General features: G+C 36.8%; 14 protein-coding genes, 1 long non-coding RNA gene and 1 pseudogene across 17 annotated transcripts; 7 read left to right on the forward strand and 9 right to left on the reverse strand.

Moving 5' to 3' along the window:
* Positions 1–1,604: 1,604 nt before the first annotated feature.
* On the forward strand, positions 1,605–6,329 carry LOC137734996 (extra-large guanine nucleotide-binding protein 1-like). Its single transcript, XM_068474349.1, has 8 exons — positions 1,605–2,882; positions 2,982–3,119; positions 3,214–3,318; positions 3,409–3,594; positions 4,234–4,414; positions 4,798–5,027; positions 5,152–5,315; positions 5,623–6,329. Exons 1-8 carry the CDS (start codon positions 1,773–1,775, stop codon positions 6,215–6,217), a joined length of 2,709 nt encoding a protein of 902 aa, XP_068330450.1. The 5' UTR covers positions 1,605–1,772; the 3' UTR covers positions 6,218–6,329.
* Positions 6,330–14,866: 8,537 nt separating this feature from the next.
* On the reverse strand, positions 14,867–17,144 carry LOC137728622 (B3 domain-containing protein At5g18090-like). Its single transcript, XM_068467355.1, has 4 exons — positions 16,980–17,144; positions 15,630–16,208; positions 15,213–15,483; positions 14,867–15,125 (listed from the first exon to the last, which is right to left on the reverse strand). Exons 1-4 carry the CDS (start codon positions 17,142–17,144, stop codon positions 15,088–15,090), a joined length of 1,053 nt encoding a protein of 350 aa, XP_068323456.1. The 3' UTR covers positions 14,867–15,087.
* Positions 17,145–20,996: 3,852 nt separating this feature from the next.
* On the reverse strand, positions 20,997–23,050 carry LOC137717131 (B3 domain-containing transcription factor VRN1-like). The gene is made up of 4 exons (XM_068456439.1): positions 22,686–23,050; positions 22,013–22,472; positions 21,639–21,766; positions 20,997–21,485 (listed from the first exon to the last, which is right to left on the reverse strand). Exons 1-4 carry the CDS (start codon positions 22,788–22,790, stop codon positions 21,213–21,215), a joined length of 966 nt encoding a protein of 321 aa, XP_068312540.1. The 5' UTR covers positions 22,791–23,050; the 3' UTR covers positions 20,997–21,212.
* Positions 23,051–24,339: 1,289 nt separating this feature from the next.
* LOC137716204 (B3 domain-containing transcription factor VRN1-like) lies at positions 24,340–25,468 on the reverse strand. Its single transcript, XM_068455655.1, has 3 exons — positions 25,382–25,468; positions 24,778–25,168; positions 24,340–24,548 (listed from the first exon to the last, which is right to left on the reverse strand). Exons 1-3 carry the CDS (start codon positions 25,466–25,468, stop codon positions 24,340–24,342), a joined length of 687 nt encoding a protein of 228 aa, XP_068311756.1.
* A 4,878-nt stretch (positions 25,469–30,346) lies between these two features.
* LOC137732056 (B3 domain-containing transcription factor VRN1-like) lies at positions 30,347–36,955 on the reverse strand (annotated as a pseudogene).
* Positions 36,956–39,544: 2,589 nt separating this feature from the next.
* On the reverse strand, positions 39,545–41,066 carry LOC137716292 (probable indole-3-pyruvate monooxygenase YUCCA11). The gene is made up of 4 exons (XM_068455763.1): positions 40,455–41,066; positions 40,075–40,308; positions 39,836–39,958; positions 39,545–39,733 (listed from the first exon to the last, which is right to left on the reverse strand). The coding sequence occupies exons 1-4, from the start codon at positions 41,064–41,066 to the stop codon at positions 39,545–39,547; spliced, it is 1,158 nt and encodes a 385-aa protein (XP_068311864.1).
* A 4,902-nt stretch (positions 41,067–45,968) lies between these two features.
* Positions 45,969–48,282, reverse strand: LOC137716387 (B3 domain-containing transcription factor VRN1-like). The gene is made up of 5 exons (XM_068455869.1): positions 48,064–48,282; positions 47,469–47,591; positions 46,785–47,247; positions 46,514–46,668; positions 45,969–46,391 (listed from the first exon to the last, which is right to left on the reverse strand). Exons 1-5 carry the CDS (start codon positions 48,280–48,282, stop codon positions 45,969–45,971), a joined length of 1,383 nt encoding a protein of 460 aa, XP_068311970.1.
* Positions 48,283–49,834: 1,552 nt separating this feature from the next.
* On the reverse strand, positions 49,835–51,358 carry LOC137716481 (probable indole-3-pyruvate monooxygenase YUCCA11). The gene is made up of 4 exons (XM_068455970.1): positions 50,747–51,358; positions 50,365–50,598; positions 50,126–50,248; positions 49,835–50,023 (listed from the first exon to the last, which is right to left on the reverse strand). Exons 1-4 carry the CDS (start codon positions 51,356–51,358, stop codon positions 49,835–49,837), a joined length of 1,158 nt encoding a protein of 385 aa, XP_068312071.1.
* Positions 51,359–59,059: 7,701 nt separating this feature from the next.
* On the forward strand, positions 59,060–63,653 carry LOC137748521 (uncharacterized). Of its 2 annotated transcripts, none has more exons than XM_068488696.1 (11): positions 59,060–59,500; positions 59,573–59,751; positions 59,857–60,079; positions 60,172–60,313; positions 60,409–60,609; positions 60,893–61,024; positions 61,133–61,261; positions 61,697–62,115; positions 62,319–62,535; positions 62,901–63,091; positions 63,155–63,653. In XM_068488696.1, the coding sequence occupies exons 1-11, from the start codon at positions 59,148–59,150 to the stop codon at positions 63,258–63,260; spliced, it is 2,292 nt and encodes a 763-aa protein (XP_068344797.1). In that variant the 5' UTR covers positions 59,060–59,147; the 3' UTR covers positions 63,261–63,653. The 2 variants fall into 2 exon arrangements, with proteins under 2 accessions (XP_068344797.1, XP_068344790.1); XM_068488689.1 differs by having other exon boundaries at positions 63,172–63,653.
* A 767-nt stretch (positions 63,654–64,420) lies between these two features.
* Positions 64,421–68,085, reverse strand: LOC137740613 (uncharacterized). Its single transcript, XM_068480454.1, has one exon. The coding sequence runs from the start codon at positions 67,608–67,610 to the stop codon at positions 64,740–64,742; it is 2,871 nt and encodes a 956-aa protein (XP_068336555.1). The 5' UTR covers positions 67,611–68,085; the 3' UTR covers positions 64,421–64,739.
* Positions 68,086–76,582: 8,497 nt separating this feature from the next.
* LOC137719802 (uncharacterized) lies at positions 76,583–79,851 on the reverse strand. Its single transcript, XM_068458822.1, has 5 exons — positions 79,517–79,851; positions 78,964–79,200; positions 78,552–78,635; positions 77,686–77,815; positions 76,583–77,604 (listed from the first exon to the last, which is right to left on the reverse strand). Exons 1-5 carry the CDS (start codon positions 79,807–79,809, stop codon positions 76,864–76,866), a joined length of 1,485 nt encoding a protein of 494 aa, XP_068314923.1. The 5' UTR covers positions 79,810–79,851; the 3' UTR covers positions 76,583–76,863.
* Positions 79,852–82,509: 2,658 nt separating this feature from the next.
* On the forward strand, positions 82,510–85,324 carry LOC137719202 (GDSL esterase/lipase At2g23540). The gene is made up of 5 exons (XM_068458406.1): positions 82,510–82,820; positions 83,094–83,224; positions 83,355–83,603; positions 83,837–84,092; positions 85,001–85,324. Exons 1-5 carry the CDS (start codon positions 82,547–82,549, stop codon positions 85,231–85,233), a joined length of 1,143 nt encoding a protein of 380 aa, XP_068314507.1. The 5' UTR covers positions 82,510–82,546; the 3' UTR covers positions 85,234–85,324.
* Positions 85,325–94,574: 9,250 nt separating this feature from the next.
* On the forward strand, positions 94,575–95,896 carry LOC137732370 (dof zinc finger protein DOF3.4). Its single transcript, XM_068471684.1, has one exon. The coding sequence runs from the start codon at positions 95,009–95,011 to the stop codon at positions 95,750–95,752; it is 744 nt and encodes a 247-aa protein (XP_068327785.1). The 5' UTR covers positions 94,575–95,008; the 3' UTR covers positions 95,753–95,896.
* Positions 95,897–103,101: 7,205 nt separating this feature from the next.
* Positions 103,102–107,132, forward strand: LOC137732341 (nuclear pore complex protein NUP58-like). The gene is made up of 6 exons (XM_068471655.1): positions 103,102–103,591; positions 103,927–104,041; positions 104,317–104,787; positions 104,920–105,430; positions 106,210–106,250; positions 106,507–107,132. The coding sequence occupies exons 1-6, from the start codon at positions 103,269–103,271 to the stop codon at positions 106,546–106,548; spliced, it is 1,503 nt and encodes a 500-aa protein (XP_068327756.1). The 5' UTR covers positions 103,102–103,268; the 3' UTR covers positions 106,549–107,132.
* A 9,053-nt stretch (positions 107,133–116,185) lies between these two features.
* Positions 116,186–118,933, forward strand: LOC137732379 (uncharacterized). Of its 2 annotated transcripts, XR_011068331.1 has the most exons (4): positions 116,186–116,456; positions 116,754–116,970; positions 117,086–117,176; positions 118,616–118,933. It is a non-coding gene; the product is annotated as an uncharacterized lncRNA (long non-coding RNA). The 2 variants fall into 2 exon arrangements; XR_011068333.1 differs by lacking the exon at positions 116,754–116,970.
* Positions 118,934–122,354: 3,421 nt separating this feature from the next.
* LOC137732360 (salicylic acid-binding protein 2-like) lies at positions 122,355–124,526 on the forward strand. Its single transcript, XM_068471674.1, has 3 exons — positions 122,355–122,753; positions 123,376–123,510; positions 124,088–124,526. Exons 1-3 carry the CDS (start codon positions 122,379–122,381, stop codon positions 124,361–124,363), a joined length of 786 nt encoding a protein of 261 aa, XP_068327775.1. The 5' UTR covers positions 122,355–122,378; the 3' UTR covers positions 124,364–124,526.
* Positions 124,527–131,225: the final 6,699 nt, after the last annotated feature.

A 131,225-nucleotide genomic window follows, 5' to 3' on the forward strand; every position in this document is an offset into this window, starting at 1 on the left:
TCATTGTATATAATTATGTCACTTGTGCCACCTAGTATTACGGTCTAGTGGTATTCCTCTTCTATTCCTCTTCGCTTGTAAGTGAGAGGTCTTTGATTCGATTCTCACCAAATGCGAATTTCAACCACATTATTGCTAGCCAATTGTGAGGCTAAGCCCACCCCTCTCCCTTAGTGTAGATAATACTGTTTGTTCAAAAACAAAATTATATCACTTGTACATTAAAATTTACCAAACGCTTTTACTCTGTTTTTCAAACGCACAATACTTTTATAGTATAGTTAATCAAACACTCATCTGCTTTACTTTACAGTTGATTATTCTTAAAGCACAACAGAACTATTTTTTTTTCTTTTCAAAAGCGAAGCAATCCCAAACTGGCCCTAAATGGTGTAACATCCACATTATTGCTAGCTTGTTGTAAAACTTAGCTCATTCCCCCATCATTATTGTAAATAATATCATTTGTTAAAAAAAATTGATGTAACATTTATCTGCTAGATTTTAAAAATTATGAAATATTAATATAAGAACTAATCCATTAAATATAATGATAATTTGTGTAATTTTATATGAGAAATACTAAGGGAACTATTCTTAAAATTAGGACTCATCATGGACACTACTCTATCCCTAACATTGTTCTAAAAATTCTCGTCTAAGCGGCTGGCCACTACCCTGATAGTCTTTATGCATTTGAAAATTAAGAAAGTACGCATAGACCTGCTTAGGCGTCCACCTAGCCCGCCTAGGTTGCGACTCTCACTTATACTAAAAATCGATAACTTTCATTTTGGGTTTTAATTTTTCAATAAAATGTAAGACTTAATAAATACTTAGATGAATACGCATTATTTTCTTGTTCCTTATGTTTTTAATATGTTCTAATACTTTATAAGTAATATGTCGTTTTATTTTGTAATTTAGATATCCCAATAAAATTGTGTGTGTGTTTTTTCTAAGTATAACTAGATTTATTTCTACAATATATAATAAATTTACTTAAATTTGTCTAACCGTTAGACTCGGACTCATTGCATAACTATCACCTAATATCTTTTATAACCTTGATCCATAATCGTAAAAATGGTTGCACCCAGAAAAAAAAGAATTATGATTCTCTTCCCTCCTCTTTCCATCCTCTTCCATTCCCTCCTCTCACATTATCTCATTTTGTTTTTTTCTTGCTATAAAAAATTAATATAAAATGTTAACGTCACTTAAACGTGACCTAAACGTGACCGTTCAAATAGACGAAGAAGGAAGAGAAAGAGGAAAAAGAGAGAAGATAATCTAACTCCGAAAAAAAGCCAGCCCATTATTGTGAGTACGAGATTTCATTCCAGGCGAGTTCATTAATTTCAACTGGAACTCCCAGAAATCCAAAATCCAGTTCCACGCCCCCAAATCTGACTGGCTGCAACTCCGCCAAAGCAGTAAAAACTAAAAAGTCCATAATACCCTCCGTGGTCCTCTCCGATACCAACACCACGTCACAAAAAGACAAAAGCACCCCAAAACTGGACCCCACAACGCCTCCCCGCCAACCCAAAAAAGCACCAAAAAGAAGAAAAGGGTCACAAAAAAGATTCCAATCCGAAAAACCCAGCTCGCTGTAATTTTTTTCACTTCTCCGCCCAGTCACTTTCCCTCACTTTTCCATCACATTTTCCTTCTCCCCAAACGCTACCCACATCCCCTCCAATTTCCACTCTTTCCACTCCCCCTCCATTTTTCTCCGATCCATTTCCGAGCTCGATTCTGCTGTCAAAATGCCTTCCGGCGCCGACGACGGCACCCAGTACTCGTTTGCGATAGAGTACAAGGGTCCTGCGGTCAGTTACGATCTTCCTCGGGCGGTTCCGATCAACGTCGACAGAATTCCAGTGGCGGCGGTGGTCGGAGGGGTTGCGCTGCCCGAGAAGCTCACCTTGCCGGTGGTCCAGCCGGTGCTTGCGCCCGCAACGTTCTCTAAAGAGCTCAAGACGTCGAACTCGACGGTGTCTCCGACTTCCGTTTTTGATCGGGGCAGCGAGGATTACACGAAGGAGTTGGAAGGTTCTGAATCGACTGTTTCACCGACGTCGATGATTGGATTTGGGGAGACTGGTGTGGAGAGTGTTGCTGGGTGTGCGTTGTCCCGTGAATTGAGCAGCTCCGGCCCGTCGGAGTTTTCAAACGGGTTGAATAACAGGTCGGGTGAGTTTTCCGATGTGACTGGTGACGGGAAGGAGAGTGTGGACTTCAACAGTGATTCGAACCGGCCAGAACCTGAGCTGGACTGGGTCTCCACGGAGTCGGTTTTGAGCTTGGACTATCCGTCGTCTCGTGTTTCATCCAGTAAGGCTTTGGATTATGATGCACGGCGGCCGCCGGTGGTGACTTTTCGGGACATTGAGTCGGATGATGGGGCTGATGAAGACGAGGCTGAGGTTGTGCAGGCGAAGCGGGAGCCTCAGAGCAAAGGGAAGAAGAAGGCGTGCTACCGATGTTTGAAGGGGACGAGGTTTACTGAGAAGGAGGTTTGCATTGTTTGTGATGCTAAGTATTGTAGTAGTTGTGTGCTTAGAGCAATGGGATCAATGCCCGAAGGTCGAAAATGTGTGACTTGTATTGGGTTTCCAATTGATGAATCGAAAAGAGGGAGCTTGGGGAAGTGCTCTAGAATGCTCAAGCGGCTGTTGAATGATTTGGAGGTTCGACAGGTGATGAAATCCGAAAAGTTTTGTGAGGCAAATCAGCTACCCCCGGATTATATTTGTGTTAATGGACAGCCTCTTTGTCATGAGGAGCTGGTTCTATTACAAACCTGCCCTAATCCGCCGAAGAAATTAAAACCAGGAAACTATTGGTATGATAAAGTTTCTGGTCTTTGGGGAAAGGTGAATATGGTTTACTTAGATTTATTTTGTTGTTTCTTGTTGTTTCCTCAGTGTGCTAACACGCTTGTGAAATTTCGCGGTGTTGTCGAATTTTAATAGGAAGGGCAGAAGCCTTCCAAGATCATTAGTCCCCACCTCAGTGTTGGGGGTCCCATCAAGGCAAATGCTAGCAATGGGAACACACAGGTTTACATAAATGGCCGGGAAATTACCAAAGTCGAGCTTCGGATGTTGCAGGTTGGATGGAATTGCTAGGCATATGAAATTGTTGATGCAGGTTGCAGCTGGTTAATATGCAGGGTTCATTAACACCTTTTGTTGAACATTGCAGTTGGCTGGGGTTCAATGTGCTGGTAACCCACATTTTTGGGTGAACGAGGATGGGTCATACCAAGAGGAGGGCCAGAAAAATACTAAAGGATACATATGGGGCAAGGTATGGATTCCGAGAATACTTGCATTCTTATGTTTCGTTTGCTTGTTTAAGTTTTCATGTATATTAAACTACTATTAATCACTTTTGCAGGCTGGAACAAAGCTTGTCTGTGCTGCCTTGTCACTACCAGTCCCTTCTAAATCTTCAACTCCTTGTGGAAAATCCTTCAACTATGTGGGTAGTAGAGTTGTCCCTGATTACATTGAGCGGAGAATTCTTCAGAAGATTCTTTTAGTTGGATGTAATGGTTCCGGAACAAGTACTATATTTAAACAGGTGATTGATTTTATCTGAAATTATTTTTCCTTCGTATCATTTCTATTCTGTTTATGCAAAGATGACTGATCTATAGTAAATTCCGAAGCTGAATGAACAATTGATGTTTCAAGTTTTGAGTTTCAAGAGATAGATCATATCTCCGCATCAACCTATGTGTATCACATGTATGTAGGAACTAGAGGTCTGGTTCCTAATCATAATGATTTGTGGATGCTGTAATAGCAAAAACCTTCTTGGTGTATAATTAATTACATTTCTTGCTTGCTTCTTAAAGATCTAGTTTTTGTATTGACCTCAAATGAGAAAACAAGTTCTAGTTCAAGCTTTCTGCCTTATAAGTTATATGCAGTTGATATTGTTTAAGTGTACTTGCTAAAAATTGTATTGTTAATCTAAATGGGATTTTGAATTGATTTATTGCATGCATAATTGATTTATTGCATGCATTAAGCACACTTACTAGAAAAGAATAGTCAATGAGTCTTTGAATTAAGATGGCTTGACTGGGATGGACTTCTTAGCCAACAAGTTTGTACCGAGTTTTCAGTTCTAAGTTGTATCTGGTATTTCAGAACATAATTCTTATTCTCTGCCAAATATAAACCGTAACCATTCACATATGAATGTTTGTTCCAGGCCAAGATTCTATATAAAGCTGTCCCTTTCTTGGAGGATGAGCGTGAAAACATCAAATGTAAAATACAGAGTAATGTGTATGGTTATCTTGGTATACTTCTTGAGGGCCGTGAGCGTTTTGAAGAGGAATGTTTGGATGGGATGAGGAAGAAATGTTCTTCCAGTCAAACAGATGCCAATGGTATGAGTCTATATAATTGTATAACTTTTTCCATATCTTCTTTGACTCGATACATGTGTGCTTGTGCATAACCTCTGTTTATGTTGTTCAGAATGGGAAATTGAATTATATACAGGAATGGCAATAGATATCAATTTGTACAAGATATTTATATCAAACACGTTACAAAAGTTATGTAGGACTTGGTATTTGACAGAAGATTATTAATTAATGTAACTTCTTACGCTTCAGCTCTCCTTTTGCATTGATTGATTAGCTATGCATATTATAATTACACTAGTCAGGTTGGTTAGTCTGCATCCCACTTGGAGAGGGTTTCATTGAGAATAACCATGTTGAAATTGATATATTGCTTAGAGAAATTGTGTGCTGGTTAACAACAGGGAACAATGACAAAACTCTGTACTCCGTTGGTCCGAGGCTGAAAGCGTTCTCTGATTGGCTTCTCAAGACTATGGTGTCAGGCAATCTGGAAGCCATTTTTCCAGCTGCTACTCGTGAATATGCACCATTAGTTGAGGAATTGTGGAATGATTCAGCCATTCAGGCCACATACACGCGGAGAAGGGAATTGGAAATGCTACCTAGTGTTGCTACTTATTTCCTAGAGAGGGTACGTTCTGTGTCCTCTGTTTAACTCTTGTAAATTGTTTGCATGGTACTCAATACTGGTCGATAGTAATCATAGTACTATCTTTTGCTTAATCTAATGGGCCCGGTCTTCATTCACTTTTCAGGCTGTTGACATATTAAGAATAGACTACGAGCCCACAGATCTAGACATCCTATATGCTGAAGGTGTCACTTCATCTAATGGGCTTGCTTGTGTGGACTTCTCATTTCCCAACTCAGAATCTGAAGATACCATCAATACTAGTGATCAGCATGACTCTTTGCTTAGGTACGTTCTCCTTTATATTGCACAGTCAAGTGGATTTGAGCTGCTTATTAATATTAATCATAATCGCTAAAGCTCACGTGCGGATAAGTGTGGTAAAAATTATGCAAGCAAATAGATTAGATGCTTGGAAAACTGAAGTTATTAAAGCTAACAGTGTAACATAGATATATGCTGTTTGTTTCCCTGGTACTGTCGAACTTGAGTTGACGGCTAATTCTCAGTTTTACGGGTCACTGAGACATACTCCTTTCTTGCTTTCAGGGGTTTGACTGGTGATTAACCTTTCTTTTATTTCGTTGCTTTATAGGTACGAACTTATTAGAGTAAATGCAAGAGGACTTGGAGAAAACTGTAAATGGTTAGAGATGTTTGAAGATGTTGGAATGGTCATATTCTGCATGTCCTTGAGCGACTACGATCAGTTCTCTGCTGATGGGAATGGGTATTTCAATAACAAGATGTTGCTGGCCAGGACTTTCTTTGAAAGCATCGTTGCTCATCCAACCTTTGAACAGATGGACTTCCTCTTGATTCTAAACAAGTTTGATTTATTTGAGGATAAGGTAGAACGGGTACCGTTAAATCAGTGTGAGTGGTTTGAAGATTTTCGTCCAGTGATGAGTCGTCATCGTTCGAGTAGCAACACGAACAGCAACAACATTAACAGCAGTCCCTCATTGGGTCATTTAGGAGCTCACTACATTGCAGCAAAGTTCAAGAGGCTCTATTCTTCTCTAACCGGGAAGAAATTGTACGTTTCCGTGGTGAAAGGATTGCAGCCGGATAGTGTCGATGCAGCTCTTAAATATTCGAGGGAGATTTTAAAATGGGACGAAGAGAGGGCCAATTTTGGCTTTGATTATTCGGTCTATAGCACCGAAGCAAGCTCCTTTTCAAATTGATGTCAAAACCAAAATGGCTTGTAAATCCAGTTATACATTTGTGTGACATTGATCAATTCCACTGTAAATATAATGGTTTGTATATGAGCAATAGAAAGATCGTTGCCTTTCACCTGCCTTGCAGCTTCAAGATTTTCAAGTGAGAAGAAAAAGAACTGATAAATAACCAATACAGATGCGAGTTTGTTTTACTTTTCGAAGTAAAACAATCCGTTACAAAATAGTTACAATTGAGTTTCCGTGTAATCCCCAAGATTCTCCATACACGAAGGAGAAACCACCGAAGGCCAAGATAGGGAAAAAACAAGGATCCATGATATACGGAATCTTCGGTCATCTACACAACCGTACCGAACTTGTTCTTGCGTGCTCAATAATGTATTTTTAGCACCCCAACCCAACGACACAATTTGTTGGGTCAACAAGTTCATATTGCCTTGTGCACGGCCAATTTACTCCTAGTTTGGTTTAGCTTAACTTTTAAAAAAATGAATATGAAAAAAAGTTAGGATATTTTACGTGTTTGATAAACACTTAAAATCAATTTTTTTTTTCAAAATTATGAGAGAAAAAAAAGCTAAAACCCGGAAAAGGCCGCTTCAAAAAATCAGCTTATTGCAACAAAACACGAGTGAACAGTAACAAGTTAATGAAGTTTTCAATTTTCCAATCCTACCCTCCCCTTTCTCACCCTGTCTTCCCCATTTTTCCCAGAACCCACTTTCGGCTTCCTTCTGAGATTTCTCTCTCACTCTCACTTTCCTTTTCTGTTTCAGAAAAATCCTTCAGGTGTGAAGCCATCTCTTCAAAAAACAAAAAAAAAAAAAAAAATCCGTTATATTTTAAGCAAGTCTTTCCTTTTTCCTTGTTCTATGAATTGTTTTCTACTATTATACAGATCCTAAAACTTGACGGACAGATTGGAGCTTTCAGCTTGCTACCCCAGATCTGAAAGAAGCCGTCCTTTCTCCCAGAGATCTCTCTCGTTCTCCAGGTCACGTTCTCCGGCTCGGCGTCCTTCCTATGGTAAGCTTCTCTTGTCTAAAATTTCGTTGTTTATTTGTTTGGATTTTTAAATTTGGGGATGGGAGAGTGAGTGAAAGAGGGGTGGGAAGAGCAAAGGTTTGTGGAAAAAATTAATTGGGGAACAAAGTAGGGTTTGTGGAAGAAACAAGAAAAATTGAGAGAGAAGTAAGAAAAATTGATGGATTCTATCTTGTTCATTATCTCAATTGCTCTGAATTGGGTGTGATGTATATCTTGTGCAACCCACATGTCCTCCTGCAAATGCAAATTTTATGGAGCTTCTTGTCATGAGTGGTGCTTGTCGGCTGATTGTGGGTCGGAGGATCCATGAGTATATGTTGAAGGTGGGATTAACGGGGAATTCGCAGGTTACGAATGCACAACTGAGCTTGAAGCATGGTGGTGTTGCTAGTGCCATAGCAAGTAAAGCATTGGTGCTTGAGATTTGTGATCCTATCATGTGAACGCTGCTTCTGATTTATCTTAGGGTTTAGGTATATATTCTGTAGTGAAAAGGCGTGACCTTGAACCTCCCCTTGCATCCAAGAGTTTGACCTTTTTAGGTTATTACAAATATTGCTCCAACTCTGTTATAACCTTTTTTGTGTTGTCACAAAACAATTTGATTATTTCAGCAACAAAATTGGGATTGCTTGAATCTTACAACTCTTGTAGTTGAGTAAACTGGTAGTCCAACGTACCCTGTACAAAAAAAATATTAAAAACCCAGTACATATCACGTATAGCTTTATAGCAAGGGTTTGTACATGGTTAATAACAGTCACTCATACACCAAGGTCCTGTATTCGAATATCCCTCTTCATGACGTCCCCGTATCGAAAAAAGAGAAACAAATGGCTTAATAACAGTGTGCGTAATTACCCTAACCAAAAGAATGAGAATAAAGAGTTAATTACCTCATGAAACATGGATTGGACTAAAATATTTCAATTGAAGTAGTTTGTCATACAAATTAATATTTAAGATAAAGTTTATAAATAATTTTCTTTTAAAAAAAAAAGTATATTTAGTAATTCACTAAGAAAATTAAATTAATGGCACATATAATATTATATATTTTTTGGTTATTTTACATAGTTACAATTGTTTTACATAAAAGTTTACCAAATACTATAATATTACTTTTTATTATTATTATTATTATTATTATTATTTTTATCCAAAAGCACATTTGCAAAAAAATTTATCATTACTGCTTTATTTCACAATTGCTTAATGCATCTCTAGCATCAACCACCGTCTCCCAATTATACTTATTTATAAGAAGGGCTTTACGGATATAGCATGCCTACACAGCAAATGATCATACAAATGACAAAACATGAGGACCCAGAAGATATTTAATGGTGCAAGCAACACACCAAGTTAATAATGATTCATAATCCAAGAAAATTCATTTTACCTGCAACAAACCCATGATAACGTCAGCAGTTCCAGCTCCTTCCTCTGTACTTACTTGTGCAGGTGCGGGAACATAACCTAACTCGATCCAATTATTTAGTAGAATTTCGAGTCTATCCTGATTCCTCAACACAAGCAGCGCGCAAAAATGAGACAGTGATAGTACACTATCTTTCAGGACATTTCACTTCCTTAGTCCTCTGAAAAAGCAGATGCTAGACTAGCAGTGTAGATACACCTACTCAACCGTCCAAGTCCATCCTTCAAGACCCAATTAAGGGCAGCAGCTGCTGGAAGCGAACGAGAGAACCCAATCCCAATAGCCCGAAACATTGCCTAAACATCAGTTCATCCCCACGTATAACTAACCATATCAAATGGTTTTTTTTTTTTTTTTTTTTTTTTTTTTTTTTTTTTTTTCAAATAGTTAATGATCAACATAAAAGCTCCGAGTAATTTTTTCAATTTTTTTGTGAAATTATTTATTTATTTATTTTTGCTGTTTTTTTAAGTATAGTTGTTGACGAATTATTATTAGGTACAATACATTACGTATATATTATCTGTGGGTACGTTTGAATTTACAAAAATCATTAATTGGTACGTTTATTTACAATTTTGGTACATTTGATTTGATATATATTGTTAATATTGGTACATTATTTTTATTTTGGTATGTTTTATTTTGTACACATTGTGTATTGGCGTTTATATTATTCTCAATCCTATTTTCTCTTAACATACTAAAAGAAAAACTCATTTCGGTATGTTTGATTTTGAGGAATTTAAAAATATTTTAAACTATTTTGAAAAGAAAATATCTTAAATAGTAGATTGGAGCTAACTTTTCCAAAGCTTAACTAATTAATTAACTCGGGCCTGGTAAGCTGAAGCTATCGTAGCTTTTTGAAGAGCTCAACTAAAAAAGGTAAATTTGAGGCAGATCCACACCTTATTGGGCTCCGGAATGGTAGGGTTTAGGGTAATGTTTTTTGCTTTAGTAGTTTTAGTAATCCTTTTAATACTTTTTGTTTAAATTTAAAGCTATAGTACTCTGTTTGATTTCTTCTTCGCCTAGGGAAGAAGGATCAATGAAATTACAGACACAGTGTTCCAATTAATCCAACCAGCTCTCTTAAGTTTTGCTTTTTTCATTGTTTATACAAATAGATGGTTATGAATTTTAGGGTGTAAATCTCTTTCAGAACAAATTCTTTTCCAAAATCGAAATTTTTATTTGACTAGTAATTCATGTCTTCAATTTTCATTCTCTCTCAATTTTAATTTTGATCACACATTTGCATTCAATTATTTTTTTGTCACAAGTGAACATTCATCGATGTTTCAGATTCAATATCGATTACTTGAGTTTTTATGTCACAAGTGACTTGACTAGTTATAGTTCCACTCGCTGAGCCTAAGTGATGGCCATCTACATTCTGCTTTCCTTGAATTGCATTACAATGTACCTTTTCGAGGGGATAGTTATGTTTATAAAATGCCGTAGTACCATTATAAACTCCTTATTGCAGCAATTTCTTCCATATATGTCAACATAGACTTTTGAATTTCCAGCACATTGAAAAACTACAAATTCACAAAGTTATAAACCATTGTATACAAATTCCTTCCAACCCTTTCGGAAAAAGAACCCACCAACACTCCAAGTTCCAGCCAGGGTCCGAAGAAGGGACTGCAGAGGTTCCTTTCCATCAAAATGCATGCAAAACCCTGGCGGGATTTTCTGTAACGTAAGAAAAAACTACACAAAGATCTACCGTAAATATTGATTCATGTACAGATTTAAATAATTCAATACCTTAACCACGCAGACCTGGGTTTAACCACCATCCTTTGCACTCTAAGTTTGAATCCCTTTCTCTTGTGGTTTAAATGAATTTAGTGTAATTATCCTATCGTTGTCAAAAAAGGAAAAAAAAAAAAAGCCTTAAGCACTCTACAGATTTTTGGGATTAAGAACCAATTAGATTACAATAAACAGAAAACATGAAATTCAGGGAGACTAGATTGGACAAGTTAAATAGAATTTGTTAGTGTTTGATATTTTGGTATTTTGATTTATGGAAGAATTTGAAAAAGAGTGGAGGAATGTCCTTTATTAGATTTCGTGGAAGAATGTAAGTGAATGACACAGAATTTCAGAAGTTGTTCATTCCATTCCAATGAGCAGATGAGCTCAGTAACGACACAAAAGAAAAGAGGGTTCTCTCTCTTACACACACCAATCTCAGCCTTAAAATTCATCATCCTATAAAACTAAGATAGGTGGCAGAGCTATGACTCTTGGACCACAAATACAAAATGTGAACCTCATTCATCTGAACTCAGATTCTCTCTGGATCTAATGATCTTAAGCCTAAGGATCAAATGATCCAGACCGTTGAAATTTGATCAAACGGCCACAATTATTATAACTTTTAGGAGGCCACCTGTTTGTAACCGTTGGATCAAATTTCAACAGTCCGGATTATTTGATCCTAAGGCTCAGGATCATTAGATCTAGAGAGCATGTGAGTTCCATTCATCTACATGTCTTACAAGATTACGTGACAAAATAACAACAACAAAAACATACATACCATTCAAATTTCTTGAACACTAAAAAATTAGCAGAATCATTTACACTTGAACAGAATTACTCAGGTAATAATAAAACCATTGTCATATATATATATATAACAAAGGTCGACTGTTTGGGGAAGGTCGAACCGAGCGGTCTTGGCCCATGTGAAGGATCGGATAATGGCAAAAATTCAAGGATGAAAGCAATCTTTCCTCTCCTAAGCGGGCATGGAGGTCTTAATTAAAATAGTAGCATAGGCTATCCTAGCGTACCTAATAAATGTGTTTTGTTTTCCTAAAACTCATGATTTTCCGTGACATTGACGCAACCCTTGCTAGATTCTAGTAGGGCCAAAAGGAGGGTGAACACCTAATCCATTTGGTGAGTTGGGAGACGCTGGGTATTTCTAAAACGGAGAGCGAAATGAGTTTTCGATACTTCAGCGAATTCAACTTAGCACTGTTGGCAAAGTAGTGTTGGAGGCTTATTCATGAGCCCACCTTTCATTGGGCCCAAGTGATAAAGGCACGCTATTTCCCAAAGACTTCTTTCTTCAATGCCAAGCGTGGTGGTACTACCTCATGGGCCTAGTCCATTCTCTCGGCTCGAAGGGATTTGATCACCAAAGGGGCCCATTAGCAAATCATGAACGGGGAGAACACACATTTGTGGGTGGACCGTTGGATTCCTTCCTTGGAACGGGGGCACCCTATCCTTTTGAATGGGGGTATTGCTAATCGAAGTCAGACTGTTTCCTCAATAATCAACCACCCTTCTTACAGCTAGAGCATGGCGGATCGGTTAGTTTGGACGAATGATCGAAGGGGGAAATATTTGGTCAAAGCGGGTTATCACTGGCTGCATTCGGGGTTGCGTAAAGGAAAAACCAAACGACCTTCTTAGTCATCAGTGATTGATTCCTTGATTTGGAGCCATATCTGGAAAATGGATGCCCCCTTAAGATTGAACACTTTATGTGGCGGGTGTTACGCCAAGCGCTAGCCACGAAGGTGGACCTTTTCAAACAAAGGTGTTCTTCGTCTCCGTTATGCACTATTTGTGGTAACCAGGAGGAATCTATTAAGCATGTTCTCCTTTTTTGCCGCTAGGTTATCGGGTTGACAAAGGTACCATTACTACTTTCTATGAATGGATTGATAGGTTTATGAAGGTGGATAATGGATCCTCCCAAGATAGGTCTTGTGCTTTAACTCTTTTTGCCTTCACTTGTTGGCACATATAGAAGGCTCAGTGCAATGTGATCTTCAACAACACAAAGTCATCAGCCGTCTAGTCTCTCCATGTCATATCATATGCCACAAACTCCTATTTTGAGGCCATTGCTTGAAGGGCTGATGTGGTTGACCCAGTCCAACAGGTGGGCAAAACTGATCCTAGGTAGTCTCCACCGGCCCCTCACGTGGTGAAGATTAATATGGATGCAAGCTGGATGGTTGGTCACACAGCAACTTACATTGGTATTATGGCCCGTGATTGTATGGGGAGGTGCTTGGCTGTGCGGAGGCGAGAGATTCGAGATCCGAATGCTATTACAACCGAGGCACTAGGAGTTTTGGAGGCTGGGACACTGGCTTTGCAGCGTGGTATATCCAAACATAGTGGTGGAATCTGATTCTCTGGAGGTGATTTCGTGTCTGAATGGGAATTTTGAAAACTGCAATTGGGAAGCTTTGCCTTCTTTCTGTCGCCTCCATGATCTTGGAAAGGCTTTCCATGCTTGCGTCTGGTCTTGGGTTCCGCGATCATCCAATGAAGCAGCAGATTATATTGCTACACATAAAGGTGCGGAGATAAGCAACTCTGTTTGGGTTGAAAGACCCACATCTTCGTTGGTTGGTTTTCTGAACAAGGATGGACTACCGTGTCCCCCTTGCTAGGTTGCTTGAGTAGGAATCAGTAAGGGGATGACCTTGGCCTGAGCGCTGGGTCTCTATCTTCTTTCCTTACTTTCAAAAGATTATGTTTCTTTTGTTAGCCTATTATGGCCTTTTATTTGTCTCTTTTTGGCTTCAGTCCTGGTAATAAATTATCCAGTTTCTCCAAAAAAAAAAAAAAAAAAACGAGGTAAATTTCAAGTTTCCTTTCTAGTAAGAACATGGGCCTTTCTTTACATAAAGTCATCTACAAGAACCTTGAAAAAGGAGGGTTTTCTTCTTCTTGTTCCCATCACGATTTTCTCTTGATACTATTTTTATCTTTCCTTTTTTCTTCTCTTGTGAATTCTTTTTAGAAGAAACGTACTCTCACAAGGATAGGTGTAGCTGTGTCCCATAGAGTAACTTTCTTCTGTCAATTTCCTCCAAAAAAACACTAACACCCATTTTTCAATTATCTTTTTCGACTACATGAAGTACATGAGATATTTTATCCTAGTCTACACTAAAGGGAATGAGGACGTAGTGACTCTAAAGAAGAAGACTCTAACCAACATAACAATTGATTGCTTTCACTTTTTTTTTATCATTTATCTTTTTTAAAAGTAAACTGTTGTTTTCTTCCGCCAACGATGCTAAAGAAACCACATTTTATAGACCAAATGAATCATCACTCTAATAGGTTGAATCCGCCAATACGAATAGGCCTCACTTTCAGCAGAGAGATTCACATATAGTCTACACAATGTGGTCTCCATGGTACTTTCCTCCCCTTAATGAAAATTATTTATATACAAATAGGTCCCACATTTATTTAGAAAAGAAAATTTTAACGAAAAACTCCTGATACTGTTCATTTTAACGAAAAACCATATTTTTACATTAAAAAGTCAATCATGGTATCGTTAAAACTCAAAGTTTTCAAGCTATTTTTATTAGTTTTCCTTTTAAAAAATGGTTCACATGTAGTCTATAAAATATTAAAATATGGTCTTCATGGTATTTTCCTTTCCCTAAATGAAAATTGACCATGAGTTGTTTTCATACAAATAGACCCCACTTTTATTACAAGAATAATACATGTAGTTTACAAAATGTGATCGGTATGTTCCTTTCTCTCCAAATGAAAATTAAGGACCTAAACCTTTTAAAAATAATTTTATAAATGTGAATGAACAAAATTGATTGCTAGATGAGAAACTGTTAGAATAGGAGTCTGATTTTTCGAAAGTGGCCATTTACCATAGTGATGGAAAAGTATTGAGTCCTTGCATGACAATATGGGTTCGAACACTATCGATTACCAATCTAACATCTAATTTAACAAAACCTATCGTTTGATTAAAAAAAAAAAAAAAAAACGGAGTCTGATTTTTCTCTAATCCTACCCAATCCAACTTAATTATTTTTGCTCAATAAGATTAGTTTGGATGCAAAATCTTGAAACCCCAATTTAGTTGGACTGATGTCTAATGGTTATCAAAAACCCAAAAACAAAACAAACTTACATTAAATTAGAGCTTATTTGCACGAACAAAAAACAGAAAAATTGCACCTTCGAATGGAGAAATAATTCAATAATGCCCACCCATATTTGTCCATTTTTTAGTACCTAGTATTGATTTTTCATCTTTAGGACATGATTTAGTTGATGAGATGTTTGAAGAGCAAACAACTTGGCGGACACAATCTATCTAACATGAAGAGTGGCAGTATGTCCCCTTCTGTTCAATGAAACACGTAAGGATATCGAAATTAAGTGGTTGATATGGTACATTACTGTTCTTTTAGACGAGCCAGTGGACAGGTGGTAAAATAACAACAAAAGACAAAATATACATATAGTAAACTGGCCTTGTAATACTTATGCTTGGCCTTCGTTTGCAGGAGGCATTTCTTCAGAAGAAGCTTCATATATTATACTTCTATCTTGATTTCGTACCTCAAATTGATCCTCCGCTGCAGTTTGTCTTCCACAAAACTAAAAGAAGAAACAATAAGACATGTCTGTGTTATGCAGAGGGCAGACATAATGGAGCAGAAATTCACTGCATAACAGATTGCTTACCTGGTGACAAGGTAGGACTCACAGCTCCTATCTTGCGGTGAAGAACAACTTCAAACAAAAACTCAATCTTGTTAATCAACACAAAGACACATATATCACCAATTTCTAAACCATTGTCTTTCACAAATAGACTCCAACCGCTAAGGAATCTGCAGTGTCCAGCTACATCAAATCCAACTTTAACAGGCCAAATTCTCCCATCAGAAACCCGAAGGGTAGCATCAGAAGGCCTCTCAGTGAGATGTGCCTTGACAAACATACCTGGCAAAGCCTGAAAAAAGAAAAGCAGGAAAGAGTTGAAAGACAAACAAATTTACACAGAATATGTATGATTTTACGTTTCTCTGTACATGTACAAAATTACAAATAGTGAGTTTATTTTGATGGCCTAGTAGGGTTACTCCATAGAAAGCTTACCAGATAACCATAATGGGTATATGAGAACCGCAGTGGAACCTTGAAAAAAGGGTTTCGATATTCAAAACCATTGCCTTTCTGAAGAGCAACAGCATTCTCAGTTCTTGTAGCCCTTCGATGCATCGATAATTCATATTCTCTATCATTAGTTACTTCATCTTTGATTTGAATATTGGCATGAGTCGCACGACTAGTCCCAGTTCCATGAGCCAAGCCCTTTCGGCCTTGGTTATCTACATTCTGCTTTCCATGATTTCTTGGTGTCTTTCTGTGAACTGCATTGCCATGTGCCTCCTCATGAGGTCTGTCCCTCTTCCTAATAACCGCCACAAACTCCTTTTTGCATCCATTTCTTCCATATATGTCAACATAGAATCCCAATTTTTCATAATATCGAAAAACTAGGAACTCACAAAGCTGGAAACCATTGTCCTGCACAAATTCCTTCCAACCCTTTTGGAAAAAGAACCTGTCATTACGTTTTTCCAGACTAACAGGCCAAGTTCCACCTGGGGTCTGAAGATGGGTCTCTTGAGGTACCTTTCCATCAAAATGCACGAGAAAAGCCAGCGGGATTTGCTGTAACGAAAGTGATCAGGATGCACGTAGAAATTAATCCTATGATCCAACTGGCAACATATAATTTACATCAAGATCAGCATACATAGCAAACGTATTTTCAGCCAATGAAAATTAAAAACAAAAGGCAAATAGTTAGAGCATCCCCAATGAGGGGCTCTATATGGGGCCGCAAAGGTGAATCAAAGGGACATAACTAAACAAGGGCATGCAGGAGGCAGGGTGTGCGGAAATAATTTCCTAAAATCTACGCAGGGATCTATGGTAGATATGGGATGCCATGTACATATTTTATCACAAATAAGGAGAAATTTATGCCCCGATCCTTTGCGGTTGCTTGGTATCCTTCTTGAATCCAATTTTTTATTTATTTTGAAACTAATGAGTATTAAGTAATTTAGCTACATTCGTCATGTTTGAAAACAAAAAATAGGATCCAAGAAGGATTCCAAACAGACCTTAATTATTTTACAGATTCAATCGAAGTTATGATTTTTTTTCCACTGAGCAGGATGAAATTAGAAGAGGATTAAGACCAAATTGCTAATAATTAGACTCCATAACATGAAACTTGAGTGCTGTAAATACTGTTTACTCAAAGCTATTAGGTTCGAATCGTGGGAACTCCAAAGATTATCCACTGTGATATAACAAAGCAATTTTTTTTTCTGTTGACTTCCGGTAAATAATTAAAGGAATTTTCTTTTCTGTTTTTATTTTATGCAAAGTGTAAAGAGAGAGTAGATAATAGGAGGGCGCTGCTGGACTTACCAACTGGGTGGAGAAGTCATCTACAAGAACCTTGAAAAAGGTGGGTGCTCTTACTGCATTTGATCTTGCCATCATCATTTTCTTCTTCCTCTTCAGCGTTTCTCTTCTGAACGGAGAAATGGTCAAAGACTCAGAACTGACCTTGGTTTGGTGTGTGTTGAGCATTTCAAGGAATCTGTGTTTATGTATACTTTCCGCATAATGCTACAGTGACAAAATTTTAAATCAAATTTATAAGTAAAATGATGTGTTATAAATAAAAAATAAGTACATAAATTGACACTTCAATTATAATTTAATCATCAACATCAACATTATTCGATTTGTAAAATTAATTTAAAATTTTGATATTCCTAACATTAATCATAACTTTATGAATACTTTGTTAACTTTTTCTTTTGCGAGAGGTGGACACTTGTTTACCTAGCATTATCTCTTGCGATATGATGCACGTCTTACGGCGCAAGGTTTTTCTTAAAACATCATGTGATTGATAGCAGCATTATGAAATGTGGTTAGTGTTTTCTCTATAGGGATATAGATACGGAGATGTACATGTAAGTTCCCGAAGAATTACATGGACTGGTTCAAATAGTTCCAAACCACGGAACACCCTCTTAACTCGTTTGAGGCGTTCACTTACAATCCGACGGATGTGGTATACCCGTCTAAGTGATTATCTAATCAGTCAGGGATGAATTATGCCCTTGCATGTTAAAACTATGAAGTCTTATTTCGAATTGCTAGAGTTATAGTTTATGTCGTTGACACGAATCTCACTAAGACTTCAGAAGAGCTTGAGAAAACTGCCTCGCACCTAAAGATGGAATTTGAGATGAAGGATCTTGGGAAAACTCGTTTATGCCTTGACTTGCAGTTCAAGCGTTGTTCTAACGGTATTTTGGTCTACCAATTGAACTACACCCTGAATGTGTTACTTTTGAGTATACCTTTGATCGTTCATACGTTATATGCAAATGAGATCCTTGATGAGGTTATGGAATCCGAAATTCCATATCTAAAGTTCAACTTTGCACTTCGTTGTACTTAGCTCATTGTGTTTAGACAGGACATCTCCTTATGCATTCTTCCGTTAATCTAAGACTCGCATTCGCTCATTGTGCTAACGACTTCATTAATAAAGGCACGATGAGGTGGAATAGAATACACCACAATTACACATCTCTACTATTGCCGCACCTTTCTCTCTCTCTATAGCCTCCATAATCATTCAGTAAATTATGCCTACAATAAATTGAAAATTAGAATGTATTTAGAGATTTTTTTGAATTTTGAATTTCTGACAAGAAAGTTTTTTAAGAGTTTCGAACTTTTGTAACGTATTCTGATTTTTTAAGTTATTTACTAAAAATATGTATTTTGTAACCAACTTGACCTTTGTATTTTATTATTAATTTTTTATAAGTTTTGTGGATTATTTTTATACTTGTTGGAGTAAAAAATTACATGCAAAAATCCAAAAATTACACGCTTTGTACAATCTTATCACTTGGGCAGCTATGAACACAATTTTTTTTTTCTTCTCATTATGCTTTCTTTTATAAGTGCATAAGTTTTTCAAAAATTTAGCATAAGCGGGAACCTGCTTAACAGCATCTAACAAAGGAATATTTATCTTTACTTATTTAAAAAGCTCAAGAATATCAAAGTTATAAATGGCTTTCTTTACAAGCTGTAAAACTTTTAGAAAAAGTACATATACATGATATTCCTTGTCACTTTTACATTCTTTGAGCTCATCAAGTTTATCATTACTTGTAGTTTTTTCAACCCATTTAAGTAAAGGTGTTGTGCAATTATTTCTCAACCTTCTTTATTCTCCAATTATTGTTCGCCAACGCGAATCCTCTACCATTTACCTCTGCTACTCAGTTCATCGAGTCTTTCCTCCAAGGATCTCCTCTAGGGGTGCATTTTGGTGGTTTGTAGCTTTTAAAGTGCAATATGCATTATTTGGTAAGATTAGAAAGCGCTCAAAGCACAGGTGGCTTGCCTACCCCCACTTTTCATTCATCCTCTTAGTTCTTTAGTCCTTCTTCGAAGTGGAGGCGGCTTGCGCTATCTATCTTGACAGGAATGGACTTCTCCGTAATGTAATAGAAGAGTAATGGTTCAGTTCCCTAGGCTTTGTCCCTTCTTAACTAGACGAAGAAGATATTAATTCAATTCAAGCGAGTAAGGGCTTGGCTTGACCTTGTGTTCTACCTAAATCGGGTCAGAGACAAAGACTGGAAAGTTCATCATTCAATGGTGGGGTGCTCATATAAAAGAAGGCGTCACTCAACAAGTGGCAGAATTTGATAGGGTATCGCTTTGATGTTGGAGAAATCCATAGATCTGGATAGAGTCTCGCCCATAGATAAAGGAAGAGTACACGCACTAGCACACTACGGCTACACATTTTATTGAATCAGATAGCCTTTCAGGCAGCCAACCAAACCTGGCACCTCAAATTGTTGATCAATGGAGATTGCTGTTTTACTTTTTCAGGTCCAAATTTTTTTTTTTTTTTTTTTTTTGTGTCAAAGAGTAAAATTCATTACTAACAAAAGCAAGCACATCAGAGGCCAATATACAGGTAATGTACAAATAAAAATGGGCTACAAACACATAGAAGACAAAGTCACAAGCCCAAGGTTGGAGCCCAACACACCCAAACAAACACCACACACACAAAAAAAAAAAAAAAAAAAAAAAAAAAATCCTAAAATGCTAGTCTTCCTGAAGCTCCACCATAGGAGAACCACCCAACAATTGTCACAATCAACCTCCCATTATGAGCACTTAAGATCAGACCATCAAGAACCCCATAAATGGTGAAGAAAGAAGCACAACGTTCTCAAAGTACCAGCAAGAACTGCCGCTAGGAGAACAAGGAAATAGGCAGGGAGAACCCACGAGCAACAACGCTGACAAAGGCGAATTACGAGAAAGACCAACAACGGTCAACAAGGGTGGTCGTGCAAACACCTGAGTTAAAGCTCTACACATCCTCCCAAAGATTCGCGATAAATTGCAATAAACAGAGGCGGTAACCGACTAGAATTGATGACATAAGGATGGGTCAAAAGGTGGGGTATCCAAGACATACGCCGAGGTATTGACAGTGATTCTTAAATATCACAGAACAGAATGTGATACGATTAGATAGAATCCAATAGAAACAAAGACACAGGGAACAAGTTATCTACTCTTAAATATCGCTCCATGCCTCATTTTATAGGGAACCTCAAAACAATTCTATTTCATTATGGATGACGGGACCAAATGATGCAGATGATGGAAGGTGAGATCAAAGGCAAAAAGTGAAAAGATAGACGGAGATCGTGAAAATTACAAGGAAGGGGAGGAAAAATTGCAGGCAACAAAAAGAGCAATAAAAAGCTGAAACCAAACAAACCACACATGAAAAACATGGGACTGGTATCAACCCTAACCAAAGCTATATGGCAGGCACTGACGCAAATCGAAAATTACGAAGGATCACTCACACAACGGTGAGAAAGACTCTCACAGGGGAGAGAAAGGTAAAGTCTTTGAATTAGTCCTCTAGGTCTTCTTTTATTGTAATTTTCTTTTGTAGAGTTAGGCTTTGTTTGGCTATCTTGGAATCTCTCTTTTTTCCACTGTCTTTGCCAATCTCAAACAGGACCAGCTAGGTTGTTGTGGAGGTTGCACAAATCCAATCCAATCCAATCCAACGGGCCACCATAGACTAGCTCTTGGAGTCTCTCTTTGAGTTGTCTCTATCTTGTACTAGCTTTTTATTTGAATGTAATTTACTTTGAGTGACCATATAGTGCTATTTCAAAACGGCATTTTAATGAATAATATAGAGTTCTTTTCTTTTAATATGTTTTCGTTTTATGATAAGAAAAAGGAGGCAGCTTCCAATTATAATAATAGTCACACAACTTCACATGCCACTAAATAATCCTTACTCTCACAATAGAGTATTCCTATTAAGATGAACTGTTCAAAATGACAACTGAAATATAAAACACAACATATAAGATTCTAGATTGATCTTTCGAACGGGATCAGGAGTCATAACAATGGAGGGCACAACATATAAACGCAACTTAGGGGTATTTATGCTTGCACATCGTTAAATTTACAGACACTTCTTCCTGTGCTCTTAATACTCAATTCAACTTGGTAGCAGTCACTCATGGTGCAATATTCAGATTCAGATTCAGTCGTCTCTTTCAGTTATTCAAGTTGCAAGTCGCAGCATTCTATCCGCTGCCGGGAAATGACAACATCAAACAAAGGTTTGGTGGTGTTAATCACAGTAAAGACACACTCATCGCCAATTGCCAAACTGTTCTCTCGGACAAATTTCTTCCATCCTCCCAGCAATCTGCATCTTCCGGTGTCGTATTGTTCGAATTTGACACGCCAAGTTCTTCCACCCAAAACCCGAAGGATGACATAACCAAAAGTCCGGTTAAGGTGTTTCTTGATAAACTGGGATGGCAAACTCTGAAAAATTAAAAAAGAAAGGGGAAAAGCAGTAAAGTCAATAATAAAATTTAGGAACCAATGCGTATGATGGCCTTGGGATGACAATTGCATCTGCTAAATTCGTTATCCGCGGTATCCCCAAACGGGGTGACGGCTCTATAGAAAGCTTACCAAGTAGCATCGATATAAATATGTGCGTGTCATAGCAACCTTGAGAGGAGGGTGTCGATCAGATTTGAAACCACTAGCTCTCTCAAGAGCTGTGGCATTTGCACTTGCAGCTGGAACATTGGCTTTGCCTGTTGAATTAATACAATAAGGATATTAATTACAATTTAGAGACTTAGAACATAATGGCAGAAAGCACAAGGAGGTGAAAATGGAGAACAAAATTATGCTCTCTAGTTTCACTTCCGATCTGGACAAATGTGGATCTCTGCTTTTCGTTGTCTTCTCAAACGTCATTTCGTACTGCTGAGAGTTTCTAATTAGTCTGATTGATGTGGAACCACATTGAACAAGTTCGATGTTGGTTTTCGCCTTACCACGTGAACTTGGTCTGTTTTTCTTGCGAGGTCGAGGACAAGACAGTAGAGATTTCTCCCTTGTTTTTCTTGTGCAGGGTGTATGATTCTCCCCGATTTCAACAGAACCAACATCCGAATAATCACCAGACTCATGATAGGAAGTATCATGGGAATCATCACTGGATTTTTCATCTTCATCAGCTTTTTCCGCCGTATTTTGTAGTGGATAGTCTATCTCTGTGCAGCTTCTCTCTAATATCCGAACCCTGAATTTTGAATTCCCTTCATACCCAAAAACCAGCAAGTGACCGTAATCCAGAGAGTAAAAACTAGAGAAGTCCTGCCAACCATTCTCAAACCAGACCTCACCATCCCATTTTCGAAGTTCTATTTTCCATTCTAAGCCACTTGGAACCTTGAAAAATACTGGATTTGACATATTGTCTCCGTATTTCGTCACAAATTTCGGTGGAATTTTCTGCACAACAGCGAAAGTTTCAGTTTTTGGTCTTTAAGTATAAAACACTCATCTTTTTCGGGCAAGAAATTAATCAACTCATCAGTACTATCGAAGCCTAACAACAGTAGAGATTAATCACCTCAATATGATCTAGGCCTAACTACAACAGAAAACATGAGAGAGAGAGAGAGAGAGAGAGAGAGAGAGAGAGAGAGAGAGAGAGAGGTTTACAATTTTCTTGTCTCTGGAAGTGTCATTGAGAATGATCTTGAAGAAATGAGGAACGGCAGGGGGAAATGTCGGGCGGTCATCGATTTCTCGGGGTAGAAAAGCCATAGGTGCTCCAAGGCTTATGAACAAAGTGCAGGATGTACTAGATGGAATCTGATGGCGAAGTACCAAGGAAAAGGTATACAAGAGGAGGTCTGCAATTATGTGATTGGTAGTTGAAAGTAAATGATTTATTCAAAGCGGCCAGCAGCTCAACGTCATTTTCTTGATGGAATCAGTATACTTGGTTTTTCTTTTACAAATTATGGAAGGAGTGTATGCAGTCTGGTTTCCTTAATCTGCAATGCGTACTAAAGTCACATTGTGCAGAAATGGAAATCTCAGAAGAAAGAAAAGATAAAAATGAAAGACCGCAGTGCTGGACAGGTACAAGTTTATTTCCATCAAGCATGTTGCGCATGCACGCTCGTAACATTATTTTTCTTCTATATATGGTGGAATATTTCCACTAGCATTAGAATTTTTCTTTCATTCGTATAGACCTCATTAACAAAAAAGATGTTACAACTTCCAAAGTTAAATCTTTTGAACGAGCATTTTTTAAATTAAACAACGATGTATCATGGAAAAAGCCTAATAAGTTAGGACATATGTGAACTAAACATGGTATATTTAAGTAAAAAGTACATTGTCCAAATTCGTAACCTTGACCTTAAAAAGTATCCATATACAAAATAAATAATACCCAAAGAAAACAACAATTCAAACCCTTGCAGCTCAACACATATTGTCGCCACGCAAGCGACTCTGCACATCGACCAACGATCACGCAAAACACCGGAATTGCATTTGACACTGCCAAAGCACCAAAGTCACACTACAATATTAATAGTAAACACGTGATGTTATTTAAATATACAAAACTGACATATTTGCTGATAGACACTCTAATACATGCAAGAGTGTCCAAATAGTTTTATGCTAGTTGCGAATACTAAACAGCAGCAATGCATATTTCATTTTGTTAGTTTGATATAGCTAATAATTACATGAAAGGTAAATTTTTATGAACAAAAGGAGAATTCAAAAACCAATAAAAAGAAAAACACCATTACATCACGCAATTAAAGAAAGGAGTCTGAAAATGTCCTTGGCTAAGCGAAACAACCAAAAAATAGAAAGCCATAAAAACCAGTGGTACAAGGACATTTCACCAAATTATCAAATTTAGATATAGTGAAACTTGTGACTTGTGAGGGTGTCTTCAAAAGGAACTCAATTTAGAATTTTGTCCCAGGCTCCTAAAAACTCAAGACCAGCTCTAGCTTTTGGACTCCAACTTGTTCTCTTTTTCCTGTGGGACTGCGGTGCTATTGGAGATCTCCCCTCCGATTTTGGGCAGGGTAGAAAATCACCTTCTTCTATCTCAAGCACTGTTTTTTCCCCATCATCATGGGCTCGGAAAAGGACGACATCAAACAAAGGTTTAGTGTTGTTGGTATTCAACACAAAAGCGCGCACATCATCCAGTACCAAATTATTGTCACGCACAAATTCCAACCAACCTCTACAGAAAGTGAAATTGGATTTTCCTTTATCGTAATTCATATCAACATGCCAAGTTCTCCCATCCGAAACTCGAAGGGTAACCTTACTAGAATTGTCGAAGATAAGTTGGCTTCATGGCAACATGGAAAGAAGAAGGGTTTTGAGATTTGAAGACCTCAGCTCTATCAAGGGCTGTAGCTTTTCCATTCTTAGTCAATGGATTCATCCTCCCAACATACCCAGGTCTTTGTTTCTCGAATCTTCGAGTGTTAGATTTGCCTTCTCCACGTTTATTAGCGGGAAAATTATCTTTCCCTGTTAAAGATTGCAATATATAGAACATTACAAGTAAACCCTTAATGGCAGAAAACAAAATAACATGTATTAAAAATAGAAACACATGTTTGGCAATTTTTCATTTCTTTTCAACTTTTTCAATGACTTCTCGAATGTCATTTGACGAAAGTTGAATGATCAAACTATGATATGGAACCACAACCACATTATGTTTAATAGTGTAAGTTGATGTTGAGTTAGGCTTTACCACTTGAACTTGTTCTGTTTTTCTTGTGAGGCCTAGTACAAGGCAATGTAGATTTCCCCCTATGGGTTGAATAATCGTCTAAATCATCATCAGAATCATCATCTTGATCAGCTGAGTCCATCTGGGGCATTGCTTGTGGATAGTCAATCTCTGTGCAACTTCTGTCAAATATGAACACGTTGAACTTGGAATTCCCTTCATATTGAAATACTAGCCAGTGACCGCAGCGTAGAGAGTAAAACTCAGAGAAGTCTGGCCTACCATTGTCAAACCAAGCCTTACCATCCCATCTTCTGAGTTCTACTGGCCATTCTGAACCATTTGGAAGCTTAAGAAGTACTGGGTTTGAAAGCTTATCTCCATATTTCTTCACAAATTTCTTTGGAATACTCTGTGCACAACAGAGATCGTGTTAACTAACTGGTGATAAATTTAAAAGGATGAATTATCGGCTATATTTGTAGCTAAAAAATGAATCATCTCAAACAATATTGTGGTTAACAATATTATTTAATAGCATAGTGACGGCAAGAAACATCTTTCACAAGCATATCGACGGAGACCCGTTTCTGAGAGTGAGAGAGAGAGAGAGAGAGGTGCTTACTAGTTTTCTGTTGCTAGAAATGTCCTCTAGGATGGCTTTAAAAAAATGGGGAGGCCAGTTATCAGTTTTCCCGTGTACAGAAGCCATAGCGACACTTCAATTGTCTTTTTCAAAGCTTTGCCACCAGGTTCTTGGAAGAAAGCTGCATACTGGTTGCGTTAATATATATGGTCGTGAATAAATGGAGGGATTAAAAAAAAAAAGGTTTAATAACTCAATTTTTTTCCATTCTAAATTTTACTTTAAGGTAATACTGCAAAACTATATGTTTAAACCACATTTTATAAATCATATGATGTGATTGTTAATAATTAAATTATGAGGCTTTTAGAGATAATGGCTTGTGACAAATGATTTTTAGAATATAACCGAGAAGGTTTTCAATGTCTAAAAAGGATCCTTCATTTTAATACACCATGGCATGTCACTAATAATAAACCACATGTTTTACTACTCTACTATTTACAAGAATGTCATCCTTATTGTCTACAATGTAACCTCCACCATAAAAATTTGAAAAATGTAACAGTTTCATCATTATGACTCATAAAAGTAACATCCATCTTCATTGTCTAAAAAATGTCATCCTTATTGTCCATAACTACCTACTTTTTGTTTTTTTGTTTTTTTTTTTTTTTAATTTATATTTGTTCAAATTTTATATTGTGTGGAGAATGCACTAATTTATGTCCGATAGCTTCTGTACGGTCAATTAAGTACGTTATATAGTTCAGGTCCGATAGATTTGATACAATCAATTTGGTACGATTTGTATTTTTTATGTTTTAGTTCACCAGGTCCGATAAATTAGGTCTGATAGATTAGGTCCGATAAATTAGGTACGTTATATAGTTTAGGTCTGATCAATTCGGTACGGTCTATTAGGTTATGATTCACATTCCATTTTTTTTAAATAAAAAATTGTTCTTTACATTTATCTCTGGATTTTGTAACATCCCAGATCGTCCAAGGGAGTGGATCATGTAAGCTTTATATGTATATTCCCATCTCTACGTAGCATGAGGCCTTATGGGAGCTCACTGGCTTCGGGTTCCATCGGAACTCCGAAGTTAAGCGAGTTCGCACGAGAGCAATCCCATGATGGGTGACCCATTGGGAAGTTCTCGTTTGAGTTCCCAGAAACAAAACCGTGAGGGCGTGGTCGGAGCCCAAAGCAGACAATATCGTGCTGCAGAGGAGTCGAGCCCGGAATGTGGTGGGGGCCCGGACCAGGATGTGACAATTTAGTTCTAATTTATTTAATCCGAAACTATAAAAATAAAAAAGAATGCATTGAGAATATAGGTACACTATATTGTTCTACATACAAAATTGTTCATTATTTGGGTACTGTCAATTAGGTCCTACCATTCAGTATGGTCGGTGAAGTACCATATAGTGTAGGTTCGATCAATTCGGTACGGTGAATTAGGTTGTGATTTCACATTCTATTTTCTCTATTTGTATTTTTTTTTTTCATTTATCTTTGGATTCACCTTCAATTTGGCATCTAAAAGCCCCCTTTTTTTTTTCTTTTTTTTCTGAATACAACAAGAATTTGGTTTCTAAGTTTTCTGCCTTTTTTGTTTGATCATGGTTTTTGAGTTTTATGGGTTCTTTGATTGGAATAACACATGACGGTTTATGGTAATATTATTGTTATAACGAACATGTTATTTATTGATCTAGTTAATCAAGCATTCTTGAAAAATTAATTATATATTTGTTTCTCTAATTGGTTTTAAGAGAGTTATAAGGGTAATAGGGAAACTAAAAATGCACTATTTTTTTTTTTAAATGATTAAATGTGACATGGAGGACTATTTTTAATTTTTTTTATCTTGCATACGGTATTATTGAAAAAGGCCAAATTGGATTCATGATCCCCGTGGTTATAAGGTATTCAGAAAATTACCCATGTGGTAAAAAAATTAGGATTTAAATCCTTATGGTGAAGGTTATTAGCAAATTTAACCCAAATATGAGATTTCTGTTAAACCTCAGTTAAATGTAGCGATAAAAGTATCCAACCACTCTTTTCTTTTTAGCCTTCTTCTCTCGTCCCTCATTCTGTCTGTGTTATTGTACCTCCTCTCGGTTCATTCTGCTCTCACACATTTATTCTCTGTTAGCCATTTTCTTTCTGTCTCTGTAATCTTAAAAATGTAGGAATAGCATTATTCGAATGCTTACGAAAAAAAATTACACCTTTAATGAAAGCAAGACTGCAACACATTATCCCAAAAGAAACCCATTTAGGAATGTACCAATAATTTCCAGTTAAGTATTCAAACGAAGAATTGCAGACTTCAAGCATTAAAATCCAACCCTAACAAAGCAATAACAGAAGAGATTAAAAGCCAATTAAGCAAACACTCGCCTGCAAATCCAATGATTTCAACAATTTACACTTCTCAGCAAAATTAGACCGATACTGGAGGCATTGGAGCACCAGATTAAGCTCAGCTTTTCGAGCCTGGGTAATCTGTCGCTGATAGCAGTCATACCGGCGTCCCATAAGCTGTTCAAATCAAGCACGTTGTCGTCGGAGCCATTGGCAGAATGCAGCCTCACCGACGAAAGGTTAAGGCGCTTGTCAATGTGAACGGTGCGAACGTTGCGGAATTGGCGGCGAGGCGGCCGACGATGAGGTCCGGGCTGCCGATGGTGCTGATGCAGAGGGCGGTGCTATCGCTTGCAGACGAGGGAGCAGGCATCACTGCTGGGCTTGGAGTCAAGTAACCCATTTGATGCAAACTTGTCAGACATAAAAAAAGAGCTTCCATAAAAAAAAAAAGTGTGGTTGACATTAAAGGCGGAAGAGTGTGGTTGACATTAAAAACAAGAGGGCGGTGCTGCCGTGGAGGTATAATTGCACAGACACGGAGAGAAGAAGAGAAGGCTAGCAGAAATAAAGAGCGTGGTTGGACATTTTTATCCTTGTACTTAACTGAGCTTAACAGAAGTTTGTTTTTTGGGTTAATTTTGCTAATAATTTTCACCATAAGGGTTTAAATCTTAATTTTTTTACAACATGGGCAATCTTCCGAATACCCTATTGCCACGGGAACTATTATTCCGATTTGGCCTGTTGAAAAAACAATCTTGTATAGAGATTAAAACAAAAATTTCTATTAAATTATTAAGTGTTGATTATCGTGCTTATTTATTATTGGTAACGCAACATCACATAATTACAAATATGATCTAAAAAATTGATCTACTTAGCATTATTCTTCACTTTATATACACACTATTCATTGTATTGAAAAACCATTCATCCCTTTGTAGAACTCGATGTGCACTTCAAAAATGTCAACTTCAATTATGATAATGCGATGTTTATTGAAAAAAAGGGTTGGAAAGTGTAGCATTATTAGAATATCAAAAGTCCAATTAAAGTATTGTATTTATTTAGAAATATGTTATCCACACACATTTTTTTACTTCTCACACATCTTCTTAATTTGCTGATGTCAGATCGAATGAATTAAAGAAGATCAAATAACATAAATTAACACGGGGTGTGTGAGAAGTCCACACCCCATATATCTAATGGGTAATGCTAGAGAGATTAAATTTGTAGACAAAATTTGCAAACTAAATAATGTGCTATTAATAAAAATGAGCATGTTTATCAACACTAAAGCCATAATCCAATCATCATAGTCACAACTCAATTTGTACGCCAAGGAAGGCCTCTGCTCTGTTTCATAAGCATGCATAAGAAATTTTTGCATGTAATAAGTTATTGAGGAATACTTGGGCTTAGAAGGTGGTTCACGTGAAAAGGATCAGAATTCGAACACATTATTTATAGCTCCATTCGTTACATCAGTTTAATAATAAATAAATAAATAAACCACAAAGAAACGACTGATTCATCATGCAGTGCACTTAGAAGAATGATTGTTCAATTGGTTAGTTGACTGAGATAAACAAACAAAACCAAATTTACCAGATTATTCCTAAAAGAGACAATTGGGGAAATGAAGGAGGGAGGACGGTTCTCAGGGTTGGGTCTATTGGGTTTTCTTGTTTTTATTTTTGGTTATGTTAAATTTATTTTCTTAAATTTTTTGAAAAAACATTTATTTTTAAAGTTAACATTGGTTAGTTAGCGGAACACAAGGCGAGCTACTCGGAGGGGAGCAGACAGCGGGATTGATAGTGGTAAGCAAAAACTGTTCCTAAACATATGATATTTTTTGTTCAAAAGGAAACCATTTCAGAAATTTGTCCCAGGCTACAAGTTTTGAACAGAATCAGCAGCTGCATCAACATTTTCTTCCATCTCAGCTGGCACTGTTTTCTCCCCGTCAATATTGGTACGCTTTGCAGCTTGTCCAGAGCGGAAAAAGACAACATCAAATAAAGGTTTAGCGCTGTTGTTGATCGACACAAAGACACACACATCACCACTTTCCAAACTATTGTCACGCACAACTTCCATCCAACCACGCCCGAATTTGGCCTTCTTTCCTTCTGAAAAATAATTCAAATCAACGGGCCAAGTTCCCACATTTGAAACTCGAAGGATGACTTCACAGGACTTTTTGATATGATGTACCTTGTGAAAATCAGACGGCAAAAACTGAAAAGAACACACAACGAAGAAAACAATGCAGAAAGGAGAAGCTAAGAAAATCTTTGAAAGAAACATTGATGATTCTTCTACTGATATAAGTAAACGAAATCTTAATGGCTCAACATGGACGTTCGTGGAATGCTTACCAAGAAATAAGAGCTGATGTAACTAGGACTCATGGCAACAACAAAAGAAGTAGGGTTTTGAGATTTGAAAGCAGTAGCTCTCTGAAGGGCTATACTGCCTCCACTTTCAGTTGGAACATCATATTTCCCTGTAAAAAAAGTAAAATATTACAAACAAGAAGAGAATAAAAGAACATAATATGGTTATGTAGAAACATATATGTTCTTTCGTTTTCACTTCTATCTTAGATTTTAGACTGCTTTACCGCTTGTAGTTGTTCTGCTTTTCTTCTGAGGCTGAGGATATGGTAATGAAGATTTCTTACTTGTTTTTCTTTGGTGGGATGGAAATTTGTCAAATATTACAACAGAATTATCACAAGAATCATCACTGGATCCATTACTAGAATTGTTATCAGAATCCTCACTAAACTCATCACTAGAGTCATCAGTAGAATCATCATCCAAGATTTGAACAGAATCACCATCTGCTTGATCAGATTCTTCCATCTTAGGCACTGTTTTTCCCTCATCAATGCTACAACTGGCAGCTTCTTTAGAGCGGAAAATGAAAACATCAAATAAGGGTTTTACGTTGCTAGTTGACACAAAAACACACACATCACCAAGTTCCAAATTATTGTCACAAACAATGTCCATCCAACCACGCCTGAATGTGGCCTTTCCTTCTTCATATCTCAAATCAACAGTCCAAGTTCTCCCATCCGAAACTTGAAGAATGACCTCACAGGATTTCTTAATAGGACGTAGCTTGCAAAACTCAGATGGCAACCACTGGAAGGAACACAAAAATAACAAAGGATAGCATGAATGAGAAAGTAAAAAAGGGAATGAAGATTGAGAATATTAATGATATTATTTACTGACACATGAATACAAAATTTTATAAAGTTTACCAAGAGCCCAGAGTTGGTATAACTGAGCCTCATGACAACAATGAAAGAAGGGTTTTGTGATTTGAAAGCAATAGCTCTCCGAAGAGCTACAACCTCTCCACTTGGAGTGCTAGACGACGTGACTCCATATTTTTCAGCTGGAAAATCACATTTTCCTGTAAAACAATTTGCAGTAGGATATTACAGATTAGCTGAAAACACAATACGTAATACAAATAGAAACAAACATGTCATTTTCGTTTCACTTCCGGTGAGATTTTATAATGATTACCACTCGAACTTGTTATCCTTTTCTTGTGAGGCTGAGGACTTGGCAATGTAGATTTCTCCCTTGTTTTTCTTGGGCAAGGTAAAAATTTATCTAAGATCATAGCAGAATTATCACCAGAACCATCACCGGACTTGTAACTCAAATCATCACCATAATCGTCATTAGAATCATTTGCAGAATTGTCACGAGATTCATCATGAGAAGTTAGTTCCATCTTTGGCATTGTTAATGGATATTCAATCTCCGTGCAACTTTTATCAAATATACACACATTGAATTTGGAATGCCCCTCATATCAAAAAACCAGCCAGTGACCGCAATCTAGAGAGTAAAATTTGGAAAACTCTGGCCAACCATTGTCAAACCAAACATCACCATCCCATCTTCTAAGTTCTACTATCCATTCTGAACCACTTGGAAGCTTAAGACATACTAAAGACACACATTATTCTCAGTCAACCCAACAGCCAACAGTGCTAGAGTCCAAGTCATCAATTGCTTAGTCTTTAAGTTTTCTATTGTAACTAATTCATAGATTAAGCTTAATTAGTTACATTAGTTGTTAACTAATGTTATTAGCTGCTGTGTATAAATGCATCCAATGTAACCCAGTTTCATTTAATGAGAATATATTTCTAATATGGTATCATCCCTTTTTCGCTTCACCGCTTTTCCTTCGATCCTCTTCTTCTTCGTCGCTCCCTGCGATCTCTGATTTCTTCGATCTTTGATCCTCTCTCTTCATTTTCTTGCGGATCTTGATCGATATCTTCTTCTTTTCTCCTCTCTGATTTGATTCCGATGCCTTCGTCGAGTTCATCTCCAATGAATCCTGATGTTCTTGCCCCAAATTCGTCCCCGATGAACCCTAATTTTCCTACGGTTCCGCCTTCTCCCTCCATTTCTTCGATTTCGATTCAGAATATCAGTTGTATGGTTCCTACCAAGCTTAAACGGGACAATTATCTTGTTTGGAATGCGTTGTTTGCTCCAATTTTTCGTCGCTACAAGCTTACCGGGATTGTTGATGGCTCTGAGATTTGTCCTTCTCCCTTCTTGCTTGATGCTTCTGGCAAGATCACTGGTACTCCAAATCCAGATTTCGATCTGTGGTATGAAAAGGATCAAAATATCCTTATTTGGCTCAATTCTACTCTTTCGGAAGATCTCATTCCGTTCACCGTTGGTGTTACTTCTTCTCGCGAGCTATGGTTGAATCTTGAACAACGCTTTGGCGGCGTTTCTGCTGCTCACATTCACCAGCTTCGCTCTCGCCTGCATACTGTTCAAAAAGGGGATCTTGCGATTTCTGAATACATTCAGCTCATCAAATCCATCTCTGATGCACTCATGGCTGCCAGTGCTCCGATCTCTGAAAGTGATTTGATTGCAGTCACTCTTAATGGCCTTTCTAATGACTATGAGTCATTTGTTGACTCAATTATGCTTCGCATCTCTTCTACCTCCTTGGATGAACTACATGGCCTACTGATTAACAAAGAATTGTTCATGCAGCGCAAGAAGAAACATGTTGCTTTATCTGTTTCTAAACCCTTTCAAGCCTATGCGGCTCAGTCTCCCCAATCTCAACCGCCTCTTCTTCCCACACCACAGGGATATACTGTACCGAGGCAATTCAATCGTGGTAAAGGCTCTTATTGAGGCAATAATTCTCGTGGCACCAATACCTATCGAGGCTACACCTATCGGGGCAACAACTATCGAGGCAACAACTATCGTAGTAATTCTGGCAGTTATCCTCGTCCCTCTAGTCATTCCCATGGTCATCGTGATCCATGCCAAATCTGTCATTCCCCTGATCATGATGCTCTGGACTGCTTTGAACGCATGAATCATGCCTTTGTCGGTAAAATTCCTCCTACAAAATTGGCTGCTATGTGTGCTCACACTAATCTCCCCTCTTTTGCTCCTACTTGGCTCATGGACTCCGGTGCCACATCTCATATAACAAATGACATCTCTGCTCTTCATTCTCCAGCTCCTTATAATGGTCAGGACAAGGTTTATATTGGTGATGGTCAAGGTATGCCCATCCACCATACTGGTAGTTCTTTTCTCACTACTCCTGCTGCCACTTTTTGTCTGAATAATGTTTTACATGTTCCTGCCATGAAACATAATCTCCTTTCTGCGTATCAATTCTTACGAGACAATCACTGCAAATTAACTCTTGATTCTGATGGTTTTACAATCAAGGATCGTATGTCGGGGAGGAAGCTTTTCCGAGGGCCCGTTAAAGATGGGTTTTATCCATTTCAAGGACTTCCTCCAGCTTATAATTCTTCATTTGCTCTTGTCAGTAGCAAGGCTTCTTTACCAATGTGGCACAATCGACTCGGCCACCCCTCCTCTGCTATCTTTCGAAAGGCTTTAACTAGTAGTTCTATAGTTTACAGTGGTAAAAAGTTTACTTCTTTCTTCTGTTCCGATTGTGCAATTGGTAAGAATCACAAATTGCCTTTCACTGCAAGTCTCAGTTCTGTCTCTGTGCCTCTGGAACTTGTTCATTGCGATGTTTGGGGACCTGCCCCTACTTTGTCTGTCACTGGTTACAAGTACTATGTGTTGTTTGTTGATGAATTCACCAAGTACAGTTGGTTGTTTCCTTTAAAGCTCAAGTATGAGGTGTATTCAGTATTTGTCAATTTCAAGGCTTATGTAGAAAACTTGGTTGGTAATAAAATCCAAGTTCTTCGATCAGATTCTGGGGGTGAGTTTACAAGCTCCTGTTTTAATTCTTTTCTTCTGCAACATGGCATTTTGCATCAATATTCTTGTCCTCATACACCGGAACAGAACGGTTGTGTTGAACGAAAACATCGGCACCTTGTTGAGATTGCTCGAACTCTTCTTACTGCATCAAAGGTCCCTCATCAGTTTTGGGTTGAGGCATTTTCTACTGCCCTGTATTTGATCAACAGGCTTCCCATCTCTAACCTTGATAAATCTCCATGGGAATTACTTTTCCATAAGTCTTCGGATTATTCCAAGCTCAAGGTTTTTGGCTGTAGTTGTTATCCATGGCTTAAACCATATTCTACTTCTAAGCTTGATGGGAAGAGCATTCACTGTGTTTTTCTCGGTTACAGTTTGCACCACAAAGGCTATCGTTGCCTAGATCCTCTTACATCCAAGGTTTACATCTCTCGCCATGTCCTTTTTAATGAATCTCATTTTCCTTTTCATACACCACTCAAGTTCACTCCGGTGCACCACAATCCCCTTTCCCTATCTCCCACCTTCACTATTCCTTTCACTTTTACCTGTCATTCCTCACCTTCTATCCTTCCTTCCACTTCCTCATCTATTCCCACTGTCTCCAATTCTCCCATTGTCTCTACTTCTCCTATCCCGCCTATATCCCCTTCTCCAACAGTGCAGGATTCTTCACCAGTGCCACCTTCTCCACTCCCACATCCACCTCCCCTCTCTACCAACACTCATTCCATGATTACTCGATCCAAAGCCGGGATTTTTAAACCCAAAGCCTTGGCTGCTACTAAACATCCTATTGATTCCTTAGATTTTGTTCCTACCACTTTTCTTCAAGCCTCTCAGCATGATCACTAGATGCAAGCCATGGCTGAGGAGTTTCAAGCCCTGCAGTCAACTGGCACTTGGTCTCTTGTCCCTTCTACACCACAACAAAATCTTGTCGGTTGTAAATGGGTGTTTCGAATCAAAAAGAAACCTGATGGTAGTGTGGACAGGTACAAAGCCCGTTTAGTCGCAAAGGGATTCCATCAACAGGAAGGCGTTGACTTCCAAGAGACTTTTAGCCCGGTTGCCAAACCTATCACCATTCGCATTCTCTTGACATTAGCAGTGCAATTTGATTGGTTTTTAAACCATTTGGATATAAGCAATGCCTTCTTACATGGGACGCTCAAGGAGGAGGTGTTTATGCAACAACCCCCTGGATTCATTGATCCTTCCCAGCCATCTCATGTCTGCAAGCTTTCTAAGTCCTTGTATGGTCTCAAGCAAGCCCCACGAACATGGTATGATAAATTGTTTCAAACTTTACTTTCTCTTGGGTTCCAGAACTCTCAATCTGATTGCTCCCTGTTTGTGAGTTTCAAGCCCTCTCTTGTGATTGTCCTAGTATATGTTGATGATATACTAGTTACTGGACCTAGTGCTCATGCCTGCAATGCTTTCATTCACAAGCTCAGTCAGCTCTTTCCTGTCAAAGATTTAGGCCCGTTACACTACTTCTTGGGGTTAGAAGTTCATCGCACCTCCGCTGGCATTTTTCTCAGTCAACATAAATATGTCATGGATCTTCTTCTCAAGACTCACATGGATGGCAGCAAACCCTGCACTACTCCTCTTGGTACTCAGAAGTTAAACCACAGTGGTACACTTCTCTCTAATCCCCATGAATATAGGTCTATTGTTGGGGCATTACAGTATTTGACATGGATTCGCCCTGATCTTTCTTTTGCTGTTAATCAACTCTGTCAATTTCTCCATTGTCCGAGAGACACACATTTTCAATCTGTTAAACGTGTCTTACGTTTTCTTAAAGGCACTGTGAATGATGACATCTGGTTCAAAAAAGGTTCTCTCACTCTTACTGCCTTCTCGGATGCTGATTGGGCTGGCTGTGTATTTGATCGACGCTCTACCAGTGGTTACTGTGTGTATCTTGGTTGCAACCTTATCAGTTGGTGTGCCAAGAAACAGCCCACAGTTGCTCGCTCCTCCATTGAAGCTGAATATCGTTATTTGGCTCACACTTCTGCCGAGATCACCTGGATTTGCAAAATTTTCAAGGACATGGGCTTTCCCCTGCCCCGGGTTCCTCTTCCTTGGTGTGATGATGTCTCTGCCATTTTTCTTGCTTCAAATCCAGTTTTTCATGCTCGAACAAAACATGTCGAAATAGACTACCATTATATTCGAGAACTGGTTTTAGCTTCTCTACTGAAAGTTCAGTTTGTTCCTAGTCTCCATCAAATTGCAGATATTCACACTAAGTCCCTGTCCAAGGGTCGATTTCAGTTTCTTCGTTCCAAGCTTTCACTTGGTTCCCCTCCGTTCAGCTTGAGGGGGTGTAAAGACACACATTATTCTCAGTCAACCCAACTGCCAACAGTGCTAGAGTCCAAGTCATCAATTGCTTAGTCTTTAAGTTTTCTATTGTAACTAATTCATAGATTAAGCTTAATTAGTTACATTAGTTGTTAACTAATGTTATTAGCTGCTGTGTATAAATACATCCAATGTAACCCAGTTTCATTTAATGAGAATATATTTCTAATACATATTGGATTTGATATTCCTTCACCATATTTCATCACAAATTTCTTTGGAATTCTCTGCATAGCAGAAAACATCCCAAGTAACTGATCAAAAAATTGTGAAAAAAAAGTCTTCGTTTTTGTTGCTAATAAACAAACATAATCGTAATCATAAAATAACTGCAGCGGACATTTGTCACACGCATAAGAAACGGATAATACTTTCTCACTTGGTGTAGCCACACATATGTATGGATGACGAGAGAGAGAGAGAGAGAGAGAGAGAGAGAGAGACTCTTACAAATTTTCTGTCTTTGGAAGTGTCCTCTAGAATGATTTTGAAAAAATAGGGAGTCGTCGGAGAAAATATTGGCCGGTTAATATTTTCCGGGGGAGCGGAAGCCATAGGCGTTGAATCAAAGGTCTTTCAAAACAGCACTACCAGTTTGCAGAAGGAAAGCTCTATTCACTAGGTTTTATCGATTTGAGGGTGGGGTGTTGGAGTACATAATTTTACCCCAAAAAAGTCCAATTAATTCGGTTAGCTAAACCAGTCAAATTACTTGCCTTTAATTAGGTTGAATGTATACTATGAACTAGGCCTGTAAACGTGTTAGGTTTATTGGATTTGGGTTGGGTCCAATCCAATCCGTTAATTTGATGGATCATTCAAACTAAACCCGTTAAGTTAACGGATTATCCAAACCCAACCCGTTAAGCTAACGAATTATCTGTTTCAACTGTTAACAATATTTTTTTTTTACCAGCTTAACAAACAAACAAAAAAAAAAAAATGCAATTAAGCTCAAACAAAAACAAAACTTTGATTCAGGAGCAAAATCAACATACAACAATTAATTTGGATAAGCTTGGACGAATGCAAAAAATGCAATTAAGTCGACGCTGGACAAAACAACCTTTGGCAATTCCTCTTCTCCCTCTGCAAATTTCACCCCTGCTGGCGGAGTGGGTGTTCGGGATTTCGAAGAATTGCAGACTTTGTGGGATGTCAAAAGCTAAGTTGAGAATTGCGGCGTAGCAAAGGTGAGCGCGAGGGATTGAATCTGAGAGGTGTCTCTTTTCGCGTCCAGCTGATTGCAGCCGTTCGATCCGCACAGGGCCACCCATTTGGGCTTAGGACTATTGAATTTACACAAAAGTCTTCACCAACGGGTGTTAATGGATGGTTAACGGGTTTCACGGGTTCACCCAAAATGATCCGTTATTTAACGGGTTATTAACGAGTTGACCCGTTAACCATCCGACCCGTTTATCACTCATCCGAATACTAATTTTAACGGATCGTGTCGGGTTAACGGATCGGGTTGAAAATGTCAGGTCTACTATGAACGCAACATCCCAAAAAGAGAAGAAATAGTCTTTAAGGATTGTCTGGCACCTCATATTTTTTTGGAAAATTTTATTTGAACCCATATAACCTCTCTTTACACCCAACTTAAACTTCAAATGTGAATTGTCTTTTCTACCTTATTGCATAATTACCATCAAGTATAAGATGAAATTAATAATCAAATTAAAATGTATCAATAAACCCACCTAATAATCAAACTCTACCATCACACAATCTTTATCCAACGTTCATTCTAACTAAAACCTTAAGACGCTTTCATAGAGAAAAGCAAACTCTTTTTTACTGATAGATGATGATTTTGAAGTTTTAAATCCTCTAGCTAAAGTATGAATCGATTTATACAAAAAAAAAAAAAAAAGTCATTTGATTTGATTTGATTTTTTTTTTATATTTTTTTTTAGTGTTTTTAAGAATTTAAAATTTAGGAACAAAATCAACGCCTTTTCCATGATGCTTGCATATAAGAGATTGTTTTTTTCTCCTCAGTAAATGCCTCAATGTTTGCAGCAGAACGCTCTGCATGAAGTTGGTGTCTGCAGCAGAGACTTCATTCATGTGCTATGAAGCATGCAAGAGGATACCGGTTGAAGAAACAAAGAAAGAGTGGAATAGTTAGACCTGGTTTGGTACTGAGGTGATTCTGAAAAAAGCTGGTATAAAAAAAGGCTGGGAGTTGTTTTTGTGTTTGGTAAACATTCAGCTTTAGCTTTTTTTCACAGTTTTGGGTGAAAAAAAAGCCAAAAACAAGAAACTGCAAAATCCAGCTTTGAAAAATCGGCTTTTTTTCACATCTGTTTTACATAAAATTTTACCAAACACTATAATACTTTTTTTTTTTTTTGAAAAGCACTTTTACAAAAAAGTTTACCAAACACGCTGTTGCTTTATTTCACAGCCGTTTATTCTCAGAGCACAGCAGAATCAGTTTTTTTTCAAAGCACAACAATACCAAACCAACCCTTAATCTCATGAGAAAAAAATTCTATTAGATAATGAACCTAGGAACAAATTTGAATCTTTTGGTAGCGGATATAATTGTATTCTACAACATGTCGCTAGAGAGACAAATCTTGAATGAGTTGTAGAACATTGATTTTGTGTTTTTATATTCCAAATTGGTGTAAAGACAAATTTATATATTGAATTGAGTTTGCGAGGGTAATTTAGTTAGAAAATTTGGGTTAAAAGAGATATTGATAGTTTAATTAAAAACTAGCATATGGGCACTTACAAAGTGTGAGAAATTTTTTTTTTTTTTGAAGGACAATACTTACATTCTCCTATTTAGTCAATACTTACCACAAGCAGCTACATCCCAACGTACTGCTATGCTAATTAGCTCTATTTGTATGCGAATAAAGAGGAAAATTTCTAATTCTAAAAAAGAAAGATGGATCATATGCAATGCAGGTAAATTCGTATTACATAAATACTTAGTGCAGGTACAACTTCCAAAAACAAATGCAAAGAATCAATTAACTCGCTGAAAAATCAATTCAAAGAATGTAAAGAATTAATGTTACAAATCCTTCAACTTTAATATCATGTCAGCAGGTTAGTATGACATTCATGAATGTAATACGAATGCCACGTTACTGTATCACGCTTGATAATCCATCACAGTCAATCCATTTTCTTGTAGTGTAAGTTCAAACACGAACTAATGTCATTTGCTATACAATGTGCATCATGTGCAATGCCAAGCAATCCACGGCTTGAGAACCCAGCGCTGTAAAGACCATTTTCTGATTTCCAGTGATCTGGGAACCTCTTTTGTGGCATTCCATTGTCGTTAAAGTAGCAGTTGTCATCCTTCACAAGAAAACAATGAACAACGTTATTTGGACTGTATATATCATAAAGAGTAGCAATTCTTCGGTACATGCTAAGAAAACATTAGACATAAACGCATACCTTAAGCCAATTTAGAACGCTGCTTTTGTAGCCTGTAGCAAATATGACAGCATCGTACCAATTATAGATGCCATTTTCAAATTTGATTAGATTTCCTTCTATGCTTGTTATGGAAGGCAAGACCTGATGAAATTTTTTATCGATAGTTAATTATTTTAATTGTCAACAACATAAGTAAATGTTATAAATCTGCAAGATAAAGAATGAAGATATAAATTATGCATTAAAAATTATTTTACCGTTATTTCTCTGGTTTTAATCTTCTTAATGCAACCAACGTCGATAGTGGGGGATCGACCCTTAGTAGCCTTGAGATAAAAAGGTCCCTGTCTTGGCTTTTGAATTCCGTACTTGGATAAATTTCCGTACTTCAATTTGCCTAATCCTACGACAACCATGTCGACTATCATAACTGGGAGGAGTTTTAACAAAACCATTCCAAAGAACACAATTTCCTTGCTAAGAACATGTACCTGCGATGTTTACAAAAGTTTAAATATTAATGTACTTGAAATAAGATGATCGATACAAATTTGAGTGCACATTCAAGGAGCTTAAAAAAGAAAGGAACAACTTTAGTTGTCCTTGTGTGGGAGAAAAAGGCAGGCAGAAGTTTTACCGGGCTACGGACAACAATGGAAGTATTGGCTCCCGAACTCGACAAATCATAAGCAATTTCCATGCCTGAATTACCAGAACCAACGACCAAAACATTTTTCCCACCATATTTCTTGCCGTTTTCATACTTGCTTGAATGAATGGCCTGCCCATTGAACCCATCCAAGCCACGCACTTGAGGAATATAACCTACGCTATTTTCACCACTTGCCACCACAAGAAACTTCCCAAGATACATTTCTTGTGCACCCGAAAGCGTGTTCTCGACCTTGACACACCATTTCTCTAAATCCACATCGTAGAAAGCAGACTTCACGCTTCGGTTGCACTTAGGGTTTATGTTGAATTGGGATACATAAGTATCCAAGTATTGAACAAACAAATTCTTGGGGACGTATGTAGGTGTATCTGAAGGGAAAGGCATATAGGGAAGTTCGCAAAATTGCTTTGCTAAGTGTAGCTTTAAACGATCATACGACTTTTTCTTCCAAAGAGAAGCATAGCAATCTTCTCTTTCGAGTACCGCATTTGTAATGTTAAGGTGATTAAGACACGCTGAGGTTGCTAAGCCGGCCGGACCAGCACCGACGATGACCACCTGCACTTCCTCCATTTCTATGTTGAATTTTGGTTAGGTGGTTTTGTCAAGTGACTGAAAGATTCTTGTTTTTGTTTTTCGGAATTTGATTCTGTGTACAACATATTACACGCTCAGGAATTTAAACCCAATAGTACAACACAAAGCCAACGTAGAATTACTAATTACAGGCAGGACTACTTACTCATTTCTAACAAATTTGTTGAATCAGTTGCAGCAGTACTGCGTATGAATAATTCCTGCGAACTTCTCCTGTCAAACAGTTTCGCTTTGCAAATGCAGCCCAGCCAACAGATATGTAGTTGAAACGAGTTACGCCAAACAACATCAAATTCACATGCCAGGTTTCATATTAGCCTATAAATGATAGGACAGCTAATTTAACAAAAATAATAGAGAAAAGAGACAAATATAGTCAAACAATAAAATCGATGAGTTTTTGTAAATTGATGATTTTTGTTGATGATTCGGAGTTATAAATTTTAGTTTATGGCATTAATACATGGTTTTAAAATTTAGTACAAGAGATGATCTTATTTTTCATTTTCGCACTAAGGCCCCAAAAGTTTCAGCTTTAGTTAGGTTGGCCGTATACCTACCACTACATATTTATGAATACTTTTACTTACCACCACATATTTCTGAATACTTTTGCTTACCACCATCAAAATCTAAACTCATTCAATGATACTAAGTAGACTGTAAGCAAATATGTACTCATGAATTGTTTGTGAAGAATTTGTTGGCAATATCAGTACGGCTCAAATATGAATTCGAAGGGCCTTTTTTTTTTTCTTTCTTTTTTTCTTTTTTTTTTTTATAAAAAATCCAAATGCCTTTGAGTTACATGGATGTCATTATTTTGCACTTATATGTAGTAAAACCAATAAAGTTTAATGATATTATATGTAGTAAAACCAGTAAAGTTTAATGATATTTCCTTAGCTAGAATTTTTGTCTGACAGAATTAAACTTATGCACCAGATTCCTAGTGTGGGACATCGATTCTATAACGTACGTTGACACTGTTGAAAATGCATGTAATATGTCGATATGTTGTGCAGGCAGTAATTGATAATTTTATGCACGATATATTACCCATGACATATCAACAGTTTATCATATTACCCATGTAATATGTCGATACAGTTTAATTACTGGACTAACTTTTAAAACTATTATGTGATGGATTTCTAGTAAAAACTTATGAGAGAAAAGGTAAAGAACAAAAGGAATTTTCAGAGAGTGTTTTTCAGAGAGTTAGAGTGAACAAATCATAGCTGCTAATTTTATTGATTGATTCATTTGTTTACATTCATTCTTATCTAGCTACAACCTCAAGTACATTGTCCTTCCATTTACAGTTGTGCTATATGTTCACATAAGCCATACACCTCACCTCTAATCTGAGACATACATGCGTCCAGTGTGAGATTGTTTTACACAACATACAATTTGTGAACTTTGCAGAACTAACAGTCTTGTCTTTAGGCTCTAGAACCCGAAGGCCAAGACGTGTTCCTTCCTCGACCGCAATCACAAGATCAAGAAGTCAGCAGCGCGCCCAACGCCACATCAACACATTTTATTCCCCCACATAACTCAGCCGACAAGTTGGCACGCCCCGCACATAACCAAAGGATGTAGTTAGTTTATTAATTACTCGGCATGCACACCACGTAGGATTGGTAGTTTTTAAGGTCAACAGCCTAACATTTTATAAAACTTAAAATAGCACATTAAAATTACAAGAAACAACTTTTAGTCAATAAATGTTTTAGGGTGAATTACAAAAAAAACTACCTCAACTATTGGGCCAATCACAGTTTCATACCTCATGTTTAAAACATTTCAGTGTCATACCTCAACTTATAAATTTGTTGTAATGTCAGACCTCCGTTAACTTTTCTATCAAATTGACCGTTAAATGCTGACGTGGCTTGAGGCGGAGCCCAATTCCTATAAAAAAATTAATTAAATATTAAAAACTAAAAAATAAAATCATTTAATAATTTTTTTAAATGAGGGACCCACTCCTACAAACCCATCCCCCCTTCTTCTCTATCCACCCATGTCCCTCACCCCTAACCTTCCTTCACACTTGTGTCCTCCAACTCTTTTCTTCTTCCTCATCCCCCTTTCTCTCCCCCTCCCTCTCCTCTTCATCCTCCTCCTCCTCTACCATATTCCCCTATAATCCCTACTTTGCACCCTCACTATCCTCAAGGGCGACATTGCCCAAGTCAAAATCCCAGAAATTTTACACTGTGATTTTGAGGTACTCGGAGGAAAAAGACGAAGATCATGAGAGAGAGTATGAGCTCGAGTTGTAAGAGCTCTTGACAGGGCTCTTGATGCGGGTCGATGTACGTGGAGTTGTTAGGGGTCGAGCTACGATTTCAGAGATAACGATACAGTGAGGGCGCAAAAAGAGGATTGGCGTCGGTTGGCGTTGTTGCAATAGTGGTGGCAGAGGCGGCGACGGAGACGATCTGCAAAAAGGACAGCGACGACGAGAGGGGTGGGCTTCGTCTGAGCCTTAGTTCTCATAGCCCATAGGAGAAGACGAAAAGAGTTGAAGGATGAAGTAATTAGTCTAGGATTTAATGGGCATTTAAGGGTTTTTGGAGAGTTGCAGAAGTAGGAAGACTTGACTAGAATTTGGTAGAGGTGGCTGGGTGGAGAAGACGATCGAGTAGGGAGGATGAAGACGAAGGAGAGTCATGGTGGGGTTCTAGTTTTGGTGGTGAAGGATGGTTGGGGGTAGGGGACACGGGTGCATAGGGAAGAAGAGGGATGAGATTGTAGGTGCGGGTCCTCCATTTAAAAAAAAATTATTAAATGATTTCATCTTTTTTGTTTTTAATAACCTCTCCAATGCGGTCAAAGATAGATGGAGAGGTTGTTTTCATAATCTTTTCAATGAAGGACATGAAAGGAATATTTCTCTGGGGGAGTTGAGTAACTCAGAAAAGTGTAGAAACTACTTATTTTACCGCCGAATTAGGAAGGAATAAGTGGTTGTTTAGCTTTGAAAAAATGAAGCATAGAAAAGCAGTGGACCCAAATGATATACCAATCGAAGTGTGGAAAGTCTTAGGAGTGACAAGTATAACATGGCTCACAGACCTTTCCGATAGGATTTTGAAAGCGAAGAAGATGCCAAATGAGTGGCAAAAGAGCACTTTGGTGCCTATCTACAAGAATAAGGGCGACGCACAAAAGTGCATGAATTATAAGGGTATTAAGCTAATGAGTCATACAATGAAACTCTGGGAGAGAGTCATTGAGTATAGATTGAGGTAAGAGACACGGGTCTCGGACAACCAATTTGGGTTCATGCCAGGGCGCTCAACCATGGAGGCAATCTATCTCTTACGAAGATTAATAGAAAGATATAGAGATATGAAAAATGATTTACACATGGTCTTTATAGATTTGGAAAAAATATATGATAAGGTCCCAAGAGATATTCTTTGGAGGATTTTAGAGAAGAAATGAGTACGAGTAGTATATATCCAAGTTATAAAGGATATGTATGATGGAGCAAAGGCTATCGTAAGAACTCATGAAGGACAAACCGAAACCTTCCTCATAACTGTAGGGTTACACCAAGGCTTATCTTTAAGTCCTTACCTTTTTGCATTGGTAATGGATAAGCTAACGGGACATATTCAAGATGATATTCCTTGGTGTATGCTTTTCGCAGACGATATAGTGTTAATAGATGAAACTCAGGAAAGGATAAATGTGAAGCTTAACTTTTGGAGAGAAGTGTTGGAATCTAAAGGTCTTCGCCTAAGTTAATCAAAGACAGAATATACGAAGTGCAAGTTTAGTGCAAATGGAGGCCCAAATGAGTTAGGGGTGAGGATCAGAGATTAGGAAGTACCAAAGAGTGACCAATTTCGCTACCTAGGATCTATCTTGCAAAAGAACAGAGATTTAGATAGAGACTTCAACCATAAAATACAAGATGGATGTATAAGTGGAAGAGTGCATCTGGTTTGTCGTGTGACCGTCGTATGCCACTGAAGCTCAAGGGAAAATTTTATAGGACGACAATAAGGTCGACGATACTGTATGGCACTGAATGTTGAGCGGTGAAGCATCAACACGTACATAAAATGGGTGTAGCGGAGATGAGGATGCTTCGTTGGATGTGTGGGCACACGAGAAAGGATAAGATTAGAAATGAAGATATACGAGGTAAAGTAGGAGTAGCCGAAATTCGAGGAAAGATGAGAGAAAATTGGTTACGGTGGTTTGGACATGTGCAACAAAGGCCTACTGACGCTCCTGTTAGAAGATGCGACTACGGGACAGAGATCCATGGCCAAAGGGGTAGAGAAATACCTAGGAAGACTTTGGAAAAGACTCTAAGAAAAGACTTAGAGTACTTGGATCTAACGGAGGATATGATACAGAATAGCCAACCCCACTTAGTGGTAAAAGGCTTTGTTGTTGTTGTTGTTATAATATTTAATTAATTTTTTTAATAGGAAGTGGGTCTCGCCTCAAGCCACGTCAATATTTAACAGTCAATTTGACGGAAAAGTTAACGGAGGTCTGACATTGCAACAAATTTATAAGTTGAGGTATGACATTGAAATGTTTTAAACATGAAGTATGAAACTGTGATTGGCCCAATAGTTGAAGTAGTTTTTTGTAATTTACCCAATATTTTATTACCTTAAAAAAAGCCAACTAAAAATATAGAAAAAATGTCAAAATATTTGATTGAACAATATAAAAAGAAAAAGAAAAATATTAGTTAGTGGATGTTCTTACCAAAAAGAAAACGAAAAACTTAAGGCATTTAAATGGAGAGGTGGATTGTCTGCCGTCCCATTTTTATATTCTCCTCATGCCCTCATGTGATGCGTGGTTACGGTTAAGTCACGTCAACATTTTATATTAATTTTTTATAGAAATAATAAACTCATCACTAGAATTGTTATCAGAATCCTCACTAAACTCATCACTAGAGTCATCAGTAGAATCATCATCCAAGATTTGAACAGAATCACCATCTGCTTGATCCGATTCTTCCATCTTAGGCACCGTTTTTCCCTCATCAATGCTACAACTGGCAGCTTCTTTAGAGCGGAAAATGAAAACATCAAATAAGGGTTTTACGTTGCTAGTTGACACAAAAACACACACATCACCAAGTTCCAAATTATTGTCACAAACAATGTCCATCCAACCACGCCTGAATGTGGCCTTTCCTTCTTCATATCTCAAATCAACAGTCCAAGTTCTCCCATCCGAAACTTGAAGAATGACCTCACAGGATTTCTTAATAGGACGTAGCTTGCAAAACTCAGATGGCAACCACTGGAAGGAACACAAAAATAACAAAGGATAGCATGAATGAGAAAGTAAAAAAGGGAATGAAGATTGAGAATATTAATGATATTATTTACTGACACATGAATACAAAATTTTATTAAGTTTACCAAGAGCCCAGAGTTGGTATAACTGAGCCTCATGACAACAATGAAAGAAGGGTTTTGTGATTTGAAAGCAATAGCTCTCCGAAGAGCTACAACCTCTCCACTTGGAGTGCTAGACGACGTGACTCCATATTTTTCAGCTGGAAAATCACATTTTCCTGTAAAACAATTTGCAGTAGGATATTACAAATTAGCTGAAAACACAATACGTAATACAAATAGAAACAAACATGTCATTTTAGTTTCACTTCCGGTGAGATTTTATAATGCTTACCACTCGAACTTGTTATCCTTTTCTTGTGAGGCTGAGGACTTGGCAATGTAGATTTCTCCCTTGTTTTTCTTGGGCAAGGTAAAAATTTATCACCAGAACCATCACCGGACTTGTAACTCAAATCTTCACCATAATCATCACTAGAATCATTTGCAGAATTGTCACGAGATTCATCATGAGAAGTTAGTTCCATCTTTGGCATTGTTAATGGATATTCAATCTCCGTGCAACTTTTATCAAATATACACACATTGAATTTGTAATTCCCCTCATATCGAAAAACCAGCCAGTGACCGCAATCTAGAGAGTAAAATTTGGAAAACTCTGGCCAACCATTGTCAAACCAAACCTCACCATCCCATCTTCTAAGTTCTACTATCCATTCTGAACCACTTGGAAGCTTAAGACATACTGGATTTGATATTCCTTCACCATATTTCATCACAAATTTCCTTGGAATTCTCTGCATAGCAGAAAACATCCCAAGTAACTGATCAAAAAATTGTGAAAAAAAAGTCTTCGTTTTTGTTGCTAATAAACAAACATAATCGTAATCATAAAATAACTGCAGCGGACATTTGTCACACGCATAAGAAACGGATAATACTTTCTCACTTGGTGTAGCCACACATATATATGTATGGATGAAGAGAGAGAGAGAGAGAGAGAGAGAGAGACTCTTACAAATTTTCTGTCTTTGGAAGTGTCCTCTAGAATGATTTTGAAAAAATGGGGAGTCGTCGGAGAAAATATTGGCCGGTTAATATTTTCCGGGGGAACGGAAGCAATAGACGTTGAATCAAAGTTCTTTCAAAACAGCACTACCAGTTTGTAGAAGGAAAGCTCTATTCACCAAAAAAGTTAAACGAAGCCATAGACGTTGAATCATAGACGTTGAATCATAGACGTTGAATCAAAGTCAAATTACTTGCCTTTAATTAGGTTGAATGCATACTATGAACTAGGCCGGTAAAAGAGTTAGGTTTATTGGGTTTGAGTTGGGTCCAACTCGATCCGTTAATTTGACGGATCATAACCAGTTAAGCTAACGGATTATCCAAATCCAACCTGTTAAATTAACAGAACTTAACGGGTCATCCGTTTCAACTGTTAACAATTTTTTATTTTTTTTTACCAGGTTAACAAACAAACAAAAAAAGAAAAAGCAATTAAGCTCAAACAAAAACAAAACTTTGATTCAGGAGCAAAATCAACATACAACAATTAATTTGGATAAGCTTGGACGAATGCAAAAAATGCAATTAAGTCGACGCTGGACAAAACAACCTTTGGCAATTCCTCTTCTCCCTCTGCAAATTTCACCCCTGCTGGCGGAGTGGGTGTTCGGGATTTCGAAGAATTGCAGACTTTGTGGGATGTCAAAAGCTAAGTTGAGAATTGCGGCGTAGCAAAGGTGAGCGCGAGGGATTGAATCTGAGAGGTGTCTCTTTTCGCGTCCAGCTGATTGCAGCCGTTCGATCCGCACAGGGCCACCCATTTGGGCTTAGGACTATTGAATTTACACAAAAGTCTTCACTAACGGGTGTTAACGGATGGTTAACGGGTTTCACGGGTTCACCCAAAATGATCCGTTATTTAACGGGTGATTAACGAGTTGACCCGTTAACCACCCGACCCGATTATCACTCATCCAAATACTAATTTTAACGGGTCGTGTCGGGTTAATGGATCGGGTTGAAAATGTCAGGTCTACTATGAACGCAACATCCCAAAAAGAGAAGAAATAGTCTTTAAGGATTGTTTGGCACCTCATATTTTTTTGGAAAATTTTATTTGAACCCATATAACCTCTCTTTACACCCAACTTAAACTTCAAATGTGAATTGTCTTTTCTACCTTATTGCATAATTACCATCAAGTATAAGATGAAATTAATAATCAAATTAAAATGTATCAATAAACCCAACTAATAATCAAACTCTACCATCACACAATCTTTATCCAACGTTCATTCTAGCTAAAACCTTAAGACGCTTTCATAGAGAAAAGCAAACTCTTTTTTACTGATAGATGATGCTTTTGAATTTTTAAATCCTCTAACTAAAGTATGAATCGATTTATACAAAAAAAAAAAAAAAAAAAAAAAAAAAAAAATCATTTGATTTGATTTGATTTTTTTTTTTTTTTTTTTTTTTAAGAATTTAAAATTTAGGAACAAAATCAACGCCTTTTCCATGATGCTTGCATATAAGAGATTGTTTTTTTCTCCTCAGTAAATGCCTCAATGTTTGCAGCAGAACGCTCTGCATGAAGTTGGTGTCTGCAGCAGAGACTTCATTCATGTGCTATGAAGCATGCAAGAGGATACCAGTTGAAGAAACAAAGAAAGAGTGGAATAGTTAATCTCATGAGAAAAAAATTCTATTAGATAATGAACCTAGGAACAAATTTGAATCTTTTGGTAGCAGATATAATTGTATCCTACAACATTTTATAAAAGAAATTATATGACAGTTAAGCAAATGTCGCTAGAGAGGCAAATCTTGAATGAGTTGTAAAACATTGATTTTGTGTTTTTATATTCCAAATGGGTGCAAAGATAAATTTATATATTGAATTGAGTTTGTGAGGGTAATTTAGTTCGTAAATTTGGGTTAAAAAGGATATTGATAGTTTAATTAAAAACTAGCATATGGGCACACATAAAGCGTGTGAGAATTTTTTTTTTTTTTTTTTTTTTTGTGTTTTTGAAGGACAATACTTGCATTCTCCTATTTAGTCAATACTTACTACTATGCTAATTAGCTCTATTTGTATGCGAATAAAGAGGAAAATTTTTAATTCTAAAAAAGAAAGATGGATCATATGCAATGCAGGTAAATTCGTATTACATAAATACTTAGTGCAGGTACAACTTCCAAAAACGAATGCAAAGAATCAATTAACTCGCTGAAAATTCAATTCAAAGAATGTAAAGAATTAATGTTACAAATCCTTCAACTTTAATATCATGTCAGCAGGTTAGTATGACATTCATGAATGTAATACGAATGCCATGTTACTGTATCACGCTTGATAATCCATCACAGTCAATCCATTTTCTTGTAGTGTAAGTTCAAACACGAACTAATGTCATTTGCTATACAATGTGCATCATGTGCAATGCCAAGCAATCCACGGCTTGAGAACCCAGCGCTGTAAAGACCATTTTCTGATTTCCAGTGATCTGGGAACCTCTTTTGTGGCATTCCATTGTCGTTAAAGTAGCAGTTGTCATCCTTCACAAGAAAACAATGAACAACGTTATTTGGACTGTATATATCATAAAGAGTAGCAATTCTTCGGTACATGCTAAGAAAACATTAGACATAAACGCATACCTTAAGCCAATTTAGAACGCTGCTTTTGTAGCCTGTAGCAAATATGATAGCATCGTACCAATTATAGGTGCCATTTTCAAATTTGATTAGATTTCCTTCTATGCTTGTTATGGAAGGCAAGACCTGATGAAATTTTTTATCGATAGTTAATTATTTTAATTGTCAACAACATAAGTAAATGTTATAAATCCGCAAGATAAAGAATGAAGATATAAATTATGCATTAAAAATTATTTTACAGTTATTGCTCTGGTTTTAATCTTCTTAATGCAACCAACGTCGATAGTGGGGGATCGACCCTTAGTAGCCTTGAGATAAAAAGGTCCCTGTTTTGGCTTTTGAATTCCGTACTTGGATAAATTTCCGTACTTCAATTTGCCTAATCCTATGACAACCATGTCGACTATTGTAACTGGGAGGAGTTTTAACAAAACCATTCCAAAGAACACAATTTCCTTGTTGAGAACATGTACCTGCGATGTTTACAAAAGTTTAAATATTAAAGTACTTGAAATAAGATGATCGATACAAATTTGAGTGCACATTCAAGGAGCTTAAAAAAAAAAAAGGAACAACTTTAGTTGTCCTTGTGTGGGAGAAAAAGGCAGGCAGAAGTTTTACCGGGCTACGGACAACAATGGAAGTATTAGCTCCCGAACTCGACAAATCATAAGCAATTTCCATGCCTGAATTACCAGAACCAACGACCAAAACATTTTTCCCACCATATTTCTTGCCGTTTTCATACTTGCTTGAATGAATGGCCTGCCCATTGAACCCATCCAAGCCACGCACTTGAGGAATATAACCTACGCTATTTTCACCACTTGCCACCACAAGAAACTTCCCAAGATACATTTCTTGTGCACCCGAAAGCGTGTTCTCGACCTTGACACACCATTTCTCTAAATCCACATCGTAGAAAGCAGACTTCACGCTTCGGTTGCACTTAGGGTTTATGTTGAATTGGGATACATAAGTATCCAAGTATTGAACAAACAAATTCTTGGGGACGTATGTAGGTGTATCTGAAGGGAAAGGCATATAGGGAAGTTCGCAAAATTGCTTTGCTAAGTGTAGCTTCAAACGATCATACGACTTTTTCTTCCAAAGAGAAGCATAGCAATCTTCTCTTTCGAGTACCGCATTTGTAATGTTAAGGTGATTAAGACACGCTGAGGTTGCTAAGCCGGCCGGACCAGCACCGACGACGACCACCTGCACTTCCTCCATTTCTATGTTGAATTTTGGTTAGGTGGTTTTGTCAAGTGACTGAAAGATTCTTGTTTTTGTTTGTCGGAATTTGATTCTGTGTACAACATATTACACGCTCAGGAATTTAAACCCAATAGTACAACACAAAGCCAACTTAGAATAACTAATTACAGGCAGGACTAATTAACGGTTGTTACTCATTTGTAACAAATTTGTTGAATCAGTTGCAGCAGTACTGCGTATGAATAATTCAAAAATTCAGCCCAGCCAGCAGATATGTAGTTGAAACGAGTTACGCCAAACAACATCAAATTCACATGCCAGGTTTCATATTAGCCTATAAATGATAGGACAGCTAATTTAACACAAAATAATAGAGAAAAGAGACAAATATAGTCAAACAATAAAATCGATGAGTTTTTGTAAATTGATGATTTTTGTTGATGATTCGGAGTTATAAATTTTAGTTTATGGCATTAATACATGGTTTTAAAAATTAGTACAAGAGATGATCTTATTTTTCATTTTCGCACTATGGCCCCAAAAGTTTCAGCTTTAGTTAGGTTGGTCGTATACCTACCACCACATATTTCTGAATACTTTTGCTTACCACCATCAAAATCTAAACTCATTCAATGATACTAAGTAGACTGGTAAGCAAATATGCACTCATGAATTGTTTGTGAAGAATTTGTTGGCAATATCAGTACGGCTCAAATATGAATTCGAAGGGCCTTTTTTTTTTTTCTTTTTTTTTTCTTTTTTAATAAAGAATCCAAATGCCTTTGATTTACATGGATGTCATTATTTTGCACTTATATGTAGTAAAACCAGTAAAGTTTAATGATATTATATGTAGTAAAACCAGTAAAGTTTAATGATATTTCCTTAGCTAGAATTTTTGTCTGACAGAATTAAACTTATGCACCAGATTCCTAGTGTGGGACATCGATTCTTTAACGTACATTGACATTGTTGAAAATGCATGTAATATGTCGATACGTTGTGCAGGCAGTAATTGATAATTTTATGCACGATCTATTACCCATGACATATCAACAGTTTATCATATTACCCATGTAATATGTCGATACAGTTTAATTACTGGACTAACTTTTAAAACTATTATGTGATGGATTTCTAGTAAAAACTTATGAGAGAAAGGTAAAGAACAAAAGGAATTTTCAGAGAATGTTTTTCAGAGAGTTTGAGTGAACAAATCATAGCTGCTACTCTAGGTAATTTTATTGATTGATTCATTCCTTTACATTCATTCTTATCTAGCTACAACCTCAAGTACATTGTCCGTCCATTCACAACTGTGCTATATGTTCACGTAAGCCATACACCTTACCTCTAATCTGAGACATACATGCGTTCAGTGTGAGATGATTTTACACAACAGACAATTTGTGAACTTTGCAGAACTAGCAGCCTTGTCTTCAGGCTCTAGAACCCGAAGGCCGAGACGTGTTCCTTTCTCAATCGCAATCGCAAGATCAAGAAGTCAGCAGCGCGCCCAACGCCACATCAACACATTTTACTCCCCCACCGAACTCGACCGACGAGTTGGCACGGCCCGCACATAACCAAAGGACGTAGTTAGTTTATTAATTACTCGGCATGCGCACCACGTAGGATTGGTAGTTTTTAAGGTCAGCAACTTGACATTTTATAAAACTTAAAATAGCACATTAAAATTACAAGAAACAACTTTTAGTCAATAAATGTTTTAGGGTGAATTACAAAAAAAAACTGCCTCAACTATTGAGCCAATCACAGTTTCATACCTCATGTTTAAAACATTTCAGTGTCATACCTCAACTTATAAATTTGTTGTAATGTCAGACCTACGTTAACTTTTCTATCAAATTGACCGTTAAATGCTGACGTGGCTTGAGGCGGAGCCCAATTCCTACTAAAAAATTAATTAAATATTAAAAAGTATAAAGTAAAATCATTTAATAATTTTTTTAAATGAGGGACCCACTCCTACAAACCCATCCCCTCTTCTTCTCTATCCACCCGTGTTCCTCACCCCTAACCTTCCTTCACACTTATGTCCTCCAACTCTTTTCTTCTTCCTCATCCCCCTTTCTCTCCCCCTCCCCATCCTCTTCATCCTCCTCCTCCTCCCCTACCATATTCCCCTATAATCCCTACTGTTGCACCCTCACTATCCTCAAGGGCGAGATTGACCAAGTCAAAATCCCAGAAATTTTACACAATGATTTTGAGGTACTCAGAGGAAGAAGACGGAGATCATAAGAGAGAGTACGAGCTCGAGTTGTCAGAGCTCTTGACAGGGCTCTTGATACGGGTTGATGTACGTGGAGTTGTCGGGGGTCGATCTACGGTTTCAGAGAGCAAAAAAGGGATTGGCGTCGGTTGGCGTTATTGCAATAGTGGTGGCAGAGGCGGTGACAGAGATGATCTGCAAGACTGTCGTAAGAACTCGTGAAAGACAAACCGAAAGCTTCCTCATAACTGTAGGGTTACACTAAGGCTCATCGTTAAGTCTTTACCTTTTTGCATTGGTAATGGATAAGCTAACGGGACATATTCAAGATGATATTCCTTGGTGTATGCTTTTCGCAGACGATATAGTATTGATAGATGAAACTTAGGAAAGGGTAAATGCGAAGCTTAACCTTTGGAGAGAAGTGTTGGAATCTAAAGGTCTTCGCCTAAGTCAATCAAAGACAGAATATACGAAGTGCAAGTTCAGTGCAAATGGAGGCCCAAATGAGTTAGGGGTGAGGATCGGAGATTAGGAAGTACCAAAGAGTGACCAATTTCACTACCTAGGATCTATCTTGCAAAAGAACAGAGATTTAGTTAGAGACCTCAACCATAAAATACAAGCTGGAGGAATGAAGTGGAAGAGTGCATCTGGTGTGTTGTGTGACCGTCGTATGCCACTGAAGCTCAAGGGAAAATTTTATAGGACGACAATAAGGCCAGCGATGATGTATGGCACTGAATGTTGAGCGATGAAGCATCAATACGTACATAAAATGAGTGTAGTGGAGATGAGGATGCGTCATTGGATGTGTGGGCACACGAGAAAGGATAAGATTAGGAATGAAGATATACGAGGTAAAGTAGGAGTAGCCGAAATTCAAGGAAAGATGAGAGAAAATCGGTTACGGTGGTTTGGACATGTGCAACGAAGGCCTACTGACGCTCCGGTTAAAAGATGCGACTACGGGACAGAGGTTCGTGGCCAAAAGGGTAGAGAAATACCTAGGAAGACTTTGGAAAAGACTCTAAGAAAAGACTTAAAGTACTTGGATCTAATGGATGATATGATACAGAATAGCCAACCCCACTTAGTAATAAAAGGCTTTGTTGTTGTTGTAATATTTAATTAATTTTTTTAATAGGAAGTGGGCCTCGCCTCAAGCCACGTCAACATTTAACAGTCAATTTGACGGAAAAGTTAACGGAGGTCTGACATTGCAACAAATTTATAAGTTAAGGTATGACATTGAAATGTTTTAAACATGAAGTATGAAACTGTGATTGGCCCAATAGTTGAAGTAGTTTTTTGTAATTTACCCAATGTTTTATTACCTTAAAAAAAGCCAACTAAAAATATAGAAAAAATGTAAAAATATTTGATTGAACAATATAAAAAGAAAAATAAAAAGATTAGTTAGTGGATGTTCTTACCAAAAAGAAAACGAAAAATTTAAGGCATTTAAATGGAGAGGTGGATTGTCTGCGGTCCCATTTTCATATTCTCTTCATACACTCATGTGATGCGTGGTTACGGTTAAGTCATGTCAACATTTTATATTAATTTTTTATAGAAATAATAAAACAAAAAGTAATAGGAATATAAAATGTTAACGTGGCTTAACCGTGACCACACAAACAGAAGGGCATGAGAAGAGTATGGAAATGGGAGGGCAAACAATCCACCTCCTTTAAATGGCTGTGAAGTTTATTTGTCTACTACCAGACTTTCAAATGATTTATGGCACGTTTACGTACCCGTAATCGGAATCAATTTACGGAATTGGATTCCGATTACGGCATACACCTTTGTTTACGTAATCTTGGGGAATCAAAAGACATGTGGGGTCCACACGCATTAAGGAATCCAACTCCTAATTTTGGAGGAATTGGACTCCCTACAAAAGGGTGGTATTTCAATTCCTTATGACTTGAGGATTCTGGAATGGATTTTATTTACCAATTATGCCCTCACTTGTTTCTAATTATCCCAACATTGCCCTTCATTTGGCACTCATTATGCCATCTTTTAATAAATAAATAAAACCTATTTACATATTTTTATATAGATGAATTTTATTATATAAATTTAATTCAATTAATTAGTATGAAAATAATTTATTTATGTTAGGGAAATTTAGTAATCAACCTAGTTTTCATTCCGATTGAAGTGAATTAATAAACAATTTATATGGATTCAACATCATTCATGTCATCTTTTAATAAATAAATAAAACCTATTTATATATTTTTATATAGATGAATTTTATTATATAAATTTAATTAAGAATTTAATTAAATTAATTGGTGTGAAGATAATTTATTTATGTAAGGGCAATATAGTAATCAACCGAGTTTTCATTCCGATTGAAATGAATTAGTAAACAACTTATATGGACTCAACATCATTCCTAGTCTGATTCTAGACAATTTTAGTAAACAACTTCGATAGGAATCCGATTATGATTTCACCTCATTTCAATTCATCCTTAATCCAATTCCTCCTCGAGAAGGAGATGGGAGATAGAGAGAGTTGAATACCGAAAAAAAAAAAAAAAAAAGAGTTGATTGATTTTGAAATCAAATTGGAATAGGTTAATTAGTTTATTTGACTCGTGAAACTATCATTTACTCTCACTTCATCTTTTGAAACTGGTTTCGTCTATTTTGTCCCATGAAACTGTCATTTTTGTCGTATTTAGTTTCAATTCATCCTATTTTCCATTCCATCAAATATGTTAAATTAAAGAATGACATTTTATTTTTTTTATACAACTCTTTGCCTTCAACTTGCATACTAAGGTAACCCCAATCTCTTAATTGATTTCTCTCTGCAAGAGCTATTCCCTCCGACCCTTCTACTTCTCCATCCGATTGCCATTTTGAGAGTTGGCGGCTTGGAATTTTTCTTTTTACTTTCTGCCTTCTTTTCATACCATAGTCCCCATCTTGCAGCCCCTTTCCCTCAACCCCACCCCTTCCATTTCTCCATCACCAACCTACACATCTATCAATTTGAACCATTTTCTTCCGCACAATCTTCCTTCTTCCTTACCCAAAAATTAGATCTTAAAGTTTTGGACCTAATTTGGAATTTCGATTGTTGTACTTTAAGATTTGATTTTGGCTTAGGGTGTGCTTGCCATTTTTGGGTTGATTTTGTTGTGCCTTGGTATTTGCAGATCCACTTTGGTTTTGGTTGCTCCATGGCAGCTATTCCGATGGGTAATGGCCGGAGACAGGCGGCGTTGGGCTGGTTCTACTTAATGGGGACTAAGGTTTTTTCGGATGTTTTTACTTTTGGGTTTACTACTTTTGATGTCTTGTTGTTTTCATTTGATGTTGGTGCCCCTCTTCCTTCTCACATTTGTGGATTTCACCTCTACAGTGGTGGGTCGGATCGTTCAAGAGTCATGTTTGACTTATCCTTTGATCGCTTGAAGATGACGCCTATTGCTAGTTCCGGTTGGATGCTACAATACCATCTTCTACAGATCACTTGTTGAGGCTTCGGTCTCCTCTTTGGTTCACCAGCTTCTGGCGGCGGCGGTTGCAGGAAGATTGAAGAAGTTGCTAGGCCTTCTTGTCTTTTTCTTTTTTTCTGGGCTCCAATTTCTTTTGTTTTATTTTTGGCCTCATTTTTTGTAAACTTACTCGTTGGTAATGAAATGAACCTTGAACAAAAAAAAAAAAAAAAAAAAAAAGTAATCCCAATTTCATCGAAAACTCTAATTCAAACCCCCTGTCTCTCTTGCGGATTAGTGTAGAGTTGTAGCTGCAGCCGTTGGTAAAAGCAAATAATTGTTTGGGTTTCAAAAGCAAATAATTGTTTGGGTTTCAAAAGCAAATAATGGTTTGGGTTTCAAATGCAAATAATTGTTTGGGTTTCAAAAGCAAATAATGGTTTGGGTTTCAAATGCAAATAATAGGTTGTATTTTAAAATCTAATTCAAGCCACTCATTGAATCCAACTGCTCTACAACAGCTCTGCATCAATCTTCAAGAGAGATAGACAGGAGTTTGAATTATAGTCATCGAAAATGGAAATTGAGATTGTTTTACCAAACAAATTGGATGCAAAAAATTGTGTTAAAAATAAAAGGTCCATACTATTGTTTAATTTAATGTTTATTTGACAAGATGAATGAAAATGGGATGAACTGAGGCTAAATAAAACAAAAAAGCAGTTTCATAAGATAAAGTGAGACAAACAATTTCATGGCATAAAGTGAGACTAAAGGACAGTTTTATGGTGCAAATCAAGACTACTAAAATTTCGCACCCTGTGTTAAATACTAACTAATGATTATTAAAATAAGTAAGTAAAAAACTTACATGGACTTAAATAAATGTTAAATAATATGACGAGTACAAAAGTAGAAGGACCTCAATCAAAGTTCTATAACTCATAAAACCATCTCCAAACGATATGTCAAATCATAAGTGGAATACCACGTAATTAAATTTGAAGATAGAAAGAAGTTTCAACCGATATATCCATCTTACGTGGATTAATTATTTAATTATTTTATTGTGGTGGGTCTCAATAATGTACCAATTATAAATTTTGAAAATGGGTCTTACAAGTATTATTTATAATATAAAAAAAAAACAAATGAATTTGTGTTTCTATTCACTTGTAAGTGACAGATATTAGGCTCGATTCTCGCCAAAAATGAATTTGAATCACCCTATTGCTAGTTCAATGTGAGACTTAACTTAAAATTTTCACCTCTTTAGTGTAAATAATATCGTTTATTAAAAAAAAAACAAATGAATTGAAGGATGAGAAAATTTGACATTGGCACATTAGCCATCACATCAACATTTGACATTTATTAGCCAAACAATGTTGAAGGCTAAGAATGATAAGTTACCCTTTTGTATTCGATTGTGATTTTAAAGATTTTAATGAATTTATAAATCCATGATATTTTTTTATATAGAGGAAATTGTAGTAATGGTCCATCAACTATAATCTAATTGAAGTAATGGTCATTCAACTAAAAATCTATGCCCATTGGTTTCTTAACTCATCAAAACGTGCATATGTGGTGTTTTTTCATCAACTTAGGTTAAACTTCCATCAAAATGAGCACGTGTTATGCACGTGAGACTGAATAAAGGGACAAATATGAAAAATTAAATAAGAAAAATTGTAGCAATGGTCCCTCAACTTTAACTCAATTGAAGAAATGATCCATCAATTTTAACTCAATTGGAACAATGATCCCTCAACTTAAACTCAATTAAAGTAATGGTCCCTCAACTTTAACATAATTACCAATTCATGGCTTATGTGTAGAAAACAGGAATCCAATTTATATAGAAAACAGAGAGTTTAAAAACATAATTGGATAAGAAGACGCTAACCGCGGGACACCAGAGCAATCCATCAATCTACCGGCCAAACTCGCGTTTAATTCTCCCACATTTTCGCCCAAAGGTTATAAAATCGGAACGCACATTTGACCCATGGTCAAACACTCAAACTACAAGACCCATTTTTGTAATTTGGCTTCACATAAAACCCCGAGCGTAAACCCACCAACAACATACCACCGACATGCGCCACCTCCTAAAACCCCTCCGCCACCATTTCCGCCGTCTGCGGTGGGCCCACCACAAGGCCCAGAAGCCTGCACCGACCCCCTCAGCGCAACCGAGACCGCCACGGCCGCCGCAGAAGCCCGAGAGCTTCACCTTCCACGACCACACGTGGGAGGACCCGTACAACTGGATGTCGAAGCTCAACGACAAGGTGGCGATGCGGCACCTGGATATGTACATGGAGCAAGAGGAGAAGTACACGGAGGCCGTCATGTCCGGCACCGACCGCCTCCAGAGCAAGCTCCAGTCCGAGATGGCCTCTCGCATCGCCTCCGACCTCTCCACCCCTCCCCTTCGCTGGGGCCCCTGGTATGAACGGTAATTATCACCTCAATTTCGTCCATTTTCTGGGTTTCCGGCTTGAGAATCAGACGTTTGCAGGTTGTACTACCGGCGCGTGGAGGAGGGGAAGCAATTTCCGGTGCTCTGCCGGAGACTAGCGAATTTAAACGACGAGTTCATTTCACACAAATCGCCGTCTTCCGGATTCGATTTCACTTCGGGAAAAAGGATCGAGCAGAAGCTCATTGATTACAATCAGGAATCACAAAGATATGGGGGTAAATTGCTAATCTTCTACTAATTTTTGTTAAAAGCTGGATTTTTTTTTTTTTTTTTTTTTTTTTTTTTGTTTGGAAATTGAGTTTGTGTTGAATTTTGTGTAGGTTATGCTTACGAAGAGTTATCGGAAGTATCGCCGGATCATCGATTTATAGCTTACACAATGTATGATAAGGAGAGTGACTTGTTTAGATTATCTGTTAGGAATTTGAATTCTGGTGCATTGTGTAGTAAGCCGAAAGCAGAGCGTGTTTCAAATTTGGCTTGGGCCAAAGACGGGCAGGCATTGCTTTATGTTGTCACTGATGAAAACAAGCGGCCTTATAGGTCAGTAATTTGCGAATTTCTACTATTTATGTGTGCTATTTTGTTGTACCGGAGTGAAAATGTTGGTAATTCTAGCCTTTTCGATCAATCAGGATATATTGTAGCACGATTGGATCAACCGATGATGATGTTTTGATTCTGGAAGAACCAAATGAAAATGTTTATGTTAACATCCGACATACTAAAAATTTCCAGTTTGTGACGGTGCATACTTTCTCCACCACGTCTTCCAAGGTATTGTTTTGAAGATGACTTTGTGTTGGTAATAGGCTAAAGCATCAATTTTAGTTCAAGTGATATAGTAATTAGTAATTGTGACCTCTTTTTAGGTGTTTTTGATAAATGCAGCTGATCCATTGTCCGGGATGAACTTGGTTTGGGAGTGTGAAGGTATAGCCCATGGCATACTTGAGCATCATCAAGGATATCTTTATCTGTTTACTGATGCTTCAAAAGAGGGCCAGTCAACCGATTACCATTATCTTCTTCGTAGTCCTCTAGATTCTTCTTCAAGTCCAAGAATATGGGAGGTCTGTGGTTTAACTTTACATTATTATTATTATTATTATTTAAATCAATCTTTCGTTTTTCTATTTCAAAGTTTTCTGCTTTTGAATGTTTGTGATTATTTCCTTGTGATATGCCCTATAGCAGTTCTCTTTGTTATTAACATGACATTTTGTTTAGTAGCTTTTTTTTTCCAGCATCGAGTATGAGCATTTCAGTTCGATTATCTGTTTTATCTGAGTGATATTTCTCGTTTAATGTGGATAGTTAAACCCAGGCAATAATTTACTTTCTTATTTACCGCAGAATGTATTCGCCAATGACAAGGACTGGGTTTTTGAGGATCTTGATTTCAGCCATACACACTTAGTAGTTATTTTAAGGGAAGGGCGAAACTTTAAACTTTGTTCAGTCACTTTACCTTTGCCTGCTGGGAAGGTAGGTCAACTGCATCATGCATTGTTAACAATAATTTCAATGTGAAAGAATTTGAAATATGCTCTTGACTATTATTATTCTCATTTTTTTCACCTCATGCTGTATCAGGGGGCAGTGCATCTAAAAGAGCTTCACCCCCAATTCCTGCCCCTTCCAAAATATGTTTCGCAAATATCACCTGGACCAAATTATGATTATCATTCATCAGTGATGCGCTTTACAATAACATCGCCAGTGGTACGTGAGTTACAATGATCACTTCTAAAGACTGGCAGGATTCTTCCATAGATTTATGCTTTCATAATGTGTTTCCATCATAGAAACGAAGTTGTTAAAATGTCAAGACTGTAATTTGAGCTCCTTTTTTGAATGGGTTCTGTAAATTAATCCTTATGCCAAACAACTAATCTCAAAATTTTGATTGTCTACCTGGTTTGGTTTAGAATTTGCAATGTATTTGAATTTCAAGGTTTTCACTTTTCAGGTTAGGTTTATTAAGCACAATAGACATCATTCTGTTTTATGGTTACTGAATTTGTACCACTCTGGGTAGCACCAAAAGGAGAGTATGAGGTTTCATTACCATTGTGCACATGTGTTTGGAATCATCTATCCATTTGTGTTCCATGTCCAAAGCCCAAATTATGAACCCAATCTTCTTAACTTTCGCAGATGCCCGATGCTGTGGTTGATTATGACCTGTCAAATGGAAAGTGGAATATCGTTCAACAGCAGAATATCCTTCATGAAAGAACACGGGTTTTGTATGGAACAACTTCCATAGAAAGCATCAACGAGGAGACCATAAATTCAAAACCTTTGAATTTTATAATTGATGCCAACTCTGATGATGCTCAGTTGTGGAATGATCTTTCTGAGTTTTATGCTTGTGAACAGTATAATGTATCTTCTTATGATGGAGTTTTTGTTCCATTGACTGTTGTATACTCCCGTAAAAACAAGAAAGAGGATCAGAACCCTGGATTGCTTCATGTCCATGGAGCTTACAGTGAGCTTCTGGACAAGCGGTGGCGGAGTGAGTTGAAAAGCCTTCTTGATCGTGGTTGGACCATCGCGTATGCTGACGTTAGGTCTGGTTTGTGTTGAATACCATTTCTAAGTTACTCCAGGCTTAGTTTCAGTCATACCGAATAAACTTGGTAGATTTTTAACTAAAATTTTTCGGTGGAGGTAGGGGTGTAGTTTGTATCTGATGCACTGCGAAAGTCACATTATTTTTCCTTCCTAATAGCCTTGTGATTGCCTACTAACCATGTTTGGATAATATTCCCAGAGGCGGAGGAGGTGGAGGTAAGAAGTGGCACCATGATGGAAGGTGTACAAAGAAGATGAATTCCATCAAAGATTACATCTCCTGTGCCAAATTCCTTGTTGACAAAGAAATTGTCCATGAAGACAAGCTTGCTGGTTGGGGTCATAGTGCTGGAGGACTCGTCGTTGCTTCAGCCATCAATCAATCCCCATATTTATTTAAGGCTGCAATTTTGAAGGTAAACATGGATCGTCCTCCGCTTTTAATTTTAATTGTCTATTAGGTTACCCATTAGTTCTTTTTGTACGGTTTTAGTGTGGTTTGCTTTGGTTAAATAAACTTAGTTGTTTCTAATTCGAGGTCTAGTTTTGTTTTGCTTCTCAGCACGAAGAGATTGTCATGATATTCTCTTGACAATTGTAATTTGGTTATTGAAAGATCATTGGTAATTGAGGGAAACTAATACATTGGGAACTGACATTTTGCAAGCATATGTCTGTAAGGAGGCATTTCATTCTTTATTTTTTTAGTAAATAAATACATAGTCATGCTGAATTTCTTCTTATTATCTTTATAAATTAATTCATTTCCTCTGTGCTTCAGGTTCCATTTTTAGACGCAACAAACACTCTTCTCGCTCCCATTTTACCGCTTACAGCTGCTGACTATGAAGAGTTTGGATACCCTGGGGACATTGATGATTTTCATGCTATACGTGACTATTCTCCTTATGACAACATCCAGAAGGATGTTCTTTATCCAGCTGTCATGATCTCCTCATCTTTCAATACACGGTAATTTTTCATCTACCCTTTGTTATTTTCACTTTTCAACTGTTTAGGATTTTCACAAGTCAGAAAGTGGCATGTTTCAGATTTGGAGTTTGGGAATCTGCAAAATGGATCGCACGGGTTCGTGAACTTACAATTTATGACCAAAATCGTCCGGTACTGCTTAATTTAACAACCGATATAGTGGAGGAAAACAGGTACCTCCAGTGCAAGGAGTCGGCACTGGAGTCTGCATTTCTTATAAAGGTGATGGAATCATAGATCCTATTTCGCTTTCCCTGTCCGTAGTGAATCTGCTGATCAGCAACCGAGAGTCTAGATGCTGGAAACAAGTGTCACTCACAAGGTCTTCATACGAAATTGGTATGACCTAATTTAGTTCGTTATGCTAAAGCAACCTGTGGAATCAAGCCAGAAGAGCATCCCCCGAGAAACTATAGTGTGGTTTGTAACACAGTCACGTGATATAACCAATCCATGCGTTATATAATGTATGGCACAAGTTGCTTTCAACTTTTGTGCTCATAGTTGTTATCTCTACATTTATTAATGAAATCGAAGGTAAGATAAAGGTATCATTGCCCTCTATATATTTTACTCGTGATGGTGATTTTGACCGGCACTATCATGATATAATAGTTTAGTTGGCAACTACAAATTCAGTGGGATCAAATTTGTCAACTGATCACTGTCATCACCCACCCTGGGAAAGTTTCCCTTAGAAGTTCGGTCTTCCCCAAGTACCTACTTCCTCTCCCCACGTAAGGATACCTTAATGTGGGATATGCTATTTTCTGGTTAGCTGTCATTGCTTTGGTTCTTTACAAGTACCGGTCGAAATGATCATTAATTTGATCGTTATGTCATCAATGTTTAGTTGATATTTGATTTAAAACCAAGGACTCGCCGAAATAATGAGATTTTAAATCTCAATTGTTCAAATGATCGACATTTAACGGAGATGTGATTAATGCTTGGTTGATATTTTATTTTAATCAGTTTCAGCTGTTGGATTCGTAAATTGATCATTTCGATTGTCCCTAAAGCCTTGCACAGATAAAATAAAAGCAGTAATTGTTGTCAGTGATGACAAGCTTCAAATCTATTTACCCCTCAACCACGGACGCCATCGTCGGTTTCGGTGAAAAACACCGGTGACAATCGGACCAAACCAAACCGTCATTAGCGAGCTCGGTTTGCCGGATTTCCAAGTCCGTAGGGTGAAACTTATCACACATCTTCAGAAGAAGAATGCTAAAAAGAAAGAGTGCAAAACCCATGAATCTTCTTTTGCAACAAGTCAATTATACCATGAATTGTACAAGAGCAGAGTGAGTAATGGGAACAATTCCAAGTAAAATAAGTCTGCTAAACCAACTCTACAACAACCCTTTCTTTCTAGCAGAAAATAGCAAACAAAGTAAAATAAGTCTGCAATAAAAAAAACTATAGGGCAAAAGGGGAGAATACAGAGGTTAACAAATTCATCTACCTGCATCGATGAGCTATTTGTGGAAGAACAAAAGAATGCTACCACACAGAAAAGTCAGGAACTAAGGCCATTCCATCCCTTCGGCATGGAAGTCATCTGCTCGGATGCTCAGACAGTGGTAACCAATAAGTTTCAATGTAAAATAGGTCATTTTCTTTCTCAACTTTGAACAATATCATTGACAGATACAACAGATTTCGTCTCAGATTCTTCATCGACAGTTGACAGCCCACCATCTCTGATAAAGGCTGGATTAAGAAAATTTGCTACAAAAGCCCATAACTTGTAAACATCCTCAAAGTTGGTTAGGAATCCCAAAGAAGCTGTAACAACCTCAAGCCGTACGAACTCGCTTTTTCTACCATTCCTGCCCTTCTCCATTGGCCTGCAAAGGGTAGTATCTTGAAGATTCAAAACTCCTTCTTTCTGTCTTGGACCATCCATGATTCGTATGTGACTGAGGAAACCAATGCCAAGCGCGATTCCTTCTTTTTCAGCCAGTTTCTGTACAACTTCTGGATTGATCAGCCCTCTATTCCGGTCTTTCACATTGAAAGCTACAGCTGCTCCCCTTTCGTATTTTATTTTTGGGCCATAGATGTTAACAAGATTTATTCTTTTGTCTCCATCTGATCCAGGCAATCTTAGCTGTAGCAAAGAGGTCACAAGCCAATTGACCAAAAATCGAAGCCGGGAGGTGGTTTTATTGAGACCTAACGTATTGACATGATCAAGATGCCGACATATTATCTCGGGTTCCCTCCTGTCCCAGTCTTGCCCATCACCATATTCCCCATCACTAGCGGAATCTTCAGCCTCCAGACTAGTCACAGAAATTTCTCCTGTTTCAAGATTATGGCTTACATGGCCTTTTTCAGTGCTAAAGGACACCCTTCTCCCCCGGCTTGGTTGCTCATTCTCTTCCAATCCAAAAAACCTACCATTTCCAAATTTACTCCCCTCCCTTCTCCCTAACAACCTAAACTCACCTTCAGTTTCTCTTCTTATGGTGCAACCTCTAATCTCTCTGCAACTTTCAACGGTTGATCCATTTTCTAGGTTCTGATGCTGAGAAGTGGAAGTTGAATTTTTGTGACAAAATCCATTTGTGCCAGAATTCAACAGTGACCCATTGGACAAGGGTTCAGTGGTTCTGCATTCTTCTTGGATCTCTCCATTACACTGATCAGAAGCCCCTTTACCATTTCGTGAAGTGGGACCTGCTTCTGCAAATTGTTCTTCATTGACCTCCTTGACAGAGTCCAGCTCCTGAGAAATTGATAGGACAGCGGCGTCAAATGATAACACATGACAGTCATCATGTAGCCCTGAGTTTACCCTTTTATCATCAAATATGGGGCTGCCATACAGCCTAGAAGCAGGTTTTGGGGAAACTTGCTTACGATTCTTCCGGCCAGAAAACCAAAATGGAGGCAGAGGCGAGGCAATCTTATGTTTGTTAATCTGACCAGAATGGTCGGAACCCATTGGGCTCTGACCCAAATCAATCCAATACGAATTGTCAGATGAATCGTCTTCACTGAAGATTGGGCTCTTCATAACCTCCCCCGCTGAGACACTCTCAGCTTCTTCAAATAAGGCGCTCGTCCCATCCCTGTCAGAGCTGTTATCATGCTCCATCTCAGTCTCAAATACATCCCTCACCTGAGAAGATGTGTATGCTCCAGAGAAAGCAGGCATCGGCTTTCCCTGCTGAGTTTCAGTGGTTATCTCACCATTTTCAGCTACTTCATCATCCTCAGTTCCGGCCAATTTCTCCAGACCATCTATCGAATCACTAAGATATAATGGGTATTCAGGGGTAATCTTCACCATTCCAGACCCAGTTGACCCTGACTGATTTTGAAGGCATCCGACTACTGATTTCTTAATCAGAAGACATCCAAATCCAGTTGGATCAAACCCAAAAACCTTGTAAAACGATGTGATGATAAAATCAGGCCGGAAAAGGGACAGTCCAAGTGAATCCATGTCCTTTGGACCCAACGACCCTGCATCAAGCAAGACATGCCAATTGTTCTGCTGAGCCAGTGCCATCCACTGGTAAGAATACTTGGCCCCAGTAACCCTAGACTGTACCGGAAATACAAAAAGCCCGGCCGCAGAATCCTTCTTCCTCCTCTTCTTAATCGAAATCTCCTTTCTCAAATCAGTGGTGCAGAGTTTCAATGTTGGCCACTTAAACCAAGCACTGTGAACCTTCGCACCTTTCTCTCTAGCACTCTGAGCCATCCAATTCACAGACTGGCTCTCATAATCGAACATCGTCAACAATTTCTTGTTCGTATGAAAAGGGTACGATTCGGCCAACAATTTAAATGCAGAACCTCTACTCACAGTAAAAACAAGACCATATTCACTCTCAGGAATGTTTAAATAATCCATAATCCTAGTTTTTATATCATGTTCCACAGAGCCTTTCTCAGCACCGCCATAAAGTGCGTGATTATTCAAATTAGCAGTTATCTCAGACAAGCTAAATGTTGAAGAATCCCAATAGTGCAGTGTCTGAAGGTACGAAAAAAGCCCGAAACCGCAGTAATCAAGGCATACCTTTGGAGACAAATGTGCATACTCCTCTACCCTCAGCTGATCGATCTTCTCCGAAGACTGGTAATTCGAGTACATGGTGAGGAACTTCGTGAATGCTTCATGGAGGTCAGGGATGGCGTCTTCGGACTCAAAAATCCGGTCAGCAGCAAGGGCAGTGGCACAGAGAAACTCCCGCTGAGCATGGAGCCTGGCGAGCGATCTGGACCTTCCAATCCCCTCGTCCTGGTTGGCAATGGCCTCAGACTCCATGTCCTGAGATTTGAAGAGGAACCCATCTTCTGAAGCTTCCTCCAGAGCCTCTCTGAGCTTGTTTTCTTGAATTTTCCGGAGAATTAACGGGTTTCTCTTGGCGTCGGAGTCCGAATCCGACCCATTTTTCTTCCCGCTGGTGCTGCTCTTCCTGTCCAGGAACAGAGCAGCGCAGTAGGATAAGGGCTTCCATAGTGAAAAATGCATGAAACCCTAATTCCTCTTTTGGGAATTGAGATTTGGGGGAGATTAAGAAAACCCAAATCTTTATTTTTTGAGATTTGGGTTGAATTTTCAGAAAGGTGTTATCTTTACAGAGATCGGAAAACCCCCATTTGAAAGGAAGCTGGTGGCTGAGTGAAGCAACTCCTTCCAGCTCAAAAAACACCACCAAACGTCAACTGCCAGTGCAGCAGCACAGTTAATGGGAAAGCAAGCCCACCACCACCTCTACACCAAATGCTCTCATTCACTCAGATTCTTGGCAAAACCAAATCATATTCGTGTGTTGATTATTTGGCAACCACCAATGGCCTCTCTCTCTCTCTCTCTCTCTCTCTCTATACAACTCTCTCTCTGAGTCTCTACAATCTTCTTCCCACACTAATCCCTGGCTAACAAACAGAGAGAAAAGGACATTGACTTTCACAAATCCTATGCCAACTGGTGTGTTGTAACTTGTTTATGCATTTTGCTTTCCAATTTTTAATCAATCAATCTGTCCCTGATAATTAACAATCAGGTTTTAGTTTTGGAATTGTTGGCGGTGGGACCCTTTGGAGCCACTTTTCCCTAGTGGTCAATGGTGAAAAGTCAAATGATCAGTTGGCTAAAGCTGATTTCTGTCCAACTAGGCAGCTCGAATGGATTTCACACAGCTCCTCACCCCTATTTTTTTCCAATCTTAAATGACTTTTTGCCAACAACATATTCTTGCAATATGATGAGATTATTTTGGATTTGGTTACTTTTTTCAGAGATCCGCTTTAAAAATGGATGATTCAGATTATTTTGCAACATTATATGATAAAAAAAATTAAAAAATATTTATTGGTTTACCTCTCCAATTTGTATAAAACTACCAATTTTTTCTATAAATTTTAATTTTAGTCAATTATCCCTCTAAATTTTTGTAATTAATCAATTTTCCTTCTGAACTTTAACTTTAGTCAATTACCCCCCCTCCCTAAAATTTTATAACTAGCCAAATTCCCCCCCTAATGTTAGATTTTAAAAAATTTCTTCCAATTTTCATCCATCCAATTTTTCATTATTCACCCCATACTATTGTCATGTGTTGTTCGAGTGATCAAAATGGATGGAAAATTTTAAAATCTAGAATCAAGGGAGAAATTGGCTATTTATAAATGTTCAGAGAGTAATCGGTTAAAATTAAAGTTCGAGGGTGAAATTGACTAATTAGAAAAGTTCAGGAGGTAATTGGCTAAAATTAAAGTTCAGGGGGAAAATTAGCATCTCCATACAAATTCAAAGGGCAAATCGACAAATATGTCATTAAAAAAAAAATATAAAATAGAATAAGATCTTAATGAGAAGGTTGCAAACATTGCCCTAACTGCTATGTTAATGCTCAAATTTAGGAGATTAATTAATAAAGGCCACTCCGGTCGACCCTTGGTGGGCTAAGGGTAAAGACAATAAAAACTTTGACAACAAGATTTAAGTGATTCACCCTTAAGAACTAAGCTACGTGTACTGAGGAACTCGAATAACGAAGTGACGTTTATACCCCATCCTCATTGTTGTACATATTCTATTTAAACAAATTAATGTCGTATCTTCTCTAATAAAAACACTTATTAATCTCCAAAATCAAAAGAAAACTTATACGTTTATTAAGCATTCCCAAAACATATCATATAAAATCTTTGATGGTATCTTGAATACAACAAGATTCTTCTCTCACTTTGGTGTAAAATTGCTTTCTTCAAGCTATATGTTCAGATAAGTTTCACAAATAATTAATAGCAATGCAAAATCTTATAAAATACAATTAGCAAATCAAGCAGCTGCAAATTGTCCACTTGCTCTCTTTTTCAGCAAGTTAAATAAGCATATTCTCATGAAAACAAATAGAAAAACATAAGTTAAATAATTAGGCATATTTGTCCACTACCATAAAATGACATCTAACATCTTAATTAGTCAACTCTTAATACCAAAAAGACAAACAAAGATGTCAAAGAGTTTTTAAGTTGGCCTTGGTTTCCTTTGTTTAGTGTTTCTTGAATGTTAACCCCACTATGATTAACGATTAAAAACTTGCGGTTTTTTTTCTACATCAGGTGATTCAACACTATTTTTTAAGTAAAAAAGTAATGAAAACACTTAATTTGTTGCTTTGTAATTTGATTAAGGGGTGTGTGTGTGTGTGATTTATTTTATTTTATTTCAACATATATCTTATCCTTGTTATCCATCATGAATACGTAAAAGACTTTTATTTTCTTTAACATATTGGGTTTAAACTCAATGCACATCTAGAAATGATTCTTGATGAAAGAAAAAAAAAATTAGTATCATATGCTTAGAATAACTTAATTTCTTGGTATTCAAATCATATCTTATATTATGTTGTATATTATTGTATGGCATCCATATCTTCTAGAGATTTGGTATGAATAAATATTCAATATCGATATGCCAACAAATAACTTTGATATAGATATAAGAACACGGCTCGCATCATTTTTTTATTTTATTTGTAGAGACGGATTAGACAAAATTAGCTCTTCGTTAATAATCGTGTGCGAGGCACCAACCTTCTCCCAAATGAGAAAGGACCGTTGTACCCAGAAACCCTCCGCCCGTCCCCTCTCTACTAGATTTTATTAATAATATGAAGGAAAAATAGAAAAGTAATACAAGCGGGAACTAGGCCAAATTGGGGCGAAGAGAAAGATTATGATGATACACAGCAATAACACAAGGAGAACAAGAGTCTCACCAATAAACCCCAGGATGGTCCACTCCAAAATTTGCCAAACAGTCAGCCACCTGATTCCCTTCACGAAAAATATGTGTAACTCTTATGCACATAGAAGAGAGCAACGCTCAACAATTCAACAAAAGAACCCTCAAACGCCAGGGAACACGATTATTAGAAGTAGAAATGAAAAGAACAGCCAATGATGAATCACTCTCAATCCAAAGGGAATGCCAACCCTTCTCCTAAGCTAAGTTTACCGCATGAATTACAGCATGCAATTTAGTTTCAAAAGAGGTAGCCACCCCTAAAGAAGTAGCAAAACACCCTACACATGAACCAAAATGATCACGAAAGATACCGTCACTACCAGCCAATCTCGGTGATCCACGAGCTGCACCATCGGTATTCACCTTGACCCAATCTAAAGAAGGTGGTTTCCATAAAACTTCAAAACACGAGGTGACTTGGCAGGATGACCAGACAAACAATGAATCATTCTTTCATATTAGTTTATCACAATTTGATGCATGTATAAAATTGAGTCATTAAAAACACAAGAGAAAATTGTGTATACATGTTTAATTATAATTTATTTGTAAAAATGAATGATTTCTTGCAAGCAAATAGTAAGTATTTCATTACATACAGTATACACCCCATGAAAGTTGAAAAGAAGAATTTTTGTTCAAAAATAATGGATGCCTTTTGAAGGAGTTTTTATTAGGTTTTAATTTATGATCGTTTCCAAGATGCAGGATATCGATGAGGTAAAACTTTCTTCAAAACATGAATGCACGACGCAACATGAATGAAAAAACTTTTGTTTGGACTCGATCTCGATGGGATTCTTAATAGGTGGAATTCATTTTTGCATCCCTTAATGGGATCATGTCAGAATTATAGATCAAATTTCATCTATAAATAATCATTTACATGTTTCTCATGCATTGCAATGGTGTTCTGCATTATTATTAGTATTGGCATTGTTGTTGAGAGAAAAATAAATAAAAATAGAATAAAAAGCTCAAAGTGTTTCACAGCAGTCGGAAATTTTGAGTTTGATTCTCTTAAATTTGAATCAAATTTACATAAATTTGATTCTTATTAACACGATTCTTACAGTTATTAAACTCAAACTGTTACAAAAGACAGTGCAAAATCAAAATCAGACAACCAAAATTCTATTTAAGAAAAACTATACTCGTGTAAGTCGTAGTGGCCCGTGTGGAAGGTGTTTAGTGTTGGAGAATAGAGCCATACATCAGAAACTTTTTAGAATAAATTACAGTTTAATTAAATGGTTCCACTTCTAATTGCATCATGGTCTTTTGTTATAAAATACATTACCTGCAGATTGTACAATGACCCGATTTGAAATCTTAACATTTGGATGATGATAGAAATATATAGCATCCTAGTTTTCTAGCAAAGCTGAAAGCACACATACAAAAGAAACGAGACAATTGATACGCGTACAGCTCCGTTGGATTCCCCTCTCCTCAATAGCAGAGAGTCATGGACATGGTGCACAGAGCTCTAGAACGTGCCTCGCTACACAAGACCCAATTTGCGATATTCTAGTTTACTTTTTCAACTGTGGACTGATTATATTGACTATAGGATAAGGATTGTCTGCCCTTCTACTTTCGGTGGCCTCCCGTGCCCTTTTATTTGTGTGGTCACGGTTAAGCCACGTCAACATTTTATATTACTATTTATTTTTGTCTTATTATCTCTATAAAAAAAACAATATAAAATGTTGACGTGACTTAACCGTGACCATACAAAACAGGAGGCCACGGGAGGGCACCAAAAGTGAGAGGGCAGACAATCCTTGTCCTTGACTATAAACCAAAGTTAATGAAAAAAACAAAAAGTCAAAAAAAAAAAAAAAAGGGGGAGTTTTAACAAAAAGTCCGCGGTACTATTCACTTTAACGAAAAACCACATTTTTACACTAAAAAGTCAATCCTGGTACTATTCACTTTACTATTTATTTTGTCCTTATCGTTAAAACTCAAAGTTTTTAAACCCCTTCATTAGTTTTCCTTAAAAAAAAAATGTTATACATTTCAACTTGTAGTGTGTTTGGGCAGGTGTAGCTTCAAGGTTAAAAGTGATTAATAACAAGCTTTAATGTCACATCCTGGCCCAAGCTCCACCACATCCCGGGCTGGACTCCGCCGTAGCACGATATTGTTTACTTTGGGTCCTGACCACGCCTTCACGGTTTTGTTTCTGGGAACTCACACGAGAACTTCCCAGTGGGTCACCCATCATGGGATTGCTCTCGCGCGTTACTCGCTTAACTTCAAAGTTCTGATGGAACCCGAAGCCAATGAGCTCCCAAAAGGTCTCGTGCTAAGTAGGGATAGGAATATACATATATAAGGATCACTCCCCTGGGCGATGTGGGATCTAACAATCCACCCTTTTAGGGGCCCAACGTCCTCATCGGCACACCACGGCCAGGGTTAGGTTCTGATACCAAATTGTCACATCCCTGGCTGGACTCCGCCGTAGCACGATATTGTCCGCTTTAGGCCCTGACCACGCCCTCACGATTTTGTTTCTGGGAACTCACACGAAAACTTCACAGTGAGTCACCCATCATGGGATTGCTCTCGCGCGCTACTAGCTTAACTTCGGAATTCCGATGGAACCCAAAGTCAGTGAGCTCCCAACATGCCTTGTGCTAGGTAGGGATGAGAATATACATATATAAGGATCACTCCCCTAGGTGATGTGAGATCTAACAATAAATTGTCACATCCCGGGCCCGCTTCACCACCGTAATACGATATTGTTCGCTTTGGGCCCCGACCACGCCCTCACGGTTTTGTTTCTGAGAACTCACACGAGAACTTCCCAGTGGATCACCCATCATGGGAGTGCTCTTGCCCGAACTCGGTTAACTTCAGAGTTCCGATGGAACCCAAAGCCAGTGAGCTCCCAAAAGGCCTCGTGCTAGGTCGAGATGGGAATATACATATAATGCTTACAGGATCCACTCCCCTGGGCGATGTAGGATGTTACATTTAAGCTTGAAACAAATATATGTGTGATGTAAATAAACAAAATGCAAGATCATCTCACAAGCGCAACCTATAGCTTTCATGGTTTCAATCGTATTTTATTTAATCTCAAATTCTAGAGTGGTGATTGTTGTTTAGATAGAGGTGATGGTGTTTGTGGTTTGTGCGCTCGACAATATATTATAAGTAGGAAACTCGATATTTGTCGGACGAGACTCATAACAAGGTTTATTTGCCAACGATTAGAAGATCAGCAAACGTTAGCAAGGTATTTTCCTTGTGGAGCCTCTATGCTAGTTCTCAGGTTTACAATTTTTAGTCCTTGTGACTAGGTATAGGGTTTAGGATTAAGGTCCTCCACGATTGAAGAATTATACTACAATTTTATGTGCTTGTAATTGTAGGGTAGTGATGTTATTTTGACATGTGTAGTCTCTTGAATTATTCTAAGAGGCATGTTTAACAAGTCGATCATATATACGTTTTGACTATTTTTAATGGAATTTCTTTTGATAAAACAAAATAACATTTTAATATTATTACAGTAGTAAATTCTACGAGATTTGAACTTAAGACCCCTCACTTATAAGTGAAAATGAATATCACCAGACCGTAGCACTGAGTAACTAGCCCACACCTATTAAAACACCTAAAAACATTTACCACATAACTTGTCTACTAATAAAAAACACTCGATACTTTCAAGCTACAATCAAAATTCTTTGATTAAATGTAAATCCATCCAAAGCATGCGTTATTCATACATACACAAGGACAATTATATACACCATCGTGAGTGTAACGGGCAATAAGTCTCACTATATTTCAAAATTTTAAATTTGACCCAAAATTACAAAATACAAAAAGGACCGTTATTTAGGCTTCAAATCAAGGTACAATCTTTGACATGGTTGGAATTTGATGGTTTTTCATGACTTTTATATGACAATTTGGAACATCAATTATTATACTGAAGCCAGCCTAAGAATACGATTACATTCATAATGCATGGTTAACCAACTAGCTTTATGATTAACAAAAAATGCCTTGTCAAATCACGAGGGAGGACTACATCGAATTCTCTATGAATAGGACATGATCGTCAATCAAGTAAACAATAAATAAGAGCTCTTTAAAAATAAGTTACTGCTATATTTAAAAAATAAGTCGTTTAACTATGAAAAAAAATATCATTGGACTTTAATAATTATTATGTTAGCCTATTATCGTATCTAACATTATTAATACTTGTTAAGTATCTAGTTTTTAACAATTTACTTCCCTAAAATATTTCTCATTAACATTGATAGTTGTCATTTGTCAAGAAACTACATACCAAATATTACCATATTGCTCGAATATCTAAGCCTCAATGTTTTTCTGCACGCTTCCTACAAAAAGAAGAAAGGATTAAAGTGCTTTAGATAATGCCCAACTAAGTAAATGCAGAATGATGTGCCTCAAAGCACAAAACACCAACTTTGCCAAAAGTGGGATTAGCTAGGATCTTTACTTGCAAGTAATGAGTAAAAAGGGTGATCTCCTTTTCTTTTTTTTCATATGAATGCTTTTGCATGTATATTTACGTGGGATATTTTCAACCCCTCATCCCTTTTTTAGGTATTGGATTCTCTTCATGTCTTGCTTCAATGTTCTTGTACTTGTGCATTAAAAGCTTATTTTCCTCTCTTCTTCTTTAATTTATATAAGAGGGATATTCAAACTTATATGTAAGGTATCAAATACATTGTCATAAACTAACCGATCGCTAGTTAGAGCTTTTGGTTAAGTGCTTTGTATATTTTAAATTCCGAAAATTTAGTTCAGGCTTGTATTAGGAAAATCAAAATGACAATTTTGCACTTTAAAAAAGTAATTAAGCACCATACCAAGTTTTTTTTTTTTTTTCGATCCTTTATTTTTTTTAATTTGAAAAAAAGGATCAATTAGTAGCCTCATCAAGACAGTCCACCCTTCCGCCTTTCGGGGCCCAAGAAGACTCACAGAGGCATTTCAGCCTCCCTCTAGGCACCATCATGTAATGCATGAGCGTCAAGAGTCGAATTCAGGACTTGCCAAGTGGAATACGAGCTTAAAATTTATCTCCAACCATTGGATCAGCTCGTAGTGGTTTTTTCCAATCCTTTAGATATGTACATATTTTGAGAGCAAGATGACATTGTTGAAATGGGAACCAATAGCTCCCAAAGGGAAATTCATGCTTAAACCAATCACGTGGAGTTAGATATCTATCATGTGGAAAGATTAATTTTGCCTAAAGTTGGCTTAGTATCCAATGAAGCTGATAATTACATCTACATTCCACTTTTCCACTTGATAAGCATTTGACTTTTTCCTGTTGAGCTTTGTAGCATTAAAGTGCTTTCTAAAGCCAGCAAGGCTTAACTCCATGGTCTACTTAGAACCTATTGTGCCCAACTTGACTAGATGCAGAGGGGGCAAAAAGCTAGAAGAAAGTCAAAATTTTGAGTGTAATTGGAAGTATATTCCCTTTATTTATCTCTTTTCAAAACGTGACCACTTAATGAGAACGATGAAGAGAGGGAAGGTACTCCTGAGTACACAGTAGAATCTCTCTAGTGGAAATGAGATCATCTTCTTAATAATGGGTTGTCAATGAAAAGCCAAGCTAATAGTAGGTTCTTCTCCATCGAAACAATAAGGTAATTATACTCATTACTAAAGTTGTTGAAGAGATGAAATATAACCAAGGTATATTTTTTTTATTAGAGATTGAGTCGATCATCAAAAGAAGAATTATGCCAAAAATTATGATACAATATTAGAAAATAAAACTTCCATCGAAGAGAAGCAAATGAAAGGCGTTCATAAAAATTCTCTTAGAATCGAGAGAAGTTTTCATTCTGTACATGCTAGATCATGAATTAGTAACTACATCCAATCTCCAAAAAACAAAAAACCAATTCTTTCAAACTTTCTCTTTTTCGAATGAAATTTTTATAGAATCCCCATAAATAGGACCAAACCTTATTGTATGGCATCTAGTCTATAAAAATAATGGCCCACTATTAATAGAAAACGGGCTTTTTACGTGCCAAACTGAATTTTTAATTACTATTTAGAATTAGCATAAATTTTCATATCAATATCGTAAATATCATGTAATTCGATAAATAAGGGAAGCAAAGTAACAATTGCCACTATGTGGTGAATGGAGCTCATTAAATTAAAACTGTCTCAAATGTCATAACAAAACAGGTCTTACAGAATTCAAAAGTTGGAAACCACTGTCACTAACATGCACAAAAACATGGTTTCTTGCAACACACGCAATTCTGTCACACTAACCAAAATACCCGACTCAATCCTTGCCGAAACAAATCATACGGATTAGAGTCTCGCAATACTCTCTCAGCTACCTAGACTGACACCAAGAGTGTTTGCATCCACAAAATGTCGTAATTGCTAGTTTTGAACGTCATGGCTGCGGCCCTTACGCGTTGACCTTACGCCTCTGCCTTAATCTTCCACCAATGCTGTCTGGACTTGGTTCAGCAAGAACATGCTTCTTCTTGAGCTTTGACCTTGGGCCCAATGCAGGACTGCTATCTAGAATTTCCACTTTTGCCTCTTGTAATTCATCATCACTAAGCTCGTTTCCTTTCCTGCGCCTCTGCCTTAGTCTTCCACCAATACTATCAGTGCTTGGTTCAATATCCAGAGCAGGCTTCATTTTAGACTTTGAGCTAGTTTCCAATGCATTACTGCTATCACCAAGTTTCGTATCCATCAAAGGCATTGTATTCTCTTTCTCGCCTTGACGATCATCTCTGCCACTTTCAGATTGAAGCTTTGACAATCCAAGGTGGTCACCAACCTTGTGGTCGACCTCAGACGATCCAAAATTTTCAGACTGTTGTACCATATCTGAAAAGGACAATACCCTCTCTGCAGAAGTTTGGTTGTTAATATCCAGATTTGTGCTACTCTTGATTTCATTCTCATTCTCACTCTTAAACTCGTCATCTCTTTCTTGGCCAACTAGAGGTTTTATTGCTCCAATATCATCGTCATCCTTGACAATTTCTTCACATGATGCATCTACATCTGGGAATTGCAATGACCTCTTTGCAGAAACTGGATTGGTGGTTTCCAGATTTTCTCCTGAATTTGTCTGTCCCCGTTGGGTGTGAATGAGATAGTGTGCAACTGATTTGAAACCTAGTTGCGATATCTGGAAGACAAAATAAATCTTAGCCAGGGGACAAAAGAGAGAAATAAAAATAAATAAATGTGCCATGGTTTTGAAAGGAACCTTCTTGTAGAGGATGCCAGTAGGAGGCCACCCTTTTTTCGTCCGACAAAAACTACAGTTGCAGATTCCACGGCAGACAGGGCAAATCCAATCTGGATTCTGATTGGCTTCAATTACATGTTCCCCATATCTGCTCCCAATAGATAAATATGAACATTGGATTAACACTTTAATACATATGCGTCAACCACTACAAAAGGAGGTTAGGTAGCCTTCTTACGAAGCATAAAGGATAATTCATACAAGCCAACCGTGTACAACAAATGTGAGGCAAACCTTACGAGACGTGTGAAGTTCAACTGACGAAATTTTGTTAACCAGCCACTATTTTCCTTTCCTTTTGGGGCTTTGTGAGGAATGACCAAGCAATATATTAATCACCAAAACTAGAACATTTAAAATTGACCTTCATTGGAATTCGACAGTCTGCAATCGTAGTATTATAAGGAACTTCTCTATGTATAGTTGATAAAATTAAAAATTTGCTATAATTCAATCATGCCACTACAGCCTAAGCTCCACCCAGCTTGTTCCATTCCCATAAAATGCAAGGAAATTGATATAACGTTTGTAAGACAAGCATCGCTGAGGTCAGCATGTCACAATTCACATAAAAGGAAAAAAATGGAGTCTACATATCAACCTCAAATTAGGGACAGCATAAGAGGGAACCCTGGTTGTCAAAATAAGCAGGTTGTAAAGTTTGACAATCAAAGCAAGTGCCCCAGAGGAGCATTCTAGGAGTCTACGGTTATTAACCGCTTTGCAACATCACAAACAATCTGCCTAATGTTAGTGGTATCAAACTGAGAGAGTGATAGTAGATGGTATGGCAGAGAAGACACTTTTAAGACTATACAGTTTACCTCATGTACAAACAATCGCCACAAAACTGTCCTTGGATCCTGTTGCATTGGTTACATTGAGTATGATGACTCAGAGTTTTCTGCCTGTTAAAAAAAGAAATTCAATCCGTGCAAATATATTAAGCCAAAGGGCACTAATCCAGAAAGAACTATATGACAACACTTACCAAGACACAACATATAGCAAAAAATGATACCGAAATTGTTGAGGATGGACGGCGTTCATTAGTACTGTCACTATAATATTCCATATTCATAAAACCTTGTCCTCGACTCTAATTAATCATCTTTTATATATCCAAAAGACTTATTTCCCTCTCTCTATTTATTTTGTCCTAAGGTTATCATTTTCTCCGACTTTAAAGGGCATTCAATTTTACACAAGGCTAAATTTTGGAAGCAAAGGGTATACCTGCATTGATGGCAAGTCTTTCCTCTAACCGGGTCATAAATCCGTTTTCCATCTTTTCCATAACCATCCACAAACAGAGTCCAGGTCTTATCAGTGTTGCCTAACAGCTTCTCATGCTCCTCCGTGTAAATCTCCGGCCTTTCACCCTCCTCCAGCATAATACCCTTCATGTACGAAGCCTCATCCTTCTTCAACACATGCACCTCCGCGTAGCTCACTGGTGTAGCATTCTTCAATCTAAACCCATAAACCAAATCACAGAGAAAGCAAAACAAATTACCTCCAGTAAAAGTTTGGAGCAAAAGTAACTGACCACACTCTCCAAAATCAAGTACTAAAAAGCATTCACAATCAGAAGCCCGATCGATTAAAGATTCATTTGTTAAAGCAAAAATGTGTGTAATTTGTTAAAATTTGAAAACCCATCAAACATTCAAGGCCAGAAACAGTCTAAAATACACCATATTCAGCGACCATTTGTTTAAATGTTCTAATTTCTAAGGACAAACGTTTATAATCCAAGAAATTAACAGAGGGGGTATGAAAATATTACCTAGAAGAACGACGAGTGGGTCCTAGCGTCCGAATGGAAGGGGGCCCAGACGGCGTCGTACAGCGGTTGGAGTAGCTCTTTGCTGTTGATCTCTTCGAGTGAATGTTTGATTTGAGCTGAAGAGAGATGTCAACGATGCCGAGCTTTTGCATTCTTTCGCGGTTTTCTCTGATTCGATCTTCTCTGGACTGCTCGTACAAAGACTTGGGGGTTTGGAGGTGCTCATTGTTGCTTCTAGGGTTAGGGTTTGCTGAGGATTCCAGGGCAACGGTCTTCTTTCCTAGAGTTGGCATTGTGAACTCTCTCTCTCTCTCTCTCTCGGAATCTGACGAGGCTCTGTGGGTGTGGGTGTGGGTGATTTGAATTTATATCTCTCTCTTGGACTCTAAGTGGCAGTGGGTGATTTGAATCCTGCGCTTCCAACGGTCGAATTTTGAGCCCGAATTGTGGATTTTCCCTGATTTGCAACAAGGGAGAGAGACTCGGGGGACGCAACTTTTCAATTTCCATTTGAGGGGGGAAGCCCGGGATTTATATTTTTCTATTTCCATTTTTTTGCACGTGAAATCTCACCTTCTTTACTGGTTAATGGGGATTATATGACTAATTTGATTATCTTTTTGTTTTCAAATTTCGTTGTTAATTTTTAATATTTAATGTTATTTAAAACTTGAATTGGTTACCAAAAAATGAAAATCGGTTAGTAATAAGTTTTAGATAACTAATTAAGTTTTGTTACTAGACTTGATTTCTCGACTCTTATTACCGGTCGATGACCTAATTTGAGCTTCATCCGTCATAATGCTATAAACTCTTTGTAACATGCACTTTTGTTTTTTTTACCTTAATTCATATTTTGACTCCAAGAGAAGTTTCGTTTCCAAGTTTAATACCAAAAAATAATATTTTTTTTCATTTGAAAGCTAAATAGTTACCAAACAAGTTTTCCATTTTCATATTTTTTAATGATAAAAATTGAAAATTGAAAACTAAAGCGTTTATCAATCCGGTCCTTACATTTTTCATTTCCCATCTACATTTGGTTTGATTTACCTAAATGAGGAATTGATGCTTTTATCTGAAAAGTCATCGTGTACTTCTTTCTTTTATTTTTCTTTTTTGGTGAGCTCTCTTTTATTTTTTTAGCACTAATAAGGAGTGTATAATGACCTTTTAGAGTCCAAATAGCAACTTTTGAAAAAATTAATAAATCCACAATTTAATGTGCTCACTTGAACATGTAACATCTAACAACTGTTGAATCTTAGATTCTGAAACCACGGGAATCCCTTGGTAGTATGGATGGATCTCGATTCTCGAATCTTGGATTCAAGGTCTTAAAGTTTCAACTATGAGGTTTGAGTTCCTGATCGCATCGCATGCCAATATATGGTTGCTACCATATCATGCAGATCATGAGTTCTCGAGCACTACACTTTACTTGGCTTTCTTAATAGGCTAAGATAAATCCTACACACGCACTTTATTGAGCTACTCGTTATGTTAATTAATGATTTTATTTCATTGTACATATTACCTGATATATTATGTTGTACTAACAAGTTTTTTTTTTTTATTTTAACAAACGATATTATCTATGCTAAGGGAAAGGGAGTGAGCTTAGCCTCATAATGGGTTAGCAATAATTTGATTCAAATTCGTCTTTGGCGAGAACCGAACTTAAAGCCTCTCACTTACAAGTGAAGAGGAATATTATTAGACCGTAGTACTAAACGACATATTAACAAGATTTTTGTTATTTAAAAAAAAAAAATAAGAGCATTTCCAATGCGATGACTCAAATTTGAGTCCAAATATAAGGCAAGGTATCTTTAATGCACATGAGACTTAAAATTATTTATGGGTTTTAAGGAAAAAAAAGACCCAAATTTTGGTTACAATATTAGATTTTGAGTTTAAGATTTTCTTCTCTAACGCAAAGACTCAGAACTCAAAATAAATCTTACATTTGAGTCTGCATTATAAAAAATAAAAATAAAAAATAAAAAATAAAAAAATCCACCATCTTTTCGGGACAAAGGGCCCTAAGTTATGGAGGGTAAATTCAGATTAAAATTTTTGTTTTGGTATTGGCAGCTTTTTGTTTTTGTTTTTCATTTGGGCTTTTGTTAAGTGCCGCTGAGTTTCCTTGGGCAATTACTTTTCTGACGCAAAAATAAAAGAAAGTTCAATTTTGTTCTCGAAATTAGAAATGTTGTCAATTGTCAGCCATCTCTCCCAAATTTTATTGGACAGAACACCATCGTGAACAACTTGGACAGAACATTATCGAAACAACTACTATATAATTACGTAGTGGGAGTATTTTTGTTCATCACAATAAATTTTGGTATATGTTTATTATACATTAAATTATTTATCACGTGTTATTTTATTTAATTTTAATTAATTTTTTTTAAAATTAAAAAGATAATATTTAATGTAAAAATTAACTAAAATTAATTGAAATACATGACAGATAATTAGATGTATGATGACCATAGGACTGAAGGTGAGTGATGATAGAGGTAGGTTTGGGTTCTTCTTTTTTTCTTGGGTCAATAGGCAGGTTTTGGGTCTAAATTTTCCAATATATAGATTAATCAAATCTGGTTTACAGTCTGACATAGTGACTCAGTGCATGCGGATGGATAATTAAATCTATAAATTAAATAGCAATAATAGTTCAGCTCCTACCAAACAAAACCTATAAAATGCTCGCGTGTGACGTGAGTGAGTCATCATTTGCATGGCTGCAGAAGCAACCCAAAAAGTTCTGAACGCGTTGAGAAAATCCCACCAATGTTGATCAACTACCCTCATCAAAATACGTGTTCATAGACTGGCAGGACTTTATCTTTTAAAAAAAGGTCACACCAAATGCAGCAGCGGCTGGAAATTTAAAACAATCTAAATCGTACAAGTTTTCACAAATGGCTTCCTTTAGCTTCTCTCGTGAACAAGAAGCTGCTGCATATATACATAGTTTTTAGAACTTTTGTTTTCTTATCATCAACTCTGTGAAACTGCATGGCCATGGGGTATAATTCTTGCACTGCGGCCTGCGTAGGGTTTGTTCTTTTGCTCGTTTTTAATCAGAGTTATTTGGGAAATGCTGCTGATCAAGGTCAAGGGTTAGGAGCTTCTTTTATTTTTGGCGATTCTCTGGTTGATGCTGGAAACAATAATTATTTACCAACGTTGTCCAAGGCGAATATGGTTCCAAACGGGATCGATTTTAAAGCATCTGGAGGAAAACCTACCGGAAGGTTTACCAATGGTAGAACCATTGGTGATATAGTTGGTAATAACTTCTTCCCCAATATAATCCAGTCTCGCGTGCGTACCAGAAAAATTTACATATCTGATGTTGTATACTCTTCTGTTTCTATCTTGTTCATCGCATGAGAAAAAAGGGGTGTATAACATGATGTATTATTTTTTATCGAGTGTAGAAGATGATATAAACTTGAGATACTAAGCAATCACTTGGTGGAAAAGGAAGTTATCGAGCGATGACATTTTCCAACGTTGTGAAATAGTTTTTAACTTTGGGTGTGTTATTTTGTTTATGCAGGAGAAGAATTGGGGCAACCAAACTATGCACTCCCATATTTGTCACCAAATGCCACAGGAAAAGCCCTATTGGTTGGGGTGAATTATGCATCAGGAGGAGCAGGGATTTTGAATGCAACAGGAAGAATATTTGTAATTAGCTAGCTCACATTCCTCTGTGGATTTGCTTTTTTTTGTTTTTTGTTTTTAAGTTTAATCATATGTACTTACTTAAGAGATGTTTTATCTAAAATACAAACGATTTATTCATAAATATTTGCAGATTAATAGGGTGGGAATGGATATCCAAGTCGATTTTTTCAACCAGACAAGGAAGCAGATTGGCAAGGTATTGGGCCCATCACAGGCAAAGGAGTACATTATGAAAAGATCCATTTTTTCAATCACAGTTGGGGCCAATGACTTTTTGAACAATTATCTCCTACCAGTCCTCTCCATTGGAACAAGAATTTCTCAGAGCCCAGATGCTTTTATTGATGATTTGATCTCTCACTTCAGAGTCCAACTTACTGTACGTATATATAGTTATATTTAAAGTTATATTTTATTTTTTATCTTTTATTTTACAGGATATTCTAACCTACTATAATTTACCGGAAGGGATATTCGAATCTGGTGTAAACAGGCAGTCACACTTTTGTTACCTAACCTGCATCTGTGCATGCATATTTAAGTTAATCCACTATTATTTTTCTTGATTAATTGGGTTCTTAATCACGGTTATTGACTAATTGCTTTGTGCAGAGACTTTATCAATTGGATGCTCGAAAATTTGTGATTGGAAGTATTGGACCTATTGGCTGCATACCATACCAAAAGACCATAAATCAACTGAATCCAGACCAGTGTGTGGAGTTGCCAAATAAGCTAGCTCTTCAGTACAATGGCCGGTTGAAGGGCTTGCTTGCTGAACTGAATGAGAACCTTCCAGGTTCAACATTTGTTTATGCAAACGTGTATGATCTAGTGATGGACGTCATTACGAATTATGAAAAATATGGTAAGCCCAAATTACTATTATCGCGTACATACACATATATAATCTTGAGTATGCCGAGAAGAAAATCAAAACTAATTTCAAATGTAGTATTTTAATCAATAACTTCCATGAAAATGTTTTATTGTTAGACTGAGTCTTCACTAGCACATATGGTTGACATGATATGATATCCCGAAGCTCCGGGTATTTTATACATCAAGGTTTTTGACTAATCAAAGATCTAATGACCAAGACGTATCAGCTAAAAATCCATGTATATAAGATATCCCGAAGCTTAATAGAATTTTTGCCCTACCATTTAGCTATATAATTGTCATGCATTAATATTCACCTGCAGGATCATTCTGCAGACTTTTGCATCAGAGGGCCTGAACTTGATATTAATGTTTGAAGAACTGCAGGAATATAAATCTTGGTTTCTTTGATATTAGTTGAAACGCTATACAAGAATAAGAAAATTTTCATTGTGACCGGAATACGAATGGTATACTACATGTTTCTATATATAAGTGGTGGAAAATTTTATTTTTTAAATTATTAACTTTTTAACACAGATATCCTATCATTTGTATAGTAACACGTGATGTACCATCTTGTGTACCAGTCACACTAAAAAAATTTCTCACAACAATAAAGGGACATTAATAGCCTGCTGTTCGTTTAATTAATTGATAAATAATGTCTTAATATCATGATGGAGCATTGATCCCTGAAATTTGATCCAATTGGAGCTTCAATTCCCTAAACTATTAATTCGTGGGTATTGGTATGTGTCACAATGTGAAGCATGGTCATTTTGAGTAACCAACTCCGTTAGAACTTCTGTCAATGCTTCAATTTTCTCTAATATTAATGATATCATTAGATGATGTTTGGTGAAAGTTGATTAATTTGATGGATATATGCAGGATTTACAACAGCAAGTGTAGCATGCTGTGGAAATGGTGGCCAATACGCGGGTATAATTCCATGTGGCCCACAATCCAGTCTCTGCAATGATCGGTTGATGCATGTTTTCTGGGATCCCTACCATCCAAGTGATGCTGCCAACCTTATACTCGCCAAAAAATTGCTCGATGGAGACACAAAAATAATTTATCCAATGAATCTCAGACAACTTCGAGACCATGGATTGGGGTAACTTAATGTAATGGTGGGATATGAATGTACTACTATATCGTGCATGCATGCCTTTATTTTGTTAACTGGTGTAACAAATGCTAGCACTTTTTCAAATAATATTAAGCTATATTTTGTTCGGAAGATTTGGATGCATTTTTATTTAATTTTGGTTAGATGAACTCTAAACACACAAGTAATTGCGTTTGTATGGGAATAAAGAACAATGTAGGTAACCCTTGAGAGTTGATAATTATTCAAGTGGTGAGAGAAGACTAATAATTCGTTAGGAGACATAACGGATTCAGAGTTTGATATGCCTTCCAATGTAACAAAGAAAATAATAAGATCATGGAAGTATTATTTGGTTCTCCAACCAAATATTCTTTGCAACCAAATCACTTAGAACTTATTTTTGAATCTTGTGGTGTGAAATTATACATTCCACATCCATCTCTTTCAACCAATTCAAGCTTACATTGAAATCTAAATCCTTACGTTCACAATCTTGTATAGATGCATGATTCTCTCTCTTTTTTTCCCTTGGTTTGGAAGACGTTTTTCAAGAGGTTGGAAGATTTGTCTCACCAAGCGCCATCCAGCATGTTTGAATAAGAATAATTTATGTTTGTGTACGGCAGATACAGGTATCATACATAAGGTTTATTTTATGACAATGTGCACCATTACCAGTTTACCACCCACAGAATTTAACATGCAGCTTTCTTTATTTTTATTAGAAGGATATTAGAGGAGAGGAAGTTGAACAAAGAATCTTGAGTACATTTAAATGCTCCTATGCACTTGAGTCTATTATACTAAAATTTGTAACCGATGACAATATCCGTTTACGCTGTAATGAGTTCAATTCTTAATTAAACCGATAAGCTTAAAAAAGGAATATGGTGGTTTTTTTTTAAGTCGGCAATATGGTGTTTATTATCTAGACAATGTGAATTAATACAAATGGTTAACTTGCAAGTCTCAAACGAATATACAAAACATAAAAACATATTTACCCTATATATATGACAAAAAGAAGTTAAAAGAGTGTTTAAACTCACGGGTACACCATGGTAGGATATTAAACAACGAATACGAGATAAACTATAAATCAAATGTAGCAAAGTTTAACTTTTAAATACGTAAAATATTTGATCGAATTCATTTGATACTGGTGATTTGTACCTAATTGTACCATCCCACATAGCTTAGGGGAGTGATCCTTATATGCATATTCCCATCTCTACCTAGCACGAGGCCTTTTGGGAACTCACTGGCTTCGGGTTCAGTAGGAACTCCGAAGTTAAGCGAGAAGGGGCTAGAGCAATCCCATGATGGGTGACCCACTGGGAAGTTGCTCGTGAGTTCCCAAAAACAAAACCATGAGGGAATGGTAAGTCCAAAGCGGACAATATCGTGCTACGGTGGTGGAGCGGGCTGGGGAAGTGCTCCGCCTCGGGCCGGGATGTGACAAATTTGGTATCAGAGCCTAACCTTGGCTGCGTGTGTGCCGACGAGGACGTCGAGCCCCTAAGGGGGTGGATTGTAACGTCCCACATAGCCCAGGGGAGTGATCCTTATATGCATATTCTCATCTCTACCTAGCACGAGGCCTTTTGGGAACTCACTGGCTTCAGGTTCCGTAGGAACTCCGAAGTTAAGCGAGAAGGGGCTAGAGCAATCTCATGATGGGTGACCCACTGAGAAGTTGTTCGTGAGTTCCCAAAAACAAAACCATGAGCGAATGGTAAGCTCAAAGCGGACAATATCGTGCTACGGTGGTGGAACGGGCTCGGGAAGTGATCCGCCCCTAAACCAGGATGTGACATAATTATCTTTGCATATATTAATTTTGTGTTGTCATGAATTTTTCGTACCCAAGAAAAGGGTGAGCTAGCAAGATGTTCTAGTTGAAAAAAATTGAAGAACATGGTTTTGTATCCGACCAAGAAAGAAGACGAATAGAACTAGAAGTTGTCATAGACGTGAGCATTTTTCTCAATGTGGGCACACCCAAGTGTGATCATTGATACATGTGAGAGAGGGAATCATGTCCACAACAGAAAAAGCCAAATACAAAAGAGTGAGACGGAGAGAGATAGCGATCAAAACTCCCAACTGATAGAGAAAAGAAGAAAAGGGAGGCATTGTCAGTGATTATATAGGAGACCGAATAAGCAGTAAGCAGTAAGCAGTAAGCAGTAAAGCAGTAAGCAGTAAGCAGTGAGCAGTAGAGGAGGAGTGGATGGAGACTGACAAGGCTGAAAGCGACCTATGATAGATTGCCGGAGACATTTCTATGGCCTCTGTGGCTGAGCGTGCTATTCCCCTCTTGACCGACGACCAGGCCACTTGTCTTTCTCCGCCATGTGTCGCTGTGATAGGGCCTCCCATTACACCTAGTTCATATGAGCTGATTTTAGATGGAGAATCCCTTCATCTTATCCAAGACTTTGCAATGGAGACAAAAGTATAATACTATTTTATTAGAAATATGTTATTTACACATCTCTTTTGCTTCTTACACCCGTTCTTAATTTTATCTTTTGATCTTCTTTAATTTATCCAATTTGACGGTCAAAAATTAAAAAAAAAATGTGTGAAAGTAAAAAGGGTGTGGATGTTACATCCTTTTTTTTATACATGCATTTGTTGAAGAGAAAAAAAAAATGATTTGATCTCGGGGATTCCTAGTGTAAAAGATACAAGTTTCTTTTAGACCGAGATACATATCTAAAATCTTTCAATTTTTTAGTGAGGTATTTCGTTGATCACTTAGTGAGCATATACGTTGTAAGTTGTTGAACTATACTTCATGCTTGTCGACAACTTGTGATCAACGAGACCTGCTAAGTGTTGCTTACGCATGCTAAAGAATGCTACCGTGGTATGCTGATCGAGTATTTCTTTGAACACTTGTAGGCACTTTGAGTTACATACCAGACATTCAGAAGGTTCCCGAATGAACTTCCCATACATTGATCCCAACTCACGCTGTGTCTCAGTTGTACCTTGGTTGCTATGTATCCATCCCTCACTGGTGCATTACTACCTACCTAGCTAGTATTGCTTAATAAACAGTCTCTATTGTTGTTTTTAAGTATGAATATGATTAAGTATTCAAATCAACAAACGTTAGGATAAGAACTATTTTTGCTCGTAAGTGTTATTGCTAGAAGTTCTTTTATTTGAAACACATCAAAATTTTTATTAAAAATTCAAGTTCTAGCATTTTTATATGATTTTTCCAGAAGCGTTTAATTCTTGGGAGAGCACATGAGAGTGCTTCTTGAATAAGTATAAAGATGGTACTTTTCCACAAAGTGCTTTTACAATATATGTCATTAATTTTAAATTTTATTTTAAATGTAGACATGAGCGTTTTCAATAATAAAAAGACGCTCTAGAGCCCTCTAGAAACAATCCAAACAAAATCAAAGCTAGTTATCACGTATTTCCATTCATGATGGCATGCCAACACAAAGTTATCCATTAATAATTAGGTTTGACACCGTCATTATTGAAAAGGTTATGGTGTATTTTAAAAGAGAATGTTCCTGGTAAAAAATTAAAAACGATAAAACGAAACATTCATCCAAATATATTACTTTAAATAGCTAGTGGAGCAGATTTGACTTTAATTTATAAGGACGTGTTTGTCACCACATGACAAACGCTTCAAAACAGACAAATATTAACCACATAACCTTTATCTGCAACGTATAGGACAAGTCTAAGAGATGCACAAATTCGGATCGGTCCATGAACCTCTATATCTTTTGGAAAATATTTCAAAATAAGCCAATTTTTTAATCTTATGATAGAAATATGATATTTCGAATATGTACATGGTATGCACACGCTATGCATAATAATCAGACAAAAATAAGATTTCTCCTACACCTTGAAATGATCAAATTATCCTCTCATATAAATAGGTTATCTAGAAATTTCAGCATTCATTTCACATTTTGTAAAGACAGAAACATAGTGAAGAGAGAGAAAGAAAATCTCTCTCGCCCAATTCCAATTTGAAGAACCCTAACCCGCCTATCTTCTTCATCTAAGCTCTCTCTCTTTTTCTCTCTACATTTCGAATATGATCAAGAGCTCTCTCTAACCCACTCATCTTCTTCAATTTTTACACTTTCATCTGTAGGTTTTATGAACTGGGTTTGCTTAATTTTTCTTTTTGATTGATGGATTTTTGAAGTTGAAGTAATTGGTTTGGTGTTTATTGGAGGAGACCCAAATCCTTCAATTTTGATTTTTTATTTTTATCATTTCTCTTATTTATATGTGGGTTTTCATTTTTTCTATCTTCTCCCTCCCTCTACTCACTCTCTCGATCCAATTTTACAAGCACTAAAATAGGGTTTGGGTTTTTCTGCAATTAAATGAAAATACGTATTAAAGGTCAGTTGCCTTTTAGAGAAGAGATAAATTTGAGGGAAAAAAGAGAAATCATAGTGGAAAGAAGGAAGAGAGAAGGATATGAATAAAATTATTTCACGTACTTGTTTGCTCTCTTCGTATTAAGCTCGCTCAAATCTGGGTTCAAATATTTCAAGGATTTGAAAATTGCAGTTTCAATGGGCACGAAAGAACCTAATTGAACCAAAGGAAATTGTTTCACGAACACGTTCACTTTTTTTGTATTTGAGGGCTTGCCTCTGAATCAAAGGAAAAAGTAGTAAACTATGTTAATGCGAAGAGTATTAAAGATGTAAATACGCACCATATACATTATATGCACACCACATGCACATAATATGTACAGTACATGCACATGATATGCATAGAGCAGGAGAATATTTAACAGCAACATGTTGGTATAGTGGATACAATTAATACATAATTGTTACATATATAAGGTTACGGTGACAATTTGAAAAGTCTTGTTAAGTATATCAACCACCACCTACCCCGTGCATGTGAAAAACATAATATTTGTTGTTGTTATTTCATGGACATGCATGCCGCTTAATGTCCTCTAAGTTTTTTTTTGTTTTTTTTTTTAGTTTTTCGCTGAGGCCAACTATGTTGTGGTCATACTCGCTAAATTCCGAAGCACAATATACGTGCATCATAATTAGTGAACATTCACACTTCTTATATTAAGATGTAGCCATGCATACCACATGCACATTACGAAAAAAATTCACAAATTTCTGCAATTGGACACTTGAACCAGAAATTGTTCTATCCCATTTTTATAGTGCGTCAAAACTTGAAATTTACTCCACAACCCACACGCCCCAACATGAAACACAAATGTAATTTAACTTCTAAGTATTAATTCATCTTACAAACAAACCATTTATTCCATAAATTATTGATGAAGGAACTTGGAACTAAACGCCTTACCTTACTATGCCTGCCGAAGTTTTAGTCACCAGAAAAAATGGAACTTTCCGGCCAAAATAAAAAATATGGTACAAAACCCAGCTCACTCTTATCACATCTCTCTCGCATCCCCTTGTTCAAAATCAGAGGTATGAGATCAACTCAAAACCCAACTCACTCTTCTTGCCTCTTTTTAGACTTCCTTCTCTTCAAAATTGGAGCTCATAGATCTGAGCTCACCCCAAAAACCCAGAGCTTACAGAACTCTCTCAACAACCTTCTCTTCCAAATGAGAACAGTGATGCAATGGATTAATGATTTTTAGTATTTATATGTGGGTATTTTAGTAATTTCGGTTTTGTGCATTGTGTGCATGACTTTGCATGGTCAGTTCCTATTTATGTCCCAAGATTGAGAAATTGTCTCATATTGGGGTATTTCCCATATCTTTTTGTTTTCAACTTTAAGTCATATATAAATGCATGGGTTTATAGTTAAGCTATTACACGGTAAATAAAAACATGCATGGTTTGGTGATTAAGATTATACACAACCATGGTCTTCAAGTTGTTTTAGGTTCATTGATGAGAGATTAATCATTCTCTTTATGCACGCATGCATGGTTTTGTGATTAAGATTACACACAACCATGGTCTCCAAGTTGTTTTAGGTTCATTGACCACGGATTAATCATTCTCTTTATACCATCTTAGTATATTGCACCAAGTTGTAGTGTACTTTTGACCATTAAGTCAAAAAATATGCTAAAGCAGGATTGATAACCGCAAAAAAATTATTTGTAAGAGCTCGAGCTCGAATTGGAGGTTTTAAACATTTCCTTGCTTTTCACTAGAAAAACCCTTTGTGGTTGGTTATTAAGCTTAATTATATGTTAAATTAATTTTGAGGTACATGTTACAAGAAATGAAGGAGTCTGTCTATGCTATGACATTGAGTAGGATGATTCTATACAAAATTTAACCGTTGCAAAATTGACTTGGATTTTTTTATACAAGATTTAGACTGTTAATTTTTGGAAACACTTGGTTAGTATGTACCGTAAAAGAGGTATGGAAAATGTCGAGGAGAGATTTGGTGTTTGGTGCTGGGTACAGTGGAGCGGGAAATGCGGTGAGAGAAGGGTGTACGGAGAAGGGAATCTGATGCGGACATGACGCGTCCGAAATCAGAGGAGAGACCCAATAATTGCTCCCACGCTGCCCGACATCATGATTCTGTCGGCACTGCCCTACCCACCCCAAACTCTCCATCAATCCCTCTCAATCCTCCCTCTCCCCTCCCCTCCACTTTGACGGGTAATGTACACTTATCATTCTTGTATAGCATATAACATATAATATTAATATATATATATATATATATATATATTATTGGATTTTCTAGTATACCAACGAATTTTATGCCTTGATATTTTTGTCGTTAAATCTTAAGTTAAAAAAATAATTAGATCTCATAATTAAATTTTTTAAAAATATTTTATACTCTGAAGCACTATATAATATTCACATTTTGTTGTATGGTCTTGTACAAGCCCTTTAAAGGAAGAGTTTTCTATGTTTTTTTAAATAGAGGTTAGTTGTGAGACTAATTCTATATCAAATTTCAACGATCTGAACTGTTTATTTTATAAGTCTCTATTCATAGATAATCCTTGCAAAAAATTCAATTCAATCTAAAACCATTTGCCTATTTAATTGTCAAGATAAAATTTTACTAGTTTCTTATAACACAGTGTTCGTCAATTTTTTTGAACTCAATTAGATGTCTGAAATATTTCTAGTTTGGCTAATATTTGGGAACAATGATCTATGAGGTACAACTTTAAAAACATGTAGTCTGGATTACTGAAATTCAATGTGGTGTGGCCTCACAACTAATTAAAAAAAAAACAAAAACAAAAAAAGAGAATCTCTTCCCTTAAAATACTCTTTGGTTTTGTAATATAGAAATGTGTATGAAAAAAAGTGTAATGAATTAATCTGGGGTTAATTTCACTTTTCACTCTTTGAGTGTAAATGTTGGTTTTTCAGGATCTCTTTTCACCTAATTCATCAAGTTTAAGATCTGGATTATTGAAATTTGATCAAACGGCTACAATTATTATAAGTTTTAAAGACACCTTTTCTTTGTAGTTGTTGAATAAAATTTCAACAATCGGAACCAGAGAGGATTCCTTTCCGATTTTTCACATTGCTTTGAGCTTGGAACTTTGAAAGTCTACAATCCGCGCCGTAAAGTTATATTCGTCTTTTAATTTACACTTTCAGTAAGTTTAACCAATATTAAATCGTCAATAATTGAGCTGTTTTTAATTGCTTACATGACGAGAGTGAGACTACATTTTCTTACGCGCCAAAATTATATAATCCACAACGTACGGTTTTCTAGAGCTTAATTATGTTAAGTTATTGTAAACCACAAAAACATTTCTTGTTCAAATGCATACTCGTCAATTTGACTAAATTACTCTTTATAAAATCTTGGTGGATGCCATGTGTTTTACCACGCAAGAAAATGTAGGTTCTACTCAATACGTACAATGTGAATTATGAAGTTCAAGGTACAATATGAAAACATATAATTGCAAAGTGAAAAATCCTACTTTTTTTCTGTATGTACGCAAACAAAAGTGTGAATGAGTTGAGAAACTTGTAGTAGTACTAGTGGACATTGTAGAAGAATTCAAACGTTGGCACGTCTTCACTTAAGAACTTACGTGAATCAGAGATGTCAAAGTGACGATATCTTAAATCATGATGTGATTTTCTGTAAAAATGTTAAAACATATGACATTTAAATTTGAGACACTACCACCATAATATACCTCTCCATACGTTGCATTCATTTCCCTCCTTTTTCACTCTTAAAGAAGACATTTAGGGCCCCCTTTTCGAATTTTCCGGAGCGAAGTTTGAATTAAACCATATATACAGGCAAGACGTGTAGAGCCCCTTTTCGGCTTTTTCTAATACTATTTTTTTGTTCAGCTCTTCCTATAATTAACATGTATCCCACCTTACAAATGACTCTTTACCACAGTAATGAAAAGTTGTTAAGTCATTGTATGACGGCACGGATTCAAATTCCATGAATGATTCAATCTTTAGATAAAAAGAAAATTAAAAAAAAAAACACGTATCCCACCCCCTGTTCACTTTCTCTTTGTAACCCGTGTTAGAATGATTAATCAAAATTTGGTGCATATTAGGGCAAGAATCGTGAGCCACAAATATAATCAACATGCATGAAGCCTAAACAACAAACCAACTCGGTTTTTGCTTATAGATTGGTCGAGTTCATTGTTCCGCCAATAGAATGGCTCATAGATTGACCAAAGTGGCATTCTACTATGATCACGAGGTTTTTTTTGTTCGAGTAGCCTCTGAACTTAATTTGGCACATTATCTTTGAAGATTATGATTGTAATCCGTCTTAACTTCTCAATAGAACTGCTCTCGTTTTTCTGAAAAATAAAATCAACCAACTATATATGTTTTTGCTTGCATGCAATCAAACTCCTTCCTTTTTCCTTTTTGTTTCCAATTTATTGCAAAATTCCGGGGTTTAAATAACCTAGAGATCAACTACGTACGACATTATTGTAAGATCATACCCTTGGTTTTATAATTAAATAAAAAAATAATTAGTTCCCATGCACAGTACTTCAGGACTGAGGCCTCATCAGAATGCATGCATGCATGCAGAAGGGGAAATAAAATCTCAGACACAGGCTGCTATATATCTGTATTCTGTGTATTGCTAGATTATGCATGCATTAAATTTAAAACACAGACAGAAATTTTAAATTGTTGCATTATTATGTATGCAAAAGGTCAACAGACCAATGGATATTTATCTGAATCCCCAGCACCCAAATCATAGACTCATAGGAGCCACAACTAGGGAACATATTAGTTAATTAACTAATAATTTTCACCCCCAAAAATAATAGAAATTAATAGCTAATTTAAATAATTAGTCTAAGAGGTAAAGATTTGCGAGGTCGTCGAGCCCGCATTGTAGCTGTAGTTTTAGCCGACCCAAATCACAGAAATACAGACCCTCTCTCTCTCTCTCTCTCTCTCTCTCTCTCTCTCTCCCCTCTTCTGTAGCCGACTGAAATGTCGTGCTTAACAGAACACACTGTAAAAGCCTGTTCGGTCTGTTCTTCTCTTCATATATGCCTCAGAAATCCTGTTCCTTTCTCTCCCCTCTCTCTCTCTCTCTCTCTCTCTCTCTCTCTCTTCTCTCTCTCCCTCTCTCTCTCTCTCTCCCCTCCATAAAAACCCCTTTACCCCCTCACAGCAAAAACCAAAAACTCACCCTCTCTCTTACTTTCTTCAACATCCAAATACCAAACACTTTTTTCACAACCCAAAACCATATACTCGAAAACCCGGCTCAACCGTTTGATTTGAAAGACCCAAATGCCGTCGGACTCCGGGGATCAGCAGCAGAACAACAGCCAGAACCGGAGGACGGTGAAAGCCACCCAGGCCACGGGGGCCCCACCGCCGGAGCAAGAGCACCTGCCCTGCCCGCGCTGCGACTCCACCAACACCAAGTTCTGCTATTACAACAACTACAACTTCTCCCAGCCCCGGCACTTTTGCAAATCCTGCCGCCGCTACTGGACCCACGGGGGCACCCTCCGCGACATCCCCGTCGGCGGCGGCACCCGCAAAAACGCCAAGCGTTCCCGCACCGCCGCTTCCGCCGCCTCAGTCGCCACAACCACCACAACTTCAGACAACGACCCGATTTCGGCCACCCCATTTTTTCTCAACCCAGGTGTCGGAGCGGCCTTACAGTTGAGTGATTTGAAGGGTAACATGGGAAATGGATGCGGCGGTGGCGGCGGCAGTGGCAGCTTCACTTCTCTGCTCAACACCCACGGGCCTGGTGGGTTTTTGGCTCTGGGCGGGTTCGGGCTGGGGCTGGCGGGTGGTTTTGAGGAGATGGGGTTTGGGCTTGGGAGAGCGGTCTGGCCCTTTGCTGGGATGGGAGGAGACGGTGTTGCGGGTGGGACCCACGGTGGGATGATGAACATGTGGCAGCTCGAGAACGGAGAGGGTGGTGGGATTGTGAATGTGGGTGTTGGACCCGTTGGAGCAGAGTTCTGTTCTTGGCCGGAGTTGGCAATTTCTACTCCTGGAAATGGACTAAAGTGAAATAAAAATCTTTGTCTATTGGGTTTCCTTCTAATTCTCTACTCTTTTTGGTTTGTAATGGAGAATGTTGTGTTTTAGAGCTCTAGGGGTTTTAATGATAGTGTTGAGGGCTTGAGACTAATTTAGATTCACCAATTAAATGGCCTTTCTATATATCCAACAACTACTGCCTAAATTCAAGTAAATTTTATTTTGGTTCTATGCTTTGCTTCTAACTTGTTTATGTCACTTTTGAAGAATATGAGTTCCTCATGAATCCGTTATCAAACGCATCCGACACTCTCATATTACCATCATGATGTCATAGATGCGTTTCAAAATTTTACTCGTAAACGCACGAATTAATCGGTTAAGTAAAATGAATATAAGCAAGAACAAGGTCGGACGGAAAGAGAAACGGGAACAAGTATGAATTACATGCAAGTAAACACAGGTAAAACCCCTTTCTTTTCGTCTTCGTTACTATGAGTAAACAAGCCTTAAATTCCGATAACGAGCACGCATACATGGTAAGAATGGTGAAAGAAAAAAATGTCTACTTCACTAAACAAATGAAGTAAGAATCATCAACAAATTATATTCAGGTTGACGAAAATTAAATGACAAGTTCGATACTAAATTATATATGGCATATCACATTTCAGTGTACTAAGAGATTCCAAGCCAAATCCCACTCGGGTGAAAAGTGTAGTCAACCCCATTGAAATTTTTTGGCTCCGCACATTGATTTCATAATGGAGTTTCTCTGCAACTCTAATTCTGGATGTTAGAATGACGTAGTTGAAAATTTGAGAGGCCGTTTCACGCCTATTTGGTTTTTCATTTTCATTTTTTGTTTTTTTTGTTTTTTGTTTTAAGTTAAAAGTACTTACCAAATAAATTTAAAAAAAAAAAAGGAAAATTAAAAACTTTCAAACTGAACAGCTCTACGCTACATGGTTTCCTACTCCAAAAGGACGGCAAAATAACGTTGATTAATATAAGTAAACAATAATGATATAGGATTCTTCTAGACTTCTGATGCAGGAATCCAATTGTGCAATTATTGATTAATATAAGATTACCGCAAATTAACTCCAATCTAAAATCTTTTTGCACACCACGAAACAAATTAATTATGGTTTCCTGTTTTTTTTTGTTTACAAATTGCATAATTTTCCTATATATAGAAAAAAAAACTCAAAGTTTCATACGTCCCTTAAGTATTAGGCTTATCTACGTCTCCTAGAATTTGATTTTAAGTTCATTTTGTTCTCTGTAACTTAAAAGTCGCAACTTTATTATGTGAAACTCAAAATTCGCTCCAGTTCGCCCCCTGGAACTCGATTTTTATGCCCCCCCCTAAATCTCAAAAGTCTCCATATTACACTATAAAGCCCAAAATCCACTCCACAATCCCTTAATTCTGTTAATTCCGTTATGCGGATTTGATTTGGGTGCACTAGGCTAATCAATTTCTTTTTTATTTTTTCCATCTTTGCAAATCATGCACAGCAACCCAAAAAATTCCAATTCTTACTTTCTTCTTTTACACTTAATATTTTTTTATTGTCAAATGTTAATACACAGTGGAGATTTATAATCAAATTCATTAGCACATATGTTCCTGGGGCCGACTTTTGAGTTTCAAAGAGAAGAGAGAGTCCACGAGTCAAAGTGGAACAAATTTTGAATTTCAGAGAATAAAGTGATGACTTTTAAATCACATGAGGCAAAATGAGATCAAAATCAAGTTTCAAGGAGGAAGTAAAAATAACCCTAAGTATTAGTTGTTTTAGTATTGTGGTTGGTGGTCTCCTATTTTTCTTCAAACGCAGTACTACATCTTCAACTTTGCAATAGCTTTTAGTTTCTTGTCATTGAGTTCCAGAGCTATGCTGGTAAATACTTCCTCCTTATATATAATTTTTGATGTAAAAACAATATAAATAATATACATATATATACACACATAAACTCACACGCATATATTTACGTATACAAAGCTATGTCAGATTTAATGTCAAGTTGCAGGAGCTCAAGGAGTTGGAGTTAACTATGGCAGACAAGCTGACAACCTTCCCGCCGGACAAGGTGATCGAGTTATGCAAGTCCAGGAACATTTAGAGAATTTATCTATTAGTGACCTGCTTGAAAAGAATGGGCGGGCACTCTCGTATTTCAACCCCACACGATTCATAGTTGTGGAGCCGTCCAAGACATATACCACAACATGGAGGTCGACCTAATTCATGTGACGCACGTGAACAAAAGGTTTGTTAACAAGATGTTCTGCAGGCACTGAAAGGGTCAGGAATACAAGTCATTTTAGGCACGCTCAACGCAGATGTCCCAACACTAGCCAATGATCCAGCATTTGCTAACGTTTGGCTCCAAACCAACGTCATTCTCTTCGCTTCATCCGTGAATCTTTGATGTATTTCCGTTGGAAATGAAATGGTTCCAAGTGAAAATGCTACCATCTTAGTCCCTGCCATGCGAAACCTCAGAGCATCTCCAATGAGAGTCCCTGCTTGGGGACTTCCACCACCACCTTTGAGGACTCATTTCTGAGTTTTAAAGGAATATTCGAGTCCCTAAAAGAATATTGTCTACAATGAAAATTCCTTATAGTATAATCATTAAATATAGGGACTAAAATATTAAAAAAATTATTATTCATTTCATTGAAATATTTGTAACCATTGATAAAAATAAAAAAACTATCTCTACCTTTGATTTTTCAAGAATTAAAAAACAAAAGGCAAATGAGAAGTTGTCCCACTTGGACGGGTTCAAAAAAAAAATGAAAAGAAACATAAAAAGCAGCACCATTCCCACTCAAAATTAATGTAGAGTCCACTATTTGAGTTCTTATATGTAGTCCTTATATTTGAGAATTCTTTTGAGATGTCCGGCGAGTCCCTATGTATTAAGATACTTTGAGAACTTCAATTCCGGCCCATTGGAAGCCATTTGTCCCTATACTTAGGGACTATACGAATGTAGGGACTCCATTTAAGGCCTCCATAGGAAATGCTCTGAGAAATGCCCTAATTGCAGCCGGCCAACCCGGATATTCCTCTATCCACTGCATTGTTCCAAAATGTACTGGCATCACCATATATATCCGGCTTCTGCCAGAGTATGGCATCCTGATGCAGCCTCAATAATGGTTCCTCTAGCATTTGCAAACCCCACCCACCCCTCCCCCTCTTTCTCTTCAACGAATATTCATATTTCCTACCAATCACCCGCAAGACATCAGGTTAGACTATGCATTGATGAATGCCAGAGGTTATATGTTGTACAAGATGGAGCATTAGGGCACACGAGAAAGTAGGGGCACAAAATGTTGAGGTTGTCATTGGTGAAACAGGTTGGCCTTCACAAGGAGAAGGAGAAGAGCCTGCAAATATTGAGAATGCTGAAGACATATATTAGCAATCTGATAAAGCATAGACAAGTTGGGACACCAAAGAGACCAGGAAAGGGATTGGAGGCTTCCATTTTTGCCTTCTCCAAGGAGGATCTCAAGCCCAAGGGAAGTGATCAGCATTGGGGATTGTTTAATCCTGATATGACTGAGGTTTACCATGTTTACTTTTTATTTTTATTTTTCATCTGAGGTTACTCCATTAGCAAAAACATAATTACATAAATAGGGGTCCAAATACAATATCCACACAAACAAAACATGGCTTTGGCCACAGCATAAAAAACTTTCTTCCAGCTCTTCCGCCAATATCGCCGAAGCGGCAACCCCGACGATCTCGAACCGCCACCACCAACTTTTACCAGGAACCAACACCTCAGAGGATCTGAAGGGATCGAGAGATTGGTGATAGTTAGGGGTGAAAAGGCTACGGAAAAAACAGGAAGAAAAGCAGGGGAAAAGAACAAAAAAGAAAAGAATAAGGACGTAGAGGGAAAGGCCATCGACCCTAATCGGAATTAGGGTCGGCAACAAAAGGAAAACTCTAGGCTTTGTTACTGCTCTTACTCACAGAGAGAATAACTCTCATTCTCTCTCAGAGATGGGCTCTCACTCACGTCGAGAAAATTTCTGTGAACCCCACTCTTTTCAGTTTTTTGACTTTTTATTTAGGGATGTAATATTTGTTGGTAATGTATCATTTAGGAAGAAGAATTGTTACTTTGCTAATGGAACAAATTTATATAATTTAATGGGAGAGTTTGGATGCAGTGCCTGATTGTTAATTTAATGTTCTTTGATCGAAATCTTGATTTTTATTTTTTAATCGAAATCTTTGACATTAATGTAATCCTTAACATTAATATAATAATATTTTCTGTGTAGGTTTTATATTTTTAAATTAAAAATTGAAATTTGTAGTTATTTATATTAATGAGATTTAAATAAAACCTATAGTTTGTGAGATTAAAAATATTAAAGGATGAATTTTACTCTCCAGTATATTGTGTGTATATAAACATGAATACATTTAACAAAATTAACAAAAATATTATTGTACCAAAACATGGTTACATTTTCCAAAACCACAAAAAAAAAAAAAAAAAAAAAAAATTGCCCTAATACCATTATTAAGTTTCTTCGTTTAAACTTGACATGGATATATTTTCAAATCAACGAAAAAGAATGTACCTATATAATTTAAAAAATAGATTAGAAAATTTTGAACTAATTTATATAAAAAATAGGTACATTTAATATTTAAAAAAAGGGTACATTTTACATATAATAAATTTGTATATTTAAGAATGGGTACATTTATGATTAAAAAAAATTGAAAAATGATATGAAAGGGTACATTTAAAATTAAAAAATTGAAATTTTTTTACAAAAAAATAATGTGTACAAACTTATTCTAATTTTTGTTTTTTGGCAATTTCTGAATTGAAAATGAATTAGGAGTTTAATAAGGATTGAGTTTTAAAGCTCTAAATCAATTACTATTTTTTATTTTAAAATTATGTAACTAACATGTAAAATCATTAATACATTAATGTTAGAGAATTCGATTAAAATTTAAAAACTTATAAGATCTCAACCAATGAACATTAGTAATTAGAAGCCATATACTAATTTTTCCTAATTTAATTGTTATTAGCTCCAAGTTAATTATGAAATCATATATTGTTTGTTAACTAGAAAATGGCCGAAGTACAAAATCTTGCAAATAAGAATTTTATGTTACTAGATTTCTAATGGGGTTGCCATCGTCATACTAAATACGCATTTTATATTAATAGTGCAATAGTATAAAATGAGATTTCTCCCGACATTATTCAAGATGTCTTCTTTCATGATCTCATTTGTATTTGAAATTCAAGTTGAATGTCATTGCTTTTGCATCACAAAAAAACCGAAGTACAAAGTCTTGCTGTCAAATTGTAGCAATTCTCGTGTCCACCTCCTGGACCACATCATTAATACATTCACACTTCAATGTAGGCGTACTTTGTATACTAAGTTATCAGTTTAATTATTTACTTACTAATCATGAATAAAATAGTAATTACGTATTAATTAAACTTACCGACGATCTATTTCCATTTTTAAAATAACTACTTCCTACTTTATGCGCAGACTTCAATCTAATTTTTCATTTTTCTTTGAGGAAAAACATTTTTCTTTTTACTTTACAGGTATGCCTAATCACATTATGTATTGCTTTAAGTGTCCTCATAAACTAACTAGTCAATTGAATAAAGACTATAGACAATTTTTCTAGGGTAATGCCAATAAATGTAATCCAGTGAGTTGGAAAAATGTTTGTAGACCTAAACAAGCTGGAGGTTTAGGTATCAAAAACATTGAACATTTCAATAGGGCTTGTTTTGCTAAGCTGGGGTGGAAAGTTTTGTTTGATAAGGATAGCTGGTGGGCTAATATAGTTAGAAGGAAATATCTTAGAATTGATTCCTTTATGGAGTCTAGAGCAAAGCAAAACCACTCAGCTGCTTGGAAAGGCATTCTAGGATCCAGGGATATTCTAAGGGTATGAGGTGGGTGGTCGGTGATGGCAAGGAAATTTTGTTCTAGACCCACAACTAGGTTTTTCCTTACCCCCTCTTTCACCTCATACCAGAAAACCAAACTCATCATATCCAGTGGGATAGCAAGGTTGCTGAGTTTATTGTTGACGGTTAGTGGGATAGAAACAAACTAACTCATGTAATGGATAGTGACATTGTTAACAAAATCTATGACATCCCTCTCCCTCTCGCTGGCTCCATGGACACTGTAGTTTGGGGCCCAAGTAACAATGGCAAATTCTCGGTTAAATCTGCAACTTGGCTTCAAATGGAGGACTTGGGTTCCTCTTCATCACAAAAGCTTTTGAATAAGATTTGGAAGCAAGTAGTACTGCCAAAAATTAAGTTGTTTGCCTAGAGTATTGTTAAGGGTAAATTACAAACTAGAAAGAGACTTAGCAAGTTTGTAACAAACTTAAATAACCAATGTCCGTTGTGTAACAACCATGAGGAGGATCATGATCACCTTTTTCTCCATTGTTCGTATGCTAAACAGGTTTGGAACTGCTCAAATGATAATTTATTTTCAAATATGGACAATAACCTCAAGGTGAGTGAATGGTTGGGTGGTTTGCCACACCGCGATAGGAATATAGTGAGTAGTTTAAGCAAAGCTTTAGTAATTTGTTGGCAAATTTGGAATGATAGAAATGCAAGCATTTTCAAGAATAAGAAACCCTTTCATTACAGATCTTTTACTCGAGCCATGACTATGGTTAATGATTATTTCAAGGAGAATTCGGGTCGCTTAGAGGAAGCAAGAGCAATTGCAAAAGAAAACTTGATTAAGTGGCAATGCCCAATGTCCCCTTATGTTAAAATTAACTTTGATGGCTCAATTTCAAACTTTGTGGCTGCCGGAGGTTTTGTTGTTAGAAATTGGGATAGCAAACCTATCCTCACGGGAGCTTTGAACCCGGGCTCTATGACCATCAATGTTGCCGAGGCTCTTACTTTACGGGAAGCGTTGATCTAGGCTAGGAGGAGGAACTTGAAATACGTGGTTGTGGAGGGTGATTCCAAGTTTGTCATTGATGCGGTTCGTGGTGCTTGTGATGTGCCTTAAAACCTAAGATCCATCATTGAAGACATCATGTGGTGCGCTACAAATTTCCATAATATTAAGTGGAGGCATAACTTTAGGGAATCAAATTTTGTTACGGATGCAATTGCATCTGTTGGGCTTGAGAGAAAGGATCTGTGTATTCGGGATGCTTGTCTCCCAATGGAAGCTAATATGGCCCTTCTTTTCGATTGTAATGGCACTGGCTGTGTTCTTCTCTTTAATATATTCATTTTTCTATCCTAAAAAAAAAACATTATTTATAAGTTGTGACGAGAAAAATTGGATGCAAAAATAAGATTTCATTCAATTTTTCACTCCAAGTCCAACACTGCACAAAGGGCGGGTCTTTTTTCACGATCTTTTTCCCTCTCTAGGGTTTTGAAACGGGTCTCTTCGTCTTCCCTAATTTTACGACCCCCAATTCCAAAACGGCCCACAAAACCCACAACAATGGCGTTCTCGTCATTATTCTCCACGGCGCAGCCCCAACAGCAGCAGCAGCAATCGCTGTTTCAAACTCAACAGGCCTCGCAGCCTTTTCAGCAAAGCAGCTCCTTTTTCTCCCAACAACCACTGCAGCAGCAGCCGCCGCTGTTCCCACAGCCGCAATTTCAGCAGCAGCCACTGTTTCAACAGCCTCAATTTCAGCAGCAGCAACAGCAGCAGCAGCAGCAGCAATTGTACTTGTTTACGAACGAGAAGACTCCGGCGAGTTATGGTACCAAGTGGGCGGATCTCCATCCGGATTCCCAGAAAGTTCTTCTGCAAATTGAGTACGTTTTCGGAATTTCTGTGAAGAAATTTTTAGCCTTTTTCTTGATTCGCCATTGTGATTTTTTTGGGGTGTTTGGCTTGATTGGTTGCTGAGAAAATGCAGGGAAAGAAAGTGAAATTTTGAGTTTGTTGTGTCAAGTAGTATTAAGCAAAATTGCTGCATTAGATTCCAAAAAGCGAATTATTTTTTTCACTATATTTGTTGGGTTTTAATTAAGTTCAAAACTTGGGTTTAGTTTGTTTTGAGTTCCATAAGATTAGTGTATAGTTCACAACTTGAGTTCCTTTCTTACTTTTATAATTATCAGCTGAGATAACTATTTGTTGCTTGCAGGGAACGGATACTGGGATATAGGGATGAAAGCCAGCGGCTGGATCAGTGTAGTCGCCTCTGCGATTCATCAGTTTCGAATGATGCTTTTGAGCATGACGCAAGTCGTATTCTCCAGGTTTGTTTCTTGAACTGATCAAATTTTCTAATAGCGATTACTGTTTGTTTTTCCTCTGGTTGCAATCTTGTTATTGTGAGTTGGCCATTGCAAGCAAACTGCTTTAGTTTTAGTGGATTTAGTACTCTTGTTTATATACGACACTATATACTGCAGGGCTCAAATTAAGATTGATTTGTGATTTCTGCAAGAACATTTAGAGTCCTGGTAATGACAACAGCTGCTATCAAAATTCGCCTGTACAGGATTTTCAAATTCTTATGTTGTCTTTACAGGAACTTGGGGGTATTGGTACTTCCATGGACCGAGAGAAAGCTGTTCTGCACGAGCTGATGGCTATTGTGAAAGATATGTTGCGGAACAGCGAGGTTGCTGTTCGTTCTTTCATGATTCTACGCCCAAGGTTTCTTCATCCAAATGCAGGAGGTACTTCAAATGCTACTGCCCCATCACAAGCTCCTGGAGCAACAGTACCACCAGGTTCAAGTAGTCAACCAACAACTACTTCTATAGTGCCAGTTTTTGATTTTTACAATGGGATTCCAAGGAAACCATCTCCCTTCCTACAGCAAACAATGGCAAGATTTGAGAAGTATCTTGTTGAGTGTCGCCAGTGGATTGAAGAATTAGAGCAGCTGCTTCTGGACTCAGAGAGGAACTCTGCCAATGATAGATCCTCATTGTTGCAGTCTCTTCCAAATGTTATGAAAAATGTGCATGATTTTTTTGTTCACGTGGCAGCTAAGGTGAACAAAATGAATGATATTTTATTTAGTTAACATTATTCATACAGTTATGCAGTAAAATGTACGTCATGGATTTTATCAGCTAAAACCTGCACGTATGATTACTAATCAATGATATGATATGTTTTTTAGGTGGAGAGTATTCATCAATACGTTGTGTCCATGAAAACAGCTTATCTTGTTAACCAGCGCCGCCAAGGGGATGGGAATGATCCATTTCTCGAGGCTGATCGGCGGGAAACTGCTAGGCAAGAAGCTGCTGCTAAGAGGGCGCATCCAACTTTGCATTTATCTGCAACTTCGCAACCATCAACCCAAGTTGCTGGGTTGTTTGCCAGTTCAGGAACTCCTGGGACATCGACTGCCCCACAGACATCTGCAGCTACCATTACAGCTTCATCTGGGAGTGGACTTTTCAGTACCCCTTCTGCTCCATCTGCTTCCACGTCTTCCTCTCTGTTTGCTACACCACCCACTTCGGGTCCTGCATCTTCTCTTTTTTCAACACCGTCTGCTACACCCCAGGCATCACTGATTAGTTCTTCATCAGCGTTTGGACCTGCTTCAACTCCCTCTCTGTTTTCCAATCCTACTCCAGGCTTCAGTTCTACTACTCCTATTGGAAGTTCATTATTTACTTCAGGTTTCTTCTGATTCTTCTTAAACCTACTTCAGGACTTCTACATTTAATGAAAAAAATTTATTATTCCTTATAATTGAACAGAAAGATGGTTTTGAGGCATTGAATGCGTTAAAGGGAAATCTCTCTTTATGATAGTGTATGCTAGAACGAATGCATGCAGAAGTCTTTTGGTATAAAAATTTATGATTTTACATTGTTCCCAAGATTGTCATGGTTCTATTTTTGTGTGCGGAGGTCAAAACTTACCAAGGAGCATTTTGTATGGGATTAGTAGTTGAAATTGCATTATGTATAAGCAGTGTCCAAGACAGCATGCATCTCCTTGGTTTGTTATTGTAAATTTATTAGTGGCCACCATATAGTTCTCAACTGTGCATACTGTTTTGAGCTATACAGTTTGGGAGATTCAGTTGTTTGCCCAGTAGTTTATATAGACTGAGGAATTCTTCTGATTGGTACCTATACTTTATTTGGACTTGTTCTCATTCACATGACATAGACGTAGGTGAGTTGTTTTTAAATATCATTTACAATATAAGCGTGGAAACTTTGATATAATTCACCATACACAATTATACAATTTTGTTTACCATAAAAGATTCTACAATTATACAATTTTGCTTACCATAAAAGATTCTACAGTGTTGTAAATATGTAAAATTGTACATCTTGTATCTTGACGTAACTCAGTTAACTCTGCTGGTAATAGTTGTTGGCACATTTGTGAATCTTCTATCCTAATTTAGGCTTGATTGACCAATGTTTTTATCACTTTACAGGTAGTGCTGGATCAGGGCTGAATTCTAGCTTTACTTCAACGGTGAGTGAATTTTCTTTCAGCTCTCTCAGTTCAGACACGTTGCACTTGATGTAACTCAAAATTTGCTCCCTAAACAAACATGAGCTTCGAAGTTATGAAGCTAATGCTAATTAAGTTTTTAGTTACTATGTTCATGTACAACAATAGCTCTATACTGCAGATGGAATTAATTTTCCATCTCTAGTAATATAGTTTACTTGATGCTGCAGCATACATCTGCTGAATATCTTTCTTCTCTGTATTCTAACTATTGCAGAAATCAGCACGGCCGAGAAGTCGGACTGGTGGCCGCCGTTAGCCACAGCTGTTTCAGGGTCATGAAATCTGGAGGAAAGCAGCCAATTATTTGTATTTTAAGTGTCGACAATTGTTCTCTTTGCTCAATGCGCGACTTGCGTGCGGCTTCTTTTGCTGTGGAGTTCATGGATGCCGATAATTTTCACTGAATCCACGTCCTAAGAGAATCAAAATTTCGTTTGAAATACTGCTCCGGCATGTCATCTGCATACTCGGCTCCTTGCTGCAATTGTCTTCTTCTGTTGGAAGCTGACAGGCCCTCGCTGTTTTGTGATGTTGCAACGTGAGGTTAGAACATCCGTCCGGCTCACTGTAAAATTTAGGGTAGAATATAGTTTCCATTTTTTCGTAAATGTGTTGACAAGAAAATTGCAGGGTCAAATCCTTCGTTATTGCGAGAGACATTGTTTACTTGTGGTGTCAAATGAACACACTCGATTACCCAAACTCATGAGTGATCAAGTTGATATGACCTCCATTGTTCGAGAATTTTTACCATTATGTATTTGTATCTTGTATTGTCCATGATTTTGTTGGGATATCAATTCTTCTCGTGAGGATCATGTAAGTAGCGTGCTTGAGGAATGAGAAAATATACGCACACAGCGGTTTTATAATCTACGGGTAGAGTCGTGTGCTCCAGCCTCTGCACTGAAGTTCGTATCTCTTTTTCGTGAAAATTTAGTGTAGTTATTCTATTTTTTGTCATAAAGAACTTTAATGTGAAATCGTTAATATTAATAAAAAGTTACAATATTAATAATATATCATTAATATTATATTAATTATAAATAAATCAATCATGTATTGTGATATTTAAATGTATTTAAGATAAACAAAAATTACAAAATTTGTCATTACAGTTGACAGTGACACCCACTTTAAATGACACTCTTTTTTCATATTTTTTATATTTTAGAATAAGTTAATACGGATTTAGACACTGCAATGCTATGTCTCTTTTATGCTTTTGGTTTTATTGGATTTAGACGTTGTGTTGCAGTGTCCATTTTCTAGTTCTATTTTTTTTCATCACTTACATGCCTCCTGTACTTAACACCTCGTGCGACTCCTAACTTTTGCATTTGAATTCAAACACTGCAACGCGCTGTTCGTTTACTATTTCTGTTTTTTATATTTGGATTCAGACATTATAATGCAGTGCTTGTTTTCTTGTTCTGTTTTTTAATGTTGATTCAGACATTGCAATGCAATTTCTAGTTCAATTTTTTAAAATTTTTTATTTATTTTTTTTAATTCAGCCACCGCGTTGAATACTAAAGGTGTTGTAGTTTTGGCATTTGGTTGTGTCATCTGATGGAGAAAATGACAACTTGGCAAGTTTGAAGACTAGAATAATGAAATTTCTTTAATTATATGGATGCCCATAACCAAGTCTGACCCGAATCGTATAATCAAATAGGAACATAAAACTAAAGCCGCTGTCCCACTACATTATGATACCAATCCAACCCCATATAGTTGAATTTCTGTGCGTTGAACATGCACTTTTTTAAGAAAAAATCAAATCTGTAAAATACGATTATTTAGACCAAATACTTGGTATACATCATGATGAAGCGATAATTATTTCGGAAATTATGAAAAAAAGAATAGTTAATGAGTAAATTATCGTCTGGGTCTTTCATTTTAAAGTTCTGAAATTAACATTTGCCGAAATAAGAAAAAAGATGGTATTCCACACTGTTTTTTTTTCTTGTTTCGACAAATGTTGGTTTCGGCACTTTAAAATGTAAAAGACAACTAACATAGATCACGTGAATTTTGATAACACATTGGACACTTAGCAATTGTAGAAATTAAATTAATTAATGATATATATATATATATATATTGTGACAACCCGTCCCTAATTTTACGATTTTATAAATTTAAAAAGTGTGAATTGACTAAAATGCTCCTTCAGGCGAATTGCTGACTTTCGTTGACCGCCTTTTCGTGACACGTACGAGTTACTATTTTATTGTATTCTCGAAGTACTTGATGGTACTAACGCGTAAGCGTAAGCGGAATTAAAACCGGAGTTATGATTAAAATTTTACGTACTTATGATGTTCAAGGACATTTTGATAAATCAATAATTCTAGATAAATACCCTTTATTATTTTAATAATTTTTGTAGGATTTTTTGCATGGTGGGACCTACCCATGTGTGTAACATCCCACGTCGCTCAGGGGAGTGGATCTTGTAAGCCTTATATGTATATTCCCATCTCTACCTAGCACGAGGCCTTTTGGGAGCTCACTGGTTTCGGGTTCCATCGGAACTTCGAAGTTAAGCAAGTTCGGGCTGGAGCAATCCCAAGATGGGTGACCCACTAGGAAGTTCTCGTATAAGTTCCCAGAAACAAAACCGTGAAGGCGTGGTCGGGGCCCAAAGCGGACAATATCGTGCTACGGTGGAGTCGAGCCCGGGATGTGGTAGGGGCCTTGACCGGGATGTGACAATTTGGTATTAGAGCCAATCTCTGATCGAAAGTGTGTCGACGAGGACGTCGGGCCCCTAAGGAAGGTGGATTGTAACATCCCACATCGCCCAGGGGAGTGGATCATGTAAGTCTTATATGTATATTCTCATTTTTACCTAGCACGAGGCATTTTGGAAGCTCACTGGCTTCAGGTTCCATTGGAACTCCGAAGTTAAGTGAGTTCAGGCGAAAACATTCCCAGGATGGGTGACCCATTGGGAAGTTCTCGTGTGAGTTCCCATAAACAAAACTGTGAGGGCGTGGTTGGGGCCCAAGCGGACAATATCATGCTACGGTGGAGTTGAGCCCGGGATGTAGTGGAGGCCCGGGCCGGGATGCGATAATGTGGGTCTCCTATCCCTCTTGTCCTCGTGTCCTTCATTCCCACTATCTCGGTTATCTCTTTCATATTTTTTTTTCAAACTTTCTCTCTCACTAAGACTCTCTCTTCCTTTCTCTCTCGTATTTCATTCCCCCTTTCTCCCTAATTTCTTTGTTTTTGCAAAAACCAACAAAACATAACCACTCGCCACTCCAGCGAGATCCCTATCACGGAACTAACACCGACGATAGCCACAAGTTGTTCCCCATCTCAAACTCTCTAAAACTCTCTCATCTTAAACTCTCTTTGCACTCCCCGTGCACAGTAACACCGAACCACCACCACACGACTACTTTGGCAAGTTAGACCATCGAACCACCACCGTACCTTGTCCTTCCTTATCTCGGTTAAGCTCAAACCCTGAACATCCAACCCAAGTGTGGAACTTGCACTGCACAGTGGCCATTGCCATTGTTCATCATCTTCTCTGATGAGTTCTCGTCGATTCCGACCAAGGCAGGCCTCGGGAACGCTCTCTTTCCCTTCATTTTCTATGTTTGTGGAAGATCTTAGGGTTTTAAACTTGTTTGGCTAGGGTTTAGTGACTGAAAAGACAAAATGAAGTTTTTCCAGTTTTTTGGAATTTGAACCGTGGCCATCCGACCACTTTTCCGACGAACTCCGACTATGATATGACCTCAAATGGGTTCAGATCTATTCCCTGCATTCCTAACCTTATTTAGGTTTTTGAATCACAGATTTTGGTTGATGAGCTCATTTGGAGATTTGAAAGTAAGGCCTGCAACCTGCAAAAACTGCCGGTTTCGGGAAGAAGGCGCGTGGGAAGCCACAACGTGGTGGCGCGTGCGGCGCTGGGAGGAACCCGAGGTCCCTCCTTAGGTTTCTCAACACGCCGAATTTGAATCCGCCCTCCGTTTTTCGAAATTCGACAATTTTAAAATAGTTCTTTTATTAGCCATACTTTGTATGAAAAACGCGTTTACACATTAGTATGTCATATATTTATGTTAATGGTTTCGTTTCTAGGTGAAACGCATTGTAAGGATCTTTGAAACCCGCTAGGCTGATTCGACCCGACGACATGATCTGTGAGTGGGTCTTTTCTTTGATATATACATATATTTATTTAGTTTCGATATATACATCTAAATGATCTAATAATGAATTTTCTATACAACTGCCGTAAGTAAATTAACATTTATAGGAAATGACGCAACGATGAGAATTAGGAAATCACTATAAATCTTACGGGATGCCTTAATTAAGTTTACGGCTATGAATAATATTATGTTAGCTAGAATTATCGAATCACTGTGGCATGACTACATTTATGTTATCTGCTCATCGTTTGCTGCACCAGTGTTAGTACTCACCCAGGCCAGGGTCAGTCTTTCACGTGTATGTGCACATCGCATCGTATGCTCACTTTGGATCCATTGTAGGTGACAGTCCTTTCCTAAATTGCTATAGGCAATTAGGACTCGTATGTGATATGCATAGCGTCAGTCTTCACGTGATTGTAATATTAGAGCGTATATCATTGTTACACCCAGTCCTGTTCATGTTAGAATATCTCTGGATGAACTCGTGTGTCAGTATATGTCGATGAGCACTAGACATGATATGTTTATTTATGCAAGATTATGTGATTACGGACATCAGGTATTTATTTACGAAAGTTTGTGACATATTACATTTCTTGAGATACTGCTGGCTCTGGTAAGTATTTTCATACTATACGTAGTATGTATATTTTGAAAATTATACTTATTTTACTGCGAGGGATTATAATGTTTTCAAAAAAGTTTTTATAAAACTTCATTTTTAGGCCTACTCACCCTTGTTTTTCGCCCCTCTAGGTTTTAGTGGCTGAGCTTTTGTGTCGACGAGGATTTCTGGTAAATTGTCGTCGTGGGAATACTACCAACAATATAATTCCTCTTTTACCTTTACTGTACTTTACTTATACGAAATGAGTTCATTCCTGCTCACATGCACACTCTTATATTTAGGCATTTTTAAGTTTAAATTTATTCACATTTTCCATATCACTACACTTTATAGCTTCGTCACCCTCCTAGTGTCGACCAGCACAGCTCGATTCGGGACCAAGTGGGCATCCCAGGTTGGAGTGTATATATATATATGAGGAATAAAATAAAATGAATAGGGAATGGTACGTAGTTATTTTATAACTAGCTCAAAGCCTTACACCTATGTGGCATGCTTCATTGTCCTATGCATAATTATTATAAATATTTTATATATTATTTCTAAAACAAAAATTGGTACATATGGCTAATTAGCAAAGATTTTATTGATGTTTGACTAAATTATAAAAAGTGACATTGTTCATTAATTCCACGTCCAATCTCATTAAACAACTATATTGTTACCTATTGTTATTCATTAGGTGGTGCTATTTATACATCATTTTTTACCACCTATCTTTTTATTAACTTTTTTTTATTGATCTTTATTAATTCATTTAATTTGATAAATAAAAATTAAAAGAATATGTGAAAGATAAAAATAATTGGACAACTAGCACTACCTTACTCATTCTTATAATACGTAGATTGCGTAACTATATTTGACACATCAATATTATGTAACAGTGTGATTGTCAGATTGCAGAACTGTATTTGATACATCAATATTACGTAACAAGGTGAGTGTTAGTCTATCTTATTCAAGAATCCCATCGGAAAGAAAGGAAGGAAAGAGAGAGAACCAAAGCAAAACTGCCTTTCTTTTTTTTCCGTTTTTGTTTTTGCGTTAAAGCCTTGATTTGAAATGATACAGCTGAGCAATTGGCCCTGCTTTTGCCATACGTGCACTTGTTTCGCCTTATAAGGAAAGGGATCATTCATCAAATTCATCTAATTATTTAATTTGGATCTTTGAAATTTGATTCAATGAATAAAATTATTATAACTTTTAAAAGAACAACTTGTTTGTAGCCGTTGAATCAAATTTCAAGAGTCCAGATTGATTGATTGAGTGGATTTGATAGAAAGGGTCCGAAGAGGATCCCTTCTAGTGTTATAAAATAAATTATGTTTCACATAAAAACCACAAAAAATCTGCACATTTAACTGTTATTGTGCGTCTGGAACACAAATTGGTATATATGTAACAAAATTTGGGTAATGTTATTCATATTTTTTTTATCTCTTATACACTTTATTAATTTGTATCTATTAATATTCTTCAATTCATTTGTTCTGATGACTAAAAATTAAAAATTTGTGTGGAAAAAAAAAATGTAAACAACATCATCCACAAAATTGAAGTGAATATCTCGTAAGATAGACCATCTGCTACGAGATAAACGACATGTACATCACTATCATCACATTGAGTCTTCGTGGATGGTGGACTATCGCGTCCATTAAGTCCTTGTTTGGCAGCTCGGACTGTACTGACTATTTTTGTAGGATAGGATAAATAGACATCGGATAGTACTGACTAAATTAGTCGGGTGTTTGGTGCAGTATCGGACTAGTGACCGTATTATTTATACTATGTTTGGTATTATACTAGATAGGAGGAATCAAACTTAAAAAAAAAAAAATTTAAAAAAAGTGAAATCATTTTTTTGTTCCCAGATCTATTCGCACCCCCCAAACACCCTCCCTCTCTCTCCCTTCTTCTTCCCCGACTGTAGAAGAATCCCAAATAATTGTTCCCCAGCTCTCTCCGCCACACCCCCCAAACTCCCTCCCTTTCTCTCCCATATTCTTCTTCCCCGACTAAATAATCCGGGCGTTTTGGTTGATTTTATTAAGCGGGTGTATACCGTGTTATCCTATCCGACCGGTTAAATTAATCCGATGCTTATTTAGTACGAGTGAACGCCAAATACCCAAGTCTGTATAATTAATTCTATCCGATCCTTTATCCGATCTGCGAACGAATGGTTCCTAATCCAGATTTTGTGCAGATTCTTTTTTTTCCAATAATTCTCGCATGTTATGAACGACTGAACGTCCATTTCAGGGCCCCCGTTAATTGATGCACGCCATTGAAAGTGTAACAATTTGAGAGGACGTTTTGTTTCTAGTTGTAATAAAAAAATATATGATCCATTTATTTAAATCTCGTCCGTTTATTCTATGGTCCATTTAATACAAATTGGTATTGACACGATAAAACTTTGACTCATGCCTTAATTAGTTTTGGGATAACACTTGCGTCCTTCTATGTGGTGATGCACATATTTTTATATTTACGAATAACGTATTTTGATTGAATATAAGCAACTATTAGAATTGTTTAATTTTTTAATTTTTATTTGAAAATCATTTCTATGAAACATTATTTGAATTGGAGATCGCACTAGTAGAAAAACATGTTTGCGCGACCGAAACTTGCGTGACGCATCAAATTTTGTCGCGCAAAGTCTGTTTGCGCGACAACAAAAAGAAAACGTCACGCAAACGATCTTTGCGCCACGACACTTTGCGCGACGTCGGCCTTCGTCGCTTCGTCGCGCAAAGTGTTGGTGCCAAACCAAGAAAGACTAACCATTTTTTTCCCAACTTTGCGCGACGCAGGGACAACGGAGTCGCGCAAACATCTTTGCGCGACTCCGTTGTCCCTACGTCGCGCAAAGTGTTTTTTTTTTTTTTTTTTGGTTCCTTTTCATTTTCTTTTGGGGTTCTTGCATTGCCTTTTTCTTTTATGGTATCCACTTGTGTAAATTTTTTAAATTGGCGATCGAATTAGTTCATTGTGTTCATATAGGTTTAAAGAGTGTAACTGAATTGGAGTTAAAACTACCATTAAATCATGAATTTTCATTTATATCCGTCGAAAAGTTTTATCTTGTTACTTGATTTCTGCATGTTTGTTTTTTGCAATTTTTGGCGTATGCAATCTCGAAGTATATGCAAACAAGTTTGACGGTTGGATCTTTTAAACTAGTTTTGTACAATACGATTCCCATCACGTTCAATGGTATATATATTTATTAAGTGAATTTTAATTTATTTATTTTGTTCTCATAAGGAAAAAAAAAAAAAAAAAAAAACCTTTGCGCGACGCAGTTGTCCCTACGTCGCGCAAAGTGTTTTTTTTTTTTTTTTTTTTTTTTTTTTTGGTTTCTTTTCATTTTCTTTTGGGGTTCTTGCATTGCCTTTTTAATTTGTGGTATCCACTTGTGTAAATATTTTAAATTGACGATCGAATTAGTTCATTGTATTCATATATGTTTAAAGAGTGTAGCTATAAAAAGTTATCAAAATCGGAGTTAAAACTACCGTTAAATCGTGATTTTTCGTTTATATCCGTCGAAAAGTTTTATCGCGTTACTTGATCTCTGCATGTTTGTTTTTTTCAATTTTTGGCATATGCGATCTCGAAGCATATGCAAACAAGTTTGACGGTTGGATCGTTGAAACTAGTTTCATACAATGCGTATCCCATTAAAACAATAGATTCACAAACACTTGGAGTTTATTTGTACTTTCATTAAGTATAACATAAGATTTTGTGGTATCCACTTGTGTAAATATTTTAAATTGATTATCAAATTAGTTCATTGTATTCATATAAGATCCAGGAGTGTAGTTGTAAAAAATCATCAAAATCGGAGTTAAAACTACCGTTAAATCGTGATTTTTCGTTTATAACCGTCGAAAAGTTTTGTCTTGTTACTCGACCTCTGAATGTTTTTTTTTTTGCAATTTTTTGCGTATGTGATCTCAAAGCAAATACAAACAAGTTTGACGGTTTGATGGTTGAAACTAGCTTCGTAGAATGCGTATCCTATCAAAACGATAGATTCACTAACAATTAGAGTTTATTTGTACTTTCATTAAGTATAACATAAAGATTTTGTGGTATCCACTACTGTAAATATTTTAAATTGACGATCGAATTAGTTCATTGTATTTATATAGAATGAAGGAGTGTAGCTGTAAAAAATCATCAAAATCAAAGTTAAAACTACCGTTAAATCGTGAATTTTCGTTTATAACCATCGAAAAATTTTGTCCCGTTACTCGATCTTTGAATGTTTTTTTTTTATGATTTTTTTCGTATGCGATCTTGAAGCATATACAAATAAGTTTGACGGTTGGATTGTTGAAATTAGTTTCGCAGAATGTGTATCCCATCAAAACGATAGATTTACTAACATTTAGAGTTTATTTATACTTTCATTAGGTTTAACATAAAGATTTTGTGGTATCCACTTGTGTAAATATTCTAAATTGACGATCAAATTAGTTCATTGTATTCATATAGGATGAAAGAGTGTAGCTGTAAAAAAATCATCAAAATCGAAGTTAAAACTACCGTTAAATCATGATTTTTCATTTATAACAATCGCAAAGTTTTGTCCCGTTACTTGATCTCTGAATGTTTGTTTTTTGCAATTTTTGGCGTATACGATCTCGAAGTATATACAAACAAGTTTGATGGTTAGATCGCTCAAACTAGTTTCGTACAATGCGTATCCCATCAATTTCAATGGTGTATATATATATATATTAAGTAGATTTAAATTTATTTATTTTGTACGTATAACACTTAAGAAATTAAAAAATATGTATATATATATATTAAGTACCTTTAAATTTATTGTAGTTGTTATAAAAATATATTATTATGGGTTTTATGTAAAAAAAATTGAATTTGAAAGTAGTAAAGTCACATTTTCAGTACATTTTATAATAATTAAAAAAAAAAAAAAACCTTGCGCGACGCCACTGTACAATCGTCGCGCAAAAACCCTTTGCACGACGTCGAAAGGTAAATCTGCGTCACGCTATGTGTGATAATTTTGGCGGCACCCTTGCTAAAAATAGGCGCTTTGTTTAAATTTTCGCTATCTGTGATAAACCCAAACTCTCTCTTCTCACTCGATCTCCCTCATCCTCTCACGCAGGTGATCAAATCACCCTCTCTCCCTCTCTCGCTCACTCGGTCTTCCTCATCCTCTCACGCAGGTGAATCACCCTCTCTCTCCCTCTCGCTCACTCGGTCTCTCTCTTCCCTCTCACTCATATTAACTTCCGCCTTATCCTTCATCCTCATCCTCTCCCGACTGCACAGCAGGTATAGACCCAGGTCAGAATCAAGCTTAATTCTTTATTTTTCTTCTTTCTAAGTTCAGAATCAAGCTTTAATGCCTTAATTTGAAGATTTTGGTATTGTAATTAGATTCAATTTGGGAAATTAAATTAGAAATTGGGTTAGGAAAGTTAGGGTTTTAGTGTTAAATTGAATTTTAGGGTGGTGGGTTGGTCTGCTATGGTGTTAGTTTTCTGGTTTTTTTCTCTGCTTCTTCACAAATTTCGTATTCTTACAAGTTCATATTTTTTGTACTGAAAAAGTTTAGAGCTATTGAAATGTTACTACTTACAGGTTCATATTTTTGCACCAAATGGCAAAAATATCGGTTGAAACTGCGGGCGAAGAAATTGGTTCCTCAGTTCAATCGATAAAAATAGAAGACGCATAAAGGAAAAGAATGCAGGAGTGATTAAAGAACTTAACAACTAACGTGACTGCTTATGGACTCAAGTTCCAGTTAACACGATGATACGAAATACAATGTCCTACTGTCACAAAAGAAACAAATGTATGTAGACAATTAGACATCTATGTTTGTTAGCTTTCCCAGTACTGGAAATCTGCTATGTTTCCATCATTTTGATTGCTATTCGCCTTTGGGATTTAACCTAGTTGCAATACAGGTATGTAAAGGCAAAGGAATGTAAAGAAAAACTTTCAGTGCAGGAATTTGCAGTTCGACTTGCAAAGCACTTCACATTGCTTTACCAGCAGGTAAATACTATGTAATTTAAGCATTTTTTTAAAATTAAATTTCATTAGTTAATCCCATATTGTAGACGAAAAGGAAAAATGTACGATACTTTTACTATTGTCGCTGCTGAAACGATGGCTGTTGTTGTTATTCTTGGTCGGCTTCCTAGTCTTTGTTTTCTCATATAACTGGTCTTCCTTTGGTTAGAGGTGCATCTTCTTCTAATGGTTTACGGTGTATATGTTATTATCACTAATTGGTGGTACTCACTAAACCAATTATGAATTTCTGGTCACTTTAACTAATCAAGCTTTCATCTGGACAACTTAATGTTTTTACCCTTTCCCCGAAAGCATGACTCATGGAAATTCATTAATATTTCATTTGCAGAAGTTGGTTTCTTTTAAGTTTGATTGGTTGTCTTAAGTTTGGACTTTTTTTTTGCTCTGTCTCTCTCTATCTCAAGCGTGAACACGAACACCTGCCCTCTTTCCGATACACACACAGTTTCACACTTTGAATATTGCCTTGTTGGAACTGCAGCAACTTTTTCTAGCCATGTTTTATGCTTTTAGTATTTGCATAATCTAGAAAGAGAGTTGTCGTTTTGAAATATAAAGTTTGGACTTTTTTTTGCTCTGTCTCTCTCTATCTCAAGCGTGAACACGAACACCTGCCCTCTTTCCCATACACACACAGTTTCACACTTTGAATACTGCCTTGTTGGAACTGCAACAACTTCTTCTGGCCATGTTTTATGCTTTTAGTATTTGCATAATCTAGAAAGAGAGTTGTTGTTTTGAAATATAAAAACGATTAGAAAAAAAGGAGAAAGCTTTCTTCTCTGCAACTTTAGTGTTAGAGATATTGATCCAATAAGTTGTCAGATGTTCCTAATTGTTGTGAACGTAAGGCTTCATGTAGAAACAGAAATGAATGATTTGTGTAATTTAACTAAATGGTGACTCAAAAGAATCATTATTGAAATCATGATTGAGTTCAGAATATATATGCAATGGGGTTTATTGTTCTATGATTAAGGAATCACAGTCATCTCAGTACTAGGAACGTGATGCGAGCACGGATGCAGGTGGACTATTTTAGCCAATAAGCTATACTTTGTTGTGAAGAACTTCAATTATAGGTATCATACTGTTATTCATGTTCCCTGTTGTTTTATGTATGTAATCAAACTAGCTATGAATGTCTAGTTCTTAGGTCAACATATAAGCGTACAACAGACGAATCTCTAATTCAAAGGTAAAATTGTATAGGAGCATCCATGTCTGAGGTCACATGGTATATGGCTTAGATGAGCATTCCCTATATGGTGTATTATATCATATATATTAACATATAAGCAATTTACCTTGTCATAAAACCCATAACATTATCTGTTGCATTTAAGGAAATTGTTGTAGGATTAATTTCTAATGTTATATTTTTATGGTTGAATAAGTGTATAGATGTCGCAGTTGATTACTCGTCGTCGGAGTGTGACCAATGCACCTCCCGCATTATCAACATCTACTACTCCAGCCGTGAGTGCTCCATTGATTAGGGAGCTTACACCCTTTGCTGAGGCCACTTCTACAGCGTCCTAGGTGCTCGTATCATTAACGTCATTAGTGCTGGTTGAGCAACTCAGTGCACGGCGGCCACCTCACCCTGCCGATACCTAGTAGCTTGATGTATTAAACTTAGTTCACTTGTAGTTTTTTCTTTTTTGTTCGGATCTTGTATGTACATTTTCATATATTTTATAATTAAATACTTTTTCTTGGTTAATTAATTATTCTTTCGAATTTAATTACAATATTTATGAAAAAAAAAAAAAAAAAAAGTTTGACCAAAACTACTCCCCACTTTGCGCGACCAATCACTTTGCACAATGCATCGATCCGTTGCGCAAACCCACTTTGCGTGACTCATGCGTACGTCACTCAAAGTGGGTTTGCGCGACGACCCACGACGTGCGTTGCGCAAAGTGGGTTTGCGCGACGCATGGCGTGGGTCGTCGCGCAAACCGTAGCGTCTTAGACTTTGCGCGACGATTAACGCGCGACGAAGGTTGCGTCGTGCAAACCCTTAGGCAACGATTTTTTACTTTGCGCGACGAAAGTATCTACGTCGCGCAAAGTGTTTTTTTTACTAGTGTCGTTTAATCATTAAAATGTGTCAAATAAATGAACGGCTTATCGTGAATATGTTACTTGATACCTACAATGTCTGTTTGTTATATATATTTGAATGACTAAATGGTCTCTAATTAAAAAGATTTTTTATATGGATAATCTACAAATGAAGAATAAAAAATTGAACGATTTTGATTATGAAATTCGAACTGTCAAGATACGTTATTCGCAAAGGAAAAAAGAGCTCATTCCCTAGGGGGTGCAAGTATTATCCTTAACTTTGAGTCTAAAATTGAGAGTGGGTTTAAGTTCTTTTAGTTTTCTGGCCAACGCCTATATCTGAATATCAACATTTAAAATTTGGTTTTAACATGTCTAATAGAAAAGAATATAGTGGAGTCAAAGCTCAAATCTTATAAGTTTAATAACATTTTTTCTGTCAGTGTGGATTTCACTTTGAACTTAAATTTTTGTTGACGCTCAAATGTAAATTTCAGCATGACAAAAAAAATTATATATAGGATTTAACTTTCTAATGCGTTTGGTAAATAAAAAGGTTATATTTAAATTCAAATATAAGATTTGAGTTCAAATTTTCTGGCACATTTGAAATGACCTTATCATTTTTTACTTCGTTAGTTGACAATGTACAAACTAAAGTTGACGTTGTTAGAAATTTCTCAGAAAATTTGAATTGATAGAAAGTGAGTCATATTATGTTAACAAGACTAACAAGGTTGGGCAAATATATACACAGAAACATAACTTTTAAACTCGTGATCTCATAAAACCACAAGTTGTTAAGCCTTTCAATTCAAATTTCAAAGTAGGCCAGAATATTCAGTTTAATTCTAATTTCATTAGAATCAAATAGAATCAAACTCTTATAGTGGGTAACCATGGGAACAAATCTACATGGGAACAAATTAAATGCCAAAAAATTTGAGTTTTAAAGAGTAATTATAATTTTAGATTTCAATATATTGAATTTGTAAGTAAAATCAAACTCAAGGTATTTGATTCTTATATATAGAAATCAAATTCACGCCACTTAGTACTACGGTTTAGTGGTATTCTTCTTCACTTGTAAGTGAGCGGTCTTAGGTTCTATTTTCGTCAATGACGAATTTAAACCACATTATTGCTAGGCGATTGTGAATCTAAGCTAACCCTCCTCCTCTTTAGTGTAGATAATATCGTTTGTTAAAAAAAAAAAAATTTAAATTCACTTAAATTATTGTGGAAGATCTTACAAGAAACATTAGACCAACAATGTACATGAGAGCAATGGCACCCATTGCTTTTGGGGAAGGGCAATGGTTACTCTCAATTGTCCAAAACAAGGAAAAAGTGCCTCCACCGGTCCCGAAGGGGGGCAAGTGGTAGACCACACGAAGTCCGACCCAAAACCAGTGCAATTTTTACTTCTGCCTGTTGGCTGACGTCAACCACGTTTTTTTTTTTTGTCTAGCGCTTGCAATTTACACACAAAGAGGGAGAGCAAATAAACATCAGAAGCTGTTGTGGAGACCCTAGTGGTCAAACTCTGAAATCTACACCTCATGAGGTTGAATTTCAAATTCGTTTGTGTCTAACAACCTAAATTATGACTTAAAATTTAAGGCTTTTTATTTAAAATAGTCTCTGAGATTTGCATAAATCTTCATTTTGGTCCCTGAGATTTGAAATCAATATAAGGTTCTAAAAGACGCTAGACATTAGTCGGGCGGCGAGTTGGGGTCTAGCGCCTAGGCGGGGCTTAGGCAGGCACCTAGGCTTACTAGGCGAATTTAAGTAACTCTATTATATTTTGTGTAAATAAGTGTGTTTATACTTAATATATATATATATATATATATATATATATAATTTCATTTTAAACTACAAAATAGAATGACATATATATTATGAAGTATTGGAACATAATTAAAAATAGGGAACATGCATATAATGTGTATTCATTTAAGCATTCAACAAGTCTTTTACAATTTATTGAAAAAATTAAAATGCAAAATGAAAGTTATATTGCAACCTAGGTGGTCGCCTCAGCAACTTTGGGTGTCATTTCTTAATTTTCAAACGCCTAGGTATTAATCGAGGCGGTGACCAACCACCTAGAGCCTAGGCGGTGCTAGGCGGGGATTTTTAGAACAATGAGAATTGGTCCCTGAGCTACCATCAATTATTTTGGTCATTTCGTAAAAAATCTCCATTAAATAAGGATAAAATAACAAAAATACCCTCAATTTTTGTCAAATCATTTTGGTCTATCGTTTATTAAATTGAGGTTAGTTTCATCATTTTAATCTTTATTTAACATAATTATTCACGGAATGATCAAAATAATTGATGGTGGACAATTAGAGAAAACAATAATGAATAAGAAAAAAATCAATAACATATCTTTAAAAATATTTTCTTTTCAATTCCATATTTAACATTCGTATGAATAGTGTTTACAAAGATATTTTAAACAATTTGTAAGGTTGTACTTCATTTTAATATGCATTTAAAAAATAAATATATAAATATATTTTTATGAATAGTAATCACCCAAAAATATATCTTTGTGAATAGTAATGGCTCTTACTCTTGTTCAACAGGTAAAGTTGCATAAAGATAATTTCTTTTCGAAGTGAATAGTAACTTGCAGGTGACTCTTTACTACAGTGGTGAAAATAAGTTCAGCACTTGCATGACATCATGATTTGGGTGACTTAATCTAACAACAATTCTAATAAAATATATCGTTGGACAAAAATAAAGTGAATGGTAACTTCGAGTGGGCTGCCCTTGCCCTTACTCAATATTCAACATGTGAAATTGCTCTCAAGTAAAATATATAATTAAAAAAAAAAGACAACGTAAATAAGCTAATAATAGAATGACTAAAATGACATTTCACCTTAGAACAATCCTTTAAAACTCACGAGTTTAAATTCTTTCTCTGCTTTTAATTTAACTTAAGTAGAATATCACTTTTAGTAAAAAATAAAATAAAATTCACCAAATGGCATTAATTTTTGTTGGCGATCTTTATATATATCCCCCAGTATTCCAGATGATAGCGAATAACCAAAGAAGAAAATGGCAGCTGCACCAAAAGAAGAGAAACATTTTGTTCTAGTTCATGGGGCGTGCCATGGCGCTTGGTGCTGGTACAAGCTCAAACCGAAGCTCGAGTCCGCCGGTCACAAGGTCACAGCGCTGGACCTTGCAGCTTCCGGCGTGGACGCAAGGGCCATCGCAGATGTTCACTCATTGGCAGAGTACTCCGAGCCTTTGTTGCACTTCATCGAATCACTCGGTCCGAAAGAGGAGGTGATTCTTGTAGGTCATAGCCTTGGAGGCATGAACTTGGCCCTTGCCATGGAAAGGTTCCCGCACAAAATTACTGCTGCTGTTTTCTTAACTGCCTTTCTGCCAGATACCATTCACCAGCCTTCATATGTTTTGAATCAGGTATGTATTACGGGAACCAAATCCTAGGGATCCGGAGATCCGTAGCCTTGAAATTTGATCTAACGGCTACAATTATTATAACTTTTAAAAGTACCTTCTATTTGTAGCCGTTGGATCAAATTTCAAAGGTCTGGATTTCTTGAACCGTAGAATTTGGTGGGAGAAATCCGGATGAGATCTCTTCCCATGTATTACCATGATCAGGTAGCTAATTAGCCAATAATAATAATTGTCTTTTCTAATCACATCGGCATTGTCCTTCAACTTGCGTTTTACCGACTGAAGATCAGTGTCTGATTTCATGTGTCGGATTTTAGTATTATTTAACAAGCCGAAAGTGGGGTTTTTTATTTTTATAATTTTTATTTATCAAAAATAGTATTTAATAAAAAAAATTTTGTTTTTATTTGAATAATATCTAACTTCCACGAATCTGGCAGTAGGTGGGCTATGCACGTTACTTCTTTTCCATACAGTAACAAATTAAATTAGTTCTAAATACCATTGAAGAAAAATTGTTAATTTTCATTTCAAATATTATTGCAAGTTGTTTACTTATTTGAAAAACAATTAGATTTCAGAACTTTGTTTTTAAATTTACTTTCTGTATACATGCGAATAGTTCACGCAAAAGATGCCCGCGGAAGCATGGTTGGACACCCGGTTTGCAAATTACGGAAGTGCCAAAGAACCTTTAACATCAATGCATTTTGGTCCAATGTTCTTAACGAGGCTCTATGAACTCAGTCCCATTGAGGTATATATCCTTCTCACCCTCACACACTAATACACATGCACACAATTGAACTGCAACTGTAAATGGGTTGATCATAAACAAACTCAAAACGCAACCCCAAAGTTAATATAAATTAGAAAACAAAACGGATTTTCTTGACTATGTTGCACACACACACACATATATATATATATATATATATGCGCTTAATTATGGTGTTAAATAATGAATCTGAACCGCACATTTAAAGAAAAATTAACTTATCAGTGGTTAAGATCCACGACCAGTCAACAAAACATATTTTGAGAAGTGATTTTTACACTCTCTTTGCTCCTCTTTTACTACTACAATTTATTTTAGCATTTGAATTATATTATTGAAGAATCAAGAGATACAAACACGTAAATAAATGCAAAAAATGAGGACGAGAGTGAAAATCGCTTTCTTGATTTTTTTTTTTCCATGCAAAAATTAAAGAAAGCTTTTTTTGTCTAATCTGTGGAAAAACGGTTGGTCTTAAAAAGTGGCTTGAATAAAATGAAGTCATTACAAGTATTAATTAATTTAGTGCATCTGATGAATGTTGCATTATTCAAAGGATCTGGAACTTGCCAAATGCTTAGCGAGGACAAGTTCACTATTTCTTGAAGACTCGTCAAAGATGAAGAATTTCTCGAACGAAGGATTTGGGTCGGTCACTCGAGTTTACATGGTCTGTAACGAAGATAAAGCAATACCAGCTGAATTTCAACGGTGGATGATCGAAAACAGTGGTGTTACAAATGTGGTGGAGATTAAGGGTGCTGATCATATGCCAATGTTTTCCAAGCCCCAAGAACTTTGCAATTCTCTGTTGGAGATAGGAAATAAGTAAAAGCATCTGCTATGCTTATTTATGTATTTTCGATTATCCGGGAGTCGTCAAACTTGTTTTTATCGATACGTATCTTACTTGTTCAAAATAAAGAAGATTGTGGATGCGCCTATATTTAAGTAAAGGTTGCTAATAAAAAAGTTCATTCAAAGTTCCATTAGAACCATATATTCAAACATATAGATAGCCACTATTTACTTGAAATGTGAATATTTTGGTGGTCATGTATATGCCTTAGTGACGTACTAGTCAAGTATTTAGGGTTGCGGATTGAGAACATGAGAGATTGGAAAATGAAATCACAATAGAGCTAGAGTGAGAGAGATTCTCTCTCTATAGTGTTAGCTCATTTTCTCACAACTTAACACTTAAGATTACGACATTTATCTACCAACTATTAGCACCATTTTCCATTTATGAGTTTTTTTCTCTTAATGTAACCAAGGGCGTGAAAATTTTAGAATAAGTCAATGAATCAACCATAATAATTTGACAGTAAACTGGTTAATTACATCAAACACTTTTAACTTACAAGTGAAATGAGTATCAATAAATCATACCATTGAGTTGCTCGGCATGTACAAATTTAATAATTGAGGAGTTCGCAATTCTCAAATCGGTAACGATCAATAATTGAGAAGTTCACATGTCCCATATCGATCATGATCTCAGGAAGAAGTTTCCTGAGCTAACGAAGAAGTTCTGGTGGAGTTTTTGAGCAGAGGTAGAAGGATGAGACGATGAAGAAGGGACGATTTAGGTCTATGATTAGGGGTATTTTGGTGTTTCCGAAATCGTGTGTCGGTATTTCGGGTACAACAAACTCGACATTGTTTCATTCTCGACCAATCCGAGCTTCCCTCTTCGGATTTCGTTCCGTCAATACAGTAATCGGACTCCTGGTTGCGAGTCCCGCACTGATTTTCTTCCTCATGGGAATCAAAGGACTAATCCAAAATGAGAACGACTTCCTTTCCACCCTTTCTCTTTCTGGCTCATTCGTTTAGTATCCTCTTTTTGACTAGTAGGATTGAAACGTAGGAATGAAGACCACACAAGTTTATTCTGCATATGCCAAACTGGCACCTGCCTATCTTGTCAAACTATCTGACTCACGAAGCAATAATTTATCCCCAAGCCTTCAATTTTATTTGGGTTTTTTAATAGTTGGTGTAATTTTTTTTATTAGTCGGACTACTAAAGTAATGCAACAAAATGAGTGATTAAGATTAAATTTTGGATTTTTATCATAAGTGTTTCTTGAAATGGATCAAACTCATCATTTTGGTTAGTCGCTTTCAAAATCAATTAATTTTGTCCCTAACATTCACTACCGCACATCAATTTGGTCATTCTGTTAAGATTTCGTCAACTATTATGTTAGTTTGTTCGTGGAACCCACAAATCCAATGAAATGGTGACACTTGGATTACACAAAATAACGGTTTTTATCTCAAATGGTCCCGGACATTGATCCAACTCCTTATTTTGGTCCCTGAGTTTAAAAAATCGATAAATTTGGTCCCTAACTTTCAATACTACACGTCAATTTAATCATTCCGTTAAAGTTTCGTAATATTTTTTTGTCCCACTAATCCAATCGTACGGCTCCACGTGGATTAACTACAAGAAAATATTTTTTTGAAGATTTAAAACTAAAAGTAAAATAAGAAACAAAAGCCAGAACTAAAAGAAAAAAAGTCATTGTCTTCTTCATCAGGGTATGCTCAAAAAGAGTTTCTTATAGTTAATCTATGTGAAGCCATATGGTTGGATTAGTGGGATCACATTAGCACACAAATGAAAAATATTGATGAAATTTTAAACGAATGACTAAATTGATGTGCGGTAGTGAAACAGGGACCAAATTTATCGATTTTTGAAACTCAAGGAACAAAATGAGGAATTGGATCAATATCAGAGACTATTTGCGATAAAAACGCATATTTTACGTAATTCACGTGTCACAATTTCATTGAATTTAGTAATGGAGCCAAGGTGGGGGCAATGGGATTCCTTGACCCCAATAACCTTGTGGCCCAATTGAAAGGCCTAGTATTAAATTTGAGATTGAAAAATGTTTTATTGATGTGCACAATGCTGCAAATGGAAGTAGCTATTATATACATATACATATACATACAACACACATGCAATAATCAAATATAAAACAAAAGCCATCCTTGTTGCCCATGATGCAGCTGCCACGCCCATGATGTGCATCCACCACGTGCAAACCCTTGTTGACCAGGATGTGGTATCCATATGCACCTGTCCAAACTGTCCAGAATGTGCATCCACTTGCTACATTCTTTCTGTCCACTTTTGTACAACTTGAGTGATTTCTTTTCCTTAACACCTAGAGCCTTTTCGGTGCCAACAACCCCAAACAAGAAGAAGAAGGAGCTGCTACTCCATTTGTTAGCCATCACTCCATCAATGCCTCTTCTTCCCCTGCTAAATATTCCCACCATCGTGACTACTAGTCTACTACTACTCTCATTCACTTTTCCCACATTTTCTCTTTTTTAATTTTAGCCTATAAAAAAACATCTAATCTTAACCAATTCAATCATTTCGGCATTTTTCTCAGCAATTTCCCAAATCGGACTTTTGTTTTTGGGTAATTCATTCGTCTCCAATTCAATATGTCAAAGGTACTTATTGTTTCCCTTTCGGCCACTCTTTTCTTTGTTTCAAAGGGCTTCATTTGTATTCAATGCTCGTTCTTTTATTTCAGCTTAATTCACAGAAATAATACCGAAAAGAAGTGTGATCTATTACTCAAAGAAGGTGACATACTTGGTGTGGCCAGAAGGATACTATCAAAGATGACAACACTTTTCTTAGGAGAGCCATCCATGACCCTCAAGGTAATGACAAACAAAACATTAAGGCAGTGTTTGAATTCATAATTGCTTGCTTTGCGTGATTAGTAATAGAAGCTCAGCTTTTGACCCAATTGTCTTAAATTCCTGGCTCCACCACTGATTGGGTTTATGGATCCCACAATCAAACTAACATAATAGTTGGCGGAATCTTAACGAAATGACCAAATTGATGTGGGGTAATGAATGTCAGGGACTATTTGTGATAAAAATCCTTAAATTTTATATTATTTTCCACTTACTTGCCAATCTATTAACTATAAAGCCGACTATTGAATAGTTCGGAATATTAAGGACTTACCCTAGTTAGTGGTGGGGTTTCTAAGTTGATAATTATAAAGCAGATTGAAATTAATTTTATTGGAAGAAGATGGAAGCCCTTGAAATCATGGCTCTATTATCTTGGATTGTTTGTGACGTCTAGCGATCTGTTTGATATCAATTTTGTTTTTTATTTTTGTTTTTACTTTTTGTGCTAGTGATAGAATGAAAATACACAGGAAAAAGAAGGATGAAGAGTAAATAAAGGATGGTGGGATAAATGTAAGAGAGACGCTCAAGAAAAGACACAAAAGAAAACTAAAAACTCAAAGTTTCAAACTATAGAGCAGTTTGATAATCATTATTGTTAGCTTATAGTATACATTTTTTGAAAGGGTGGTGATTTCATCACACCTTTGATTACTTTGTGCATACTTTCTATTAATGTTGACCGTTGATTTTACTTTAATTGTTCAATCTAACAGCTACGAAGCTACATGAGTGTGTATAAGGTGTGAAATGGTATGTCAAAATCATTTCTCTTTTTGAAAACTTCAAATTGAAAACATGGGTGTCTTCGATTGAGATTTTGAGAGATTTTAATTCTTTTAATAAATCTGTTACTTAGTTTTACGGTTAAGTGATGTTTCTCTTTACTTGTAAGTGAGATGTCGTAGACTCGTAGGTTCGATTCTTACCAAATGCGAATTTGAACCGCATTATTTATATCCATTGTGAGGTTAGGCCCACCCCCTTCCTTTTACTGTGATAATATCGTTCGTAAATGAAGATCATATATATATTTTTGTTTCTTTATATATATATATATATAGATATAACGAAAATAAATACACACACACAAAGAAGAAAGGAGTAGAACTCCATTGATTCGTAGCTTCCATCTCCTTCTTGGTCGATGAGGTCTGCAACTTCTGGCACCTCAACACCCTCATCGTCATTGTCGTCCTCTCTGCCATCGCATCCATCTTCTTCCTCACATCAAGAAAGTACAGGAGCGGCTCAAGGAAAAAAAGAGTAAAGTATGCTCCTCATAAATAGCCACAAAAGAAAACAAAAGCTCAAGGCAAAGAGGAAAACTATGTTCTGATAAGAGTTTATATTGATAGACAGTTTTTCAGACAAGTAATTTTGGAAATAATCATCGGCAAAAAGGAAGATGGAGGCTACGAATCAATGAAGTTTTATTCTTTTCTGGTTTACATGCTTTTCTTCCATTTTAATTTTATTTTTAATTCATTCCAGATTTTATTCCTTTTCATTTTATTTTTATTTTTAATATTAGTTTTATTTATTTATAATTTTTTATATTTTAATATTAGTTAAAATTTATATAAGCATCCATATCATTTAATGAATAAATAAGGATCCTTGAAAGGCTTAGAAAGAGTGTAAAAATATTTGTTCATTGATCCTATCCCATATTTAAAATTAAAAATAAAATACAAAAAACCTTGTCCCCACTTCCACAACCACGTTTTCTCTCCTGCACATTTTAATAACAAAAATAAAAAATGTTTACACACATAAAGTGTGTAGACATATGCTACTACGTATATAGAGAGGAAGTGAACGGGAGAAGAGAAGAGAGAGAAAGAAAGGAGGGGAAACATATTTAAGTTTTTTTTAATTATTATGTTAAACTTTTGTGACATCCCACATCGTCTAGGGGAGTTATCCTTATATGTATATTTCCATCCCTACCTAACACAAGGCCTTTTGGGAGCTCACTGGCTTCGAGTTCCATGGGAACTCCGAAGTTAAGCGAGAAGGGGGCTAGAGCGATCCCATGATGAGTGGTGACCCACTGGGAAGTTGCTCGTGAGTTCCCAAAAACAAAACTGTGAGGGCGTGGTCGGAGCCCAAAGCGGACAATATCGTGCTACGGTGGTGGAGTGAACCCGGGAAGTGATCCGCCCCTGGCCGGGATGTGACAATTTGGTATCAGAGCCTAACCCTGGCCGCGTGTGTGCCGACGAGGACGTCGGACCCCTAAGGGGGGTGGATTGTGACATCCCACATCGCCCAGGGGAGTGATTCTTATATGTATATTCTCATCCCTACCTAACACAAGGCCTTTTGGGAGCTCACTGGCTTCAGGTTCCATGGGAACTCCGAAGTTATGCGAGAAGGGGAATAGAGCAATCCCATGATAGGTGACCCACTGGGAAGTTGTTCGTGAGTTCCCAAAAACAAAACCGTGAGGGCGTGGTTGGGGCCCAAAGTTGACAATATCGTGCTATGGTGGTGGAGCAGGCCAGGGAAGTGATCCGCCCCGGACCGGGATGTGACACTTTTGTGATTCATTAAAATTCAAGTCATTTTTATTAAATAAAGTTACTTTTGTTTTTTATTTTTTATTTTTTAAAACAAATAATATTATTTATACTAAAGGAAAGGGGGTGTTAAACCTCACAATTGGCTAGCAGTAATGTGATTTAAATTCACATTTGGTGAAAATTGAACCTAAAATCTCTCACTTACAAGTGAAGAAGAATACTATTAGATCGAAGTACTAAATGACATGATACTTTTCGTTAAGATTCAAAGTTTTGAAGTCATTTTCATTAGTTTTAAGTCCTTCAAAATATGGATGTATTTAAATAGAATATTAAAAATGTTTATAAAATATTTCAGGTGTATTCAATTATGAATTAATTTAAAAAAAGAAATAAAAAGTTGAGGAAGTTAAGGGAATTGAAGAGATTTCTTGGTGTATTTTAAACACTTACAAATCTCACATCTTTCCTTGAGATTTTAAGAGAATTGAATCAAAATTTTACATAAATCTTTATAAATCAATTAAACCCCATCAAAATATATGAATTTATAAATACATTAAAATCCCTCAAAATCCCAATTGAATAAATTGGTAACTACCTTTTGTTTTCAGTTTTGACAAAAGAAAATGCTATAGAGACTACATTTTTGCTACTTTTGAGTTTTGTGTACCACATGATGTGACAAACTAGTCTCTATTAAATGAAGACAGAAGTCATAGCCACTAAAAATTAGTTACTTAACACTTTTTAGCCTTAACCTCTCTCATTATTAGAACAACAAAATTACTCACGTAACGCAAATTGATAAGGCTTTCACTATTTATTTACTTTGTGCTCATTTTAATAATTTAAGCCCTTTTGAATAAGGCAAAATAGCCGGGTCAAACGCTATAGGCATTTTAAAAGGTAAAATTGAGTGTGTAAAAATGTTTTAAAAATAATTTATTATAGGTATATGGCTGGCGGATCCGGCAAATATTATTAGGAGGAAGGTCAACAGAAATAGCGTGCATAACGTTCAATTTTTTAATTTAATTTAATTTATTTTTACAGAAATAATATGCAAATCGTTATTTTATCAAGTCTTGGTAGATCTGAAGTCATTTGCTAATGCACACATGTTAATGCTTCATTTACGTGGGTAACTAACATGTTCTAAAGTTACTCCTACATGAATGCTTAATAAAGAAATACACTTACGTTGAATACACTAACAAATTGATTGATATTATCAAGAGGAAAAATTTGTACCATACAAATTGTTCTTCCATTATAGGAGAAATTTTTCCAAGTGCCGGGACCCATTAGCATTTAGTTTTATTTATTTATTGAAATATAAAATTGAAGGATATCCAAGATGTCAAATGCTAATGGGTGATGGAACACCATGTGTCATGGTGTTCCCGGTACTTG

Source organism: Pyrus communis, chromosome 1 (genome assembly GCF_963583255.1).
Source record: "Pyrus communis chromosome 1, drPyrComm1.1, whole genome shotgun sequence".
NCBI classification, from domain to species: domain Eukaryota; kingdom Viridiplantae; phylum Streptophyta; class Magnoliopsida; order Rosales; family Rosaceae; genus Pyrus; species Pyrus communis.

Excerpts from the sequence above, each read along its gene's own strand:
- LOC137734996 (XM_068474349.1), top strand. The coding sequence starts at position 1,773 with ATGCCTTCCGGCGCCGACGACGGCACCCAGTACTCGTTTGCGATAGAG. Across the intron at positions 2,883-2,981 it reads TTTCTGGTCTTTGGGGAAAG|GAAGGGCAGAAGCCTTCCAA; the intron begins GTGAATATGGTT and ends GAATTTTAATAG. Across the intron at positions 3,120-3,213 it reads TCGAGCTTCGGATGTTGCAG|TTGGCTGGGGTTCAATGTGC; the intron begins GTTGGATGGAAT and ends TGAACATTGCAG.
- LOC137728622 (XM_068467355.1), bottom strand. The coding sequence starts at position 17,144 with ATGCTCAACACACACCAAACCAAGGTCAGTTCTGAGTCTTTGACCATT. Across the intron at positions 16,209-16,979 it reads ATGACTTCTCCACCCAGTTG|CAAATCCCGCTGGCTTTTCT; the intron begins GTAAGTCCAGCA and ends CTTTCGTTACAG. Across the intron at positions 15,126-15,212 it reads GAGTCCTACCTTGTCACCAG|TTTTGTGGAAGACAAACTGC; the intron begins GTAAGCAATCTG and ends TTCTTCTTTTAG.
- LOC137717131 (XM_068456439.1), bottom strand. The coding sequence starts at position 22,790 with ATGGCTTTTCTACCCCGAGAAATCGATGACCGCCCGACATTTCCCCCT. Across the intron at positions 22,473-22,685 it reads CTTCCAGAGACAAGAAAATT|AAAATTCCACCGAAATTTGT; the intron begins GTAAACCTCTCT and ends GCTGTTGTGCAG. Across the intron at positions 21,767-22,012 it reads AAACAGACCAAGTTCACGTG|GCAAAGCCAATGTTCCAGCT; the intron begins GTAAGGCGAAAA and ends TTAATTCAACAG.
- LOC137716204 (XM_068455655.1), bottom strand. The coding sequence starts at position 25,468 with ATGGCTTCTGTACACGGGAAAACTGATAACTGGCCTCCCCATTTTTTT. Across the intron at positions 25,169-25,381 it reads TTTCTAGCAACAGAAAACTA|AGTATTCCAAAGAAATTTGT; the intron begins GTAAGCACCTCT and ends TGTTGTGCACAG. Across the intron at positions 24,549-24,777 it reads AAACAGAACAAGTTCAAGTG|GGAAAGATAATTTTCCCGCT; the intron begins GTAAAGCCTAAC and ends AATCTTTAACAG.
- LOC137716292 (XM_068455763.1), bottom strand. The coding sequence starts at position 41,066 with ATGGAGGAAGTGCAGGTGGTCATCGTCGGTGCTGGTCCGGCCGGCTTA. Across the intron at positions 40,309-40,454 it reads CCATTGTTGTCCGTAGCCCG|GTACATGTTCTTAGCAAGGA; the intron begins GTAAAACTTCTG and ends TAAACATCGCAG. Across the intron at positions 39,959-40,074 it reads TTAAAACCAGAGAAATAACG|GTCTTGCCTTCCATAACAAG; the intron begins GTAAAATAATTT and ends AAATTTCATCAG.
- LOC137716387 (XM_068455869.1), bottom strand. The coding sequence starts at position 48,282 with ATGGGTGGCCCTGTGCGGATCGAACGGCTGCAATCAGCTGGACGCGAA. Across the intron at positions 47,248-47,468 it reads CTTCCAAAGACAGAAAATTT|AGAATTCCAAGGAAATTTGT; the intron begins GTAAGAGTCTCT and ends TCTGCTATGCAG. Across the intron at positions 46,392-46,513 it reads ATACCAACTCTGGGCTCTTG|TGGTTGCCATCTGAGTTTTG; the intron begins GTAAACTTAATA and ends TGTTCCTTCCAG.
- LOC137716481 (XM_068455970.1), bottom strand. The coding sequence starts at position 51,358 with ATGGAGGAAGTGCAGGTGGTCGTCGTCGGTGCTGGTCCGGCCGGCTTA. Across the intron at positions 50,599-50,746 it reads CCATTGTTGTCCGTAGCCCG|GTACATGTTCTCAACAAGGA; the intron begins GTAAAACTTCTG and ends TAAACATCGCAG. Across the intron at positions 50,249-50,364 it reads TTAAAACCAGAGCAATAACT|GTCTTGCCTTCCATAACAAG; the intron begins GTAAAATAATTT and ends AAATTTCATCAG.
- LOC137748521 (XM_068488689.1), top strand. The coding sequence starts at position 59,148 with ATGCGCCACCTCCTAAAACCCCTCCGCCACCATTTCCGCCGTCTGCGG. Across the intron at positions 60,314-60,408 it reads TCTCCACCACGTCTTCCAAG|GTGTTTTTGATAAATGCAGC; the intron begins GTATTGTTTTGA and ends ACCTCTTTTTAG. Across the intron at positions 63,092-63,171 it reads TCCTCATCTTTCAATACACG|ATTTGGAGTTTGGGAATCTG; the intron begins GTAATTTTTCAT and ends GGCATGTTTCAG.
- LOC137740613 (XM_068480454.1), bottom strand. The coding sequence starts at position 67,610 with ATGCATTTTTCACTATGGAAGCCCTTATCCTACTGCGCTGCTCTGTTC.
- LOC137719802 (XM_068458822.1), bottom strand. The coding sequence starts at position 79,809 with ATGCCAACTCTAGGAAAGAAGACCGTTGCCCTGGAATCCTCAGCAAAC. Across the intron at positions 79,201-79,516 it reads CCCACTCGTCGTTCTTCTAG|ATTGAAGAATGCTACACCAG; the intron begins GTAATATTTTCA and ends TTATGGGTTTAG. Across the intron at positions 77,605-77,685 it reads CTGGCATCCTCTACAAGAAG|ATATCGCAACTAGGTTTCAA; the intron begins GTTCCTTTCAAA and ends TTTGTCTTCCAG.
- LOC137719202 (XM_068458406.1), top strand. The coding sequence starts at position 82,547 with ATGGCCATGGGGTATAATTCTTGCACTGCGGCCTGCGTAGGGTTTGTT. Across the intron at positions 83,225-83,354 it reads ATGCAACAGGAAGAATATTT|ATTAATAGGGTGGGAATGGA; the intron begins GTAATTAGCTAG and ends AAATATTTGCAG. Across the intron at positions 83,604-83,836 it reads ACTTCAGAGTCCAACTTACT|AGACTTTATCAATTGGATGC; the intron begins GTACGTATATAT and ends TGCTTTGTGCAG.
- LOC137732370 (XM_068471684.1), top strand. The coding sequence starts at position 95,009 with ATGCCGTCGGACTCCGGGGATCAGCAGCAGAACAACAGCCAGAACCGG.
- LOC137732341 (XM_068471655.1), top strand. The coding sequence starts at position 103,269 with ATGGCGTTCTCGTCATTATTCTCCACGGCGCAGCCCCAACAGCAGCAG. Across the intron at positions 104,042-104,316 it reads ACGCAAGTCGTATTCTCCAG|GAACTTGGGGGTATTGGTAC; the intron begins GTTTGTTTCTTG and ends TTGTCTTTACAG. Across the intron at positions 104,788-104,919 it reads TTGTTCACGTGGCAGCTAAG|GTGGAGAGTATTCATCAATA; the intron begins GTGAACAAAATG and ends TATGTTTTTTAG.
- LOC137732360 (XM_068471674.1), top strand. The coding sequence starts at position 122,379 with ATGGCAGCTGCACCAAAAGAAGAGAAACATTTTGTTCTAGTTCATGGG. Across the intron at positions 122,754-123,375 it reads CTTCATATGTTTTGAATCAG|TTCACGCAAAAGATGCCCGC; the intron begins GTATGTATTACG and ends ACATGCGAATAG. Across the intron at positions 123,511-124,087 it reads ATGAACTCAGTCCCATTGAG|GATCTGGAACTTGCCAAATG; the intron begins GTATATATCCTT and ends CATTATTCAAAG.